Genomic DNA, 130,254 nt, shown 5'->3' on the forward strand with positions numbered 1-130,254 from the left:
GAGCTGTCCCTGTCCCCCACCAGCTGCAACACCCCAGGCAGATGGGAGAGCACCTCACCTGGGCAGCACTATAGAGCCAATCCTGTTGGTGGAGGTGGGGGTGAGCCAGTCCTGAAGTTGTTAGCATGGAAGAGCTGTCCCTGTTATGTTACTCCTCTGTCATGTGGTGGCATGGGCTGGGGAGAGATTCAGCCCCCATCAAAGCCTGAGGCAGGTGAGAGCGCTGGTCCTGAGGCCCTAAGAGTGGGAGAGTTGTCCCTGTCCCTCCTCAACTGCTGCACTTGGGAGAGTGAGCCACACCTGGACAACACAGTAGAGCTGGCCCTGGAGGTGTGGGTGTAGGAGAACCGACCCTGAAGACTGAGGACATGGAAGCTGGAGAACTGGTCTCACCCCTTCTCGTGGTTCCAAGGGGTGAACTAGCCAGGGCAATGTAGGAGAGCTCACCCTGGTGGTGAGGACAAGGAAGAGCGGGCAGCCCAGATCCAGGGTTAGGAGTTGATGCTCCCCAACATCCACTCCGTGATCTGCTGGAGCATGTGAAGGGACCAGTCCTGCAGACCCAAAACTGCAGGATCTCCATGACACAGGACATCAGAAGGATAACCAAGAGGAATCCCAGTGAGAGCCCAGCATCAATAACAGCAGAAACCAGAGGCCTTGAACCAAACCAATAACTCTTCGCAATGGACACTTGCAAGTAAAGATGTATGGACAGAGGGGGTTTACTGCGTGACCCACTGTGTCACACTGCAGCTTCCATGATGAGATTGATTTTTTTAATATTTATTTATTTATTTATTTATTTATTTATTATGTATACAATATTCTGTCTGTGTGTATGCCTGCAGGCCTGAAGAGGGCAACAGACCCCATTACAGATGGTTGTGAGCCACCATGTGGTTGTTGGGAATTGAACTCAGGACCTTTGGAAGAGCAGGCAATGCTCTTAACCTCTGAGCCATCTCTCCAGCCCGAGATTGATTTTTCTTTTATCTTTCTCCTAAATTTTATTTTATTTTATTTTGGGGGGAGGTTACAAGGGCGGAGGGTGGTTACGAAGAGACAAAGAATGGGATAGAGATGCATGATGTGAAAGACACAAAGACTAAACTAAAAAGAATGTTAAATATATGGATTTTCTCACGTGTGTGTGTGTGTGTGTATGTGTGTGTGTGTGTGTGTGCACATGTATATCTGTGGGTTCTTGGAGGTCAGAGGACAACTATCAGGGAGTTGTTTCTGTCCGCCATGAGAGTTCCTGGGATCAAACTTACGTCATGAGGCTTGGCAGTGAGCACCTTTTCCTACAAAGTCTTCTCTCCACTATCCCTTCCTGAAAGTTTGATTTCATCAGCTGATAACCTAACAGCCCTGAGTGCATGGGCAAAGGAGCCTATTGTGAGCCTCAGTCTACTTATGTGTATCAGTAAATTTATTTTTTGTTGTTTTTGTTTTTTCTTTTTTTTTAATATTTATTTATTTATTATGTATACAATGTTCTGTGTGTATGCCTGCAGGCCAGAAGAGGGCACCAGACCTCATTACAGATGGTTGTGAGCCACCATGTGGTTGCTGGGAATTGAACTCAGGACCTTTGGAAGAGCAGGCAATGCTCTTAACCGCTGAGCCATCTCTCCAGCCCTGTTTTTGTTTTTTCAAGACAGGGTTTCCCTGTGTGGCCCTGGCTGTCCTGGAACTTACTATGTAGATCAGGCTGGCCTCAAACTCATAGAGATTGGTCCACCTGGCTCTGCCTCCCAAATGCTGGGATTACAGGCATATGCCACCATGCCTGGCTTCTCCTTAGTATATTTTCTTGTTTATTTGATTTTGTTTTTACAGACAGGGTTTCCTTGTGTAGCCCTGACTGTCTTGGAACTAGCTCTATAAACCAGGCTGGCCTTGAACACACAGAGATCCACCTGCCTCTGACTCCCAAATGCTGGGATTAAAGACATGTGCTACCACTGCCTGGCTTCTCCTCAGTATCTTAAAGTTGACTAACTGAAAATGTAAAAAACAGGGCTGGAGAGATGGCTCAGAGGTTGAGAGAACTGACTGCTGTTCTGGAGGTCCTGGGTCAATTCCCAGCAACCACATGATGGCTCACACCCATCTATAATGGGATCTGGTGCCCAAAACGCTATATACATAATAAATAAATTTTAAAAAAAGAAAATGTAAAAAACATTCAGAGATTTAACCATAATTTGGGGTTAATAATAGCAACAGAGAAATTTAAATATGGATTGTTTACTTATTAGCAAACTATTTATAGATATTTAACTGATTTAACCAATGAGGTTATGTACTTTAAAAGATTTGAACACACAGATATTGCTTAAACAGAACAAAGTTCAAAGAAAGACTGATGTAACCAAATCAAACCACTGTGCCAAGGTCAACAAACCAAGATTATTCTGAAGGAGTTGAATAAAAAGAGACGACAAAGCCAACAGAAGTTAGAAATCATGGCATTTACCTCTTTGAAGAGTGATCTTTTCTTTTTCTAACCTTTCAAAGCTTTGTTTTCTCTCTGAGTTCTATTTTCTCTTTAAAGTAAGATGTGTTTTTGTTCTGTTTTTTGTTTGTTTGTTTGTTTTACTGTTCTTAGATATGTAATTTAGGATGTTGTAAGAGATGCCTTTAGGTGAAAATTTGAATATAAGTATATTCATTCTAAAGAAGCCTACCTAGACTTTGGAATAAGGGGTGGAGGGATGAAGAGACAACTCAGCAGAGAAGAACACTGATGTGGACTATTATTTTAAGATTTGTTACATTTGTTTATGCTGTGGAACATTTGTTTAATGATGCAAAGATGTGTTGTATTCTTTTATATTGCATTTGTTTAACTCTATGAAGCTGTGTTACTTTGCTTGTCTGAAATGCCTGACTGGTCTAATAAAGAGCTGCATGGTGGATAGCAAGGCAGGAGAGAGGATAGGTGGGGCTGGCAGACAGAATAAATAGAAGGAGAAAAAGAGAAGCAAGAAAGATCAAGGAACAAGAGAAAGAGGAGCACTCAAGGGGCCAGCAACCCAGCTACAGAGCCAGCAATGGAGGGAGGGAGAGAGGAAGGAAGCAAGGAAGGCAGAAAAGAAAGAGAAAGAAGGAAAAAAAAGAAATGCATATAAAATAGAGAAAAATAAAATCCCAGAGGCAAAATATAAAGAGGGTAATTTAAGAAAAGCTGGCTAGAAGCAAGCCAAGCTAAGGCTGGGCATTGACAGGTAAGAATAAGCCTCCATGTATTTATTTGGGAGCTGGGTGGTGGGCTGCCAAAAAGAGCAAAGAATCAAAAGAGTTTAAAAACAAAACAAATCCAAAAAGCCAACAACAGAGCACTGACTGTTCTTACACAGAGGACTAAGGTTCCTTTCCCATCACCCACATCAGGGACTTCGCAATTGCTTGTCAACTCCAGCATCAGCGAGTGCAACGCCCTCTTCCTGCCTCTGTGGGTACTGCGTCCACATGGTGTAAAACACTTTCAGGTAGGCACTCATACATACAGAAAATAAACTTTAAAATAATCTTTTAAATTCCACTCAGAGAAAATAGATTTTAGTGTGGTTTTAAGATAAATGAAAACAAATCAAGGTTAGGATACATTTTTTAATTTTTATTTTGTTTTTGAGACAGGGTTTCTCTGTGCAGTGTTGGCTGTCCTGGAAACCTGTCTGTTTCCAGAGTGCTGGGATTAAAGGCATGCCTGGCTGGAGGCTAAATTTTTATATATTTATTTAAAATTTATTTATTTACTTAGCAAGACAGGGTTTCTCTGTATAACAGTCCTGGATGTCCTGGAACTCACTTTGTAAAACCAGGATGGCCTCAAACTCATAGAGATCCATCCACCTGCCTCTGCCTCCCAAATGCTGGGCTTAAAGGTGTGTGCCGCCACCGTCTGGCAAGGACAAATTTTTATATGTCATTACTGATTGCTTCTTGGGTCTGACAGTAGTTTCAGACTCTGCTCTTTTTCTGTGTGCTACTTCACAGCAGGCATGAGACGTTTGATGAATTAGGTAAACTGTACTTTCCCCTGACGTTGTGAAACTCATGGCATAACGTGACATTTTAATCAGCAGTGCACATCTGTGAAGGACTTTGTCATCAGCGTGGAGCAGGAAAAACCAAAGGAGAAGGAAGGTGGCTAAGATTACTATTGATATCACTAGTTACGTTGTGTAACTAACCAGTTTCTACTTCGGTTGGGGCCTTAAAAGTCAAAAAGTCTATGTAGGGTTAAAAAAATAAATAAAAATAAAAGAAGCCCACAAATTACTTGCCTAGAAAGGAAGTGTGAATTATTCACCTTAATGTAAACTCCTAAAAGAGGAATTAAAACTGCCTTTAAATTTTGAACTCAGGTTTTCTTCCTAACAAGGTTAAGCAAACTCTCTACCAGTAACCTACATCCCTAACCCTTTTTTGAGAAAGAGTCCTGCTAAATTACCCAGGTTGGTCATGGATTCAACATCACCTCATTTTCCAGTACCCAGAACTCCAGGAGTACAGCACCACCTTTGGATTAAAACTACTATTTAATGTGTTAAGCCCGGACCCTCAGTATTAACTAAATACTTGCTGTTAGAAGTTGTGTGCTGAGTGGTAAAGTAACTTCCCTAAAACCTTAGATTCCAAGGTCAACATTGGGAGAGGAAGAGTGGGGAGTGCCGATCCACTGTGAGCGTACTTCGGGGTGACTATGTTGTGAATAAGCTAACGTCAAAATTAAAATGACCTCTCAGTCTTACAGTTGAAAAGAAAAGGTTTCCTCTTTAACGTCAGCACACATTTTTTTTTTTTCTTTTCACCTTGACCTCTCCAAACCTGCCAGACCTGATTAGACCGCTTTCGAACTTAGAGCAATACTCCTGCCTCGGCCTCTCAGCTGCTACCAGGTTCGGCCCGTGACACTGACATACACATATATTTTAACATCTCTTTTTAAAAAGTCTCTTGCCCTCTACAGCCAGCATAGCAGTAGCTGAGTCAGTAGCGGTGGCTGGATCTCGACAGCAGACGATGACGTCTGTCCCAGGTAATCCTCAGAGAATCCCAGAAGAGGAGCGGGGTCCGTCCTACTTCACTCTTAAAAGTCTGCACCGCCCTCGGATGCCCGATCTGTCAGGGAGGTGACGTTCTCCACGCCGGGGATTTTCGTAGTGGCCACACATGCCACTTCCGGTGGGCGGCGGGAGTCAGTGACGTGGCGGGCGAGTCCGTGCACGGTCCTCCGAGCCCGGACACGGGACCGTCAGATGGCCTCGGGGCAGCTCCGCCGGGACAGAGTGCCGCCAGCCGGAACCGGAAGTGCCACGTGTCCCCACTGTGCTTGCGCGGCCGGCAGCTCCGCCCAGGACCTCCCTCCTCTCCGGGTTCGGCTGGCGCCTCCGAGCCCGGCGTTCTCGGTCCCGCCGGCCTGAGTCCCGAGCCTCTCCGCGCCCAGGCCGGGTCGTGGCCGCCGGCGGGCTGAGGAGACCGAGACGCCATGCCTCGGTCTTGACGTGCCGCCCGCGCGTGTCCCGCTTCTCCGGCCTTCAGCTCCCTTCCCTCGGCTTTCTTCTTAGAGCTCTTGGCTTGGCGCTGCTATCGACCCCGAGGACTCAGTCCTACCCTGAGAACTCCGGGCGCCATGGCCCAGCCCGGGAACCCCGCTGCCCGCGGCGCCGCAGCCGGCCTTCAGGGCCAGAACGGGGCCGCCTCGGCCTCGGGGTCTCCCTACACCAACGGTGAGTGCCGCATGGGGGCGGGGAGGACGGCACGGCCAGGACCCGGGAGACCTCCCAGCTGGGTCTGCCGCGGGGAGTGGCAGGTGACGGCTCGGCCCCAGGATCCGCGGCAGACCTGCACCTGCATCCCCCCCGCTGGGGGCACAGTTTCACGTGTATTTATACATTCGGCCAGCAAACAGTAAACACCTGCGCTCTGCAGCGTCCGAGAGAAACAAGGGGTGTAAAAGAATCGCAGACGAAATCAGTTCTTCAGAACTGCCTTACAGGGGAGGTCATAGTGTCTAGGTGTCATCGCCCTCCGCGCCAACCTCAGTCCGGTGTCCTGGAGGGCAGGGTTCATCTCGGGTCCGTGAGCTCGGAGCGCAGTGGGGTGCGGATCGTGTTTATTAGCCCGAGTTTGCGGAGATGAATGAATGACTCCGTCTTTGGCAGACCCCTTTAGGACTCCTCATTCTTCCAGGAATCTTTCTCCAAGGATCTTCCCACAGCTGTCCCTGGGCCGCCTGTGCAGTTTTGTAGATGGAAGGCTAGGGGTCGTTTCTAGAGGACTCTTCCTCACTTGGGACGTAGACACAACTCTCTGAACCGGGGGAGAGTGTACATCTGGCACTATGGTTTATCATTTGGCATGAGAATATCTTATAATTTGATATCTCTTCTAGGATTCCTGAAGCTTTTTCTACAGCATGAATTGCTAAGCGTATTCTAATTGATATAATAAAGACACATTTTCTGCCTACTTACAAATTAGCCTACAAATCTTTGCTTTGTGGGAAGAAGACAGGGAGAATAATACTCAAGCACTTACTGTGCCCATTGGAGTTAGAGAAAATAGCCAGTGAGTAAAATTGCTGGTTACAATGCGTTTAAAGAAGACTACTGTTTTCTTTCCAAAAAGGGCTCTTTATAAGACTTAAAAATGTCCGTGGGTAGACAGCTATGTGGGCAGGGCAAGAGAAGCTAGAGGCATTGACAAGTCAACTTGAATTGGTTCTTAAGTTTATACTAACAAATTATGTAAACTACATTTTCTTCTGTGACAGCAACATTGCACAGAAGATGAAACTATTCCCTTTAAGGTGAGAACAAGCAAGGTCTCTGGAATAGGTTTTTCTTGGAAATTGCACTTAAATGGCAAATTCTGTAAATGTGCCTGTGAGCTTCCATGGAAGTATAGTTGTTCGGATTTTGAGGCGCTGCAGGAATTTAATCAGGATGATAGGCTATGCTTTGAGACAGTGTCTCACTTTGTATCTCCAGTTGGCCTAAAACTTGTGGCGATTCTCCTGTCTCAGCTGCTCCAGCGCCGGGATTACAGAGCTGGAATTTCCATGTCCTACTTACTTCATTAGTTTGGTCAAAGCTAAATATACACCTGTTGCACATCCATGTTCTGACCTTGATCGTAAGAGAGAATAAGAGAGCACTCCACGGGTGGGTTGTTTGGATCCATTTGGGAATTCAGATATGGAGCTGGTGATTGTGGTTCAGTGTGATAGGGGCTGGGGAAAAAATGTCATCAGAGTAAGGAATAGAGTCATATGCCTGCAAATAGAAAACTCCTTGGTTTTTTGAGACAAGCTTTCTCTTTGTAGCCCTAGCTGTCCTAGAACTCGCTCTGTAGACCAAGCTGTCCTCGAACTCACAGAGATATACCTGTCTGTGCCTCCTGAGTGCTGGAATTAAAGGTGTGCACCACCACTGTCCGGCTTTTATTTATTTTAAATTGTGTGTGTGTTTGTGTCTGTGTGTTTGTGTCTGTGTGTTTGTGTGCAATCACGGGTGCCCACATAGGCCAAAGTTGTAGGATCCTCTAGAATTGGAGTTCGGGTCGTTGTGAGCCGTCTGACATGGACTCTGGTAATTGAAGTTGGGTCCTCTGGAGGAGCAATTCCAGCTCCTAACTGCTGCTAAACCATTTATCTCTTCAAGCCACATTTTTAACTTAAAAAAAAAATAAGGTGTGTGTGTGTGCTTACACTTAGTTTCTGTGTGTATATATGTCACATGTGAAGGTGCCCTCAGAAACCAAAAGAGGGCATCGGATGCCCTGGAGCTGGAGCTACAGGCAGTTGTGAGCTACCTGATATGGGTGCTTACTGCTGAAATTGGGTCCTTTGGAAGAGCAGCAAGTGTTCTTACCCACTGAGCCACTGGTTCAGCCCCTTTTATGGGCAGTCTTTATTCAGAAACAGGCTCTGCATAAAGGTGGTGGCTAGTCCCTCCTACTGGCTATTGTGACCGAGCTCTGTTTATTGTTTTCAGAATGGGCAGAAACTGAGCTGCCGTAATTCTTTGTGTACCTCTGTACTACGTAGGCCAGAGATAACACTCGGTGAAGCACCTGCTTTGCTTGTACAAGGTTTTGGGTTCAATGCTCAGCACTGCTGGAAGAAAAAGGCAAAGTTCCGAGAATGCATCATTGTTGCATGTAGTAGCTGGTGAACTGCTTCTCTGTCTCTGCGGTTGGCAGGGCTCTGGGGAGAGAGACTAACAGGAGCTAGCTAGCACTCCCACCGCCTCTGGCCAATGGCACAGTAGCATCTGATTACTTCCCCACTCTTCTCCTTGAACTAGAGCGGGAATCAGGGATCAGAGCCTTATTTTGGGTTTCCTTATATAGGTATATACCTATATCTGCAGCTCAGGATCGCTCCCTTTTTGTTTTTTGAGACAAGGTTTCTCTACGTAACTGCTCTGGTTGTCCTGGAACTCATTTTGTAGATCAGGCTGGCCTCAAACTCAGAGATCTGCCTGCCTCTGCCTTTCTAGTACTGGGATTATTTTGGTTTTTGTTTTTTTTTTTTTTTTTTTTTTTTTTTTTTTTCCGAGACAGGGTTTCTCTGTGGTTTTGGAGCCTGTCCTGGAACTAGCTCTTGTAGACCAGGCTGGTCTCGAACTCACAAAGGCGTGCACCACCACCTGGCACTTTCCTCCTTTTGTTGCTGTTTTATGGTGCTGAGGAGCGAACCCAAGCTCTCTGCACGCTGGGCCAACACTTCCCTGCTGAGCTACATCCTTAATGCACCCCCACCCCTGCTTTTTTTTTTTTTTAAGATTTATTTATTTGTTATGTACACAGTGTTCAGCCTCCATGTATTCCTGCAGGCCAGAAGAGGGTACCAGATCTCATTACGGATGGTTGTGAGCCACCATGTGGTTGCTGGGAATCAAACTCAGGACCTCAGGAAGAGCAGTCAGTGCTCTTACCCTCTGAGCCATCTGTCCAGCCCCCCACCCCTGCTTTTTAAACCTCTGTGTGTGTGTGTGTGTGTGTGCTTGCGTGTGCGTGCACACACACACACATACACATATATATGAGTGCCATCAGAGGCCAGAAGAGGGTGTCTAATTCCCTGGAGCTGGAGTTACATGGAGTTGTGAACCATATGGAACTGACCTCCAATCATCTGAAAGAGAGGCAAATGCCCTTAGCCACGCCTTCAGCCCTTTTTTGTTTGTATTTTTTGAGACTGAGTTCAGGTAGCCCAGACTGACCTTAAGCTAACTGTAGCAAAGAATTCCGTAAATTGCTAATCCTCAGGCCCCCACCTCACAAGTGCTGTGGTTATAGGTAAATACCATCACAACTGGCTTTTCTTTCCTTTTGTTTTCGATGACAGATTCTTCAGGTGAAGAATGTATTTTGGTTAATGATGTGAGATGAGGTACTAAGTTAGGTCCCCTGGATTGTCGATTCCCTGGGACTGGATTTACAGGTTTGTGAGTTGCCATGTGGGTGCAGCGAATTTAATTCACATTCTCTGTAAGAATAGCCAGTGCTCTTTTACCCACTGAGCCACCTCTCCAGCCTTCCCCCCCCCCATTAATTTTAAATTAGTCTTTCTTTTGAGTTCATGTGTGATAGTTGGCAAATAAAAGCTGCCTGCTCAGTAGTGGTTCAGTATATAACAGACTAGTGAATGAATGGCTAAAGAGTAGAAAGGTCCTCAGTCCTTATCTATGTAGAATTTTAAGGAAAACCGGCAGGGGCATATCTGCTTCCTTTACGTTTTGTTTATTTACTTATTATATGATACCAAGGATTAATTTTTTTTTTGTTTTTTGTTTTTCGAGTCAGGGTTTCTCTGTGGTTTTGGAGCCTGTCCTGGAACTAGCTCTTGTAGACCAGGCTGGTCTCGAACTCACAGAGATCCGCCTGCCTCTGCCTTCCGAGTGCTGGGATTAAAGGCGTGCGCCACCACCGCCTGGCTATATGATACCAAGGATTAAATTCAGGGCTTTATATGTACTTGGTGAGCAACATCCCAAACCCTTTTTGTACTTTTAAATTTTGAGAGAGTCTCAGTGAGTTTCTCAGTCTGACCTCAAGCTCATTCTGTAGTTCAGGTGGGCTTTGAACATGTGATCCTCCTACCTCAGCCTCCCAAGTTATAAGCCTGAACTGCCAGGACCAGCCTTCTCCATGGACTTTGATGTGAGGGAGGTAGTTAACTCAGTGTGTTTTAACTGCTTAGTAGGCTTACTAGGCAGCTTATAAATCATGGTTTTTGTATTAATTGGCGTGATGCTACCCGAAGGATTCTTTTAATTTTATGTTTGATTTATGAAAAATAATAAGGATCAATTATTTTAAAAGTTATCTATATCAGTCAGTTTTTTGTTTTAGGGTTGCTGGGGATTGAGCATATGGTCTCACATAGCTAGCAAACTTGCTGTCATAGAGCTAAAATATCCAGGCATTCCTCGCCGCTTTTTGTTTGTTTGTTTGAGACAGGGTTTCTCTGTAGCTTTGGAGCCTGTCCTGGAACTAGCTCTTGTAGACCAGGCTGGCCTTCAACTCACCGAGATCCCCCTGCCTCTGTGCTGGGATTAAAGGCGTGCGCCATCACCATCCGGCTCCTCCCCACTTTTGATACAGTGTCTAGCTAGTTTAGCAACGCTGGCCTGAATGTCTGTGTGTGTTTGTGTGTGCATCATCCTTCTCCCTCTGCCGCCGCTGTCATTTTCTCTTAGGACAGAATCTTACTGGGTATCCATCGCTGGCCTACAACACTATGTAGAACAAGCTGGCCTTAAACTTGATGGGGTCCTCCTGTCTCTGCCTCCATATTGTTAGAGTTATAGAAGTATGCCATAACATCCAGTTTAAAGCAGTGGTTTCTAAGGTCCATTCCAAAATCTATGTGAACTATCAGTCAATGAAGCATGCCCTCTTCCAGGTGCTAGGATTCTGTTGACTTATTTATCCGTTTGTTTCTGGAGGTTTGGGAGGCCTGAAACAGTGTCTTCTGTAGCTCAGGCAGACCTCTAGCTCACAGCGGTCCTCCAGTATCGTCTCCCAAGTACTAGAGCTACAAGTGTGAGTTACTGCCCGAAGGTTCCTATTGCTGTGAAGACACCATGACCATGACAACTCTTATAAAGGAAAACATAATGGGGTGGCTCACAGTTTTAGAGGTTTAGTCTGTTATCATCATGGAGGGACATGGATGTGTGAAGCAAACATGGTGCTGGAGCTGAGAGTCCTACAGTTTGATCAGTAGGCAACAAGAAGTGATCTGAACCACTGAGTGTGGCTTGATCATGTATGAGACCTCAAAGCCCGCCTCCACAGTGACACAAGGCCTTATCCTTCAATAAGGCCATGCCTATTCCTAAAAGCCACACTTCCTATTAATGCCACTCCCCATGAGCTGAAGGGAGCCGATTACATTCAAACTACCACAGTTACCACGCCTGGCTTCCATGAGTCTTGTAGAATGTAAATTTACTAAAGTTAGACCTGGGGTCTCAATTGTACTCATGTTACGAGTTCCTCTTTGATTCTGAAGCTGCTGTTGGCATGAACATGAAGCACTTTTCTATACTGAACTGACACTCTTTTGCTTTGTTACTTTTTTTTTTTTTCTAATTTGGCCACTGTGGTTGTTTGAATGAAAATGGCCCCTATGGGCTCATAGAGAGTGGCACTTTTAGGAGATGTGGACTTGTTGGAGGAAGTGTGTCACTGGGTGCTTTGAGGTTTCAGATGCTCAAGCCAGGCCCAGTGTGCCTCTCTTTTCCTGCTGCCTGCAGATTCAGAGGAAGAACTCTCGGCTCCTTCTCCAGCACCATCACAGTCTGTCTGTGATGCCACCATGTTCCCTGCCATGAATGATAATGGACTTAAACCTCTGAACCTGTAAGCCAGGTCCAATTAAATGTTTTCCTTTATAAGAGTAGCCACGGTCAGGCAGTGGTGGCGGATGCCTTTAATCCTAGCACTTGGGAGGCAGAGGCAGACAGATCTCTGTGAATTCAGGTTCCAGGCCAGCCTGGTCTACAGAATGAGATCCAGGACAGCCAGGGCTACACACAGAGAAACTCAATCTTGAAAAACAAAGCAAACAAACAAAAAGTGTTGCTGTGGTCATGGTGTTTCTTCAGTGCAATTGAACCCTAACTAAGACAGCTTCTGTTCCCACATGCTCCCTAGACTGTCCTTAATAGAGCCACAGATGACTACCTGTAAAAATGTTAGTCCTGGCTCTTGGCAGGCAGAGCAGAGGATCAAGGAATTCAAGGCCAGATGTCTTTCCTACATTATGAATTCAAGACCAACTATGACATCTGAGATGCTGTCTTAAGAACAAGAAAACTAACAACCAAAAACCCTAAATCCCAAGGAGTCAGAGAGATGGCTCAGTCGTTAAAAGAACCTCTTGCTCTTCTAGAAGATCCAAATTCCATTGCCAGCACCCACATTATGCAGCTCACAACTACTTGTAACTCAAACCCTAGGGAATCCAACACCTCTGACCTATGTGGGTACTCGCATATAGATACACACACATAATTGAAAGTAATAAAAGAAAAAATTATAAAATACAAAAACTGGAAAAAGTATTTAAATTTGTTTGTTTGGTTGGTTTGTTGAAGACAGGGTCTCACTATGAAGCTCTGGCTGTCCTGGAACTCACTATGAGACCACTGGCTTTGCTTCCCTAGCAGTGAAATATAAGGTGTGCATCACCATGCCCAGTTACTTATGTAGGGTTTTTAAGGCAATCTTAGTAGGGAAATGAGAAGTAGATAGGGAATTAGGGGAAACAAAGGACTTTGAGAAATAGTTGTCCCTCACCCTCCACCCCCTTACTTAAAGATAATAGAGTGCAAACACTGACTGGGAACTAAATTGCCCAGTAATTGCTATGAAGGGACTGTTGTGTGAATGGGGTGTTACTACAGGTGTTTCTAAGCCCCTGTAAGGTCTGTGGGGGAGGGAGGGGCGCTGCCTCTTGGAGGACACTTAAATGGCGTTAAGAAGAGGTCAGTAGTAAAGGAAGAAACACTGCTTCTGTCTGCTTGCTCTCACACAGCAAAGAGCCCTCCTGTGACCACGCTGGGGTGTGGGCACATACCCTTCAGTGCAACGACTACAGACAACCTGTCCTTGTTCAGTAGTGACCCCGTCTACCTGCAGATACAACAGATTCTTGAGGTCAAATAAGGATTCAGCCCCAGAAGTTGTTTCAGACACCAGTACCAAGTCCATCACCTGTGCTTCTGATTGGTTAGATCGGTGAACCCCGTGACCTTTCTGCTTGGATGTAGTAATTTGATAGACAGTTCACAGAACATGAGGAAACATTTGTAATGGTTCATATGAGCAAGCAGGGGAGTGGGGAAGAGCAACCCTCTTAGACTTTGTCTTCAGCAACCTTGAAGGTCATCACATCTATAGGATGGGATAGTTTTATGACAATGACCAGGTATATAATAGGGAAGCCCACCCTAACACGGTCTCTGTTGCCTAGGGCTGGCCTCATATTCTGAGGTCATAGAGATCCTCCTGCCTCAACCTCTGGAATATTGAGATATATGGGTATGAGCTACCATACTTGGCATTGGTATGCACACTTAAAACAACCTTTTATTTTACTTATATACTGTATGTTTGCGTGTATGTGTGGTAAGGTATATACATATCGTGGTGCATACATGTGGAGGGCAGAGGACATCTTTGATGAGTTGATTCTTTCCCACTGTTATGACTTCAAGTTGTCAGTTTGCATGGCATATACCTTTCCCCGATAAGCCATCTCAGTAGCCCAAATTTTAGAACATTGCTACCCCCAGAGACAAGCAAAACCCTTCGGCTGTCACTCCAGTGCCCCAGCCACGAATTGGTTTTTGTGTCCGAGTTTTCCTATTCTGGACATTGTATATAGGTTAATTATACAATGCAAGTCTAATTACACCCTCCTGTGTCTGGCTTCTTTCAACTAAAAGATTGTGTGTGGTGGCGGGAAGTGAACTCCGGGCCTCATACATAGCAACAGACACTGTTCTGCTGAGCGAGAACTCTAGTCCCAACATACGGTGATTTTTATTTTTATTTTTTTTTTATTTTTTTGGTTTTTCGAGACAGGGTTTCTCTGTGGCTGTGGAGGATTTTTTTTAGTTATGTATACAACATTCTGCCTGCATCTATGCTCGCATGCCAGAAGAGGGCGCCAGATCTCATTACAGATGGTTGTGCGCCACCATGTGGTTGCTGGGAATTGAACTCAAGACCTCTGGAAGAGCAGCCAATGCTTTCAACCACTGAGCCATCTCTCCAGCCCCCAATACGATGATATTTTTAAGGTTTATTCATTTATAGCATTTTGCAGTGCTTTATTTTTGCGATCAAATCCTATTCCACTGTATAGATATATCCCACAGGGTTATCCTCCTTCTGTTGATGGTGGTTGTCTCCATTTTGGGGATATTGTTTTAGTCACTGTGAAGAGACACCGTGACCATGGCAATTCTTTTTTGTTTGTTGTTGAGACAGGGTTTCTCTGTGTAACAGTCCTGGCTGTCCTGGAACTTGCTTTGTAGACCAGGCTGGCCTCCTCGAACTCACAGATATCTGCCTGCCTCTGTCTCCCAAGTGCTGGGATTAAAGTTGTGTGCCTCCACCACCCGGCAAGACCAAGACAACTCTTTGTTTTTCAAGACAGGATTTTTTTTTTTTTGAGACTGGGTTTCTCTGTAGCTTTGGAGCCTGTACTATAACTAGCTCTTGTAGACCAAATTGGCCTCGAACTCACAGAGATCCGCCTGCCTCTACCTCCCCAGTGTGAATGTTGGGATTAAAGGCATGCACCATCACCATTTTTGACCTAGACAACTCTTAAAAAAGGAAACATTTAATTGGCGCAGCTTGCTTACAGTTACAGAGGTATACTCCATTATTATCATGGCAGGAGACATGGTGGCATACCCGGCACTGGAGCAGTAACTGAGAGGTACATCCTGACCTACAGGCCACAGGAAGAGAGAGAGAGAACTGGGCTTGGCATGGGCTTTGGGAGCCTCAAAACACCCCAGTGACGTACTTCTTCCAACAAGGCCACACCTCCTAGTCCTTCTCAAATAGTGCCATTCCCTGATGACTAAGCATTCACATATATGAGCATATGGAGCCATTCTTACTCAAATCACCACATTCTACTCCCTGGTTTACATAAGCTCATAATGCAGAGTGCATTTAGTCCAACTTCAGAAGTTTCCATATTCTTTCAGTCTCAACACTGTTTAAAAGTCCAAAATTGAGGCCAGCATTTGTGGCTCACGCCTTTAATCCCAGCACTTGGGAGGCAGAGACAGGCAGGTCTCTTGAGTTCAAGGCCAGCTTGATCTACAGAGTTCTAGGACAAGCCACAGCTACATAAACCCTGTCTCAAAAAAACAAAACAAACAAACAAACCCCCCAAAACAAAATCATGTCCCTTCTGAGACTCAATAGGATTCTCTTAGCTGTAAGCCTCTGTAAAATCAAAATAAAAAAGCAGATCACATGCTTCCAACTTGCAATAGCACAGAATGTACATTACCATTCCAAAAGGAAGGAAAGGGAGCATAGTAAGGAAATACTGGGCCAAAGCAGGACATAAAACCAGCAGGGCAAACTCCAAATTCTGCGTCTTTATGTCTGATATCAAAATGCTCTTCATATCTCAGCTCCTTTCAGCTTTGTTGACTGTTGGTTCCGCGCCTGGTCTGTAGCTCTCTTTGTCAGGCATCTGACAAATCTGGCATCTCCATCATCTTAAAGTCTTCAGGGCTTTCAGGCTTCCCTTTCATAGCTTCACACAGTGGTCTCTCTAAGCTTCCATGCAGGGATGCCCCTGACACACATGTGGCCTTAGTGGCTTTCCTTAGCCTTGGAGGGAGATCCCATAACCATTTCTTTGAGCCCTTAAGTAGGCACGGGCTGTCAATCCCGGATTGCCAGGTGGGCACTGCCCATAGGCCCACGCATATGCAAGCAGCTGATAATCATTGCGTGATCATAGCATAGGTCAGACTTTAGTCATAGGAGTTGATTATACATCTCCATCAGGTGTGACACCACGCAGCTCGCTACATGTTACTTCTTTTTTGTTTTAACCACCTGGCTTGTCTGAGAGGTTCTCTTACTGTTTTAGTTTTCATTTGCCATTTTCCAGTGGCTAGTATATTGAATAAATGAATGTCTGGTTATAGATTGATTTTATTTATTTATATGTCTGGTCTGTGTGAGTCTGTGTTTGTGTGTGTGTGTGTGTGTGTGTGTGTGTGTGTATGTGTGTGCAGGTGCAAGTGCCTTTGCGTGTGTGGGGCCAGAAGAGGGCCTGAGATCCCTCAGAGCTGGAGTCAGGTGGTTGTGGGATACTTGGCTTGTTCTCTGAGTGCTGGACACTAGTCTTCATGATGACACATCAAGTTCTCTTACCTCCTGAGCCGTCTCTGAAGCTCCAAGTTAATGTCTTTACACATAATTATTAAGTGTGTATGTCTTATTTCCTTTTCTTTCTTTCTTTCTTTCTTTCTCCCCACCCCCAACAGTATTCGTCTGTGTAACAGCCCTGACTGTCCCAGAACTTGCTTTGTATTTCAAGCTGGCCTCAATTACACAGAGATTCACCTGTCTCTGTCTCCCTGGAACTAAAGCAGTGGTTCTCAATCTTCCTAAAGCTACAACCCTTTAATACAGTTCCTCATGTGGTGACCCCAACCATAAAATTATTTTTGTTACTACTTCATAACTGTAATTTTGCTACTGTTGTGAATCATGATATAAATAGCTGTGTTTTCTGATGGTCTTAGGCGACTCCCGTGAAAGGGTCATGCAACTCCCAAAGGGGTTGAGACCCACAGGTTGAGAATTGTTAGATTAAAAGCATGTGCGACCATGCCCAGCTTATGTATGTTTTCTTAATATGACTTTTAAGATCTTCTGCTGGCTGTGTGGTGGTGGCGCCCAGCTTTAATCCCAGTATAATATGAAGGCCAGGCTTGTTGGGGTTTCTGTCCTGCCTGGTTCCCGTGGCCGGTAGGTCCCAAAGAAGATCACACAGAGAGTCTGCATTATTGATAAACTGATTGGCCCGTTGGCTCAGGCTTCTAGCACTTGAGAGGCAGAGGCAGGCAGAGCTCTGTGAATGTGAGGCCAGCCTGGTCTACAGAGTGAGTTCCAGGACAGCCAGGGCTACATAGAGAAACCCTGTCTCAAAAAACACAAAAGACAAAACAAACAAACAAAAATTATATACCACTATTCCCAGTTTAGTCATGGTTGCCTTGGAATTTGCCATTTAGACCAGGCTGTCCTCATACTCACAGACTTAACCTGCTTCTGCCTCCCAAGAGCTGGGATTAAAGGCGTGCACTACCATGCTCAGCATATAGTAAATGCTCTTCACTCCTGAGCCAGTGTTCCCCGTGCCCCTTTTTTGTTTTGTTTTGTTGATCCTCCTGCAATAGTCTTTTGAGTGCTATACTTATTGTTCCCTACTCCTGGGTGTTGAAATCAGGATCTTTTGTATGCGCCATGCTCTTAGCTCCTATTGTATTTTTTAATGTATTGTTACATTTGTTTGTAAGACTGATTTTTTTTTTCCTGTCTCATCTGAAGGTCCTGTCCAAAATACATCACAAGTGTCATCAAGCCAAGGATATGATTCCCAGCTTCCAGGATCCTACCTTCGTCCAATGCCAGCAAAGACTTTGAATCCATTCTCTGCACATTCAAACTATGGTGGTTCTCAGGGATCTGGGCAGACTCTTAATAAACCACTTGTGGCTTCCAGTCCAGTACCACCTTCACTTCACGGTGGTCCTGTTCCCCGAGCGCCACTACCTGCTTCTCAGAACCCAGCTGCTACACCAATGCCTTCTGGTAGCTTTCTTCCTGGAGCCAACCCACCACCACCTCTGAGTTGGCAATATAACTATCCATCTACAGGACCACAGACTAACCATTTTCCTCATGTAGCTCAACCAACTCTATCTGGGAATACAAATTTAACAGCAGACCATCAGTATGCTTCTCCTGGAGACCCTGCACTTCAAACCAGCTTCGTCAAGCCAGGTATTCACTGAGGAGTGTTTGAAATGTAGAAATATAAAACTTGCACTGAGTACTTGAAACCTTAAACCTTATAGAAAGATGGTTTTAAAAAATTAATCTTTAAATAAATTTCCCTCACATCTTTAAGTTGACTTAATAGATTGCTTACATTCCTTAACTCTTACTGCTCTTGCTTTGTAGGTGTTTTGTTTCTTTTCTTTTTAAGTAGACAAGGTCTTGTCATGCTGTCTATGCTGAGCTGCAGCTCTGTACTCAGCTCCCAAACATCTGGTTCTCCAAACTATCTTCCTCTCAGTCTCTCCTAAGATTTCTAGGGACTTGTTTCTGTGCAGTCCTTCCATAAGCCTGAAAGATGACAGCTGTGGTGGCACAGGCCTTTTTAAACCTTAGCACTTGAGATACACACACACAAAGGTTTGGTGGTGTCCTAGAAAATAATGTGTATTTTCTAGCTGTGAGGGGAAATGAATTTTTCAGATATTGCTCTGTCATGAGGACAGTCATGGTGAGAGTGAACTGAAGGGTCTGGGCTCCATCACTTGTTCAGATTTGCTTTTCTCTTTTTCTTTCAGCCTTTTTTTTTTGGGTGGGGGGAGACAGGATGTTCTTTAGTTTGGGCCAGCCTTGTTCTTGAGTTTACTATGCAGCTAAAGATGACCTTGAACTGGTCTCCTGCATATGGAGAATATTGTTAAATTGCAGATGTGTTAAATTAACAGATGCCAGGACTTTGAATCAGTCTTGAATACTGTCCACTCTATCCCTCTAAGATCACTTTCAGCAGCTAACAAACTATATGCTTGATGGAAAATATCTGTATATAGTTAAGGGAATATGAATAAAAGAAGATAGCTATTGATAATAGCCATTTCATTTGAAAGTTTTTACTGTTTCATTTCTTCAGAGTATGTGTGAAGAATAAACCTGAAGATGTCAGGTTGATGCGATGGCTCAGTGGGTGAAAGTGCTTATGCAAGCTTTTTCTGAGTTTGATTGGTAGAATGTGCAATGGTGGAAAGAGAGAACTAACTCCAGATAGTTGTCCTCTGACCTCCACACAATTGTGGCATGTGTGCCTTGTATCCCTCTCATTATTCATACACATGCACACGATAATAATAAAATATGCTGGTCATGGTAGAACATGGCTGTAATCCCAGCACATGGGAAACAAGACAGGTGGACCAAGGCTTGCCTGGGCTACACAGTGATTAAGAGTGCATATTGAGGCTGGACATGGTGGTGCACACATTTAATCCCAGCACTCAGGCAGAGGTAGGTAGATCTCTGTGAGTTTGAGGCCAACTTGGCCTACAAAGTAAGTTCCAGGACAGCCAGGACTGGGACAGTCATGACTCTTACACAGAAAAACCCTGTCTCAAAAAAACAAAAAAGAAAGAGTGCATATTGCTCTTAGAGGACTTGAGTTGAGTTCCCAGCACCCAAGTGGGACTTCTCCAGAGGCTCTGACATCCTCTTCTGGACTCCACGCACATCACACTAGTGTGCACAAACCCACAGATAGACACACACATGGATTTAAAAAAAAAAAAAAAACTTCCATAAACTACACAAAAAATAAAAAGGCCACATGAGTCAGGGCCCCCCCAATGTGACACCAGTTTTCTACCAGACTAGTACATACATTGTGTTATTTAATCATCGTTTCAGAGCAGAGTTGGATATGATGATGTGCATCGATAGGTTCTCTTTTGGGGAGCTAAGATAGGAGAATCATGAATTTTAGGTTAGACTGGCCTCTATAGGAGGTCTTGTCTCAAAAAAAAAAAAAATTGTTTCCATAGCAATCTCTTAGCAGTCTTCTTAGCAAGCTAAGAAATGTAAAGCTTGAATAATTTGTTCAGTGAACAATAAAATAGTTTGGGGAAAACATTATGTATGGACTATTTTAGAGTCTGGAAAGATGACTCAGCCATTAAGAGTGCTTGCTGTGTAATGAGGAGGACAGGCATTTAGATCTCAGTACTTGTGTGTTAAATGCAACCTGGAAATACCTATAACTAGAGATCTGCAGTGAGAGGATGGCTCAGTGGGTAAGAAGCACCACTGCCAACACTGGTAACATAGTTTCTTCTATCTCCAGTGCACTGCTCATGGGAGAGAAGGACAGAACTGACTCCCACAGTTGTCCTCTGACTGCCACATGTGTGACACGTGCAGGAAGTAACTGCAATTAAAAACTAAAAACGGACTGGAAAGATGGCTCAGCAGTTAAGAGCACTGGCTGCTCTTCCAGAGCACCTGGGTTCAATTCCCAGCACCCACATGGCAGCTCACAACTGTGTAACTCCAAGCTCTGACTCCCTCACATGGACATACATGCAGGCAAAACACCAATCCACATAAAATAAAAATAAATAAGTAATAATTTTAAAATACATACCCAGCCCTCCTTCGACACAGAACATTTTAAAAAAGAGAAAAAAAAAAAACCTCTAATAAGTTATACCTGTTTCTAGTCCTCACATTCTATTTTCTGTTGGTTTTTTTCTGCCTTTTTCACCCTCACATTAATTAGCTTTTAGGGATCTGAAAAGGCCGAGTTCAGACTTTTCATGTTATAAATGGGTGCTGATCACTTAACACTGCCTAGTGTGTTCTAGGCCCATGATCAGTCCCCAGCAGTGAAAAAACAGGAATCCCTCTGCTGCTTGTAAAAAGCCTGGCATGGTAGCACACGTTTGATCCCAGCACTTGGGAAGCAGGGACAGGCCTGAGTTCAAGGCTAATAAAGAAACTCTGTCTTGAAATACTTTTATGAAATATAGAATATTCTGGATTCAAGAATGATCTAAAAGATATGAAAAACACCTGTAAACTAGCTTGTGTTTTGTTAAACATTAAGCCGTGGCAACTTTGTGGTTAGACATCTTTTAGTGTCGTAGATTCTTATTAATGCTGAGTTGGGAGTGCACCTTGCCCTTTGTTCTTTTGAATTGTATGTATTGTTATAGATGAGTGGGTGCCTTTTTGATAAAGGAGTTGCCTGGCAGCAATCTTTATCTTTACTTTTCCAGTGAACACTGATTGATTCTTGCTAAGGTCAATAAGGTTTATTAATAACAAAGGTTTTTCCCTTTAGTCCTGGAGAATTTAACAGTATAAGATGGCTTTCTCAAATTTTTCATATTTGGCTACCTTTGTTCCTTGGTTTATAAAATGTTTACTATAATTAAAATTTTTTAGCAATGTCACTAACAAATATAAAAACAATAGGGTTATTTTGAGACAAGGTTTCTCTGTGTAACAGTTCTGGCTGTCCTGGAACTTACTTCATAAACCGGGCTGGCCTCGAACTGGCCTCACAGAGATCAGCCTTCTTCTGATTCCCGAGGGCTGGGATTTGTTTTTTTTGTTGTTGTTTTTTTTTTTTTTTTTTTTTTTTTAGTCTTGGAAGCAGGTATAAGGATACATGCCTATAACCCCAGCACATGAAGAGCTGGAGAGATGACTCGGTGGTTAAGAGCACTGGCTGCTCTTGCAGAGGACCCAAGTTTGGCTCCCAGTACCTACATGTGAAACCCTGTCTTACAACCATCATTCCAGAAGATTTGATACTCTTTTCTTTCTGGTCTCTGTGGTACTGCATGCATGTATGTTCATAGACATACAGATAAAACACCTATACACATAAAATAAAAATAAATCTTAAAAAATACAGCACTCAGGAGGCTGAAGTAGGAGCATCATTAGTTCAAGACTGTATAGTGAGGCTTGATCTCAAAAACTGGAGAAAGGCTGAGAGTAGGGCTCAGTTGGTAGAATGTTTACCCAACTGAAGCTCTGGGTCCCCAGTTCTCCAGAACCACAGAAACCAAGGATGGCAGCCTGTGCTCAGGAGGTAGAGGCAGGAGGATCAGAGTTCAAGGTCATCTTCAGCCATGATTTATAGGCTCATCTGTGCGATATGAGGCACTGTCTCAAATAGGTAAGTAGGTAGGTAGGTAGATAAGTAGACAGACAGATAGACCAAAGGACTGGAGAGGTGACTCTGGCTAAGAGTGTGTAATGCTCTTACAAAAGACTTGAGTCTAAGTCCTAGCACCCACATAGCACTGAGAACTACCTATAACTCTAGCTTCCGGGTATCTGATATCCTCTTATCCTCCACCAGCACCGCTTGCATATGGGGAATCTACATACACGCAAGCACACACATTCACGTAAATTAAATAATCTTTTAAATTTTAGATTTTTATGCAAAAGTGTTTTGCCTGCATCTCTGTTTGTCTTGTTTTGAGACACAGTACCTCTGTTTTAATAGCCTTGACTGTCCTGGAACTCATCTGTAGTCCAGGCTGGCCTCAGACTCACAGAGATCCACCTGCCTCTGCCTCCCAAATACTAGGATTAAAGGCGTGTGCCACTGCACCCCGCTGCCTGCATCTATGTAAGTGCACTACATGCTTGCCTCATGCCATGCCAGAGGGCATCGGCTTCCCTGGTACAGGAGTTATAGATAGTTGTAAACCCAGTGTAGGTTCTGGGAATCAAACCCGGGTCATCTGCAAGAATTCTTTATTTGGTTAGTGTGTGTGTATGGACAACTTGTAGTAATGGCCCTGCTTGTCCTGGAACTTTCTTTGTAGAACCAGGCTGGCCTCGAACTCACGGAGATCCACCTGCTTTGCTTCTCAAATTCTGGGATTAAAGGTGTGTGTGACCACTGCCTGGCATAATCTCTCCTTTTTTTGGTTTCAGCTTTTTTGTTTTTTTGTTTTGTTTTTGGTTTTTTTTGAGATAGAGTTTCTCTGTGTATGCCTTGCTGTCATGGAACTCACTCTGTAAAACCAGGCTGGCCTCAAACTCAAAGGGATCAGCCTGCCTCTGCCTCCCTGCTGAGATTAAAGGCGTGTGCCACTATCCCTGGCCATCATCTAATTTTTATTTTTTTATTATTTTTTTTAATATTTATTTATTATGTATACAATGTTCTGTCTGTGTGTATGCCTGAAGGCCTGAAGAGGGCACCAGACCTCACTACAGATGGTTATGAACCACCATGTGGTTGCTGGGAATTGAACTCAGGACCTTTGGAAGAGCAGGCAATGCTCTTAACCACTGAGCCATCTCTCCAGCCCCCATCATCTAATTTTTAAGCAGACTGAATGTAGATTTATTAGAGGAAGATGAGATAGAACTCTCCATAATGACATTAGAGAGCCACCAAAGGAGGAATGTCTTATAATTTCACTTATGACAGTTATACCATAATAAAAACAAGCAAAATGAAATAAAAATTGGAGAATTAGTGTAATACTCTATTTTTATCAAGTAGACAAAATGGATAAAATGTGTCAGACATGGTCACACACCCTGTTAATCCCAGTATATGAGAAGCTAAGGCATGAGGATTACATTATGTTTGAGGTCACCTGTACTATCTAGTGAGAAAAAAAATTGCATTGGACATGGAGACAGAGGCAGGTGGATCTCTGTGAGTTCGAGGCCAGCCTGGTCTACAGACTGAGTTCCAGTACAGCCAAAGCTACGTAGAGAAACCCTGTCTCGAACCCCCCTCAATTTTTTTAATAAATTTTATTCATTTAAATTTATTTTGGGGATATTTCATATGGCTTCTTAAATTTTTTATGATCAGTTTGTTAAAAAAAGTAATCAGAATATCTTATTTACCCTAGAAGTAATTTGGTACTAGTGTGTATGTACTCTCTGTGGGGACGAGGTCTTACTTCCAGTCCGCCTTGGACTGGCTTCCAGCTTGCTGATCCTATTGTCTCAGCTTCCTGAGTGCTGAGGTCATGGGTTGCTGGTTTATTTATATTACATATTACATAAGAACTGACAGATAGCTAGGCGGTGGTAGAAATCTGTGAGTTCAAGGCCAGCCTGATCTACAGAGTGAGTACCGGCCGGGACTGTTTCACAGAGAAACCCTGTCTCGAAAAAACAAAATGAAACAAAACTAAGAAGCATGGTAAGAAAGCGTTAGAAAATGTAGACTGCGCGTAGAGTTCCACACTCAGGAAGTTAGTGTATTTCTATTAATTTATTGGTGGCTGTTTTTATTAAAAATTTCGATCTAGAAGTCTGCTTGATTTTAATACAGATTGTTTGAGACCTTTGTCTTAAGTACGTGCGTGACGTGAAAACCCATGTTTCCATAGGTTCTGCACTTCCCTTACAGAATCCACCTCTGCCCACCACTTTTCAGCCAGGAGCTCCTCCTGGGCCCCCTCCCACTGGAGGTCCACCCTCCCAGAAAGCACCTCCTCGGGCTGCACTCCCACCTTCATTGAATTCAACTGTCAACCAAGAGGGTAAGTCAGTCGAAGGAATTTCAGCTCATCAGTGACAGAAAGGAGAGTGCGAACTACCTCCGGGCCTTTACAGCCTGTTTCTAGACTCCATTAGAATTAGAATATTGTAAGATCCCTTTCCAGTCTCCAGGGAAAAGAAGATTCCAGGGCTGATGCTCCTTTTCCATAAAGCTGCATCTAGGTTATTGGAAATATTTGCGGGTTTGGTGGCACACACCTGCAATCCCAGCACTTAGGAGGTTAATTTGGAGGCTTACGTGTGCTAAACAATCATTCAACCACTAAGATATATTCCTGGCCTTTCTCCTGCCAGTATTTAAATTTTTATTTTCACATTTGAGCTTTTTAAAAATTACTACTTAAGGTACATATGTAGAGGGTGAAGTGTGATGGTCTGATGTACAATATGTGATGATCTAGTCTGAATAATTATGACATCTGCCATCTCCAGTACCTGTCATTTCTTACTTGGTGAGCTCTTACAATCATCTCTTCTAAGCTAGACTTGGTAGTCATGCCTGTCAGCATTTGGTAGCTGAAACAGGAGGATTTTGAATTTGAAGCCAACTTGGGCTGTGTAGCAAGACCTTGTTTCAGAATAAACAAAAGCCCTCTAGATATTTTGAAAAATGGTGAATTGTTTTTAATTTAGTCACCCTTGTGTTCTATAGAACTCTGAAAATTGACTGGGCAGTGGTGGCACATACCTTTAGTCCCAGAATTTAAGAAGTAGAGGTAGGCAGATCTCTGAATTTGAGGCCAGCCTGGTCTACAGAATGAGTTCCAGGACAGCCAGGGCTGCACAGAGAAACCCTGTCTTGAAGCAGACAAACAACAACAAAAGAATTCTAGAGGGGCTAGAGAGATGGCTCAGTGGTTAAGATCACTGGCAGCTCTTTCAAGAGGATATGGGTTCAGTTCCTAGCACCCACAGGGCAGTTCACAACTGTCTCTAACTCCAGTTCCAGGAGATCTGACACCTTCATACCAACGTACATAAAATAAAGTTAAATAAATTTTAAAATAAAAGAACTCTAGAAATTGTCCTGAGACTAATTTTGCACCCTCAACCAACTTCTCTTTTACCTTCTTTCCCCATCATCTGATCATAATTCTCCTCATTCCCTGAGATCAACTCTTTTAGTCTCTGTATGAATGAGAATGTATAGCAGTTGTCCTTCTGTGCCTGACTAATTCATTTAACATAGTATTCCCCTTTCTTCTTAGGACTAATATTTCATTGTGTAGATATACCTCAGTTTCTTTATGAACTCATCATGTGAACCAGTCTAGCCTCAAACTCAGAGGTCCGCCTGCTTCTGCCTTCCCAGTGCTAAGATTAAAGGTGTGCACCACTGTGCCTGGCAATGTTTGACATATTTGACAGGTTATGATTTAAATTTTTTCAACAGTTTTCTAAATTTTTAGGAATTAGTTCATTTCTTGAAGAAACTATAGCAGTCATTCTTATTTAAATCTTGTTGATGAATTTCCTTTTTAGGTATTACATCAAATGCCAATAGTGGATCTATGGTGGCTCATAGTACTTATGATGAAATTGAAGGAGGTGGCTTCTTGGGTGAGATGCTTATGAACATTTTTCTTTCTTCATTGATTATAGAAGTAATATGTGTTCTTGTAGGGAGCTAAGAGGGAAAAAGGTTGTTATGTACATGTACCCACTGTTGATGTTTTTACATATGTTATGTACATGTACCCACCATTGATATTTTTACATATACATTTACCCACTGTTGAATGAGAATGTATAGCAGTTGTCCTTCTGTGCCTGACTAATTCATTTAACATAGTATTCCCCTTTCTTCTTAGGACTAATATTTCATTGTGTAGATATACCTCAGTTTCTTTATGAACTCATCATGTACATATGTTGTATATATGTACCCACTGTTGATGTTTATATATATGCATGTACATGTACCCACTGTTGATGTTTTTATATATGCATGTACATGTACCCACTGTTGATGTTTTTATATATGCATGTACACGTACCCACTATTGATATTTTTACATATGTCGTGTACATGCACCCACTGTTGATGTTTTTATGTATGTTATATACATGTACCCACCATTGATATTTTTACATATATTATGTACATGTACCCACCTTTTTTGTTTTTTTTTTTTTGTTTTTTGTTTGTTTGTTTTTTGTTTAGTTTTTCGAGACAGGGTTTCTCTGTAGCTTTGGAGCCTGTCCTGGAACTAGCTCTTGTAGACCAGGCTGGCCTCAAACTCACAGAGATCCACCTGCCTCTGCCTCCCGAGTGCTGGGATTAAAGGCATGTGCCACCACTGCCCGGCTTTGTTTTGTTTTTAACTTCCAAGCATCCAAGTTTCTTCAACCTTTTAGAATTGGAGCTTTGGGCTTTCTGTGCTACATTTTAATCAATTATACATGTTTAAATTCATGTACCTAACCTGCTAAATTACATTTAGGTTGTAGTCATTATAGTTTTTTTAAGTCTGAATATGAAATTTATTATATGATATGGATGTAAGTTAACTATGTTAAACTTTTTCTGTGTGTTTATGGCTGTAGTCTATATTAACTAGATTTTGACCTTGCTATTACTTGTTACTAATGATTGTTTCTTTTTAAGTTGATCAATGAAACTATAGTTCAAAAGAATTGATGTTATAATTTTCATAGTTTAATGGATCATTTCAGTGTTTTAAGTATTTTGGAATATAAAATAGAACTTAAAAGTTACCTTGTTTCTAGCAACACCACAGCTTGTTAATCAGAACCCCAAAACAAGCCGAAGTGTGGGATATGCATACCCCTCCCTACCACCTGGCTACCAGAACGCAGCGCCACCTAGTGCAGCTGGAATGCCACCCTCCTCCTTGAATTACCCAAGTGGCCCACAGGCCTTTACTCAGGTAAACTTTTAAAAAAATTTTTTTTTTTTTTACTTTTTAAAAGGTACATTAAACATTTTATAGCCATTTAGAATAAAAGTGAATATTACATAGGGTTTTTTTTAGTGGGTTTCATTATAATTTAAAATATTATTTTAAATTATTTTTCCAATTTTTTTTAAAATTTATTTATTTATTAAGGATTTCTGCCTCCTCCCCGCCACCGCCTCCCATTTCCCTCCCCCTTCCCCAATCAAGTCCCCCTCCCTCATCAGCTCAAAGAGCAATCAGGGTTCCCTGACCTGTGGGAAATCCAAGGACCGTAGGGCTTTTCTTTTAAGATTTATTTTTGTTATGTATACAGTGTTGTGCCTACACACCAGAAGAGGGCACCAGATCTCATTATAAGCAAGCCATAATGTGGGTGCTGAGGATTGAATTTAGGACCTCTGGAAGAGCAGCCAGTGCTGCCAACCTTTGAGCCGTCTCTCCAGCTCCCTTTCATAAGGCTTTTTTATGTGCTTACTTCTCAAGAACCTCAACACAGTCAGGAGTTTAGATGATGTTCTTCTAACCAAGCCCTATACACTACAAAGGTTACTCACTTTGAAATGTCTGTAGACTCCCTTAGGTGCTAATCATTTAACTGCAAGCATGAGTGGACTAAGTCTACATCCAGAGGGTCTAAGAGTTGTCAATCTTCTTCAAGAAAGGAACATGCTTCCCTCAACACCTTTGCAGCCTCCAGTTCCGAATTTGCATGAAGACATCCAGAAACTCAACTGTAGCCCAGAGTAAGGCTTCAAATAGTGTTTCTTAAGCTTTCTGGTGTTCTTTTCAGGTGTTATGCGTAAGCTGTGCCCAAAGACTACACCCCAAGACAGGACTGTCATTGTTTACCTGACATTTGCATGCTCTGAATAAAATGGAATTGGCTGTCTCTTACAGAGCGCAGCCATGCTGCTTCCTAAGTCTGCTCGTTTTCTGAATTACCCTGAAAGTGTGACGACTCCTCTTCTGTCACCCGTTCTTAGCTTGCTTTCCCTAGCACTTTGGGCTTCCTTACTGTTCTCTGAAGTCTGTCCACCCTGAGTTTGACCTCTAAGCCAGCTTAAACAGCAGCTTATAAGAGTTGTTTGTAGCTTGCCTAGCCTCTTTTTCCTTTTAAACTCTTGTAAAATTGTACTGGAACTTTAAAAAAAAAAAAAAAAGTGGAGGCCCAGGGAATGGATTTATCTCCCTTGAATTGATTGTTCCTTTTATTAGCTCTAATAAAATTATTATATTCATGATCATTACTGTAGCTACATTCCAAAGTACAAGGATTATTTGTTTGTTTGTTTTTTGTTGTTGTTGTTGTTGTTTTTTATTTTTGGTTTTTTTGAGACAGGGTTTCTCTGTATAAGTTTGAGTCTGTCCTGGAACTCACTCTGTATACCAGGCTGGCCTCGAACTCATAAAAATCCAACCTGCCTCTGCCTCCCAAGTGCTGGGATTAAAGGCGTGCTCCACCACCACCTGGCTTATTTTAATTTCTTGAGAAATGTTCTCACTGTGACCCAGACTGACTCAAGCACGTAATCCTCTGCCTCAGCTTCCTGGATGCTGGATTCACGGTTGGTTATGGCACACATGGCAATTTAAATATTTTAGTGATATAAAATTTAAGGTCTATGATTCATTTATAATCAGATTTTTGTCTTAAAGTAATGATAGCAGCAATTGACATGTGCATTTTCTTCCCTAACAGGTTATTTCGATGCACACTGACCGGTGTCCCTCAGACTCAGGCCTTACTGAATAAAGCCAAGCTTCCTTTGGGGCTGCTGCTCCACCCTTTCAAAGACCTAGTGGTATGCTTCTTTCTAGAATGTAAATGTCTTGTGGAAATTATCTAAGGGGTGAAGTATTTCTGCAACAGTGTAAGAATGAATTTAAAGTCTGTAATGTGACAGGGTTATTTTATTTTTTTGGTTTTTCGAGGCAAGGTTTTTCTGTAGCTTTGTAGCCTTTCCTGGAACTAGCTCTTGTAGACCAGGCTAACCTCGAACTCACAGAGATTCACCTGCCTCTGCCTCCCGAGTGCTGGGATTAAAGGTGTACACCACCACCCGGCTTAATTTTATTGCAATTTAAGAACAAGGTAAGAGAAGTATTATTGAAAAACCCAAGGGGTGCTATATAGATTGGCATAACAACAACAACAAATGGACTCAGGCTTGGTGGTGCACACTTGTAATTCCAACATTCAGGGGACTAAGGAGGATTTTGAGTTTATATAGCAAGGCTGGGCTATATATTGAGACACTTTCTTAAAATAATTTATTTATTCTTATTTTGTGTGCATTGATGTTTTGTCTGTGTGAAGGTGTCAGATCTTGGACTTACAGACAGCTGTTAGCTGCCATGTGGGTGCTGGGAATTGAACCTAGTCCTCTGGAAGAGTAGTCAGTGCTTAGTGGCTGAGCCATCTCTCCAGCCCCCAAGACACTTCTTTAAAAACAAGGGGAAAACCTGAACTATTCTATTTAACTAAGTTGTAAATGACCATTAAAATAGTTTACCCTGGTGTCCTCATTCTACTGCTCTTGGAGGAAGCCAATTACTTTTAAGAAGTTGCTGCCCACACACAAAATAAAATAGAAGTTGTTCCAAAATCTAAAGAGACTTTAGATCACTCCAGGACCAAGCGTGTTCACAGCCGTGGCTGGTGGGCTTTCACTGCTGTGTTCTTGACTGATCTTGGTGTCCCGGGGATATAATGAAGGGCCTCAGTGAATGCTAGACAGGTGCTGTCACCTGAGCTAGACTCTGCAACCCCTTTATTGATTTTTATTTCTTTATTTAAAAAAAAAAACTGTTTTGCTAAGTAATAGCTCCAGCTGGCCTTGTGTTTGTTCTGTAGCTCAGACTGGCCTTGCACTGATAAGAATTCTCCTGTCTCAGCCTTTGGAATGCCAGAATTACAGGATTCAGCTCCCACTACTAAGTTGAAATTTTTTTGTTTTGTTTTGTTTTATATGAAGACTTAGAAACTTTCTTTTTTGTTTTGTTATTATTGTGTGTGTTTGATGTAGACATGTGAGTTTGAATGCTTGCAGGTGGAGGTCAGAAAACTTTCTGAGAGTTAGTTCTCACCTTCCAGCCTTACGGAGATAGTCTGTCTTGTTTCTGCTATCCTGTGAACTCTGGGCTAGCCGGCCTCAGAATTTCTGGGTAATTCTCCTGTCTCCACCTCAACCCATCATAGAATTGTTGAGGTTACAGATGCTTGTTACATCATCCAGTTTTTCACATGGGTGCTGGGGATCAAACTTGGTTGTCAGGCTTGCACTGCAAAGTGTTTTTACTCAGTGAACAAGCTCCGTGACCCGTAACTCTTCAATGTAGATGAAAAGCTTTAAATGCCATTTGATATTGTAATAGTTATAGGAGAATTAAGAAGGCATCTTAATAGAAAATCAATGTAACAGTTTGATTCCTCATTGTTTTAGAATGTACTTTCTCCTCTGAGAGCAGACAGAAGGAGTACTTGAGTCCAGGAGTGTGAAACTAGTCTGGGCAACATGATGAGACCTGTCTAACCAAAGGGACTGTTGTTCTATTTCCTTTGTCATTTGTGCCTGAAAACACATATACAGTGTACTGCCTTGGTCTGCAGTGTGAATGTTTAATGAAAAGATGAGTACTTTTCTAGTTTATACATTTTATTGTGGATGCCACCTCCATATGGTGTTTTGGGATTAAGTTGCTCTGTAGCCCAGGCTGGCCTCACACTTGCTGGCATCCCCTTCCTATAGCTGTAGACTTTCTTTTCTCTGTCCCTCCTGGTTGCACTGGACGGGTTTCTCTCCCAGTTGCTGATCCCCACAGCTGCTTATAAAATAATCATCCAGAGGATTAATATTAATTATAATTGCTTAGCTAATGCCTCAGGCTAGCACTTACATATAAATTAACGCATTTCTAATAACCTGTGCGTTACCTGTGGTTTCCCGGGAATGCTCTGGCATCTTACTCCTCTGCCAGCTGCTGGCACCTCCCTGACTCCACCTTCTTTCTCCCTGTATCTCTGTTTGGATTTCCCGCCTGGCTATATTCTGCCCTGCCACAGGCCAAAATAGCTTCTTTATTTAGCCAATGGTAATAAAACATATTCACAGCATACAGAGGGGCATCCCACATCATCTTCCTCTTCCACTACACTCAGTGTGAGCCTGTGCCACACTTTTTGTCCTAGGTTTCACTCCACAGTTAAATGTCTTGCTAGTTATTTAGAAGGGATAGATTAACATCTGCTTGTTCAATTTAATGATCATTGCCTGTTGAAATAAGAGCAGTGGAGCTGCGTCCCCGGCACCCGGCCACCCCCACGGCTAGCTTTACCCGAAATAATTACACGGAAACTGTATTCTTTTAAACACCGCTTGGCCCATTTCTATCTAGCCTCTTCTAGGCTAGCTCTTGCACCTGGACTATCCCATTTCTAATAAGCTGCTGTAGCCCACGAGCTGGCTTACCAGGAATGATCTTAACCTGCGTCTGCCTGGAGTGGGAGAATCATGGTGACTCCTGACTCAGCTTCTTTCTCCCAGCCTTCTGTTCTGTTTACTCCTCCCACCTATGTTTTAACCTATGAGGACCAAGCAGTTTCTTTATTGCTTAACCAATGAAATCAACAGATTGATATATGACACTCCCACATCACTTCCCCTTTTTCTGTTTAAACAAAAAAAGGAAGGCTTTAACTTTAACATAGCAAAATTACATATAGCAAAACAGTTATCAAGCATTTTTATATTTATATCTATTTTATCTTTTATCATAACTAAGGAAAACTATAACTATCTATTCATTCTTCAACTCCATCAAAGACTCCAGAAGGATATAATACTACCTAAGTAAACAATAAATAAGAAAACTCTAGAAATGACAGAGACATCTCGCTGCCTGGACAGTCACCCAAAGTTCTTTTGTACCGTTGGGGCATCTATCTTCAGCCTTCAAGCCCAAAGTATCCAGCAGACATTTTCATCAAGCAGGAAATTCCAAAGACAGTTCAGTCACTTTCTGCTGTGTCCTGCAGAATGTCTCGCAGACTCTTTCATGAGTCAGGAACCCCGAAAGACCATCTCACCTTTAGGCAAGTTCAGCAGTCCTCTCTCTATGGGTTCTCTTTGTCCAGTTTATGCAACAGTCCAGGCAAGAGCAGTTTCTTGCCCAAATGGCTATCAAACTCCATAACGATCCTCTTCGATGCCCATCTTCCTCTTGAAGTAGATTGGTGCTGCCAGGCTATGTCTGTCTGGAGTGGGAGAATCATGGCGACTCCTTGACTCAGCTTCTTTCTCCCCGCCTTCTGTTCTGTTTACTCCTCCCACCTATGTTTTAACCTATGAGGACCAAGCAGTTTCTTTATTACTTAACCAATGAAATCAACAGATTGATATATGACACTCCCACATCAATTGCCTCTAACAACTTTGCTCTGCTTTTTTTTTTTTCTTCAGCAATTGCCTGTGGTCACCTCCAGTACAATTGTGAGATGCCGTTCATGCAGGACTTACATCAACCCTTTTGTCAGCTTTCTTGATCAAAGAAGGTGGAAATGTAACTTATGTTATCGAGTCAATGATGGTAGGCATTTTTGAAATATTGTCTTAAAAAAGCATATTTATGTCAGGCGGTGGTGGCCTTTAATCACAGCTCTCAGGAGGCAGAAACAGGTGGATCTCTCTGTGAGTTCAAGGCCAGCCTGGTCTACAGAGTTCCAGGGTAGCCTTGGTTACACAGAGAAACCCTGTCTCAAAAAAAGAAAATATTTGTTTTAATTATGTGTATGTGTGTAGGTGTGTGTCCCTGATGAATGCAGGTGCCCTTGGAGGCCAGAGGCATCTGATCCTTCTGCAGCTGGAGTGACAGGTGTTTGTGAGCTGCCTGATGTGGGTGTTGGGAACTGAATTGGGATCTTCTGCGAGAGCAGTGGACACTCCTTTTATTTACTTATTTAATTAATTTTTAAAATGAATTATTTTATGTGAATTGGTATGAAGATATCAGATGTCAGGGAGCTGGAGTTATAGACAGTTGTGAGCTGTCATGTGGTGCTGAGAATTGAACCCTGGTTCTCTAGAAGAGCAGCCAGTGCTCTTAACTGCTGAGCCATCTCTCCAGCCTGCGGTATGCACTCTTAATGATGAACTGTTTCTCCAGCCCCTTGGAACATTTTCTGATTTTCACTCACAATGTAGAGAAAACCAGATAATAAAAATATAAAATGACAAAAGAGTTGGACATGGTGGTTCACCTTTTTAATCCCAGCTCTCATAAGGTAGAGGCAGGTACATCTCTGAATGAGAGACCAATTTGATCAACATAGGTAGAGAGACTTAGAGACAAGCCTCTAATTCTAACCACTAGGGAGTCTGAGCAGGATGATGGTAATGGTGAAAGCCCATCTCAAAAGAAAAAGAGCCCTTTTATTTACTTGATATACAGATAACTAGTTCAGATAGCTACTGTTAACTTTTTTATACCCTTATACTTAAAAATAAATAAATACTTTCAGGTAGAAATGAGATAATCATTTTGAGACAATGTTTTAAATTTTTTATTATATTGAGCATATAAGTGAAATAGTTCACAATATTTTTTAAGGTTTTTGTTTTGTTTTATTTGAGACAACGTCTTATGCACCCCTGACTAATCTGAAATCACTGTGTAGCTAAGGAAGCCCTGACCTTCCTGATCCTCTTTCCTCCTTCCTACTGAGTGCTGGGATTACAGGTATTTGCTACCGTACCTGGTTTATGTAGTGCTGGAGACTGACCCAGGATTTCTCCCATGTTAGCCAAGCACTCTGCCAGCTAAGCTATATCTCCAGCCAGAAATAGCTTATTTTAAAATTAATTTATGTAATTTTCTCCCTAGAGTAAGAGAAAATAGGTCCATAGAGTGCCGCTGCCTCATTTCCTCTGCTTTTGACTGGAGTGGGCAGTACTAGGTTAGCTGATACAGTTCTATCAGTAACTGAAGAGGTGTGCTCTCTCGGTGACTGCTTTATAATTTATATGTGAAGGACATCACATAACCAGCAGCACTGGGAGGAGGTCATCACTGGACTTTACAGGGGAGTTCAAAGCCATCCTGGGCAGACTACATGAGACCTTGACTCAAAAGAGAAAGAAGGGAAAAAATATCTTTTTGGAAGAAATTTAATTAAGTGTTGAGACTATAACTGAGTGTGGTGTTATATACCTACCATCTGAGCCCTTGAGGAGTCTGAGATTGGCCTGGGTTACAAAACAAAACCAAGCATATTCTCTACTTTATAAAATTTCAGGGAAAAAAAAAACCCATAGTGTTTAGTTCATCTAATCTTTTTGTTGTTGTTTTGGTTTTTTCGAGACAGGATTCCTCTGTGTACCCTGGCTTTTCTGGAACTTGCTCTGTAGACCAGGCTGGTCTTGAACTGACTGAAATTCCCCTGTCTCTGCCTTCCAAGTGCTGGGATTGAAGGTGTACACCACCACCACTGAGTTTCACCTTTCAGATCTTTTTTTTTTTTTTTTTTTTTTTTTTTTTTTGGTTTTTCGAGACAGGGTTTCTCTGTGGCTTTGGAGCCTGTCCTGGAACTAGCTCTTGTAGACCAGGCTGGTCTCAAACTCACAGAGATCCGCCTGCCTCTGCCTCCCGAGTGAGTGCTGGGACTAAAGGTGTGCGCCACCATCACCCGGCTCACCTTTCAAATCTTGAATGTATGTGCAGGAATACACAAATGAAGTGTGGTAGAGGTTGTGACCTCCTTCCTATGTCATTGAGCTATCTAGTAAACTACAGTTTACCCTTCAAATATGTAAAGATTTCAGATTGGGGGGCTGGAGAGATGGCTCGGAGGTTAAGAGCTTTGCCTCCTCTTCCAAAGGTCCTGAGTTCAATTCCCAGCAACCACATGGTGGCTCACAACCATCTGTAATGGGGTCTGGTGCCCTCTTCTGGCCTGCAGGCATACACACAGACTGAATATTGTATACATAATAAATAAATATTTAAAAAAAAAGATTTCAGATTGGTGGTGGTCATTGTGATTGATTGACTTTTTTCATCATATTTAGTGACTGTGTGCAGGGGTGGGGACACATGCCATAATCCGCACATGGATGTAAGAGTCAGTTCTCTCCGTCCACAGGGCAGGTTCCAGGGATCAGACATGGCTGCGAGTACCCTGACCAGCTGAGCCATCTTGCCAGCCCTTTGTTTGATTTTTGAGACAGGGACTCAAATTATACCCCAACTTGGCTTGGTATTTATCTGCTATGTGGCCTAGGTTGGCACCTAACTTGGTGGTGATCCCCCTGGCCTCAGTCTCTCCCATGCTGGGATTAGATCACCACCTCAGCCAGGCTAAGGATTTTATCCTTTAAACCATTCCTGGGAAGGTAGTTTCAGTGGGAGCTAGTCCCTGAAGTGCCCCGAGCACAGGGAACAACAAGTTGAGGCATTGGTGTTGTGTAAAGGCAATTGGCGTTTTGAAACTTGCTGATTCCTCCTGACTTTCACCCTAAAACACTTGCACTTGTATCTTCTGTGTCAAAGGTTGATTGATGTCCTTGTACAGTTGTGAGGTTTAAGAGAACAGCTGGCATTTAATGTGAGTCTGAGGCTCTACAAATTGAGTTCCAGGATAGCCAGGGCCATTACACAGAGAAACCCTGTCTCGAAAAACCAGAAAAGAACAACAAAAAGAATTTAGACAGGTCGTCAGGCCCTGGGGAGAGTCACAGTGATCACTGTGTCGGCAAAGCCTCTTACTGCCATCTGTTGTGGAAGGAGTTTAAATGGGACTCCTTTTAAAAGTCAATTTGTTCTTTATTTTTTATCTTAGATGAAATTAATTACAACAACGCTAAATTAAGAAACTGCCATCCAAATGCAAAGCATTGACTGAATCAGTGTATCTTCTTTTTGTTTGTGTTGCACAGTTCCTGAGGAATTCATGTACAACCCTTTAACCAGAGTTTATGGAGAACCTCACAGAAGACCTGAAGTTCAGAATGCTACTATTGAGTTTATGGCTCCTTCAGAGTACATGGTAAGCTTTCTTTTTCTTTTCCTTTTTTTCGGGGGGTGGCGTTTTTGTTTTGATTTTGAGACAGGGTCTTGCTATATACCCATGGTTGGCCTGTAATTTGTTCATTACCTGAAGCTAGCTTCCAAGTTTCTGTAATTCTCTACTTTAGACTTCCAACTGATGTGTTCATGGGTGTGAGCCATATCCCCAGCTTAATACTGAATTTTAAATAAAACAATACAATAGCCTTTATCAAAGTTCTGTTTTAGCTGAAAAAGTATTCCTTCTCCAAGTAGAAGTGCTGGCTGTGCAAGCCTGATGACCTGAGTCCCATCGCTGGATGGTGTGCATGTGCCCACACATCATCACATATGTAGTTAGATATGCAGAGAGTAAAGGTGTGTGAAGTTCCACTTCAATGTCTTGTCTGTATCAAGTAATTTGCAGTGTAATATTGGGATCATATTTATATTTCATATAGTTTAGTCAAATCAGACTTCCGAGTTTTACAAATAATGTTGTGTAATTCAAGCAATTAAGAGATAGAGGCAGGAGGATTAGGAGTTCAAGCCTGCGTTATATGTGAGCTAGGCCAGTGTGGGCACTGGGCTATATAAAAGCATTTGCAAAACAAACAAACCCAGGGGCTGGAGATATGGTTTAGGGGTTAAGCATTCTGACTACTCTTACAGAGGACCCACCTTGTAACTCTGGTTTCAGGGGATCTGAAGCCCTCTTCTGGTCTCTGTGTGCACTGCATGTAAACAGTGCACATATATGCATGCTGGCATTCACATATACACATAAAATAAGCTTAATAAATAAAAGGCCCTCTTGATTTAGGTCCTCTGTCACTAAGCCTTAATTGCATCTAAGAAATGGCTGGGCAGTGGTGGCACACACCTTTAATCCCAGCACTAGAGAGGCAGAGGCAGGTGGATCTCTGTGAGTTCAGGGCCAGCCTGGTCTACAAAGGGAGTTCCCGGACAGGCTCCAAAATTACAGAGAAACTCCTTTCTTGAAAGGAATATGAAAATGATGCTAACATGTAACACCAGCCTTTATAACTAGTTTATTAGTGTGCGTGTGTGTGATCCTGTAAGCCAGAGAACAGCCTCTAATGTCATTCCTCAAATGTCATCCTTCATGATTTTTGCTTTTTTGTTTGTACCAGGGTCTCATTATGTAGCCCTGACTGTTTAGGAACACTCATGACCAGACTGGCCTTGAGCTCATAGAGACCCACCTGCTCCTGCCTCTGCCTCCTGAGGGAAGCTGGGATTTAAGGTGTGCATCACTACATCAACCCACCTTTTTTTTTTTTTTTTTTTTTTTTGAGATAGGATCTCTCATTGACCTGGAACTCATTGACTGGGGTAGACTGACTAAGTTAGGGAGCCCAAGGGACCTTCCATTCTGCCTCCTCAGCACAGGTTACAAACTCATGCCAACACCCTAGATTTTTCACATGGGTTCTAGAGATTAAACTTGTGTCCTCATGCTTGTGTGGTAAGCACTTCAAGTGAGCTGTCTCTCTATTTGGGAGTGTATATAGTATTTTTAAAATTATATCTGAGATTGAGTTTGTTTTACTATGTAATTTGTGAAGGATCAGTCTTCCTTGTTTTCTTTTTTTTTAATTCTTTGAGTTGCTGAAGTGATTAGTAACAGTTCTCTGTACTTTCTCTGTCAAATTAAAGAGCCCAAGCATCTGCTTTTTCAGCCAGGGGTGGTGACGCACGCCTTTAATCCCAACACTCAGGAGGCAGAGGCAGGTGTATCTTTGTGAGTTTGAGGCCAGCCTGCTCTACAGAATGAGCTCCAGGACAGCCAGGGCTATTATAGAGAAACAAAACAAAAAAGATGATCATGATGAAGAAATATGCTCAACAGACAAGTCAATCAAACATAAGTGTCCAAATTACCAAGTAATTATGAAGTAAGCCATCTTTGTTAGCACTGTCTTGGTCACTCTCCTAACATTAGGTGCTGCAAAGATGTCTCAGGCATTAAAAGTACTGCTAGACTAGGCGGTGGTGGTGCATTACTTTAATCCCAACACTCTGTGAGTTCAAGGCCAGCCTGGTCTATAGAGTTGAGTTCCAGGACAGGTTCCGAAACTACACAGAGAAACCCTGTCTCAAAACAAACAAACAAAGCACTGGTAGACTTCCAAGGGACTCAGATTTGATTCTCAGCACCTCATGTGCGCGGATACCTATCTGTAACTCCAGGGATCCAACATTCCCTTCTGGCTTCCATGCTCTTTCCTGCCGGGAGAGATTGCTTCTGAACTAGGCAGACACCCTTCTTTTCTCTTACATTTGAATTGAGTAGTGTTTTCAAGATGAACAATCAGGTTTTGCAGAAGTATGTAATTATGTTTTAAAGAACCACTTAAGTGTGTCAGCTTAGGCCTTCGAGTAAACGGGAAGAGGAATCTGTAGCCAGGAAAGTGGTTCACTCCGCCTCCACTTAGCCCTTTAATAGTGCTTATGTTGTAGTTTTGCTGTGTGTGACCCCAGCTTGTAAATTTAAATATAATACTATTGGATATATTTAATTGAATTCTTTTTCCCTCTAGTTACGACCACCACAACCTCCAGTGTACCTCTTTGTGTTTGACGTATCTCACAACGCAATAGAAACTGGATACTTGAATTCGGTTTGCCAGAGTTTGTTAGACAATCTGGATCTGTAAGTGTCTTAACTCAGCTTAATTTGAAGTGGATAGTGTCTGCAAAATGAACAATTAGTTTATTTTAAAGTTACATAATTATGCTCTAAAGGACTACTTAAATGGGTTAGCGTAGGCCTTACCTGGAGCCTGCAGTAAATGGGAAGATCTGAGCAGCCCCGTCCCTGTCACCTCACCATGCTGCTGTCTTTGCTTCATGTAATCCTCTTTCACACACCTTTTCTTCCTGACTATTTTCTTTTCTTCTTTTTTTTTTTTTAATATTTATCCACCTATTCATTATGTATACAATATTCTGTCTGTATGCCTGAAGGCCAGAAGAGGGCACCAGACCTCTCTACAGATGGTTGTGAGCCACCATGTGGTCGCTGGGAACTGAACCCAGGACCTTTGGAAGAGCAGGCAATGCTCCCAACCACTGAGCCATCTCTCCAGCCCCCTTCCTGACTATTTTCAATCAAGTCTCAGCCATCGGATCATTTCACCTTTAAATTCCTCAAGGCTTTTAAAAGTAGGTCTTATTCTAGTCAAGGCAGGCCTCAGACTCACTGCATAGTTCTGGCTGGCCATACACTCTCAGCCATCTTCCTGCCTCGGCCTCTTGAGTGCTGGCATTACAGATATGAGACACTGTACCTAGTCGTGGTATGATTTTTAGTTTATATACATACATATAATTTACATCCAGACCCCACAGTTTCCCCTCCCTCCTCCCTCTCTTCCCAGTCTCCTCACCCATCCCTCCTTATCTCTTCAGACAAGGACAAGCCTTCCTTGGGTGTGAACCAGCCAAGGGACGTCAAGTTGCAGTGAGACTAGGCACCTCCTCTTCTAACGCTGGATGAGGCAACCGGGTAGGAGGAAAGGGTCCCCAAAGCAGGCAGACAGCCCCTGCTTCCTGTTAGGAGTCCCACAAGACCAAGCTACACAACTGTAACATAGATCCCGAGGGCCTAGGTCAGTCCCATGCAGACTCGCTGGTTGCCCATTCAGTCTCTGTGAGCTTCTGTGAGCCCAGGTTAGTTGATCCTGCGGGTTTTCTTGTGTGTCCTTGACTGCTCTGGCTCCTGTAATCCTTCCTCCCCTCTGGTGTAGGATTCCCTGAGCTCTGCCTCATATTTGGGTGTGGATCTCTGCATCTGTTTCCGTTGTTTGCTGGGTGAAGTCTCAGATGACATTGGGCTCGGCACCAATCTATGAGTATAGCAGAGTATCATTAGGAATCATTTCATTGACTTTTGCTTGGGGGAGGGTTTCAAGACAGGGTTTCTCTGTCTCCTGGCTGTCCTGGAATTCACTCTGTAGTCCAGGCTGGCCTTGAACTCAAAGAGATCTGCCTGATTCTGCCTCCTAAGTGCTGGAACTAAAGGCGTGTACCACTATACCCAGCTATATCTCTGTCTCAAAAGAGTGATGTTTTTGTTATTGTTTTGGGGGTTTATTTGTTTTGTTTTGTTTTTTCAAGACAGATTTCCTCTGTAACAGCTCTTGCTGTCCCAGAACTCACTCTGTAGTCCACACTGGCCTTGAACTCACAGGAATCCACCTGCTGCTTCCTCAGTTCTGGGATTAAAGGCATGTGCCACCACGCCTGGCTAAAAGAGCTGTGTTTTAAGTGTTGTATACACGTGATAGAATTTATAAAAATTAGTGTGAACTTTTAAAATAAGATGCATAGGCCAGATTTCATCACAAACTGAGTAATTCCTTCACATTGGCCCAGAGGGCCTTCTTGTGCCTGTCTATATTTGTATTTCTGTTCTAGGCTGATGGAGCTTGTGTGGGTCTGAGAGGGTCCAATAAGTCACCTAAGCATGGAAAAACCTGGAAGCTAGTTCCTTTCCCACTAAGAAATTTTCTTCTATATATTGGGTCCTTTATGCTGCTCTTTGTTCTTAAAGGCATTAAATCATATAAAAGGTTTATGTAATTGTTTTAAATAGATGTAGTAACTAAATTTACATTGCATTTTAATTTTTTTAGGTTTTTTTTTTATTGTGTGTATGAGTGTTTGGCCTATATGTGTTTATGTGAACCATATGTGTGCCTGGTGCCAGAGGCAGTCAGAAGAGAACATTCTATTCTCTGGAACTGGAGTTACAGTTTTGAGCTGCCATGTGGGTGCCGGGAATTGAACTAGGTTCTCTGAAAGAGCGACAAGTGCTCTTATCCACTGAGCCATCTTTCCGGACCTTACAAGGCATTTTAAAATGCTATATCATAATTTTTTAAAACATTCTTTTTCCTGTGGTGCCGGAGACTGAACCCATGGCCTTACCACCTGTCTGCCACATTTTCCATCACTGAACTACCACATTCTCCACCACTGAACTAAATCCATAGCCCTTGAAGCATTCTTTTTAAAATAACTTGAAATTTTGCCCAGTTTTGTACATGTTTTTCAGGTTTTTAAAAAACTCATATATGCCAAGAAATTATAACTTTATATAGAAACAGTTGGTTTTAAACTGCTGTAGTACTCCTGCTTTTTGTTGATTATTTGGTTTTTTACTTTAGGAGGATGTTTTCACAGCAGGTAAATGTTGACTGATATATATATATACCTGTTTATACTGGGCCACTTTCTATACTATTACACTGGATGCTTACATGTGTAAGCACTTAGCAAAGAGAGGCGTGAAAGGGAAAGAGAGAGAGAGTGTGTGTGTGTGTGTATGAACACTGGTTTAAAACTTGTGAATTTATTTCTAGGCTTCCTGGAAACACTAGGACAAAAATCGGCTTCATAACATTTGATAGCACTATCCATTTCTACAGTCTTCAGGAAGGTCTCTCCCAGCCTCAGATGCTAATAGTTTCCGATATTGATGGTAAGTGTTAAACACTTCAGCTCACTGGAGAATTTTCTTGATGGTTTGCTGAATCAGGAATGTGGGGATGACCCTAGTATAATGAAGAAAATACTTTGTTTTTCAGAGTTCAAACCCACTGAATAGCTCAGGCTAGCCTTAAATTTGTGTCCTACCATGCCAAGCTGAAGGGAATTTTTGAGTAGAAAAACACCAGATTGATAGAGTTGTCAGAATCTTTAAGTCTAGTCTCTTGCTCTATCAGAAACTAAAACAGCTATGGGGAAGAAATTATTTTTGTTGTCGTTGTTGTTTGTTTTGTTTGTTTTTCAAGACAGGGTTTCCCTGTAGCTTTGGAGCCTGTCCTGGAACTAGCTCTTACAGACCAAGTTGGCCTCGAACCACCACCGTTTAGCCTTTTTTTTTTTTTTTTCTCGAGACAGGGTTTCTCTGTGTATCTTTAACTGTCCTGGAACTTGCTTTGTAGACCAGGTTGGCCTTGAACTCACAGAGATTGCCTGCCTCTGCCTCCCCGAGTGCTGGGATTAAAGGTGTGCACTACCACCTGGAGGAGAAATGACTTCTGAGCAAGGAAACAAAGACAAGTTAATGTTAGAGATTAGCAGTGAAGAAATGCCTGAGGGCCATGGCTGGAGTGGGTGGGAAAGCTCCTGCTTGTGCCACACAGACAACAAAGGAGCTCAAGTGTAGACTGGGAAGAAAAATAGATGTTGAAGCTCAAAAATAGACCTTAGGAAAATAATTAATTTATGATTGCAAGGCTATTCAGAGGGGAAAACTGGGTACATAATAGAATGAGACTATACCGTTCAAAGAAGGTGAAGTAAGCCAGATGTGGCAGTCCCAGCACTTGGAAGAAGGAGACAGGAGAATTACTACACTCTAAGGTCATCCTAGTCAATATTGTGAGTGCCAGGGCAACCAGGGATAGGGAGTGAGACCCTGTCTCAAAAACCAAACAAACCAAAACCAGAAAGAAGTAAAGTTGAGTTAAAAACAAAAGGCCGTGTGTGATGGAGCACACCTTTAATTCCAGCACCCAGAGGCAGAGGCAGGTGGACAACCGATTTCCATGCCAGTTTTGTCTACATAGTGAGTTTCAGGAAGGCCAGGGCTAGCTATGTAGAGAGGCATTAAAAAAAAAAATTAAAGTATAAAACCTGTGGGAAATCTGCTCAAAATTGGACTGACAATGACTTCCTACAAATAACACCTCAAACGCAGGCAGTAAGAGGGAAAAACAAAAACACATAATTGGTTTTATCATTATTAAAAGTTTTTACTGGGCTGCCAAGTTGACTCACTGGGTAAAGATGCTTGTCATGCAAGCCTCATGGAGTTTGATAGCTGGAACTCACATGAAAGTAGATGGAGAAAATGGACTCCTGCATGTTGTCTTCTACACTCACGTACATGCCGTGCCTCCTCCCCCATTGCACACAAATCGATCAGTAACTTTGCTGATAGACTGGAGTGACTCCGTTGGTAAGTGCTTATCTAACATTCATGAATTCCTGCATTTGATCCCTAGTACCACATAAAACCACACACAATGGTGGCACATTCCTTTAATCCCAGTACTCTGGGGGCAGAGCCAGGTGGATCTCTTTGAGTTTGAGGCCAGCCTGGTCTGCAGAGCAAGTTCCAGTACAGCCAGGATAGCGAGTGCTACACAGAGAAACCCAGTCTTGAAAAGCAATAAAAAAACAAACAAAATCAAAAAGCCGTGCCTGGTGAGTTCAAGGACAGTTCAGCTTGGTCTACATAACAAGTTCCAGGCCAACAGTAAGGCCCTGTAAGTCAGGAAGTTCAAATTCATCCTCAGCTACATAGTGAATTCAGTGACAGCCTTGGAATACGTGAGACCTGTCTCAGAAACAAAAACAAATTTTTGATGTTTATGATAGTATATACCTATAATACCATCCTTTGGGAGGTATTACAGAAATTTAGTATATAGTAAAACCCTGTAGCATCCGTGCTACTACGTGTACTATGGTCCTATAGCACCTGTACTACGTGTACTACGGTACCAAGCCTGCAGCACACCGCCTGCACTACAGGACAGTTCACAAGCCTGGAGATTGACACACACACACAGACGGGGCGGGGGGGGGGGGTATCCTTGAAACAAGAATGCCCCCTTTATTGTGTTCCAGGGCAGCTTATATAGGGATCCTTGCCTGATAGCCACGCCCCAGCCATCAGGTTTTTCTGGAAGAGCAACAACACTGAGCCATATCTCCAGCCCTAATAATGAATTTAATGTGGAGAATACATTCAAAATTTATTTTTATTAGGAATTAAATTCCTTTTCTTAGATGGAATTGAACTAGGAAGAAAACATGGGTGCATGGAAAATTATAAGGAATAAGTTTCTCTATTTACTTATCAAAAAGTAAGGATTTTAATGAAGATTCTAAAAACAATTAAGTAAAAAAAAATTTGTTTCAGACAAGGTCTCATGCACCCTAGGCCAGCCTGGAGCAGGAGTTTGTCTTTTAACAATGTTTATAAGCTGGGCATGGTAGTGCACAACCATCTCAGCACTAGGGACACAGAAACAGAAAGATGATCCAAGCCAGTTTTGGGCTACATAGTAAGACCCCCGTCTCAGAACCAAAGGAGGGACTAGGGAGATAGCTATTACAGCAAGGGCTTGCGAGCCTAAGGACCTGAGTTCTTCCTCCAGAACCAACTTAAAAATATCGGACATGGTGGTATGCTTGAAAGACAGGCAGATTCTTGGGCCTCACTGACCAGCCAGTCTAGCCTAACTGGGGAGCTCCAGACCAATTAAAGATCTTGTCTCAAAGGAAGTGGATGGTATTTCTGAAGCTACTACTCAGGCTGTCTTCTGGCTTCCACATGCACTGGCATATAGAGCGCATGGACATTAAAAATTAAAAACAAAACAACAACAAAACCACACTACCAGATGGGTAAATGAAAGAACAGATATTCTGAGAGGCTAACCTAAAGTGACCAGAGTACCTTCGGGTTTGTTTGCGTCTGTAGGGCATTGGTTTGGAATTTCCTTTATGAAGAAGCATCAGCCTTCTGAGTGACAAAAATATTAGTAAACTATTATTTCAGACAAGAACAAAATATCCTTGCTGAGCATAGTGGCACATGCCTTTAATCCCAGTACTCAGGAGGCAGAGATGTCTGTGAGTTTGAGGCCAGCCTAATCTACAGAGCGAGTTCCAGGACAGACTCTAAAGCTATACAGAGAAACCCTGTCTCTGTATGGGGGGGGGGGGATAAATAATAAGATGAATGCTTCTTTATCTTTTCAGATGTTTTTATACCTATGCCAGAGAACTTACTAGTAAACTTAAATGAAAGTAAAGAGGTAAGGCATATTTTCCTTCCTGCCATGTTTAATTTTAACACAATGCGTATTTCTGAAATGAACTTGAAATTTTGCTTTTCTTTGATACTTTTAGGCTATGTAACATTTTATATCCACTCTTAGCTTAAGTTCATTAGATGGACAGTTCTTGAGATCAGTCTTGAACTGATGGTTTTTTAGTCGAAGGCAGCAGGTTCTTTGTGGTGGAACAGAAAACAAACCTCCTCCAGAAGGAAGAGCACCTGGAGGAGGCCTGGCCTGAGGCCATGTGGGAGAGGGAGGGTTGCTGAAAAACGCTGCTGGTCACTGCACGGAAGCACATAGCCAGGCTGCTCTCAGTGCTTTTGCTTTTCTGATTCACAGAGTGTCATTGGGTCAGTTCAGAAGAAACTCTTATTACCTGCCTGGAAATTGCCATGACATAATACAGTGAGAGGTGAACAGAATGTGTCTGAAGGGGGGATGTTGTCTACCCTGTACCTGCATATATGGCGTAGGGTAACATTTAACTAGCAAGTCTGTGGTCCTCGCTCCTGTCAGTGGGGACTGTGCATAGCACGGAGTATTTTCCCCATTAATTCTCTTTCATCTGCACAACCTAACTGAAGTAGGCAGCTGGTTTGACGTTGTTTTTCTCTTGTAGTCATACTACTAGTTGGCATTGTTACTGAATATCTTAGATTTTGCAACAGGGAAGAGTTAAACTCGCTTTGGAACTTAAGAGAATAAAGTATGTAAAGGTGATGGAAAAAGCCATGTTTTGTGGCATTAAAACATAAATTTCTAAATTGCGATGGTTCTTTTGCTGCATTCTAGACTTACAGTCTTGCTGGACTGTTGCATGTGTAAGAACTGTAAGGCCCCAGTTTTGATGTCTTGCTTGCCAATTTATAATGTTTACTTAAGATGGCTCTCTTGTCATTGACCGACTTCATTGTTTCCTGTAGTGTCCATAGATTCTCTGACCATCGTCATTATTCAATGTCCTGTCTATTGTATTAGATAATGATTTATTGTGAAAATGTGATTGTAACATTCTTGAGTTTTCTTGCTTTGTTTCACAAGCTTGTCCAAGATTTACTGAAAAGTTTGCCACAGATGTTTACTAAGACGCTGGAGACCCAGAGTGCTTTGGGTCCTGCCCTTCAGGCTGCATTTAAGTTAATATCACCAACTGGTGGTCGAATGTCTGTCTTCCAAACACAACTCCCAACTCTTGGCGTGGGAGCCCTGAAACCACGAGAGGAACCCAACCAAAGGTCATCTGCTAAGGTTAGACCACCAGGTATATAGCCTGGTCTGTACTGGGGCTGCCTCTTTGACCTAAGAGCTTGTTTTCCATTTGTTTGTTTTATTGATTGTTTTGGCTGTGAGGAGGAGGGAATGTAGGTCACTTTTATATCCACATAGCTGTTTTATTATTTTATCTACCTGCCTGATGCACATCTATGCTTTATTATCTTTAGTATATTAGGCTCATAGAAGTCCAACCTGGTTTTGATGAGAAAGTCTGGAAGACTAAGAGAATGCATTTGCTAGGGACAAAGTGGAACCAAAATGACCATTAGAAATGGTCATAATAGGGCTGGAGAGATGGCTCAGAGGTTAAGAGCACTGACTGCTCTTCCAGAAGACCCGGGTTCAATTCCCAGCCCCCACATGGCAGCTCACAACTGTCTGAAAATGAAGTTCCATGAGATCTGACACCTTCACACCAATGAACATAAAGTTAAATAAATCATTAAAAAAAATTTTAAAAAAAAGAAATGGTCATAATAGGGGCTGCAGAGATGGCTCAGAGGTTAAGAGCACTGACTGCTCTTCCATGCGTCCTGAGTTCAATTCCCAGCAACCATATGATGGCTCATAGCCATCTGTAATGAGATCTGGTGCTCTCTTCTGGCCTGCAGGTATACATGCAGGCAGAACACTGTATACATAATAAATAAATCTTTAAAAAAAGAAAGAAAGAAACTATAGAAATGGTCATAATAAACAGGTGGTGGCGGCGCATGTCTTTAATCCCAGCACTCGGGAGGCAGAGGCAAGTGAATCTCTGTGAGTTTGAGGCCAGCCTGGGCTACAGGACAAGTTCCAGGACAGCCAAGGCTACACAGAGAGACCCTGTCTTGAAAAATCAAAAAAGAAAGAAAGTGGTAAATCCCTGGTAGACTAACAGCCAAGGATTGCTTTTGAGCTCCTCTGGCGTGTGAGTTAGGAATTTGCATTTACCAAAAGATAAGAGAAAAGTAGGTCCACCACATAGTTTCATATCATTCCTGACCGGCCAGCATAAGTTCTACCAGATAGAGGTTAGACTTCAGTAACTGATTTATTACACCTTCAGTTTCTTTGTGTATGAAGGGAAGATGATGCTAATGCCCGCCTCTTAGGGAAACTGAAAGGGCTAAATACATGCCGTGTATGAATTGTTGGGGTGTCCCCGGCATATGAGCATTTAGTAGGCTGAAGTTAAAATAATAAATACCTTTGTCTATTACAAAGTTAATGTAGTAGAGGTTTTTCTTTCTTTTTTTAAAAAGTATTTCTTTTTAATAGTAAACAGAATAAACATAAGCCCTCAGAGAGTGCTTTAACACTGTGGTATAACTAAGTGTATTTACATTCTTCTCTTTCTGTTCTACAAATAATAGGAAATACACCTGACACCATCTACTGACTTCTATAAGAAATTAGCCTTGGACTGTTCTGGACAGCAGGCAGCTGTTGACTTATTCCTTCTCAGTGGACAGTATTCTGATTTGGCCTCTCTAGGTATGTTCTTGCTCTTTTTTTTTTTTTTTTTTTTTTTTGAGACAAGGTTTCAGGTAATCCAGGATGACCTTGTGATAGGAGGCTGGAGTAGCTAAGTTGGGGGGAGGGGTGGTGACAGTCAGAAAAAGGCGCAAAATTTAAAAAGGTGACAGTTGCAAAGCCCGTGAAGAATACTCCCAGCCAAGATGGTGCTGGAAGGGAGCAAGGGGGAGGAGATCTGACTTACTCACAAGAAGATGATTGGAAACCGGGCGGTGGTGGTGCACGCCTTTAATCCCAGCACTTGGGAGGCAGAGGTAGGTGGATCTCTGAGTTCGAGACCAGTCTGGTCTACAAGAGCTAGTTCCAGGACAGGCTTCAAAACCACAGAGAAACCCTGTCTCGAAAAACCAAAAAAAAAAAAAAAAAAAAAAATGATTGGAGTTAGAGATGGAGTAAGATGACATAAAGTGCCTGATGCCCGTGTGATCCCCATTAGGGGCCATAGGAGCTGCCGCTCATGCAGACATGACTGCTGACGTAATTGGTTAATTTCCCTTCCACTTCTGGGATTCATGGGTTTTTTGCTTTATATGTTGCATGTTGTAAGGAAATAGACGAGTTTCTGCTCGACTCGACTTCCCTCTGCGTCTGATTGGTGGGGGGGGGGGGGGTATAGGTGGCTAGCGGCGCACTTCCCCTCTTGAGCCAGGGTCAGTTGCGGCTGGTTTGATTATGCAGAGGGACCCCGCAACCTTGAGCTCTGGATGTTCCTGCTGCCAACTCCTGAATCCTGGAATTACAGACTCATTCTGTCACACCCAGCAGCAAGTTCTTTTTTTGATGATTTTTTTCAATGAATGTCAATTAAAAAAACAAAACTATCTTTTCTCCGCTGGGCAGTGGCAGCGCACGCCTTTAATCCCACTTTAATCCCAGCACTCGGGAGGCAAAAGCGGGCTGATCTCTGTGAGTTTGAGGACAGCCTGGTCTTCAATAGCTAGTTCCAGGACAGGCTCCAAAGCTACAGAGAAACCCTGTCTCAAAAAACCAAAATAAATAAATAAGTAAATTTTTAGAGAGAGAGAGAGAGAGGTATATGTGTGTGCATAGGTAGGTAGGTAGGTAGGTAGGTAGGTAGATAGATAGATAGATAGATAGGTGTAACATAACCCTAAGTTATGTTTCCACACTACATTCTGGCTAACAACTGCCTGTAACTCCAGAGAATTTGGTGCCTCTGACCTCTGTAGGTACCTGTACTTGTGTAAATAAATCCAACACACACTTGTACATAGTTTAAAATATAACGACAAATCTTTAAAAATTGGAAATTTTATCTCTATATATCTATAGGTGTAGATACTGCTAATCTATTCACACACACATCACAGGAGCGAATGCGTGGTAACATAAAGAATGTGTGCTCTCTTGCAGGCTGTGTCTCTCGGTACTCAGCAGGCAGTGTTTACTACTACCCCTCGTACCATCACCAGCACAATCCAGTTCAAGTGCAGAAATTCCAGAAGGAACTACAGAGATACCTCACCCGGAAGATTGGCTTTGAGGCAGTCATGAGGATCCGGTGCACCAAAGGTGGAAACACTTTATTTCCCTCATGAGGCTACATACTGTTTTTTATACAGTAAAAATATGTGTCCTCCAGGATTTACCCTGCTGAGTTCTAGAGTGTGAAAGTAGAGAATATGCAACCAAAGGGGGAAACTGTTTAAACACAGGACTACTGGTGCTCGAGAAATGACTCGGCAGTCAGGAGCAAACACTGCTCTTGCAGATGACTTGAGCTATGTACCGGTGTTCACACATGCCTCTGGCCTCTCTAGGTCCCTATACTCCTTGCACAGACCCACACAAACATACATGAGATAATTTAAAATGATGACAACAGATCTTTAAAAATAGGGAATATTGTGAATGTATTTAAAACTACTGAACTGTGCACATTGAAATGGTGAATTTTATGCTGTGTGTTACTTCAGTTTATTTTAAAAAGAGGCCACATCTCCAAAGAAAATGACATGAAAGTGAAAGAATTCATAAAGAAAAGTAAGCACAACAATCATGGTGATAATTTCTTTATTCCAGGTCTTTCCATTCATACTTTCCACGGGAACTTCTTCGTCCGTTCTACAGACTTACTTTCTCTTCCCAATGTCAACCCAGACGCTGGGTACGCAGTGCAGATGTCAGTAGAGGAGAGCCTGACTGACACTCAGCTAGTTTCCTTCCAGTCGGCACTCTTATACACATCAAGTAAAGGTGCGTGCGTGTCTACATTTATTCTCACAAAAGATACCATACCTATCCTTTTTTGTTTTTTGTTTTGGAGACAAGATCTCACTCTGCAGCTCTGCTGTAGTTGGCCTAGAACTAGCTGTGTAGACAGGCTAGCCTGAGACTCAGAGAGATCCGCCTGCCTCTGCCCGACCCTCTCAACAGATACAGCGCATGATTAACTCAGCACAGTGTAAGGATCGAGAGAGCTTTATGGTGAGCTGCTGTCTGTGGCGTATGGTGCTCTCTTCTAATTACTAGTATCTGTTGAGCTAACATTTTCTAACCATAAGAATCTTGTTGCTGTTCTTGGTAGTCAAAAGATTTGTCTTTATTTTCCTAAACCATTTTGTTTAAAAAAAAAAAAAGCTAGTCAGTGGTAATCCCAGAGGCAGAGAGGCAGAGGCAGGTGGATCTCTGTGAGTTCAAGGCCAGCCTGGTCTACAAGAGCTAGTTCAAGGACAGGCACCAAAGCTACAGAGAAACCTTGTCTCAAAAAACCAAAAAAGGAAAAAGAAAAAAAAAATTGGCTCCAGCACCCAGGAAGCAGAAGCAGGTGGATCTTTATGAGGTTTTTTTTTTTCTTTCTTTCCCTTTTTTTTAAAGACAAGATCAATATATGTGTATAAACTTGAGCTCCTCCCTCCTCCTGCCTCAGGTTCCCAAGTGCTGGCATTACAGAATTAATACACTAATTAATGTGCCTCCACTACCCACTGTCCCCAGTAACAGATATTTATCTACGATCAGATATTCTGATTTAAAGAATTCTCTCTAGACTGGAGAGATGGCTAGTGATTAACAGTGTTGCTTCCTGCTCTTCCAGAGAACCCACATATCAGTTCCCAGCCCCCATGGCAGCTCACAACTGCCTATAGCTTCAGAGGATCTTACACCTTCTGGCTTCTGCGGGTACCCACAGACATGTGGCACACATACATAAATAAAAGTAACAGTAAATCTTTAAAAAAAAAATCCCATTGGGGGCTGGAGAGATGGCTCAGCAGTTTGCTGAGCACTGTTCGCTGTCCAGGGGTTTTGAGTTCGATTCCCAGCAACCACATGGTGGCTCACAATCTTCAGGCAGAGGCAGGCGGATCTCTGTGAGTTCGAGGCCAGCCTGATCTACAGAATGAGTTCCAGGACTGGCTCCATGGCTACTAAGAAACCCTGTATCGAAAAACCAAAAATATTAAAAAAGGTTCCATTAGGGGCTAGAGCGATGGCTTCATGGGCAGTGTTTGCTGCAGAGAATCTGGATCTGGATCCCCACCATCCACTTATCTATAGCCCCAATGCTCTAGGGCAGCGACAGGCAGATCTTGGGACCTTGTTGATCAGCCAGTCTAAAGTGTGAGATCCTGGACTAAATACTTGGCACCAAAAATAACCCCAGCAGTCGGACATTGTGGTGTGGGCGATCACTAAAGGGAAGCTGCTGTGGTGTCAGAATGAGAGGCCGTCTTCATGGAGAAAGGGAAGAGTGACCAAGAAGACATCTGATGTCGATCTCTGGCCTACATGTGTGCATGCATGGTACACATGGATATACCAATACACACATGCATGCACGCTCAGGCCTTTAATCCCACCACTTGGGAGGCACAGGCAAGCAGATCTCTGAGTTTGAGGCCAGCCTGGTCGATGTAGTAAATTCCAGAATAGCTAGAGCTACATAGTGAGACCCTGTCTCAAAAAAACAAAACAAACAAATACATATAAAAGTGGGGGCTGAGCCGGGCGGTGGTGGCGCACGCCTTTAATCCCAGCACTCGGGAGGCAGAGGCAGGCGGATCTCTGTGAGTTCGAGACCAGCCTGGTCTACAAGAGCTAGTTCCAGGACAGGCTCCAAAACCACAGAGAAACCCTGTCTCGAAAAATAAATAAATAAATAAAAGTGGGGGCTGGAGAGATGATTTACCATTTCCCAGAGCATTGACTAAACTGAGCAGTGATAGCACACACCTTTAATCCCAGCACTCAGGAGGCAGAGGCAGGCGGATGTCTGTGAGTTTGTTTGAGGCCATCCTGCTCTCCTGAGTGAGTTCTAGGACAGTCAGACTACTCAGTGAAACCCTATCTCAACAAAAACAAACAACAAAGAGCATTGACTGTCTTCCAGAAGACCCGGGTTCTGTTTCCAGCACCCACATAACAGCTCATAGCCATCTGTAACTCCCGTTTCCAAGGGATCCCATGTCCTCTTCTGGCACTAAGCATGACTATGATACACTGGCATACATGCAGGCAAAACACTCATAAAATAAAAATAAATAAATCTTTTAATAGGCAAGGAATTTATTAGGCATAGTTGTGTGACTCTAATCTTAGCAGTCAGGAGGCCTGCCTGGGCTGCATCTTGATCCTATTTCGTAGGGAAAGAGAAAGCTAGCATATTATCAACATTAAGGGACAACGTCTGCTGCCTACTTAATAATATCTCAGACACGAGGAGTTTCATGGTTACAGTGTAAAACCTGAGGGCATTTTCTGATACTGTGTGGTGTCCCTGCTTTTTGTGTGACCGCCTTGGTTCTGAGTTAGAGAAGAAATGATTTTAGGGGCTGGCAAGGTAGATCAGGTGAAGGTGCCTGATAGCCATGACAAGAGAGCCCACTTGCAGATACTATCCTCTGACCGCTACACACATATAAGCAAAGTGATTGATAGATTTTTTTTTTAAGTGGGAAAAAGAAATGGCTTTAACATAATTTTTTATAAAAAATAGCTATTGTGTTTTTCCCCTGAAGGTGAAAGAAGAATCCGTGTCCATACTTTGTGTTTGCCAGTCGTTTCCACCCTAAATGAGGTCTTTCTTGGAGCTGATGTTCAAGCGATTTCAGGATTACTGGCCAATATGGGTAAGGATTGTTTTCAGTTTAAGTGTTTTACCTCATACCATTAAACACATACATAGTCTTTGTTTTACCTAAAGTTGTTACCTTAGAGGTTCTGTCTGTCTGTTTAAATGAAAAGGTCCACTACAGCTGATCATGCCTGTTTTGTTTGTGTAAACAGGCTTACTGAGGCATAATTACATATTATAGGAATTTCAGCCATTTTAATTGTATAATTCATCATTTTTAATGTATTTACAGAGTTGTACAGCCATCATCACAGTCTGAATTTAGAGCATTTTTGTCAACTCAAAAGAATCTCATGCCCAATTACTGCCCACTTCTTGCTCTTTCCTTCACTGGCCTTAAGCCATCATTAAATGACTCTCTATAGATATTTGTCTGCTTTGAACTTAAATAACTATATATATATATATATATACATACATACATATATCTTATATTTTCTTCTGAAACTTTTATTTTTTTAAGATTTTTAAATTATTTTTATTTTTTCTTTATGTGTATGGGTGTTTTGCCTACATTTATGTCTGTACATACACTTGTATGCCTGGTATCTGAGGAGGCCAGAAGAGGTCATTGGAGCCCCTAGATCTATAGTTAAGGGTGGTTATAAGCTGACATGTAAGTGCCAGGAACTGAGCCCAGGTCCTTTGCAAAAGCATTAAGTGCTCCTAACAGTGGAGCCACCTCTCCAGCCCCTGAAACTTGAAATGGTTAGTATGAGCATCTGTTGGAACTGTTGCCCATAGTGCTTATCCTTGGATAGCAGGTGGCAGTGAGCTGTGAAGCACCCTCAACAGCTGAGCCCTCACACCCAAGTATATTTCATGCAGCCCCAGATGTACAGATGTAGGAGAGAGGTACACATATACAGATCACATTTTTATTGATGATGAATTATAAACTTTACAACTTTTTTTGGCATATGCATAGTTTCTCCATTTAGCACATACAGAAGCAAATTGTATATTAATGGGATGGATGTGCTTGTTTATTTTTTCATGAATTAAACCTTGGATATCTAGGATACAGAATGTTTTCAGCATTTCTTGGAGTTGATGTATATTTTGTTTTTTTCATCAATACTAAGGGAATTACCTCATATAAATACATAATACAAAATAGCCAATATATGGCTAGGGCATTATTCTGTCCTGTTCTCAAGATGAACTCATTTAACAACTTTTTGTGAAACTCAGCTCAGCAACTCAAACAACAGTTTTTAAAAATGAAACATTCCAATGTAATACAGTTCAAAGCTGCTTACGTATTGAGACAGAACAGAAAATACTGGTCGTGCATTCTTCATAGTTAAGCCATTGTGTCTTATGAGAACAGAAAACCAAGAACTTACAACCCTGCCGTCCATTACACGCAGCTTCTGATTCTGAGCCAAGAGGTCTCAGGTCTCAGTGATTCAGCTGTGTGTTTGGAGTAGAGGCGACTGCAGCAAGTTCACACAGCACAACATAGCTGAGCATTCCCAGAAAAACTTGGGTTTGTTACATGTGTGTTTGTATTAACTTTTGCTTGTTCCAACTTCAAAACCCTTTTGCTATTGCCAGATTTTTTTTAATCCCCCACATTCAGTTACATGGCCTCATTTGGGGTGTCACACCACAATTCTAAGGACCTTGGCTATAAAGAGTGGGAACCAAATTTGACATTTAAAATATATATATATATATATATATATATATATATATATATATATAGTTACTTTGAAATGTATACTTTCTTTTTTTTTATTTATTTATTTATTTATTGTGTATACAACATTCTGCCTGCATGTATGCCCACATGCCAGAAGAGGGCACCAGATCTCATTACAAATAGTTGTGAGCCCCCATGTGGTTGCTGGGAATTGAGCTTGGGACCCTTGGAAGAGCAGCCAGTGCTCTTAACCACTGAGCCATCTCTCCAGCCCCTCAAACATATGCTTTCATAACCTTGCTTAAATCTGCTGTGGAAAAAAAAAATCATTGGTCCCTGGGTGTGGTGGTGCTCCGTTTAATCCCAGCACCTGGGAGGGAAAGGCAGGCAGATCATTGTGAGTTCAAGGCCCACCTGTTCAAGTTCTAGGAAAACCAGGGCTGTTACACAGAGAAATCCTGTCTTGGGGAAAAAGAATTCATTGGGCCAGCAAAATAGCTTGACAGGTAAAGGTATTTGCCAACCAGCCTGACTAGGGACCTGAGTTCCATCCCTGAACTCATATGATGGAAAGAGAACTGACTCCTGCAAACCACCCTCTGGCATATGTGGGCGTGTGTGTGTGTGTGTGTGTGTGTGTGTGTGTGTGTGTGTGTGTGTTCTATTCTATCCTTTCCAGTAGAATCACCAAACGTCTGTCTTATTTCTTCTTTGTTCCTGCTGTCACCTCCCTAGCTGTTGATAGGTCAGTGACTGCCAGCCTGAGTGATGCCCGGGATGCTTTGGTGAATGCCGTCATCGACTCTCTTTCTGCTTACCGCTCTTCAGTCCTGAGCAGCCAGCAGCCAGGCCTCATGGTTCCTTTCTCTTTGAGGCTTTTCCCACTTTTTGTGTTGGCTCTCCTTAAACAGGTAAGAAAACAAACTAACATAGTAACAATGTGAAAAAGCTTTTTATTCCATGAAACCCTAATATTTTTACGAGTGGCCTTAAACCAGTTAAATGTTCTGAGAATGGAAACCCTATCTTTTTTAGAGCACTGAAGGGATTTAGAGCCAAAGAAATTTGTGGATAATCTAAGTGCCACACACACAAGAGATAGCTCACAAGAAGGATTCAGCAATGTGACCATAAATTCAAATGATAACTAGCTTTCCAAAGAAAGAAGTGGAAACTGTGTTGTTGGTATAAGAAGCCACACGTGTGCTGCATGTTCTCACTCCTACCAGAGTTTAGAAATGAGCATGTGGACTCAAAGCACAGAGTGATGGTTAGAGACCAGGGAGTGGGAAGGACAGGGGAGGCAGTGTTACCAGTTAGACAAGGAGAATCCTATATGTGTACAACATGAGTGGGAATTGTGTGCATGCCATAGCATCGTGTAGTTCTAGCTTCTTTTTGGATTTTCTTTTTTTTTTTTTTTTAAAGATTTTATTTATTTATTATGTATACAGTATTCTCAGTACTCTGCCTGCAGGCCAGAAGAGGGCACCAGATGGTTGTGAGCCACCATGTGGTTGCTGGGAATTGAACTCAGGACCTTTGGAAGAGCAGGCAGTGCTCTTAACCACTGAGCCATCTCTCCAGCCCTCTTTTTGGATTTTCGAGACAGGGTTTCTCCTTAGCTTTTTGGTTTCTGTCCTGGAACTAGCTCTTGTAGACCAGGCTGGCCTCGAACTCACAGAGATCCGCCTGCCTCTGCCTCCCAAGTGCTGGGATTAAAGGTATGCGCCACCACCGCCCGGCTCTAGTTCTAGCTTCTTTAACTCATTCAAGTCACAGAAGTTATGTAAGTACTTAAATTTTAACATCTAACTATCCAGGTTCTTCTCTTGGAAGCTTTTCTCATAGCCTGCCTTACTTGATTCCCACCTCATGTGCAGCACTGTCATCCCTTTCCGTCACACAGCACTGTGACACCTTTCTGTCCCTGTCCTTCCTATATTTTTTATGCCAGTTATCTCTGATCACATAGTGTGCTTATTTATTATTTTTCCTTTTTTTGTTGTTGTTGTTGAGCCAGGATGTCATTATGTAACCCTCAATGTCCTAGAACTTGCTTTGTAGACCAGGCCTAGCCTTGAATCCCAAGTACACTGTTGCACCCAATTTTATTTCTCCTTATATAGGAAATAAACTACAAACATGATAATCTATCTTTTTTTATTCACTATTTAGTTCCAGCACCCAGTATGTAATAGACACTCAATAAATGAAATAAATTATTTCACCTGTAACTGTATATGCAGTGATTATTTTATACTTTGTTTTATATTTATTTGTTTTATTTTATATACCTGGGTGTTTTGTTTGCTTGAGTACCTGGTGCCTGTGGAGGTCAGAAGACTTCAGATCTTCTAGGACCAATTACGGATGGTTTTTAGTCACCATATGTGTGCTGGGAACTGAATCTGAGTCATTTGCAAGACCAAGCAATACTCTTAACCACTGAGCCCCTATTTATTTTATATTTACAGGTGAGATCATTAACTAAAATCGTTCTCATGCTGTGCCAGAAAAGTCTCTATTGCAAATTACCTAGGCCCCCAGTTTTCACCATGTGCTGGCTAATGCCCGTCTCATGAGTGCAGTTGTCCTGGGCATAAAAGCTGCTCTGACCAGGTGGTGGTGGCGCACGGCTTTAATCCCAGCACTTGGGAAGGCGGATCTCTGTGAATTCAAGGCTTGCCTGGTCTACAAAGCGAGTTCCAGGACAGGCTCCAAAGCTACAGATCTGGGTTCTTTGGGACAGTGAGCATAGACGAATAGCAGGCACGCACATTGCAGTGAGTGACATGTGACAGTCTGAGCTAGGTGCAGTGAGGTCAAAGCTGTCAATGTTTTACCTGAGTGTGCCAGCAATTGCCTCCGTTCACCCGAGCCTGCCTTGAGAAGCGTTCTGCTCACATCTGGTTCATTGTTCCCTGCCTCTTTTACTCCTTCCCACCAACTGGAAGACTTTAAAACCTCTCCGTAGACCTCCCTGGTCTCCCAGAGTCGGCTGCTGTCTCACCCCTGTCACCCGCATGGTTTGTAGGGTCTGGTACATTGTTCAGTTCCTCTAATGTGAACTGAGCCTCTGTTAATTACCACGCAGCAGGCATAGCAACTGGGTGAGTTTTTCTGTATGTCACGTGTGCCTTTATCTTGTCTCCAGTGTCCTTCGCTGCTCAGCTCCTTCACCATCACTGTGCAGGCAGTGCTGGGCCTGGCTTAGTGATAGAAGTAGACACCCTGGCCGGGTGGTGGTGGCGCAAGCCTTTAATCCCAGCACTTGGGAGGCAGAGGCAGGAGGATCTCTATGAGTTCGAGGCCAGCCTGGTCTACAAAGGGAGTTCCAGGACAGGCTCCAAAGCTACAGAGAAACCCTGTCTCGAAAAACCAAAAAAAAAAAAAAAAAAAAGAAGTAGACACCCGGGAGATCAGGTAGCTTCGCTGTTGTCAGGTGTCTGATTACTTGAGGCATCCATGTGAGGGTGCAGTGTAATTTAATACAGACTTCTTAAAAGATATTTTCAAGGGATAACTTATGATAAATTTGCTAATTCTTCTGAAGATCTTTTAGCAACTGACATTTGCAAAATCCTGTCTTTTTTTTAATATTGGGGAGTATGGTTTTTATTTTATTACAGAAGTCTTTCCAGACTGGGACAAATGCACGTCTGGATGAACGAATTTTTGCCATGTGTCAAGTGAAAAACCAGCCGTTGGTTCACCTGATGCTCACAACACACCCCAGTTTGTACAGAGTTGACAACCTCTCAGATGAGGTAAGGTCCACTCCTGTTCTGTGCCTTCTTCTGACATTGTTTAGCTTAGTTACATTCACTATGGAAATGAGAATTTGTTACTTAATTCTTTGTTTTTTTCTAGGTAAATGTATAGAAACTTTGATTTTTAGGGAAGTTTCTGAAAATGGTGACTTTAAGTTTTCTAAGACAAATTCTCTAATTTTAGATTTAAAGATAAGTTACAGATAAATTATAGACAGTGTCTCAGTTTCTGTTGCTGTGCCAAAACACAATGATGAAAGGCAACTTGGCAAGGAAAGGGTTTATTTCAGCATATAGTTGGTAGTTCATCATGCAGAGAAGTGAGGACAGGAACTCAAGGGAGGAACTGATGGGAGGGTCAGGGAGGGGTGCTCTTCACTGGCTTGCTCCTGATGGTTTGCTCAGCCTGCTTTCTTACATACCCAAGACCACCGCCCACATTGGGCTACTCTCATATCACTCACTAGTTGAGAAAAATGTCCCCCGAGTCAGTCTGGTGAGGTCATTTTTTTCGTTAAGGTTCCTTTTTCTCAAAGGACTAGGCTGTGCAAGTTGACATAAGATAGCCAGCACAGAAGGTTCTTACATACCCTTGCCAATTTCCCCTAATATTTCATTTTCTAGTTAGCTGGGTTATACCTAATTGGCATATGCCTGAAGTTCCGCTAACTGGGAGGCTACAGCAAGAGGATAACTTGAGATACATGAGTTTGAAACAGACCCTGTCTCAGAAAACAAAACCCAAAAACTTCAAAGTAAATACAAAACTATATTGCTTTTGTTGTCAAATTCAAGGAAACGAAATTGCTGGGAGTAGTAGTGCACGCCTTTAATCCCAACACTAAGAGGTAGAAGCAGGCAGATCTCTGAGTTCAAAGCCAGTCTGGTCTATATGGAAAGATCCTGCCTCTGCCTCCTGAGTGCTGGGATTAAAGGTGTGTACCGCCACTGCCTGACTGAATTTATTTTTTTAAATAACAATAAAAATGCAAGCTGGGTGGCATATATCTGTAGTCCTAGCATCTCCAATGCATCAGGAGTTGAAGGCCAGCCCCGGCTATAAAGGGTGTTCCAGGCCTGCCTGGTTCTCTCAAAACTAAAAAATTGGAGCCAAGGATGTACTCAGTTGGTAGAATGCCTGCCCAGCAGGCGTAAAGCCTGGGTTCACTCTTCAGCCCTACATAACCCCAGCGTGATGGCCCATGCCTACAGTCAGAATGTGGAGCACTTGGAATGTGGAGGCAGGAGGACCAGAAAAGAAATTCAAGGTTATCTTTATCTACATAGGGAGGTGGCAGCCAGCTTACACCTAAAGATCTGGTCAGAAACAAAAAAGGCCTGGAGAGATGGCTGAGCAACTTAAGAGCACTGGCTGCTCTTCCAGAGGACCCAGCTTCAATTCCTAGCTCCCACATGTCTGTAACTCCAATTGTAGAGTTTCTGACACCCTCAAACATGCAGGCAAAACACCAATTGACATAAAATAAAGATAAACTATAAAAACAACAACAGGGGGCTGGAGAGATGGCTCAGAGGTTAAAGAGTACTGGCTGCTCTTCCAGAGGTCCTGAGTTCAATTCCCAGCAACCACATGGTGGCTCACAACCATCTGTACTGAGATCTGGCGCCCTGCTCTGGCGTGCGGGCATACATCAAGGCAGAATGTTGTATACATAATAAATAAATAAATAAATAAATATTAAAAAAATAATAAAAACAACAACAGAAGATGGGAATGGGCTGGAGAAGTGATTTGTGGGTGAAGTGCGTGCTGCAGAGCATGAGGACCTGAGTGAGTTCCCAGCACTGGCGGGAGAGCAGAGATGACAGCATGGGCCTGTAACCCCAGCACTGGAGAGCAGAGATGACAGCATGGGCCTGTAACCCCAGCACTGGAGAGCAGAGATGACAGCATGGGCCTGTAACCCCAGCACTGGCGGGAGAGCAGAGATGACAGCATGGGCCTGTAACCCCAGCACTGGTGGGAGAACAGAGGAAGGACAGTCTCTGGAACTTGCTGGCCAGCTAACTGAGTCAACAAGCTCTGGGTTCATTGAGAGAATAAGATGGAGAGTAACAGAAAAGAGACTTGCCATTAACTTCTGGCTACACACACAAAGAAATATGATCAGAATTTTATTTCAATTATTAGAGTCACAGTGACTCTAATAATATATATATTTATATATATATTTTTTTTAATATATATTACTCCATCTTACTATGAATAATTGATTTACCTAATTAAGGTCTAAGTTCTTAGAAGTCAAATTCATTTAATTATATTTGTCATTTAACTGTATCTCTGGAGAGCTGGGCATGTTACCACATGCCGGTAATTTCAAAATTGAAGATGAGGAGGTGACAATCAGAAATTCAAAATCATCTGCAGCTACATAAGAAGTTTGAGGCCAGCCTGGGCTATTTCAGACCCTTTCTCAAAAAAAGCACCCAAGCTGGGGGTTTGGCTCAGAGGATAAAATGATTATTGTGGAATCGTGAGGACCAGAGTTCAGAACCCACATAGAAAGCAGGGCAGGCATAAGTCAACAATCGGGCATGACAACCACTTGTAATTCCATCACTGTGGAGACAGTGATCCCTGGAATGAGCTGGTAGCTAGACTGTCTGGAATTGGTGAGCTCTAGGTTAAGCAAAAGACTGCCTTGATAAAGTAAAAGACACCCAACACCAACTGTGAGCTTGTGCACTGGTACAGACATACATGCCCATGCACCTAGGTACTTGAACACATACCATATACATGTACGTACGCAAGTATATGTATATTGTGTCTGTGTGTTACCCGCATCTGAAAACCTTCTCTGCTTTCTTCTTCAGGGAGCTCTCAACATTAATGACAGGACCATACCTCAGCCCCCCATTCTTCAGCTCTCGGTGGAGAAGTTGAGCAGAGATGGAGCTTTCCTCATGGATGCAGGCTCGGTGAGTGGATTTACTCAGCCTGATGAGCTCAGTGTGCTGCTGAATCTCCTTAGCACAGGAGCTAGCTAGCACTCCCACCGCCTCTGGCCAATGGCACAGTAGCATCTGATTACTTCCCCACTCTTCTCCTTGAACTAGAGCGGGAATCAGGGATCAGAGCCTTATTTTGGGTTTCCTTATATAGGTATATACCTATATCTGCAGCTCAGGATCGCTCCCTTTTTGTTTTTTGAGACAAGGTTTCTCTACGTAACTGCTCTGGTTGTCCTGGAACTCATTTTGTAGATCAGGCTGGCCTCAAACTCAGAGATCTGCCTGCCTCTGCCTTTCTAGTACTGGGATTATTTTGGTTTTTGTTTTTTTTTTTTTTTTTTTTTTGGTTTTTTCGAGACAGGGTTTCTCTGTAGTTTTGGAGCCTGTCCTGGAACTAGCTCTTGTAGACCAGGCTGGTCTCGAACTCACAGAGACCCGCCTGCCTCTGCCTCCCAAGTGCTGGGATTAAAGGTGTGCGCCACCACCGCCCGGCCTTCAGCTGCCTCTTAAATCTGTGTATTGGCATTGGTTTTCCCACCACTGTAGCCTCCTATCTCACAGTGTGCAGTGGTTCTCTGTACATCCCTCTAAGCATGCTCACCCTTTGACCTTTAAGACCTCTCAGAACAGTGTGTTCCTGTTTGCAGGTACTGATGCTTTGGGTTGGAAGAAATTGTACACAGAATTTTCTCAGCCAAGTTCTGGGAGTTCAAAACTATGCATCAATTCCACAGAAGATGGTAAGCTTTTTATGTTATTAATCATAGGAGATTTAAAGGGCATTTTAAATATGACAAAAAACATGAAACCCATTTTCAAATCAGAAATTAATACTCCAGATTTCTCCTAGAGAGTAAATATCCTCACAGATAATATCTCTTTCATCTGTGAGTGCTCATTTTATGGTTTCGTTTGGGATCTTGCAGTGTTGCTCGGGTTTATCTATGATCCATGGGCTCAAAGGGATCCTTATGCCTCAGCCTCTCTAGGAGATAGGACTACAGCCACACACCACTATGCCAGGCTCATCTTGTCTTTTTTGTTTGGTTGAGTTTGGGGTGATTTATTTGTTTGTTTGTTTCTTTTTAGACAGGGTCTCATTATACAGCCCTGGCTGGCCTAGAACTCATTATTTAAGACCAAGTTGGCCTCAAACACAGAGAACCACTTGCCTCTGCCTCTTGAGCCACCACACCTGGCTTATCTTGTCTTCTAATGGTGTTTGGTTAGCCTCAGGGTAGTTTTTATTTTGTATGTATGAATGTTTTGTGTGTATGCAAATGTGTATATCACATGCATGCCTGGTGCCTATGGAGGTTAGAACAGGGTGGTAGATACCCTGGGACTGGACTTATGGATGGTTGTGAGTGCCATGTTGGTGATAGGAATTGAACCCAGGTACTCTGCAAAAGCTGAGCAATCTCCAGGCTCTTCCCTCAGTTTTTTGACAGGACTTGTTGCGTAACCCAAACTAACCTCGCATAATAAGTTGAACCTATTTCTCCTTCTGAGACTGGAAGAGCATGGGTGCATGGGTATGTGCCTGTTGGTTTTGTTTTTGAGATAGTTCTTGTGGTTGGGTGTGGTGGCACACACCTTTAATCCCAGCATTCAGAAAGCAGAGGCAGGTGGATCTCTGAATTCCAGGTCAACCTGGTCTACATAGGGAGTCTACATAGGGAGTTCCAGGACAGTCAGAACTACATAGTGAGATTATCTCAAAAGAAAAAAAAAAAAAAAAAAACACCAAACTTGAGATGAGTCTGAGTCTTGCTTTGTAATCCACGTTGGCTCCAAAATCATGGCCTGAGCCTCCCTGTTGTGAGGATTATGGGTGTGCACTATTCTGCTCAGCTGAGAATGGCATTGTTTTCTTATGGTAGGGTGATTCTTTTCAGTCAGGGTCGTACTGCATTGCTCTGGCTCCAAGAACTCACAATGTAGATTAGGCTAGTCTCAATCTTACAGCACTTCTACCCCAGCCTCCGAAGTGCACCATCATCAGCTGTGTTTAGAATGGTAATTCTCAGCGGGGTGTGCTGGCACTCGGGAGGCTCTCTTGTGTTCTAGACCAGGCACAATGAGATCTGAGTTTGATCGCCAGAACCCAAGTAAGGTGAATGGGAGAACCAACTCCACAGAGTTGTCCTCTGGCATCCACATGTCCCCTGTGGCATTTCCCCATGTGTGCACACATCATGCACATATACACATAATAATAAAAAATTTTAACGTATTGGGGGATTGGCTGCATGTATGTCTGTTTGCCTTGTGTATGCCTGGTGCTCAAAGGGGCGAGAAGAGGAAGGATATCAGTCTCTTGAGACTGGAGTACACACAGTTGTTAACCACCCTGTAGAGGCTGGAAATCGAACCCTGATTCTCTGGCAGAATAGTCAGTGCTCTTAACTACTGAGCCACTTCTCCAGCCCAATAATAAATTATTTTAACAGTTAAAAAAAAGTATTGTCTTTTGAGGAGAAAATAGTGAATTTAGTTAATGGCAAAAAAAAAAAAAAGTGTTGTGTTGCTGCACATGTGATTAGTGCCTGCCTGTCTCTCTCTCTTCCTCTACCAACCCCCCTCTTTTAGGAAGGATTATTGAATCCAGAGCCTTGTACACACGAGGCAAGCATCAGATCTACCAATGAGCTTATGTACCAGCCTTTTATTTTTGTATTTTGAGCAAGTGATTTCCTGATCTTTGACAGGGTTCTTTAAAAACTGCTGTGTGGGGGCTGGAGAGATGGCTCAGAGGTTAAGAGCATTGCCTGCTCTTCCAATGGTCCTGAGTTCAATTCCCAGCAACCACATGGTGGCTCACAACCATCTGTAATGGGGTCTGGTGCCCTCCTCTGTCCTGTAGGCATACACACAGACAGAATATTGTATGCATAATAAATAAATAAATATTTATAAAAAAAACTGCTGTGTGGTGCTAGATATGGTGGCCTCCAGTCTCCAGCTTAAATCTCAGCGGAGGCTGTATGAGCTACAAATTAAAACCCTGCTTCAAAATATAAATAAATAAATAAACAGGTTGGGTGGTGGTGGTGCACGCCTTTAATCCAAGCACTTGGGAGGCAGAGGACAAGGCCAGCCTGGTCTACAAAGCAAGTTCCAGGACAGCTAGGACCATTACAGAGAAACTCTGTCTTGAAAAATCAAAAACAAAATAAAACACCTGCTGCACATAAGTGAAAATTAAATGTATGACCACACTATTATATAACAGATAATGTGATCAGCTTCAGTTAGATTAATATTGGTTATTGAAGTGCCCTTATAGAGGAGTTAACCAAGTACATACTATTTTAAATTATGAAATTAAATTTGTCTTATTTTTCCAGTACCTACTGTTAAGTTATTTAACCACTTTATATACCAATAGGTTTCATCCAGATGGGTTCTGTGCAGTAGTTAAAGTTCTCATTTTTTAATTTTTATTTTATCTATTTCTTCATTGCAGTTGGCTATGCATGTCAAGGCTCAATTGTGGAGTCAGAGAACAATTTTGGGGGGTTGGTTCTTTCTGTCTATCAAGTGGGTCCCACGGATCAAACTCAGGTCCTCAGGCTTGGCAGAAAGTGCCTGTCCCCACTGAGTCAGGACTCATATATTTAGAAAGACTTAGATGTCAAGATTATAGCTAGGATATTAGCTTTCGGTTCTTGAGCAAAACTCCTGGACTGGATGAGTAGGCATTTTAAGTACTGAAATAAGAAAACTGTCATATTAGTAGTAGCCACCTTGATGAGTCAGCTGATTATAAATCCCGTCTGAAGTGAAGAGCTGGGAGATTTTCCTAGACACGACTGCACACACTGGGCCGAGGAGCTTGGCGCCTGCTCTGTAGTTAGGATTTTATTGCAGCACAGCACAGCGCAGCACATCCACTTACTCCAGTGTAGCAGTGGCAAAACCACGTATTTGCAGCAGAAACAGAATTACTTCAGAGCCTAAATGATGCACTTGGTGGTGAACAGAATCATCAGCTGACTGTTAATGTTACAGTCTGAAGAGTGCTTCAGACCACACAATAATCGCTAACTGGAGCTCTGTTTAACAGACAGACCTTCCCGAACTTGATACGCCAGAATCTGCCAGAACAATAGCTTTCATCTCGTGGCTTAGAGAACAGAGGCCATTTTTCCCAATACTCTATGTAATCAGGTAAGTGAGATTTTTAATGTGTCAATTAATGTCTGGGCTTAAAAGGACATGTTTAATATGTATATGACCCAATTTGTAAGTAAACCTTTTAAAAGAACATAGGAGGGTCAGGGGATGTAACTTAGTTGGTAGAATCTTATATAGCATATTCTGGGTTCCGTCCCCAGGATCAATATAAAACAGTGCATGGTGGGCCAGGCGGTGGTGGCGCACGCCTTTAATCCCAGCACTTGGGAGGCAGAGGCAGGCGGATCTCTGGGAGTTCGAGGCCAGCCTGGTCTACAAGAGCTAGTTCCAGGATAGGAACCAAAAGCTACGGAGAAACCCTGTCTCGAAAATCCAAAAAAAAGGGGCTGGAGAGATGGCTCAGAGGTTAAGAGCATTGCCTGCTCTTCCAAAGGTCCTGAGTTCAATTCCCAGCAACCACATGGTGGCTCACAACCATCTGTAATGGGGTCTGGTGCCCTCTTCTGGCCTGCAGGCATACACACAGACAGAATATTGTATACATAACAAATAAATAAATAAATATAAAAAAAAATCCAAAAAAAAAAAAAACAGTGCATGGGACACGTGCTTGTGATCCCAGCACTTCAGAGGTTGAAGCAGGAGCATCATCAGTTTAAGTTCATCCTTGAGTCCAAAGACACATAGTCTTTTTTTTTTTTATACAGGATTTCTCTGTATAAAGAAAAAGAAAAATAGCTGGGCAGAGATGACACATATGTTTAACCCACTACTCCGGAAGCAAAGGCAGGCAGATCTCTGTTAGTTCGAGGCCAGCCTGGTCGCAGAGTGAGTTCCAGGACAGCCAGGGCCTTTACACAGAGAAACCCTGTCTTGGAAAACCAAGATAAATAAATAAATGATAAAATGAAATAAAAATATAGAATAAAATGTAATTCAATATAAATTCAATATATAGTCATCAACTATGCATGATAACCAATTATTAGAATTACTAAACTTTCATTGTGTGTGGTGGTGCACCCCCTTTTTTTTTTTTTTTTTTTTTTTTTTTTTTTTTTTTTGATTTTCGAGACAGGGTTTCTCTGTGACTTTGGAGCCTGTCCTGGAACTCCCTTTGTAGACCAGGCTGGCCTCGAACTCACAGAGATCCGCCTGCCTCTGCCTCCCGAGTGCTGGGATTACAGGCGTGCGCCACCACCGCCCAGCTTGGTGCACCCCTTTCATCCAGCACTCAGGAGGCAGAGACAAGCAGATCTCTGAGTCCGAGCCAGCCCGGTCTAAAAAGCAAGTTCCACAACATCCAGGGCTACACAGAGAAACCCTGTCTTGAAAAACCAAAGAAAGAAAGACAGAGAGAAGAAAAGAGAGAATGAGAGAGAGAAAAGAAAGAAAAAGAATTACTAATCTTTCAATAAATTCACTGATAAAAAAAATTCCAGTAGTTTCTCCTAACCCTAATGTTAAAACTTTCCTAAATACTATGATTACATATCAGCCACATATTCTCAGAGAAAACTCTATACATAGCTTTTTTTTTTTTAAATATTTATACATACATAAGTGTGTGTGTGTACCAGGCTTTGTCTTTGGTCTGCCACCCAGCCAGCCTAACAGGCTTATTAGTTTTGAATGCTCGGCCTAGCTTAAGTTCATTTCTGGCAGTCTCTTTTAACTTAATCTTTTTCTCTTTATCTACCCTTTGTCTTGGGTCTTTTTTTTTAAATATTTATTTATTTATTTAGTATACAATATTCTTTCTCCGTGTATGCCTGAAGGCCAGAAGAGGGCACCAGACCTCATTACAGATGGTTGTGAGCCACCATGTGGTTGCTGGGAATTGAACTCAGGACCTTTGGAAGAACAGGCAATACTCTTAACCACTGAGCCATCTCTCCAGCCCCCTGTCTTGGGTCTTTTTACCTTTTCTTACTTTCTTGCTATCTCTATGGCTGGCTGATGACTGCCTAGCTTCTTGCCCTGGGTGTGTGATGTCATTCATGCTCTCTTTCTGTTTATTCTCTGCCTGGCAGCACTGCCTAGCTATTGGCCATTCAGCTTTTCATTAGACCAATCAGGTGCCTTAGGCAGGTGAAACAGATGCAACACATCTTTACATAATTAAACACACATCCTAACTGTCAAACAAATGCAGCATAAACAAAAGTAACACATGCGCTGAAGAGATGGTTCAGTGGTTAAGAACACCGCCTGCTCTTCCAAAGGTCCTGAGTTCAATTCCCAGCAACCACATGGTGGCTCACAACCATCTGTAATGAGATCTGGTGCCTTCTTCTGGCCTGCAGGCAGAGTACTGAGAATACTGTATACATAATAAATAAATAAATCTTTAAAAAGAAAAAACAAAAACAAAAGTAACACACCTTTACACAGTTAAAGTGATAGTCTGCAGCATAAACAAATGTAGCACATCTTTGCCTAGTTAAAATAATATTCCACAACATAGGTGTTTTGTCTACATGTATGTATGTGTATCATGTGCATACCTGGTGCCCTTGGAAGTCAGAAGAGGACATTGGGTCCTCTAGAACTGGACTTAGAAGCAGTTGTGATCCACCCTGTAGGTACTAAAACCAAGTGAGCCTAGTTCCTCTCTAAGAGCAGCAATGCTGTAAACCACTGAGCCTTCTCCCCAGCCTCTAGGCCTAGCTATTTATATGGTCAAAGTCATTTTAATTACCATAGTGAGTCAATAGCCTAGAAAAAATTCACAGTTTATTCTGCATCTAACGCACACAAAACCACTCTTGCCTTTTCTTTCTAAGGGAGGAGAGTCCAATGAAGGCAGCCTTCCTTCAGAACCTGGTAGAAGACAGAACGGAATCCGCACTGTCGTATTATGAATTCCTCCTGCACGTACAGCAGCAGGTGAACAAGTGAAGAGAGGGGCTGCTGAGGAATCACTTGCGCAGCTCCCGAGAATGCAGCACCCTCCTTTCCTCCTGCAGATTGTGAACAAATGTGACGATTAAGATGTTTCACTGTGATTTCAACAACTATAGCAGATAATGGACCACAGCAGAGAGGCAGATGTGCAACTCCAAAATACTGTATTTTTCAAATCAAAATAGAGGTCTGTAAAATTGGAAGCCTTTTTTTTCCTTTGCTGCCAACTATGTTTGATTTGTTATGGATTGAGATGAGACAATATTGCAGAGGCAAAGTACATTTTATAAAATAAAGACTTCTGTGTTCTGCATTTCTAGTTCTCATTTTTTTATTTTTCTGAGTTTTTGGCTGCTACATTTAAAAACCTCACAAAACTAAGTGTTGCAGGGAAGTTTCAAGTCTATCAATAATGATTTTTTTAAATTGGAAAATCGACTGTAGAAAAGCTAGAATTATTCCCTTTACATTTTTGCCCCACCCCCACCCTTCTTTTTTAAGGGAGGAAAAGGATCATGTTAACAGAAACTGAAGGAAACTAGCTCTGGCCTTGCTTGGGAAGAAGAGAAAGTAATTGTCAAGCTTTAAAGTCTGTCAGTATTTTCTTTACTTGAACAAAATCACTTTAATTTGAGGTGAAAACTGTAATTAGGTGGTTTTCTGCTGTTTTATTCTGCCATGAATAGAATCAGAGCTGTCTTCATAACCATATCGGGACTGGCAATGGTAATAGGAGCTGGGAGATTTGGGTTATCTTGATTCTGTGCATGGGATTTTGTTTGGTACATTTCTGCTGTGACTGGTAAAACATTAAAGTGGTATTTTGGTAAAATGAGTGAAAGAAGCTAAAGGCTCAGTAAATGTGACCTCAAAGTGAATAAATATTTCTCTAAGGAGTTTAATAATTGGAAGCCACTCGTATATTCTGGGATATTAAAATCTACTAAAGTATGAATGCTGCTCTTGGCGTTGGTAGATAATAAGACTACAAATCCATTGTGTTAAAGTTAGAAGAGAAACTTGATTTCTGAACATGCTCTAAAGACTGCTTGTTTTGATTCAGTTAGAGAGCTATTACAGTCAAACTATGAGATGGCTTTTGTTTACATATAGGTAAATTATCCATGTGTATTTAAAGTGCTGTGATGTTTTTTGAAGTTTGGCTTACTTTTCACAGGTTCATCTTGTCTTGTATGAACTTCTTCAATGATGTTTGTATGTAATACTTAATGAAGAGATTTTTTGTTTTATGTTTTCATAGTTAGAAATGTGTTGACAATCTCGGTCTCACATGATCACCAATGAACTAGTAACTTTCAGGTTGATACCCCCATGGGCTAACTTAACTCCTGGGAAGGGAAGCAGCAGGTCCCTGGAGCACACAACTACTGTCTGCCAGCTGCTTCAGAATAACTGTGCTTCATGAGACTACAGTGTTAAGGGTCTTCTTGTTTATCCCAACCCAGACATGATGGTACATTATCCCTAACCGGTCCTTGCGAGGCCAAGGCCAGAGAATTGCTAGCCTGGGCTATATAGCAAGTGCCAGACCAGCCAGACTTTGTCTCAAAAAAAAAAAAATGAAAAATTATTGTGTTTCAGTGTAAACATAGCACACTGAACTGAATTTCTCTTGAAAGCTGCTTCATTTATTGGGAAGCACTTTCAAACTATAACCCATTAAATATATATATAATTTCCCCTTTTTAAGAAACAGCCATTATGTACTGATGTTCCACTAAATGAACTAGTTTTCTTCTTAATGTGATTTTAAATGTTGGCATTTGTAGGTTCTTTCTTCGTAGTAAGGAATCTCCCAGAGGAAACGTGCTCCTAGGGAAACCTCCCTTGTGCCTCAGTCCTTGAGTGAGTCTGACCCTTACTAGCTAGCACCTGCTTGTTTAGTATATTTCACAAATTTAAATTTTATTTTAGATATTATGTAACGTGCAATCCAGAGTAATTTTATAACAGTCATAAAAACATAACTATTTAGGGTTCATGATTTTCATTCTCCAGATAAGAGAATGAACCTTTTTGGGATATTGATAAAGTTATTTTTTACAATATTGAATGTGTTTTTTAGTTAGTTGTTTTGTTTTGGCAGTAAGACACTACCCGTACTATCATCCTGTATTACTTCCCGATGTAAAACAACTGATATTTACACTATGCCATATTTTTTTTATTGTAGTTGTAAATTATGAAAGATCCTTGAATTTTCTACAGATCTACAACTACTAAAGTAACAGACAAGGGCAATCTTGATATATAAATCTGAGCATGGCAGTTCTACCATAAAAAGTACTCTATTTTTCTAATTTCTAGAATTTTTAAAATAATGTTTCTCTAAGTCTGACATACTAATATTCACTCAAGCAGTACCATTTGTTTTAGCTTGCATATGTTTTAATTTAATGTAATGTATTGAGTCTAATAGACTGTTTGCAATAATTAGAATAAAAGGTTTAAACTCTAATCAGAGATGCATAACAGCTGTTATCTAGGGGACCACCAAATGTGATTTCACAGTTTTAACTATTAGAAACACAATCCTTACATAGAAAATTTAATTTTGTAAAGTAGTGTATAATATTGTAACATTAAATTTGTGTTCGCGAATCAAAAATAAGTATTGATCTTCAATGTGTTGTGTTCGTCTCACTTCTGAAATGTTAAACAAGATTTGTCTTCCTTCTCGCAGACTGTAATTTTCACTGGTTTATTCCTGTTTTTTAAAAAGTCATTTGTAACCCATGCGAACAGTCGTCTGATCTGTGCTGACTTATGAATCTGATATTCAATAAAGTTAATTAAAAGAGCTTATAAACAGTGACTGGTTATTTATAGTCCAGATTGGTGGCCTCAGCCTGGAACTTGCTCTGTAGACCAGGCTGGCCTGGACCTCAGAGAAATCACCTACCTCTGTCTCCCAAGTGCTGGGATTAAAGGCACTGCCCACTTAATTGTGTTTTTGTCCTTAATGCTCCCCTGGGCTCATTGTTTCAATGTTTACCTTGCTTGTTCTTTAGCTGCCGACTTTAACCATAAGATCCTTGTTCCCCAGCCCCACAAAGTCCCTGGCTATCTTCTTTTCAAATAGTTTTTTTTTTTGGTTTTTCAAGACAGGGTTTCTCTGTGGCTTTGGAGCCTGTCCTGGAACTAGCGCTTGTAGACCAGGCTGGTCTCGAACTCACAGAGATCCACCTGTCTCTGCCTCCCAAGTGCTGGGATTAAAGGCGTGCGCCACCATCGCCCAGCTCAAATAGTTTTTCTATTTGGAGGATTTTTTTTTTTTTGAGGCAGCCAAGCAAAGGAACAGTTAAGTAACATGGTATCTACTTGGACTGGGTAGTGCACACCCCCTTCTTGTGATGCACTTTGGCAGCCTATCTCCTTTACCCAAATCTCTCAAAAATGAACCTAGCAACCTCATACACCAGCTGCACTGGGCAACATGTGTACCTTAAGTTTCTCCTACCCTAACAATAATCAGATTTAGTTTCCTTTCAAATATATTCCCAATATACTGGAAGCAATGTGTATAAAGAGCAGACAGGGCTGGAGAGATAACTTGGGAGGAAACATGCTTACTGAAGACCTGAGGTTGATCCCTGGGACATATGACTCCAAAAGGTTGTCTCTGACCTCCACACACAAATGCGGGGCAGAAGTTAAAATCTCATGGCTGATCTGTCCTGAAATGGTTTGGGGAGCATGTACAATACGGTAAACTTAGACTTGCAGGGAGAACCCCAGTGTACCTTTTTGGCCTATGCATTGCTGAGCACACACATGATAAAGTCGTGCATCTTGACGAGGGACGTGAGTAACTGACCTATCACCAGAGCCAGCCAAACTGTGCCAAAGGAAGCCCCGAACGGTAACCTGGCCCTGCAGCACCTCAGTCCGTGGCCACCATCCATCTTGACGGTATTCCTTTCTAAACTGTTTATTGCTTGGCTTTGAATAAAGCTACCTTACGATTTTTGTGAATTGTATGAAGACTTATTTTTCCATTATTTGGACAAGAGGTCAAGAACCTGGAAATACCCAATCCCAACCACCACTAACAAGGTCTCTATGCAGCAACGGCTGGCTTACAGCTCACCTAGTCCAGACAGACCTCGTGCCATCCTGCCTCTGCCAACCAACTGCTGGGATCCCGAGACTGTGCCACCATGTTCAGTACATACTTATTTTTCTACCCCACCCTCTTCTTTTACTCTCAGAATTTCTATTATATGTCTTTTAATTAATTCCTTTGTTGTTTAAGACAGTTTTACTATGTAGCCCTGGCTGGCCTGAAACTCACTTTGTAGACCGGGCTGGCTTTGAACTCACAAGAGATTCAACAAGTCTCTGTCTCGTAAGTGTTGGGATTAAAGGTGTAAGGATCATGACCAGCACTGTTTTCTTTAATTCTTGTCTTTGCCTAAACTGGAGTTTAATCTTGGTTTTATATTTGAATGGCTATATTTTTTATTTCCAAGATTTATTTTAATGGCCTTGTGTTTTTAATTCACTTTTTATTTTGCTCAACAATGTTTCTGTTGTAGTTTTTCAAGACAGGGTTTTTCCATGTAGCTCTAAATGTACTGGATCTCACGCTGTAGACCATACTGGTCTTGAACTTACAGAGATCCACCTGCCTCTTCCTCCCGAGTTTTGGCATCAAAGGTGTGTGACACCACTACCCAGCTCAATAATGTGCTTTTAATGCATATGATCCACTTATTTCTGAATATCTCAAATATATTTATTGTAAAACTTTCTGTAAGATTCTCAAGCTAAGCATGACAATGAGTTTAAAGCCGGTCAGGGATACATAGGGAGACTGCCTCAAAAACCAAGGGGAGCAGCGACAAAGGCTGATGCGACTTCAGCTTCTGGCCTCCACACATCAGTGTGCCCGTGACTGCTGTTTCCACCTCCAGTCCAGAAAACGTTGCTCTGTGTGAGCATAGTTAGGGGTCTGATGTTTATTTGTGGGAGCACTTTTGGGTGTGGGCTCACTGATGTAACTGTGAGCAGCTTGCTCAGAGCTGACATGTTCATATTTATATGGCTCAGATGATACCTGAAGCCAGGTGGTAGTGGCACCCACAGCACTCTGGGGACAGAGGCAGGTGGATCTCTGAGTTTGAAACCAGCCTGGTCTACAGAGGCAGTTACAGGACAGCCAGGGCTGTGCAGAGAAACCTTGTCTACAAACACAAAGAAACAAACCAAAAACAAGCCAAAAAACAAAAAACAAAAACAAAACACAAATGATACTTGAAGCCTTGTAGAGGGAACTGTCAGGCATTTCCCCCCTTACTTCCATCCTGATCAAGGTAACCAGAGGTTTAAGACAATGCCCTTTTTGTGCCTTCAAATTTGAAGGGCCTGAAATAGGTAAATATGCACTCTTCCTATACAGAAGTGGGCAGGTCTCTAACCCAAAGGGAAGGAGACTGTGAGGTGCTAATGTTTTTCTAACAAAGGTAGGTAATCTACCAAGGGTCATAAACCTACCTCACCTGGTAATTTTTTTTTTTTTTTTTACACAAACTAAACACATCCTTTCTCCTTCCAGAATTCCCTGCTGCCTGGAGCACAACGCTTTATCTTTTTTCTTTGGTTAGTTTTTAAAAAAATAACCAATCAGCCGGGCAGTGGTGGCACATGCCTTTAATCCCAGCACTCGGGAGGCAGAGGCAGGCGGATCTCTGGGAGTTCGAGACCAGCCTGGTCTACAGAGCTAGTTCCAGGACAGGCTCCAAAGCTATACAAAGAAACCCTGTCTCGAAAAACCAAAACCAAACAAACAAACAAACAAAAAAAAAAATCACGAGGGTGGGACCCCCAGCCAATGAGGAAAGGACATAGTCTCCACCAGTTAACCAAGTGAACCTCCTGCCCCGATTTGGATCCGGACACCACTTTTTACAAACCGAAATCCCCGTGCAGAGCTCCTTGCTTTGTTCATTTGTTCCTTTATGGGACACCAAGATTATTGTTTTCAGTATACACAAAATGAAAGCAGAAATGCCAAGCTTCATCTTTAGTCACCCTATGGCCCCAAGAGAGAAGTCAATGCTTTATTTAGCAAAAGCAGCTTCTGAGGTTACTGAGTGCCGTCACCAGGAAAGTCTCTTTTGGAATATGTACATAAGGAAAACCTGTGAGAAATCAGGCACTTGAAAAAGCCTAGTATGAGGTGAAAATCTACACGAAACACAAACCCCGGCGGCACCGCTCCCTAAACCATCCTCCACCGATTACGCATTTCTGCCCACGAATAAGGCCACAGACTGCACACAGGAGGCTGGCGCTGCAACCTCCATTTTGCTTTCTGGCACCGAGGTAGTCTCAGGCTGTGCCTCGTTTGGCGAGTCTCTCCCACCGCTCACGGCACGCGCCGGCCCTCTACACCTCCAATCGAACATCGGTGACAACAGCAGCAAGTATTCGTGTAATAAAAAGGAGTGCTGTAAGAGCCGGACAAGGTAGGGTGCAGACCCTACCATGCCCTCACCCAAGATGGCGGCCAAATTTCGCGCGCGGCGGCTTTGACCAGTGACGCGTGGACGTATGCGCGGTCGTCCGAGTCGCCCGGATCCAAGATGGCGCCCGGGAACCTTGCACTTGGCGCTCTAGTGAGCATGCTCAGTCCCCTCTCACTCTCTGAGTCAAGATGGCCGCCAGGGCGGGGCCGTTCAGTCGCTCGCGGACAGGCGCGACCGTGTGCGCATGCTCGGCCACCGCCTCCTCCTGCGGTGGGCGGGGCTCTCCCGGGAGGCGGACGTGAAGTTTGGGTTCTTGGTCGTTTGTCCCAGTCTACGCCGGCACCGCGGCGACTCCTGAACTAGAGGGAAGGCCACTGAAGTGAGGTATTTACAGATGTCAGAACCCCACCCTGGGCAGAGTGGCGCTCGCCCGTCATCCCAGCGCCGCAAGTTCGAAGCCAGTCTCTGGGACAGCAAGACCCTGTCGCAAGATAAAGTCCCGAGCTGGAGAGTGGGAGAGTGGAGGTTGGCTGGGAGGCCGGGAAGACAGCTTAATCGTTTCCGTGGGTGTGGACTTGGTTTTACTTAGGATGGGGTGTGGCCAGTGGCAGAGCCTAGCACCGAGGCTTTTTGGTCCGGAAATAAAAAGTTAAAAAAAAAAAAAAAAACCATTAAGAGGGGCGTAGTGGATAATCTCAGCACTGGAAAGGGAGAGGCAGAAGGGTAAGGAATTCAAAGCCACCTTCTGATACTTCGAGGCTAGTCTGGACTACGTAACACCTTGTCTCCAAAAAAAAAAAAAAAAAAAAGTAAATAGTAAATCAAATGGCAAAATGTGCGGGGTTATTTAGTGGATTCTTATCCCTTTTTTTGTTGTTGTTTTTGTTTTTCGAGACAGCCCTGAGTGTCCTGGAACTAGCTCTTGTAGACCAGCATGATCTGCCTGCTTCTGCTTTCTGAGTGCTGGGATTAAAGGAGTGCGCCACCACGGTCCGGCAATATGTCCTAATTTAGGCCAGTACCACTCTGTCATAACTTCTGCAATTGTGTAGAAAGTTCAAAGACAAGTTTGATGGTATTTGAAAGAAACGACATTGAGTTTGTAGGCCAATAGGTATTGCCATCTTTAGTCCATAAACATGGAGATGACATTCCATTATTTAAAATTATTATCCTTTGACAATTCACACACGTTTACAATGTGCTTTCCACACCTCTCATCCCACCCCCGTTGAACCCTGTCCCAATAAGTTCCCTTTTTATTTTCATGTCTTCACATTCTTTAAATTACTAATATTGTGTTTGTATTCAGTACATTAGTGAGCCTAATCCTGTGTGAAGGCAGAGGACAGCTTTGTGGAGTCAGTTTCTTATTTCAGTCTTTTCTCTCCAAGGTCCCTCTGTGTAAGTTTAGCTGTCCTGTAACTTGCTTTGTGGGCCAAGCTAGCCTCAAACTCAAGAGATCCTCTTGCCTCTGTCTTCTAAGTTCAGGGCTTAAGAGATGTGCCACCAAGCCAAACTTGGCTTCTTGCACCTTTATGTGGGTTCTAGAGTTGAACTTGGGTCATCATGCGTACATGGCAAGTACCTTTACACACTGGCTAAATGTGTGCACACACGCACACACGCAGACGAGACCCACGGAGTCTAATTAACATACACATGCACGCATGCACACGAGACCCACAGAGTCCAATTAGAGCTGTTTGCATGAGCATGGAGAGGAGGTTATTTACTGGAACAGGCAACAGTGGCTCCACACTGAAGAAAATGACTCCCCTGAACCAGCAGCCACTGTTTGCCTGCACCTTTTCAAGAATGAGTGAGAGCCCCTAATTCTTCAGTGATTTTCAGTGGAAACCTTGGCACTCTGCAAGAGCAGCCAGTGTTCTTAACCGCTGGGCCTTCTCTCCAGCCCGGCAGGTGTTTCCCTTGTCCTGTTCCTTCGTCACTCTTGGATTAGTTGCTGTTCTAGAGAAATCCTGCTGCTTGATCTTGTGACGTGTGACCTTGCTGAAAGTTGGTTCCACTGGGCTTTTCACCTCTACAGTGTTACCTTGAGACAGTTGACTTTACAGTAGGAGTGCCCTTTATCTTTCCATTAGCTTTAGTTCTTGGCTGAAGTCTCCAGGAGAGTGCGACATAGAAGTGGCAAAGGGGGGCACTCTCTCGGAGTTCCTAAACTTGATGTTGGCCAAAAGGCCAAGGGCCTGATCCTGCCTAGTTTTTGATTTTAGGAAGAAAGCTTTTAGCTTGTAGTTTTGTTTGTTTGTGTGAACTATTTGGGCTTTGTTTTTGAAGTCAGCACCTCAGATTATAGCCCAGACTGGCTGAAACTGGCTGTGTAGCCCAAGTGGCCTCAAATTCCTGTCAGTCTTCCTGCGCCCCCACCCCCATCTCCCCAGTGCTGGGATTTCAGATGTGAGCTATCATTGCCCTGCACTGTGACCATTAATTGTAAAATTACTTTTGGATTTGTTGATGGTGATGTAGTTTGTATTTTTCTTGGGTTTTTGTTTGTTTGTTTTGTTTTTTTCGAGACAAGGTCTCTCTGTGTAGCTGTGGCTGTCTTGGAACTCGCTCTGTAGTCCAGTCTGGCCTCGAACTCTGACCCACCTGCCTCTGCCTTCTAAGTGCTGAAATTAAAAGTGTGCGCCACTACTGCCCAGCTAGTCTTTTGTTTTTAATCAGTGGAAAGATGGTAGGTTTTTTTGTCAATTTTTTGTTTTTGTTTGCTTTGGGTTGTGGTTTTTTTGTTGTTGTTGTTTTTGTTTTGTTTTTTTTTGAGACAGGGTTTCTCTGAAGCTTTGGAGCCTGTCCTAGAACTTACTCTGTAGACCAGACTAGCCTCAAACTCACAGAAGTCTGCCTGCCCCTGCTTCCTGTGTGTTGGGATTAAAGGTGTGCACCGCCACCACCCAGCGGGTTTTCTTAAATTTATTTTCTGAACCTATTGAAATAATCTAGATAATAAACAGCCTTCTGTTTGTTTCATAAAAATTACAAAAATCCAAAGAAAAGGGAAATACGTATGCAAATTTAGTATATAGTAGAAGTATCAGATTAAATTGATGGGGGGCTGAAATTTTAATAAATAGAGCTAGGGGTGGTGGCTAATGCCTATAATACCAGCACAAGATAGAAGGATTGAGATTTCAAAGATAACCTGGTCTCAAAAATAAGTAAAATAAAAAATTTTCAGGCATTGACTGGGTGTTTCTGTTGCCAGCATCTCACTACAGGAGCTATACAGATACAGAAGACAATGTCTGGAAGCTTCTACTTTGTAATTGTTGGCCACCATGATAATCCAGTTTTTGAAATGGAATTTTTGCCAGCTGGCAAGGCAGAACCCAAAGATGAGCATCGCCATCTGAACCAGTTCATAGCGCACGCCGCTCTGGACCTGGTGGACGAAAACATGTGGCTCTCCAACAACATGTACTTGAAAACCGTGGACAAGTTCAATGAGTGGTTCGTGTCGGCCTTTGTCACCGCCGGGCACATGCGGTTCATCATGCTTCACGACGTGCGGCAGGAAGACAGCATCAAGAACTTCTTCACTGATGTCTATGACCTGTACATCAGGTTTGCCATGAACCCCTTTTATGAACCCAATTCTCCTATTCGCTCAAGTGCATTTGAAAGGAAAGTTCAGTTTCTTGGAAAGAAACATCTTTTAAACTAAATGCAGAAAGCTTAAAAAATCACAGGGGGGCATGCTCAGGTTTTTATGCGTTGTAAGTAGCTGGATAAAACGCCTGGCAAACTTCACATGTCTCAGCTTATTTGTATATAGTGAAATTTCTTGTATATTTAATAATCTCATTTTTTCATGTTATCGGCATTAGCATTTGCTTGTAAGTAGTTATCAGTAATTTAAAATATTTTCTTTCAAAAATTAAGAATAAGCCTATATCTTTACTAATTGAGATAATTAAAAAAGAATTTATATTTATTTTATGTGTATGAATGTTTGTCCTACATACGAATACACATCATCTTCATGACTGGTACATGAAGAGATCAGAAGAGGGCATGGGATCCCCTGGAACTGGACCTGCCCATGGTTATGAGCCACTCATGTGGGTGTTGGCAATCAAACCTGGGTTGTGCCAAACCAAACCACTAAGCTACTCTCTGACCCTTTACCGAGATAACATTATCTTTTCCCCCTGCCATCTGACACAGGGTTTCTTTGTGTAGCCTTGGCTGTCCTGGAACTTACTCTGTAGATTAGGCGGGCCTTGAACCAACTGACTGAGATATATCCACCTGCTTGTGCCTGGGATTCAAGGTGTGAACCATGACTGCCTGGTGAAGTGACATCATTTTATAAAGCTCTTGGTGGCACACACCTTTCATCACAGCACTTTGGGAAGCAGAGGCAGGGTGATCTCTTGTGAGTTCAAGGCCTGCCTGGTCTACAGAGCGAGTTCCAGGACAGGCTCCAAAGATAGAGAGAAACCCTGTCTCGAAAACAAATGAGAGAGAGAGAGAGAGAGAGAGAGAGAGAGAGAGAGAGAGAGAGAGAATGCACGAGCTCGCAGAGGCCAGTGGATTTCTTTTTTTGTTGTTGTTGTTTTTTGTTTTGTTTTTTCAAGACAGGGTTTCTCTGTAGCTTTGAAGCCTGTCCTGGAACTCCCTTTGTAGACCAGACTGGCCTCAAACTCACAGAGATCCGCCTGCCTCAGCCTCCCCGAGTGCTGGGATTAAAGGCGTGCACCACCACCGCCCGGCTTGCCAGTGGATTTCTTGCCTGGCTACCTAGTGACATCCTGCCTCCAAAAAAAAAAAAAAAAAGCAGGGGTGGGGGTGCTCAGGGATTAGAGCACTTGCTGCTCTAAAAGAGGACCTGGGTTTGATTCCCAGCACCTACATGATGGCTCATAAACATCTATAACTTCAGTTCCAGATCTGGGACCCTCTTCTGCACTCCTGATCTATCTAAGCCATAGATAAGCCTTAAGATACCTAGTAACCCTCTGCTTGTGTCAAGTGGAAACGCTAGAAACCGGTAGCAACCCCCCTCTAAAAATAGAAAATATAGTTTATCTGAGTGAACCACAGCCCTTCAGAACTCTGAGGCTCAAGCACCTCTGCAAGGATTTGGTGTCTTGGTGGAGAGTTTCTGCTGCCAAACAGACAAGGCCCTGAACTGAATGAAGTCTTCTATGGCCCGGAGGTGAGAGGTGTGTGTACACACCACATGTTGGCCTGAATTTAGTCCCATGCTTGCTGTCGTCTTAACTGCTAGTAGGGCATAATGTGTGTGGAGCATCACAGTGGGTGGCGTGAAGGCTGCCAGGACACCCCAGGCAGACGCATACAATCTCCTTCCCAGAAGCAAAGCTGAGACTTGGTGATGGACAGGCCCCAAGCAAGGAGAAGACTGAGCAGATTCCGGATCTACTCTGCCTCCCCTAGTCAAAAGCCACGGATAGTTTGTCCTGCGTGAACACACCACAAAAATCCACAAGAGAAACAAAACAAGATGAGGAGTCAGGCAGTCCTGAGCACCCACCATGGCCCTTCCTGACCACTGAGTCACCTGCGCTGCACTGAACTGGTTTCTGCTCTTTAGGGCGCAGCCTGGGATCATACCTGCCTTGCAAGATGACCACAGCAGTTAAAGTAGGTATCCGGTCAACCTGAGCGGCACCACGTTCTCCAGGCCCATACACAGCCCCTCTTGGTCAGGTTGAGGCAGCTCCTTCCCATATCTGATTGTGCTGTCATCAATCAAAATCACATTTTGAGACCTAGCCTATCATTATGTTCATGTAATGCCGTCAGGACTCTCAGTGGCTGAGACATCTGTGGAAAAGAGCAAGGTTTTCTGCCTAGTGTGGAAACCACAACTCGGCCCTGGGGGAGTCATGGGCCCAGTGACACGGATACTGCCTCCTAGAGAACCGTGGGGAGATGGGACCCAGCGTAGAACAAAACACAGGAGCGGCAGGGGGTGTGGCCGTTCATTGTTTGCTCTTAGAGACCCTGTAATTTGCAATGAAATTACATGCTGATGGTGTCTTCCTGCAGGGGGTGCTGTCCTCTCAGTAACTCACAACAGACTTGCTGGGAGCTGGCGAGTCGTCCCCACCAAATGCTGACCTGTTCTTTGCTGTGTGTCTACTCATTAAATTGTTGACTCGGCCCTACAAAGTCCCAGACAGATGAAGCAAGCAGCACTTGTTTAAAACGATGGACGTGCATGTTTCCCCAGCACCCCCGTAATCACCTGAGAAATGTACCACCCCAGCATGTCTCCCCACAAGGCTGCCGAGCAAAGCTCCCTCTCGGGGTTCTCACCTCGAAGGCACAGCATTCTGGATTAGATTCCCAGCACCATAAGAGAACCAAAGAAGTAATGGATTCAAACGCATTATCTACCTCCCCTGCTCTACGGGGGCTTTGTTCTAACTCCTGCTCCTAGTAGATTTCCCACCCCACCCCCACTCCCGCCCGCATTGATTTTGTGTATTCCTGTTCTTGTGTGTAAGTGGAGGCCGGAGTGCTCCTCAGGCACCACCCACCTTCTTAAAAAAAAAATTACATATAATTATGTTGTGTGTGTCCCTGGGATCAAACTCAGGTGGTCAGATTAGCAGCAGCCACCTTTGTTCAACAAGCCTTGTGCTTTTGTCTTAGAAGGGGTTCCTGCTTTATAACCCCATTTCAGTGCCGGGGTTTCGGTCATGAGCACGCTCGGCTTCCCCAGCCGGTTCCTGAAACACAGTATTTAATAGTACCAAGTGCACCACATGGAACTTTTTTTTTTATCCTGTCTATGTATGTCTGGGATAAACATAACTTACAAATGAGACACACTAAGAGGCTACCGACAGGGCAAAGAGTGCAGTTCCATCGGAAGAGGGCTTGCCTAGCACTCATCAAAGCCTGGGTTCCTACCCAATAGACCAGGTGTGGTGGCACCAGCCTGTAATCCTAGCACTTGGGAAATAAAGGGAGAGTCAAAAGTTCAAGGGCATCTTCAGCTACTACAGAATGTTAAAAGACAACCTGGTACACATGAAACCCTATCTCAAATGAGGGGGGAGTTGGGGATGTCAATGGTAACTGATAAAAGAATAGGCAATTATAACGACATGGCCTCTGTGCTTCTCTGGAGAATAATCTCCAAAACAGGGTTGCTGAGTTCTACTAGAAACGTCTCTAGTTCCTGGATGGAGGGGGTCTCCAAGGCCTGGGCTCTAACCTGGCCCTGGGGCCAGAAGTTTAACTTCCCTTTCCCTCTAGAAGGGGAAGAGGTGGACCCAATGACCTCTAGGAACTGACCTCCGCGCACCAGGAGCTCTCCAAGGGAGACAGGAGCAGGTACAGCGTCTGGAGCTAGGCAGCCCCTGGAGGCAGCTGCCATGAAATGTCAAGAAGAGGAAGGAAGAAAGGAACCAACCCTTCGCTCACCTTTTTATCAGCTTTCAATCCTTTCTCTTGTTTTCATGGTTTTTTTTTTTGTATTGAATTGGGCCTCCTACATGTCAGGCGAGCCCTTAGCCATCCAGTACATTTCATTGTGTTTCTAGACCATAAAATTCTCCTGTCTTGGGGGCTGGAGCGATGGCTCAGTAGTTAAGAGCACTTCCTGTTCTTCCAAAGGTCCTGAGTTCAATTCCCAGCTACCACATGCTGGCTCACTACCATCTGTAGTGAGATCTGATGCCCTCTTCTGGTATGCAGGTAGAACACTGTATATATAATAAATCTTAAGAAAAAAATTCGCTTGTCTCACCCTGTTCTGAATTACAGATGTGTGCCACTATATCCAGCCCCATATGATATAGACATTTTCTTACTTCATTTTATTTCACTATTATTATTTGCAGTAGCAATTTACATTTTTTGGAGATTTTTTAAAATTTTTATTTGCATGAGTATTTTGCCTACATGGATGTCTGTGGACTGTCTGTGTGCCGTGCACCTGGAGTTACAGGTGGTTGTGAGCATCCTGTGAGTGCTGGGACTTGAGTCTGGGTCTTCATGTGAGTGTGTGTGAGGAGGTCAGAGGGCAGCCTGCAAGAGCTGGTCCTCTCCATCATGTGGGTTCCAGGGCTTGAACCCATGCTGTCAGGCTTGGCAGTGAGCACCTTAGCTCAGTGTTAACAGATCTGAACAGTACCCGGTGCCACAGGGAGGTGTGTCCATCTTTCCTGTTTCACTGTCCCCAGACCCTATTCTCACTGTTTCCCAGCTACCAGGAGATGAGCATTTTTGTTTCCCCACAACTCCCCACCTTCATGTTCCATATCACCACAGCCCAAAGCAACAGACCAAAGCCTCTGCACCATGGGCCAAAATTAGCCTCTCCTCCTCCCGAGTCGATTCTCAGGTATTCTGTCATAGGAACAGGAAGGACTGACTGACTCATGAGCAGAGAAAACAAAACACTGAGGCCAGCTGCTGCTAAGACAAGGTCAGACGCAGGGGTATGCCCAGGAGCCATCCAGTACTCCCTGAACTAGGAGAGGAGGGTGAGAAAAGTAAAATAATGAGAGAAAGTGATGGAAAGGAAGTGTCACCTGAGTAGAAAAGGTCTTCAATGCCTAGGGAATCTGAGTTCAACCAGTTATAATCTCAGAGCTCAGGAGGATCTCTGTGAGTTCAAGGCCAGCTTCGTCCAAGTAGTGAGTTCCAGGACAGTCAAGGCTATATACAGAGATCCTGTCTCCCAGTCTATGCCCGTAGGGGCAGCTTTAAGGTGGTCAGGTCAGAGCTGTGCATTGGGCTATGACAGTTCGTGGCCAGTGAAGAAGGCTACTGGGGATGGACCAACCTGGGAGCAGGCAGGCACCTGGAGAGTGTTGCAGTCATTCAGAGAGACAAGAGTATGGCAAAAGAAGGGGACATAGCGGGTGGGTGCGTAAAGTTGTCAGGTCTGTTAGTCACTTTTCTATTACTGTGATAAGACACCATGACCAAGGCGACTTATGAAGGAAAGCCTTTAGCTTGGCCTCACAGTTCAAGGGTTAGAAGCTACCATGGCAGTGTGAAGGCTGGGGCACCAGCTGGGAGGGAGCTCATGTCTTCATCCATAAGCGAGAGGCAGAGAGGGAGGCAGGCACAAAGGCAATGGCAGGAATCTCTTGAAACCCCCCAGCTGCTTCCAACAAGGCCACACCTTCTGATCTTTCCCAAATGGTTCCACCAGTTGAGGAACAAGTTTTATTTGCTTACTTATTTATCCATTTATTTTAGGTGAGGAGTTTATTGAGAGAAGGGTAAAGAGGAGGGAAGAGACCAGCCCCTGGGACAGGAGTGGCAGAAGAGGAGAGAGAGAGAGAGAGAGAGAGAGAGAAGAAGAAGGAGGAGGAGGAGGAGGAGGAGGAGGAGGAGGAGGAGGAGGAGAGGGAGGGAGGGAGGGAGGGATGGATGCAGAGAGAGAAAGGGAAAGAAGAGTATTTAAATAGACGGACCTATTGGATCCATTCTTACCCAAATGACCACACCAGGCAAAATGCAGAACTGCCCATTTTTTTTTGTGATTTGTATGTGAAATGTTCCCTACAGGTTCATGTCTGAATATTTGGTCCCCAGCTGCAGTCGCTGTTTTGAGGGCCAAGTTTTGGGAGCCTTTAGGAGGTAGGGCCTGGCTGGAGGAAGTGGAAGGGAAAGCAGCTTGAGGATCATGTAGCCTGGTTTCACTCTAGCCCCAGCCTCTCTCCTCCCTAGCCCAGCTGCATGCTTCACCATCTAAACACCAACCATGCTTCCTGCAGTGGTCTGTACCCTCTCAAACCATGAGCCCTGCTGGGCGGTGGTGGCACATCCTTTAATCCCAGCACTCGGGAGGCAGAGACAGGTGGATCTCTGTGAGTTCGAGGCCAGCCTGGTCTACAAGAGCTGGTTCCAGGACAGGCTCTAAAACTACAGTGAAACCCTGTTTTGAAAAACCAAAAACCAACCAAACAAAAATGGTATAAAGGGTGGGGTTCTGCTGTGCTAAGCCTGACTGTGGTTCTTAGGTCTTCGGAGCTGGTTTGTGGGAACCTCAGGCTATGAGAGGCAGAGTTTCATGGGCTCTTCTTGGGACGGAATGCTTCTAGGAACTCACAAGGTTTCCGAGGGTAGCAAGGATTCTACCCAGAACTAGACAGAGGCCACTTATGTTATTTGGCAAAGATTGGCTGCTCTGCCTGTCTTCTAAAGACTTCAGTGAGGCTGGTCTCAAAAGGAATGGACCATGAGTCTGGAAAGAGGGTTCAGTGGTTCTAAGGATGCTTGCTGCTCATGAGGACTGGAGGTCAGATCCTGGTGTTCACATGTCAAGCCAATAACTCCAGCTCTTGGCTGGGTGAAAAGAGAAGGATCCTGGGGCCTCACTGGCTGACAGTGTAGCCAAAACCCGTGAGCTCCCGATTGCCGAGAGACCCTGCCTCAAAAGAACAAAGCTGCAAGAGGTAGAGGAGAACACTCACTCTCCTCTGGCCTCCACACATGCACAGGCAGGCATGTGCACACGTGTGTTCATACACAGCACACACACATTATGAATGCACACCATAATGGACTAATTTGTCTGACAAAAGAAATTTCAAGACAGCATAATACTCAGGCTGTGGTATAGTTATTGCTCACCATGTTTAGTGACATTAACAGTGAGAATTCAAAAACAGAACAGAAAGATGTGAAAATGTAATTTGGTAGGGAAAGGGGACTGTTAAAGCTGTACACAGGGTGGACAAGATGGGTGCTGTAGTTATTAAAAAATTAGCACAATTAAGGAGAAGCCTCAAATTTGCATTGGGCCAATCGCTAAAAGTGCCTTGAAGGCAGTACCTCACCCACGGACAGCCCTAGAATGTATCACTGAAGAGTCATTTGAAGAGAGCTTTAACAAAAGGAGCCTCCAAGGCATCCTGCCAAGCAGGGCCACCTTGGGAAGTGTTTCCCAAGATTAGCCAGGTAGGTGCTCCTCCGAGGCCCAGGGACCAGGCTTCACATTGAGCTGGCAGCAGAACATGGTGTTATTCAGACTGATCTTGTTTTGCAGAAATGCCTGATGCAAAACCATGAGGGAGTACACAGAATGTGGTGGTGTACAGACTGAATGCCAGAGCTGGGGAGCAGAGGTAAGCGGATCTCAGGTCTAGCCTTCTATAACATATGCATATGTGTAATTTATGTGTTTGTGTGTGTGCGCATGCATGTACGTATACCGCATTCTAGGCCTTCCAGGGCTACATTGTAAGATCTTGTCTAAAAAAATTAATTAGTTAAGGGTCCTGGAGGCTTACGCCAAGATTCTATCAAGCTACTGAGGCCAGGGAATATGGACCAGGATCTGATTTCCCCACAAGAAGATCATTGTACAGAAAGCTGTGGAAGTGAAGCCTAAGGGCAATGGAGACCCCAGGATGCTGGAGATGCCAGACACATCTGCAGAGGCTAGCTGCAGGACCACTTGGAGTTGGACACATGTGTCACAAACAATACCACTACAGGGGTTTGACTATTTGAATTCAACTCCCAGCACCCACATCTGGCAGCTCATAACCACCTGTTAATCCCAGCTCCAGAGGATCTGTCTTCCTCTTCTCGCCTTAGCAGGCAACTGCACTCATGTAAATACCCACACACGGACAAAGTAAAAATGAAATAAATCACCAGGCTGTAGTGATGCACGCCTTGAACCCCAGCACTCGGGAGGCAGAGGCAGGTGGCAGAACTCACTTAGAACTCACCAAACCAGGCTGGCTTCAAATTTACAGAGATCCACCTGCCTCTGCCTCCCAAATGCTGGGATCAAAGGCATGCACTACCACACCCAGCTGTTGCTTAAGTTTTTGTTATTTGTGTGTGTATATGTGCAGGTTTATATGAGTTTCTATACACCATAAACACGACATCAAAAGAGGGTGTTGGATCCACTGGGACTGGAGTTACAGATGGTTGTTAGCTGCTATTTGAGTCCTAACAACTGAACCCAAGTCCTCTGGAAGAGCAGTCAGTGCTCCCATCCAATGAGCCATCTCTCCTGCCTCTCTAACTTCAGTCCTAGGGGATCCTTTGCCCTCTCTTGGCCTCTGCAGACACTGCGCACATGTGGTACACAGACAAAACACCCATACATATAAAATAAAAAATAAATAAAATTCAAAAATAGTTAATAAGATGTTTGTATATAATACTTGGTGAAAACCATTTTTTGTTGTTGTTGCTGTTCTTTTCATAGGTTAGAAATGTGTTGACAATCTCGGTCTCACGTGATCACCAATGAACTAGTAACTTTAAGGTTGACACCCCATAGGCTGACTTAACTCTTGGGAAGGGAAGCAGCAGGTCCCTGTGTTATGCCCAAATCCGTGGGGTCCCCACAAAAGCCAACAAAGGAGACCAAGTCCCATATGTAAAAGCAAAGAGCCTCACTCGGGAAGCAGAGGCAGGTGGATCTCTGTGAGTTCGAGGCCAGCCTGGTCTACAAGAGCTAGTTCCAGGACAGGCTCCAAAGCTACAGAGAAACCCTGTCTCGGAAAAACTAAAAAAAAAAAAAAAAAGCAAAGAGCCTTTATTTTAATCAAGTTTGCAAACTCGGTCTCTCTGCATGTCCAATGTATTGGAATATCCAGAGAGCCCCAAGCTCAATTAGATAGGGTTCTTATAGTAGTAGAGGTGGGGGTGAGGGGTCTCTGAGGTTTAGGGTCCCTGATTGGCTGACATTTATCTAGGGGTGTCCTGTTGAGGTGCGCTGTGTCAGGTGTCTCTATTTACAGCTCTTGGAACGCCAGGCATTTCCTCTGAAAGGTCTGCTCTTGGGTGGGGGCTGGGCAATCTTGGCCTGTGGTTCCTCCTGCAGCCAGGAATTGTCTCAGGGTAAACTACTGAGACTCCAGACTCCATTTAAATTTATCGGTGGCCAGAGTCCCAGGTGATAATGGTTGGAAGTAAAGAACTTCCTTTGGGTGACCTGCCCAGACTTAGCTTATCGTGGCTGGCCCCCACACCCTGGAGCACACAACTACTGTCTGCCAGCTGCTTCAGAATAACTGTGCTTCACGAGACTACAGTGTTAAGGGTCTTCCTGTTTATCCTACCCAGACATGATGGTACACATCCCTGACCTCAGTGCTTTAGAGGCTAAGGCAGGTTGATTACCAAGCTGGGCTACAAAGTAAAACCCTGCCAAAGATAAGAGGGAGGGCAATGAGAGGGCAAGGCAAGGGTGAAGATATAACCGCAGTGGTGCAGTGGCAGAGTACTTGCCTGGTGTGCATGAAGTCCTGGGCTGAACTCTGGCACTACACAAAACTGGGCACGGTGTCACAACTTTATAATTTCAGGGCTTGGGAAGCCAACGCCAGAAATACAGGTGTTCAAGGCCATTCTTAGCTGCATCTCAAATTTGAGGTCAGCCTGAGAGAGAAAGAGAGAGGGAGAGAGATCCTGAGGCTGGTACCCTGTAGGCTTTTGCCAAGTGGAAAGAAAGGTCTTGACAAAAAGGTCAAGTTCACTTTTGGTGGGTTTACTTGGCGGGAGACAAAACTAGGCTAACCAACCCCACACCTCACACTCCCGGTGACTGCCCAAAGAAATAAACCTTCTAGGCACAATCCTAGTATGCAGGAATGTAGAGAACAGAATTAACAGCCCCTCCCCTTCCCCATGGTGGAGGTAGTGCTGAGTCACTCAGGTAGCCTGGCCCACAGCAAATCCCCAGCACGAATTAAGATCATTCGTCTGTTAAACCCGCTGAAGCCTGGAGAAAGAAACAGAACGTTTTCTTTGGAGTCAGGCCTCGTGGAGAAGAATTACTTTCTCTCTAGACCAGGCTGGCTTCGAACTTGGAGATCCGCCTGCCTCTGCCTCCCAAGTGCTGGAGACTTCTGTGAGTAGAGGCAGCAGGGTGGAAAGTTCAAGGCCAGCCTGGGTAAGAACTTACCTCAAAAAGAAAAGTTTTAAAAAAAGACAGCTGGGGGGGCTGGAGAGATGGCTCAGAGGTTAAGAGCATTGCCTGCGCTTCCAAAGGTCCTGAGTTCAATTCCCAGCAACCACATGGTGGCTCACAGCCATCTGTAATGGGGTCTGGTACTCTCTTCTGGCCTGCAGACACACAGACAGAACATTGTATACATAATAAATAAATAAATATTAAAAAAAAAAAAAGACAGCTGGCCATGTGGATTGGTTCAGAACTGTAATTCCACTACCCACGAGTTGGGAGCAGGAGGATGACCATAGATTTGAGGTGAGGCTGGCCTACATAGCAAGTTCCAGGTCAAACAGGGCTACTACTTAGCAACGCCTTATCTTAAAAACAAAACAAAAAACAAAAACAACTAGGGGCTAGAAAGATGGCTCAGCTGGTAACAACCTGTAAAATAAATAAATACATAAATAGATGAATAGAAAAGAGTCAGCAGCCAGGCACAGCCCTTGGGAGCCCTCCCTTTCTGGCAAGTTATTTCTCACTTTTGTTTCGCAAATCTACACATACTCTGCTAAAAAAGAGAAAGAAAAAGGAGCCAAGCATGGTGGTAGGGTGAGGGGTAAGCCACCATAGCCACTGGTGAGCTCCGGTTAGTGAGAGATCCTGTCACCTACCACAGAGATTGAGGAAGTCACCAATAGTCACCTCTGGCTTCTTCATCGTGTGAGCTCACATATTCACACACACACACACACTTTTTTTTTAAAGACACAGCATGCCGGGCGGTGGGTGGCACACGCCTTTAATCCCAGCACTCGGGAGGCAGAGGCAGGTGGATCTCTGTGAGTTTGAGGCCAGCCTGGTCTACAAGAGCTAGTTTCAGGACAGGCTCTAAAACTAGAGAGAAACACTGTCTCAAAAAAACGGGAAAAAAAAAAAAGACATAACAGAGAGATGGCTCAAGGGTTAAGAGCACTGTTGTTCTCGCAGAAGGCCTGGGTTTGGGTTCCAGCACCCACACCATGACTCACCATGGTCTGTAACTCCAGTTCCAGGAGAGCTGACACCCTCTTCTGGCCCGAGGGCACCAGGTATGCCCCTGTGCAGAAACACACAGGCAAAACATGCAGATAAAATAAAATGAATCTAATTTAAAGGAGAGAGAGAGGATGAAATGCAGTGCCACAGCTTGCCTAGCGTGTCGTGTGTGCGGCCTTGGGTTCAGTCATCAGTACAGCTTGCCTAGCGTGTCGTGTGTGCGGCCTTGGGTTCAGTCATCAGTACAAAAAAGAGGGGAAAAGGTAGACTGTCACCTTTCACCCCATGTCAATTTATCTCTACAAATAAATTTGCACAGCACTTTTTTTTGTTTTGTTTTTCAAGACAGCGTTTCTCTATAGCTGTGGAACCTCACTCTGTAGACCAGGCTGGCTTCACACTCACAGAGATCTGCCTGCCTCTGCTGCCTCCTGAGTGCTGGGATTAAAGGCGTGCGCCACCACCACCCAGCTGCACAGCACTTTTCTTTCTTTTTGAGATCGTTTCTTACCATGTAGCCATGCTGGCCGAGAAGGCTGGACCCTCCTGTTTCTGTCTCCTGGGTGATGGGCTATAGGCTTGTACCACCAGACCCAGCTCACAGGCTAAGGGGACAGCTATGAGGGCTGAGGACTGGAGTTTGGATACCTAGCGCTTAGGTAAGAAAGCCAGTTGTGGGGCTGGAGGGATGGCTGAGCGGTTTGGAGCATGTACTGCTCTTACAAAGGACCAGAGTTTGTTTCCTAGCACCCACACTGGGCACCTCACAGCCACTGACTCCAGCCCCGGGAAATCCAGTGTCCTTTCTGGACTCCTCCAGCACCAGCATACATGAATGTGTGCATCCTCGCATAGACACAGGCATGTATACATAATTAAAAAGAAATGTTTTTTAAAAAACAGGTATGTGGGCATAAAACAGTAACACTACTGCAACAGGGCTGGGGACAGACAAACAGACAGACACAAATGCCAGGCATGGTAGCTCACGCCTAGAATTTCAGCACTTGGGAGGTTCATACGGAACTATCAACATGAACTCGAGGTAGCCTGGGCTATATACCAATTTCTAGGCCGGTCTGACCTAAGAGGGAGACCCCATCTCACAAATCCAAAATAGCTGGGTATGACACCTTTAATCCCAGCACGTGGGAGAAAGAGGCAGGTGGACCTCTGAGTTTGAGGCTTGCCATGCTACATAGCAAGTTTTTTTTTTTAAAAAAAGATTTATTTATTTATTATATATACTGTATTCTGCACCAGATCTCATTACAGATGGTTGTGAGCCACCATGTGGTTGCTGGGAATTCAGGACCTTTGGAAGAACAGGCAGTGCTCCTAACCCCTGAGCCATCTCTCCAGCCCCCTACATATCAAGTTTTAGACCATTCCGGGCTAAATAGTGAAACTTTGTGTCAATTAACATGCTAGGCAGTGGTAGCTCACACCTTCAATCCCAGCACTCAGGAGGCAGAGACAGGCAGTTCCTTGAGTTTAAGGCCAGCCTGGTCTACAAAGCAAGTTCCAGAGCTACTTAGAGAGAAACTCTCTCTAGAAAAACCATAACCAAAACCAAACCAAACCAAACCAACCAACCAAACAAATAAACAAAAAGCTGATTCTCCACGAGGCCTGCTGACCTCCACGTGTGCATCAGTGGTGCTCACGAGTACACACACACACACACATCACATCACACACAATTTTTAAAAAATAAATTACAAAACAAAGCCATGGTAGTGGAAAACAACTTATTAAAAAAGCCAGTATTTCGGGCTAGGGAGATGGCTCAGTAGTTAAAAGCACCGGCTGCTCTTCCAGAGGACCCAGGTTCAATTCCGAGCACCCATATGGCAGCTCACAACTGTCTGCAACTCCAGTTCCAGGAGATCTGACACCCTCATCTAGACATACATGCAGGAAAAACACCAATGCAATTGAAATAAAAATAAGTAAATTAAAAAAAAGAAGAATGCCAGTATTTGTCTGTGGTCCCTGTGGTCCCTGAGGTCCCAGCCCAGCTTTCTAGAATCCTCCCAGTGAGGCTGGGATGAACACTGCCAAGCCAGATTCCCAGACCTGAGTCCTTGAAAGCTGACTTCTTGCTGGGTTCTGTAACTTGGAGACGCCACAGGAAGAGCTGAAGGAGAGAGAGTGAATCCTTCCTGTCCCTGCTTTCCCACCCTTGGCTTTTGTCAACATTCCGGAGCAGCTGTGGTAGTTTCCCCTAGGAGGAAAAGCCCAAGCGGTTGGGCCCTCCTACCTACCGACCATCTGTAGCTGAGGTCCTCCTTCAAATCCTCCATCCTGTTAGCCCTATTTCCCGAACCTTTTCATCCTCCCACGCTTAGGGGTGGTGGCCACCCACTATAATTACTAATATCCGGGGAATCTCAGCTTCCTCTCGACTCTGTCAGCTTCACATCTGAGTAAACAACCCACCTTTAATATCTTACCACAAGCCTGAGGAAAACGAGTGTGCTTAGCGTTTTCTTGGGGACCCTAAAAATGGTACAGGGATCTTCAAAGGAGACACAGTGTCACGGACTGAATTGCTGCTGCCAGTTCCTTGTTAGCAGCGACCAGACACACAGCTTAGATCTGCAAAAGCCAACCCCACCCTGCTAGAACCAGGCTTTGGCTAATGACATGTGAGGTTAAGTGATGTCTGCCGCCAGAAGCTTCTAGAACTGTCAAAAGGATTTTGCCACTGCTCTTTCTCTCTCTCCACTAGGAGCCTGGTGTGTCACCAGCTAGCTGCTCCACAAAAGAAGAAACAAACCTTTGTTGTTCAAGCCAAAGAGATTGTGGAGATGCTTAATGAGGTACATAAAACCTTCTTGGGTCTGATGGCTCAGCAGTGAAGAGGGCTTGGTATTCTTGCAGAGGACCAAGGTTCAGTTCCCAGTGCTCTCCTCTGGCCGCCATAGGTCACCTGAACACACACACACACACACACGACTGATTCACAGAATTGGACCGTGTCTAACACTTCACAGCAAAAATGAGAGCCAGCAAACAGCTGAGTACAGCTTTAGCGTACTGAGATGATTATTATCAGTCTGGAATTCTGTGCTCAGAACACCAGCCTTAAGATGCTACAAACATTTTCAGACACCTAAAACGGCAAGAAGATACCACTAGGACATCCTCACATGTTCAAGAAAGTTCTGAAGACAGAGAAAAGGAAAACTGTCTAAGGTTGATCACAGCTGTGGGATGGAATGAAGAAACAGCAACAGGTCTGTGAGTCAGCTGTGTTGAAGATGGACTTCCAGAAGAAAAACTGTATTTGTGGAGGAGAGAGTGTGGAGTGGATGGTCCACGCCTGTCATAATTCCAAATGCCCAAGGCTGAAGCAACGGTCTAGAGTTCTAGATCAGCCTCAGGAACTTAGTGAAACTGCCTCAAAAACAAACCAGCAAAATATTAGCACGGAAACCAGAAGTCAGGGTACGTGAAGATGCCTGTACAGTTCCGCTAAAGCATAAAAACACTAATTAAGCCTTAATTTTGTTAGAGACGATTGAGGTGCTGCTATGGAAATAAATGTACCATTACTATTTCTGTATCAAAAAAAAAAACACTAATTAACTTCAGACATTATGTGAGACTCTGTGTCAAAAATAAATAACATGCACACCTTTAATCCCAGCACTTAGGAACCTCAGTGAGATTGAGGCCAGCCTGGTCTACAGTGTGAGTTCCAGGACAGTCAGAAACCCTGTCTTGAAAAACCAAAAGAAAAAAGAAAAGGAAAAAAAAAGAAAGGAAGGAAAAGAAAAAAAGAAAAAGAGAAAGAAAGAAGTTGCGAATACATGGGGCTGAGGATGTAGCTCAGCTGATAGAGTGCCGAGTATTAGGTTCCATCCCCTACACCATAACGTGGAGTCAAACACTTGCAATCCCAGCATTAAGAGACGAAGTCAAACTGGCTGTAGTGGTGCACACCTTTAACCCCAGCACTCAGGAGGCAGAAGCAGAGACAAGGGGATGTCTGTGAGTTTGAGGCTGGCCTGGTCTACAAAAGTGAATTACAGAACAAGTAGGACAATTATACAGAGAAACCCTGTCTTAAAACAAACAAACAAAAACAAGAAAGAGGAAATGGGATGAGGACAAGGCATGCCAGAGCCGTGTTTGCTGCTATTCTGTTAAAGTCCTTTCAAGTCCCCCAGGCCTCCATGCCCGAAAACTTCCTCTCTCCCCTCTCCCTTTTGCCTTTGAGATAGGGTCTCAAATCTAGCACCAGCTTGCCGGGAACTTGCTGTGTAGAACAGGCCCATTCCATACAGAGAATGGTCTGCTATTCTGTACTCTTTAGTTTGAAGGAGTTTGTTAAGCTTGTAGCAAGCAAAGCTAGCAGAACAAAAGCAAGTAGCGATGAAGCAGAAGAGTCAGGAGTTTCTGGGACAGAGACGGCTGTAGCAGCCTCCCTCAGCAAACAAGCAGAGGTGAAAGCATCAAATCAGGCCCTGAAAGCATCAGCAGAAATGACAAGGGAAGCGCAGATGAAATGAATTTGCTCGAATTTCCTGAATGAGAGATATGGCGTTTTCTCGTGCTTTCTCCAGGGATTGGTGTTAGCTATTTTTATACCATGAGATAAAAAATAACCTCTGCTGGAAGTGGCTTTTCCCTTCATCTCTTCTTAATTTTGATTTGTTTTTGTGTGTGTGTATGGATGTTTCACCTGTATGAGTCTGTGCACCACTGGTGTGCCTGTGCCCAAGGAGGCCAGAAGAGGACGTCAGATTTCTGAGAACTGGAGTTACAGAGGGTTGTGAGCTGCCATGGTGCTGGAAATTGGAACTTGGCTCTGTAACAGCAGCATGTGTGGTTAACATTGAGCCTCTCCAGCCCCAGGCCACTATGTTTATTTGTCTGAATTTTACACACACACACACACACACACACACACCATCACCATGTTTTTAATACAAGTAGCTGTTTGTTTTCCTTGCCCTGTTACAGGGTAAAAGGGCCAGCCTGTCCCCAGAACAGAGAGCTCTGGAGGAGACTGAAATAAAATGCTCGAGTTAGAGATGAGTGAGAAGTCTCCTGCTCCCGCTCCCAGAGTCTGCTCAGTCAGCACAGACAGCACGTGCCAATACCGACATAGTGTCTGACAGCTGGTCTTTGAGCTTCGGAGTGATCTGCTGCTCTCTGCTTGCTGTGAGCTAGGATCACAACATGTGGTGCCATGTCCAGGGCTGTGTATTTTTTTATATTTAAACCAATTCTTAAAAAGTTTAAGGCCAGCAACAGGTAAAGGCCGATAGTCCTCAGGACCTACTGTCAGGAGAGGGCCACTCCCCCAAGTGTCCTTTGATCTCCATCTGCGTTTCTCTCTCTCTCTCTCTCTCTCTCTCTCTCTCTCTCTCTCTCACACACACACACACACACACACACAAATAACATGACAATTTTTTAGCTTGTGTAGCCCTGACTGCCCTGGAGTGCACAGAGACGCACTAAGACTAAGAGAATACATTTACTAGGGACAAAGTGGAACTAAAATGACCATTAGAAGTAGGCATAACAGCCAGAAGGTGGGCGCATGCCTTTAGTCCAAGCACTTGAGAGGCAGAAGTGGTTCTCTGTGACTTCGAGGCCAGCCTGGTCTACAGAGTAAATTCCATGACAAGCCCCAAAACTTCGAAGATAAACCCTGTTTTGAAAAATAAAAAAAAAAAAAAAATTATTTTGACTGTGAGCCTAGCCGTAGTTCCCATCGTTCCAGCCCTCATTATTTTAAGATGATATGCTTGTGTCTGTGAGTGTAGCTATATATATGTGAGTTCAGATGTCCCTGGAGGCCTTGGAACTGGAGTCAATAGTGGCTGTGAACCACTTGATTCAAGGGCTGGGAATGGAACTTGAGTCCTCTTCGAGAATGGTTTGTTTCCAGCTGGGTGGTGGTGGTGGTGGTGGTGCACGCCTTTAATCCCAGCAGGCAGGAGGCAGAGGCAGGTGGATCTCTGTGAGTTCGAGACTAGCCTGGTCTAAAATAGCTAGTTCCAGGACAGTCTCCAAAGCTACCAAGAAACCCTGTCTCAAAAAAAAAAAAAAAAAAAAAAAAAGGAAGAATGGTTTGTTTCCAAAGGAATAAGGTGGAATGTGACAGAGCAGGACACGTGCCATGTACGTGTGCATAAAGGTCACACACACAAGTGCCATATACACACTTTCACTGTACACAAATGCTGTGGTCTGGAAGGCCACAGCCCTACCACCAAACAGCTTCCATCCTAAGAGTCTTCTGTCTGCCAGGCATACACAACTGGTGTAACTTGGTGGGACACGGTGTCACGCTCCTTCAGGAAAGGGTCTGCTTGCTGAGGCGGTGGTGGCACACGCCTTTAATCCCAGCACTTGGGAGGCAGAGGCAGGCGGATCTCTGTGAGTTCGAGGCCAGCCTGGTCTAAAAGAACTAGTTCCAGGACAGTCTCCAAAAGCTACAGAGAAACCCTGCCTCGAATAACCAAAAAATAAATAATAATAATAAAAGGGCCCGCTGCCCAGCTGCAGAGGTAGCTGACAGTGTCCAGCTGTTAGCACTTGCAGGGCTCACCTTGGCTTTCAGCCTCAGATCACACTTCTCCAGTAGCTAGTGGTTGAACAAGGGGGTGGGGGGTGGTATATAAAAAAAATATATGGGGCTGGAGAGATGGCTCAGTGGTTAAGAGCATTGCCTGCTCTTCCAAAGGCTCTGAGTTCAATTCCCAGCAACCACATGGAGGCTCACAACCATCTGTAATGAGGTCTGGTGCCCTCTTCTGGCCTGCAGACATACATACAGATAGACTATTGTATACATAATAAATAAATATAAAAAAATATATATGTATTTGGTTTTTGTTTTTTCCCATTCAATGGGGTACCTCTGGCAACTGACTGATCTGGATCCTCGTACTAGGCAGTAGTCAAGTCTGCATCCTTCAATACATTGGTATGAAGGATCTGTCAATTCAAGCTGACCCAAGGACATCAGTTCCTACGGGCTCCTTCTTTACCCCCATCCGCCCGACAAGAAAGTACCAGGGGATGGTGACTGTGCACAGGCCAAGTACCAGCTCTCAGGCTTGCCTTCTCTGTACCACAGTCCTGGTCCTGTGCCCATCAGTCATGCCAAGAGCATCACAAAAGTTAAGCCTTGAGAGCTGCCTAGGGACCTGTGTGGTGGGCTCCAGGCAGAGGTAGCGTGGGGAAGCTGCTGTTCTGGTAGATCCGGAGAGAGAGCCAGGCTGGAGGATGACGGTGCCAGGCAGGTGAGGGTGTGTGCAGCTGTCTGGCTCTCCTGGGTGGGGCCTGGTGAATGTTTGGGGATGGGGATAGGCAGTGGCTGTCACATGGTCTGGCTGCAGGTTTGGGAAGGAAGCCAGGAGCTGGGCCATGTGCCAGACACATCTATTCACTTACTGGGTTAGGAAAGCAGAACAGAACTGGGCTCCAGATAAACTTCTGCCTGCTGGTACCCAGATGTACAGGAGAGAAGGCGGTGCTTGGGAGACTTGTAAGGACTGTGGTACTTGGCGGAGCGAGGAGCCCAAGAGCATGGCTGGCTGAACTCAGGCCGGGCTGTCAGACTGCACATGGAGATGGGAAGGGAGGGGGAAGTGTATGAGTGGTCACATAGCTGCGACCCTTGACACCACAGGCAAGGCGGAGGTTCCCCTGTCCTCACAGGGGTATGCCTTTGGGGGCTGAGGCAGGGCTCCATATCTTAGCGATCTTACCCAGATACCCTCAAAGGTCATTGTTTCCTGGCTTTCCTCTGAGGGAATTTACAGGGGTGGCAGGGATCTTCCTGCTTCCTTCACCAGTAGTCAAGGGTGGCAGAGCCGAGTGCCCGACTGCACAGGTTCCACCCCCAGACGCTGCCCACCTGCAGTCCTCAGCTTGGCTTTTTCATGCCAGTGAAGTCATAGAGAAAAACAAACGCAGGGCTGCGGTGTAGCTTGGTAGTAGCAAGCTTGCTTATGTCAGGTATAGTGGTGGGTGACTTTAAGCCCAGCAATCAAAAGACAGAGGGAGACAGATATCTGAACTAAAAGCCAGTCAGGTCTACATAACAAGTTCCAGACCGGCCAGGGCTACAGTGAAACCTTGTCTCAAAACACAAACTAAGAGCCGGGCGGTGGTGGCACACGCCTTTAATCCCAGCACTTGGGAGGCAGAGGCAGGAGGATCTCTGTGATCTTGAGGCCAGTCTGGTCTACAGAGTGAGTTCCATGACAACCAGGGCTACACAGAGAAACCCTATCTCAAAAACACAACAAAACAAAGAATGATGTTTATTTGGAATTGTTTTGAGACAACCCAGCAGAGCTAAGGGTGTAGCTCGGGGCACAGTTTGGTTACATGGGTTTAGCAGATGTGAGGCCCTGGCTTCACCCCCGGGATGCTGAGGTAGAAGGGCATGCACCTAGGAGTACTAGCTGAAGGTCGTCATCAACACAGACCATGACTTCATATTTTGTTTTTGTGTTCAGCCTGGCCTAAAACTCACTGGTAGTCAGGAATGATACAGAAGAATCCAAGCTCACTTTATTAAGCTGGTATTTAAAACACTGTGGGAGAATATACCCCATATACAAAGTGCCACCTTAGTCCCCTTGACTGTGCTCAGTAGGCAGGGCTGAGCGTACTGAGGCTGCCTCATAGGCCAGATCCCAACCCAGGTCCTAAACCCTTGAAAGCCTGGATCCCAGGCCTCCTCAGCACTGGAACAAAGTGCTGTGACCACTTAGCCTGGCAGCTCCTCCTGGACTGGCTGGTCCAGGTCTCCCTGTGGCCCAGGAGCGGGTCAGCTGTGCAGTTTGGACTTCCGGGGGTGGGTCTCATCCTGGCTGGCTCCTGCAGGTCTGAGAGCTGCCTGCCCTCGGGCAGGCACCTGAGCAAGTCCTGGCAGGTCTCAGCTTCCACCCACAACCTGCTGGTGCTGCCCAGGTCACCGGGTCACTGAGGGAGGAGGACTACGGGAGAGTCCACTTGGTATCTGCCAACCTGCTCTTTGCAAGGCCAGAGGTCCTTAGTGACCACCAACACAGCCCAAATCTTCCCCGTGGGGCTAGAGCTGGCTCAGCTCCAAGGGGACAAAGGAGAAAAGGAGGGAAGGTGAGGAGCGAGGAGCGAAGGGTGGGGGCTGCAGGGCTGCCAGTGTCTGCATATCATGCCAGTTCTTGCACCCGAGTGAACTTAATCTAGTGATTTGTCCTGTTTTACAAAACCAAGAATCCAGGGCTCAGAAAGGTCACCAGGCAGTAACAAAACCAGGCTCCAGAGCAAGAAGCCACCTTCCCTCCTTCTCCTCTTCCTGTTAGGAAATGGCCACGAAGTTCTTTTGGGGGCAGATGGTGCGTTGGAGGGGAGTGCGACCAACTGTCAGCCCCAGAGAAGACTGTAGTGAGAGCAAATGGCGTCTCCCCACCCTCCTGAGTTCTTGGTTGGTCTACTAATTAAACTGTCATTAGACAGATTAAGAGGAGGAAAACCGGGGCTGGAGAGGTGCCCAGCGATTAAGCACCTGCCGCTCCTACAGAGGATCTGAGTTCGACTCCTAGCACCCACGTCACGCAGTGTAGAACTGCCTGTAACTCTAGCTCCAGGGGATTCCATGGCCCTCCTCTGCCTGCCTGAGTGCTGCAAGGGACATGCAGTCAGACACACAGAACACACACACACATTTCTTCTTTTAAAAGGAGAAAATTGGATGCGTTGCTCTGTTCGGAGAGTATTTACCTAGCTTGTACAGGGCCCTGGGTTCAATCCCCAGCACCAAGGCTGGGCATGGTGGCAAACCTTGAGAGGCCGAGGCAGGTGGATCTCCGTGAGTTCGAGGACAATCTGTTATACATAGTGCGTTCCAGGATAGCCAAGGCTATGTGGAGAAACCCTGCCTCAAAAAACCAACGAAAGGAGAGAAAACTATGTTTCTTCACAAAATGATTGGTGCTACAGAAAAGAACACAGGCTGTAAAAAAAAAAAAAAAAAAAAAAAAAAAAAAAAAAAAAAAGGGGCTGGAGAGATGGCTCAGAGGTTAAGAACAGTGGCTGCTCTTCCGGAGGTCCTGAGTTCAATTCCCAGCAACCACATGGTGGCTCACAACCATCTGTAATGAGGTCTGGTGCCCTCTTCTGGCCTGCAGGCATACATGGAGGCAGAATGTATGTATACAAAATAAATAAAAAAAAAAAAAAAAAAAAAAAAAGAACACAGGCTGTCTCGTTAGATACAGAAGCCAGACACGGCCGTGCACATCTGGACTCTCAGCTCCAGAGGTGGAGACAGGATTGTGAGTTCTAGTCAACCTGGGCTAGATAACAAGACCCCGAGTCAGAAACTGAAAACCAAGGCTGTCCAGCCTGTTCACTGGGTAAAGGCTCTGTTCAAAGAAGCCAGCAGTCAGTGTAACATGCTGAGATGGCATTTCCCAAACGCCTCAAGACCTCGACTGGGCACGAGTCCCTGTATGCTCAGGGCTTGCTATTTCCTGGGAGTGACAAGACCGGATGACAAGTGACCCAGGTGCGCGGTAAAGGGGCAACTGAGAGAAGGAAAGGCTCAGCGTGGAGACAGCAGGATCAATTTTTTGTTGAGGGTGGGAAGAGAGACCTTGAAGGCAGTGGGGTGACACCCAAACCAGTCAATTCCAGAGGAGGAGACTGAGGCAGTGCCCGGGACACGGTGATGGGAGTCATGGTGGTGTGCCAGGACCAATCTTGAGGCTGAGATTCTATCTTTTGGGCTACAGAGAACTGGAAACCAAATGTGTGGACTAGGGCTGCTCTGGGGCAGGGTGAAGAAGAGTCTAGAAAGACTGTCACAACCATCAAGGAGAAAAGTGACAGCCAGAGATATGATAAACTCCTATTCCCCGTGGGTGCTCCTAGGATCCTACTGTCTCGGGCACTTACAGGCAGCAGATAATTTTAGAAGTTACGTTGTCCAAGGCTAGCCAATTCAGGAAACAGGTACACCAGGGAATTCGGTTTCACTTCAGCTCTGGCCTGGTGCCAGGAGTGCCTCAGTCCTTGGCATTTGAATAGCATGGCTCGCATGCCAAATCCAAGGTCTGTCAAATGAGAGCACAAGAGACTCACCTATACGGGATGAACCCAAGAGGTGACCAGAGTTCAGTGGGTACTCCCCCCTCCCCGGGGCCAACTGCTTACTGGAAACTAGTCTCTCAGACATGAGGCAAGACTAGGGTGGGAGGAGGAGACCTAACCTCCTGATGGCCTCTGCCCAGCCTACCTTCTCTCCAAAACCTCAGAAAGACAGAACCTTTGGGGCTTCTAACGCTGAGGTGTACTTTGGGGGAAGGCAGATCATGTATATACCCCCCCCTCCCCCCCGGTCTGGAACCCAAGTTTTCCATCAGAGAAAGTTAAACCAAGGACATCCAAGAATTCAATGAAGTGACCTCTTTAGCCATGAAAACACACAGAGGAAGGCACAAGGGCGTTAGGGGAAGAAGAGAGACTGGATTGTGACTGAGCCTACTTTCCTACAGGGTCAGCTGGTCCCGTCTGCGCTGCCACTCCCCATGCAGGTAACCAGGGTAACAACATGCAAGGGCTCAAAGCTGGGCAGTATCTGTCAGGCCAGCCCTCTAGAGGCTGGAGCATGGTCTTAGCAGCCTGGAGTCTCTAGCTGGTGCAGAAGTTGGGGTCAAGGAATCCGGCTCCTGACCTCTTGCTTCCCCAAATGACAGCTCTCTTCAGGGGACTGTCCTCTGCTCTAGCCCCCAAGTCCCACAGTCCAGCCAGGATCCTTACCCGAAGCCAGTTCTGAGTGTTCTGTTCCGCCAGGAGCCTCCACCCCTCTCCTATGCCCATTCTTTTTTTTTCTTTTTTTCTTTTATTTATTTATTATGTATACAATATTCTGTCTGTGTGTATGCCTGCGGGCCAGAAGAGGGCACCAGACCCCACCACAGATGGCTGTGAGTCACCATGTGGTTGCTGGGAATTGAACTCAGGACCTCTGGAAGAGCAGCCAGTGCTCTTAACTGCTGAGCCATCTCTCCAGCCCCCTCCCATGCCCATTCTTAACACCTCTGGGCTCTCAAGGGGTGGGGCCTCTGGTCCAGTCCTTCCTCCTGGGATGCCTGAGACACCACCACCATCCTGCTCCTCCAATGCTAGCCTGGTATAGGGGAAGAAATCAGCAGAACTTGAATAGGTTACTGCATTTGTAAATATAAAAGGGGCCCAGTAAAGGGAAAAGGGAGGGAGGAAGGTGCACTTGGGTCTTACTGAACCCAAGTCACCATCAACACTTACAGATGGGGCAAAGCTTTTGCTGTACAAGTCTGAGGACCTGAGTTCGAACACCAGAACCCATGCAAAGGTAGGAAGAGAGGAACTGACTTCACAAAGTTGCCCTCCAATCTCCTCCTACACGAAAATGCATACAGAGCAGACAACAATAACAACCAGTAAGTATTGACAGAACATAGAATCCCAGTATTTATAATGTGGAAAGCGGCAGGATCAGGAGTTCAAATCCATCTTCTGTTGCTACAAAATGAGTTCAAGGGCAGCTGCCCTATGTGGAAAAAAAAAATCTGGAATTTAGCATTGACTCTTTCGCCTTAAGAATGTTCTTGATAAGACTTTTTTTTTTTTTTTTCTGAGATAGGGTTTCTCTGTGTAGCTTTAGAGCCTGTCCTGGCACTTGCTCTGTAGGCAGGGCTGGCCTTGAACTCACAGAGATCTGCCTGCCTCTGCCTCCCAAATGCTAGGATTAAAGGCGTGTGCCACACTGCCTGCTAATTCTTTATAACCATTTCTTGAACATTTCCGACCCTAGCTTCCCAGCTTCAACCAGCAGGCAGGCTTGTGTGTACAGCACAGTCCTGCCCGGCACACAAGCTTGCACAGGTTCTGCTGCGAGTTCCGCTCTGTAAGGCGCTTCTGGGTCCACACCTGTGTGCCGCCTTTGAGGCTTTTTCAGGGCTCTGGCCTCCCTAGAGAGCTCACCTGTGCCTAAACATGTCCAGATTTCTCCAGCCCTGGGCCTCAACACCAGGGGTGCACTTTCCTGGCTACTCACCCAGAGAGGCCTTTCCTCGGTGCCCCAAGATGATAAGAGTGTCCTTGCCACGAGCGTCTGTCTCAGGTAACACCCCCCACACCTGGACAGCCCCCCACGGCCCCCCCATGGCCAAGACACCGAGTAGCTGTGAACGAGTTTTCTTCCCCGCATTTCCTTCGTTGGGAAACTGCCAACAGTAGACAGAAAGCACAGGCTGCAAATGGGGACTTGTTGAGCCACTGATGACATTTTGTTGCTTGAATGACGTAAGTGTCGCATGATACAGCATTTCCATTTGAATTTGGGGTACTGGGAACTGGACGCAGGACCTCCGGCAAGCTCTACCACTGAGCCACACCCAGCCCTCTGAGACATTTTATTTTTTTTTTATTTTTTTTTTTTTTTTTTTTTTTTTTAAATATTTATTTATTTATTTATGATGTATACAATATTCTGTCTGTATGCCTGAAGGCCAGAAGAGGGCGCCAGACCTCTTTACAGATGGTTGTGAGCCACCATGTGGTTGCTGGGAATTGAACTCAGGACCTTTAGAAGAGCAGGCAATGCTCTTAACCACTGAGCCATCTCTCCAGCCCCCCTCTGAGACATTTTAAAAGGAATAGCAGAAAGTGTCGCAACCACTGCCTGACACCAAGATGAACCAACCACAAGGAGTAAGGAGTAAGGAATCCTCCTCATTTCTCCTTCCCTGCAGCATCTAGCACCAGTCTGCAGTCTGTCCATAAGGGCTTGCCTACTTCACATGCGTGAAATCACTCCACATGGCCTTTGTGGGTGGTTTCTTAGATTTAGCATCCCCTTTTAGAGGTTTATCCGTGATGTAGCAGGATGGCACTCATTCCTCTTCTATGGTAAATAATATTCCGCTTTACGGATGGACCACACTATCCCTTCATTAATCGATGGAGGGGTTTTTTTTCTATTTTTTTTAACAACTTATTTAAATTCATTGTATGTGCATTGGTATGAAGGTGTCAGATACCCTGGAACTGGCAGTTGTGAGCTGCCATGTAGGTGCTGAGAATTGAACCAAGGTCCTCTGGAAGAGCAGACAGTGCTCTTAACTGCTGAGCCATCTCTCCAGCCCTGGGTTTGAAATTTTTTGTCCTCTTGACTACTATAAATACTTGTTGGCATTCCCAATTTGAGGTTTTTTTGCCATATACCCAGGAATGGAAGTGCTGGGTGTATCCTAAATCCATGTTTAACTTATTTTTCTCCCCAAGACACGAATTCTCTGTGTAACAGTCATTGCTGTCCTGGAATTCACTTGGTAGACCAAGCTGACCTCAAACTCACTGAGATTCATCCACCTGCCTCTGCCTTCCGCGTGCTGGGATTAAGGGCGTGTGCCGCCAGCCGCCACCCCCCCCCCCCTTTTTTAATCTTAAAAAGAAAACATGGCCGGGGAGGCAGAAGCAAACAGATCTCTGAGTTGGAGGCCAGACTGGTCAGCCAGGGCTACTCTGTGTGTGTATGACTAAATGTGGACCACGTGCGTGTAGTGCACCGAGAGGCCAGAGGTGGGGCACTGGATCCCAGGGAACTAACTGGAGTTAGAGGGCTGTGAACCACCACGTGGGTGCTGGGAACCAAACCCGAGTCCTCTGATACTCTAAACCACAGAGCATTATCTCCACCCTCACCCGTCTGTGTTAACTTTTCAAGGGAGAAGAGGTGTTCTAACTTCCTGAACTTGAACGAGTTTGGGTGTCCAGCCTTTGGTTTCCGTCCCGCTACCGCCTTACCCAGCCCAAGTGACTCATTTACATTATCGGTCTGGCCCCTGAAGGCATCGGAGACAAACTAACCTCCCTCCAAAATAAAAGCCCTGCCCCCAGTCCAGCTGCCAACCACTGGAGACTCCGACTACACCTCTTCGGCTCTCAGACCGCTGCTACTTGGGTTTAGTCTCAAAGGAGGAAAGTGGTACTTACCTGAGAAAGAGGCGGCCAGAAGCACAGACGTGACCGCCCCACCCCAGCGCGCCAGTTTGGAAGCTGGTTCTGGAAGGAAATCGAGCGAGCGAGGCGGGCGAGGCTCGGAGCTGGAGGAGGAGGAGCAGCCGGGAGGCGCGGGCTCAGGAGCCTCGGCCGGAGCCGGGTCTGCGGAGCTGCTGCACGCAAGCGACCGGTGATCGCGCACCGGGGGACCTGGCCCCGCTGCACCCGTGAGCCGGGGCGGGGCTCAGGTCGCTCGGGGGCGGCGCCGGTGCCCGCCCCCCACATCCGGGGGCCGGGCCGGGCTCTGGGGCTCGCGCCGGGCGGGTGAGTCAGGCCGGGTTTTCCCTCCGCCTCTGGGGCCAACACAAGACTGTCGCCCGGCGCGTCCTCTGCCTGCCGATCCGGCTCCCGCGCCTTCCCGAAGAGCGTGCGAAGAGAAAGGTTCGGGACCGAGTCAGGGACTGCAGCGCGCCCTGAGATCCTCGGCGCCAGCATGGTAAGTGGGCTGGGCAGGTCGCCGAGGTCGCTCTGGGACCCCGGCGCGGGGCAAGGTGGAAGGGTGAGAGGATGCAGTGCTAGTCCCGGTGTCCTCCGCTCCCGCTCACGAGGTTAACCTGTAAAAGGGCTTTCAGTGGAGCTTTGCCCGAGACCCCTGCGCCGCAGCTAGGAGGGGCAGGCGCCCTTGGCGCAGGAGTCTGACCTCGGCCTCCGCCCCCTGCAGCAGCTCCAGGCAAGCCCGGCCGACTGCGGGCGGGACGTGCGCACCCCACCCCGCCCCCCTGGGTAGCTCTCCTTCCCTCAGTTCTGGGATTTCTCGCTTCCTCCACTGCCTACCCGGGCGTAGTTCCTCCGGGGCGGCCAACCTGTCTTCTCTGCCGCCTTCCCGGGGACACCGCTCACCTGCCCTCTCCCACAAGGTATCCTCTTCCTTCCCCAGCCCCTTGCCTTGTCTGGTCCTTGGCTGGGGACCTGCGGATAGGGGATGTCCCAAGGTCCGGGACTCTGTTCCAGTTCTGACCACAGCCTTTCACAAAAGTGAGGACCGGGACCCTGGCTCAATTCAGATGGGGGCGTGCGACATTCCACCTAGGAGATACAGATTGGGCATGACTATCCTTAGGAGGGAGCAGAGGCGGGAGGCCCTCCTGGACCTGGTGATCAGCCTCCTTCCAGGCTCTCCCAAGCAGGGCTCCTCTGCCACTGGCTGCGTGTGGGTGTGTATGTGCGAGACTGTGAATGAAAGCGACCAGCCAGCTCCCGACACCGCCTCTAGCAGTTTCCAGAGCTTAGAGTCCCTAAGCCAGCGCCACTTCCACTATTTCTTCCTACCCTATTCCCCCAGGGTGGGCTAGGAGAGATCCCTGGGAGGGGGTGAAGTTACATCCCACCCAGCCTAGCCATAAGTGCCCTTGGGAGGAACAAGCATGGGGGCTGGGCAGGCTCCACAGCAGTGTGTGCTGGTGGAAGGTGACCCCTAGCTGGGACAGCTGGGTGTAGTATAGAGGGCTTTACTGTGGGAATCCAGATTGGCCCTCAGAGTGGGATCTTAGGCGACTTGTTCCTCCGTCCAAGCCTATTTCTAAATAGGATCCTTACTGCCCTGTCTGTGTCCACCGACTGCTGTGGGGATGATGTGACATTATGAAATACAAGAGCTGAGAAACCCTGGAGCACTGTGCGTTAAGCAAATTGCAATAATTCTGCCAAGGGGCCAGGGTATGCCAGCCACCCCCACCCCCTCTCAGGCTGTCCCCATTTTTGGAGTTGGGACATTCCAGGCTCATTCCTTTGGGGCAGCTGCAGACACACCCCTCAGAAGGGCTGATTCCCCCCCCCAGCAGGTGGTGTGACCCTCCCCTGGGCACTCTGGTGGGACTAACTAATAATGGCAGTTCAGTCTGACTTTACTCCTTCACCACACGAGGCTGAGGTGCCCCAAGCCAAAGGAAATGCAGGGAAAGCTGCGCCTAGGAAGCCAGGGCACTTCCTCCTATGCAGCTGAACATGACCTTGGTCACATCATTTTACCTCTTCATCTCCTTGGGTTTCCTCTTGTGAAGCAAAAAATAACCACATTCATCTCCCGGGTGTGTTTTGAAGAGGTACCCAGGGCCTGGTGCTGGGGTGTCCCACTGTGTACTTCTATTTAGGGATTTCTGCACTGCTGGCTAACCTTGGGGCAGAGCGAGGCAGGAATGAAGCCCCTGGGCTTTAAGATAGGTACCCTAGCCTGGCGGTGGTGGTGCGTGCCTTTAATCCCAGCACTCTGGAGGCAGAGACAGATGGATCTCTGTGAGTTCGAGGCCAGCCTGTTCTACAGAGCAAGTTCCAGGACAGGCTCCAAAGCTACAGAGAAACCCTGTCTCGAAAAGGCAGCACTACCCTGCCTACTATGGCAGCACAGCCCTGGCACCCCCTCTTTCTGCTCTGGTCCCCCAGAGGCTGTGAGACATTTGCCAGCTCTCTCCACCCCCACCAACCAAATCACAGGCCATAGGGAGCCTGCACAGCTGCCCTGGTCTGAGCAGGCAATCTCAAGGCTTCTAAGCAACGGGGGAAGGAATGTGCGTGTTGGGGGAGGGGCAGAGGTAGGTTGGGTTTTTCAGGAAAGGGGTTTGTCTCCAGACTGAGACCTCAGAGCCCTACTGATGGGGCAGACTGCAGCACCACGTGAGACCTTGTCTAGGTGGGTGGATGGTGGGTGACCTGTACAAAGGGTGCTGTCCGCTGCTGGACTGTCCTCTAACACACGTTTCTCTGTGGGACCGATACTTTCTGTGTTCTGTATAAAGCCATTTACGTAGTTGTGGCGTGTGGCCACGCTGGTTCATCCCTGGACCCACAACCCTTTGGCGGGTGCCGTGGAGTGTCAGTTTTTTCTCCTGGGAGTGGCAGTGAGTATCAGCACAGAGGAAGGATATGTGGGTCTGGAGTGAAGTGGGCATGTTTGGCAATGTCCCCAACTCCTGGGCACACGGGACTTAACCGTTCACAAAATCCTTTCACCCCTGTTGCCCCTCTGTCATTTATCCCAACAGCGGTAAGGAAGGCAAGATGCAGAGGCAGGCATCGAGGGTCCCCGGGGAGGGAGAGGGGCATAGCTGGAGATGGTCGTGTTCCTTGAGTAGCAGCAGAACATCTCACGCGCAGTGACGTCTCATGGGTAGGCTTGTCGGGGCAAAGCAGTGTTGAATGAGGAGGCAAAGTGACCCCATCCTAGTTCTTTTGGTTGTGGGTGACATCCTGAGTCCTGCTAGACACTTGGCAGCCCTGGCATCGGGATCCCATGTGTCGTCCTCATACTGGTTAGCTCTGTGAGTCTCCAAGAACTTGCCTCTTAAAAGGAGGGGCTCCTGGACCCATAGTCTCCTTGAGAGTCTACAAAGCGCCATGTTACTGTCATAGCCCCGGCTCCAGTAATCCTGTAACCTGGTTGAATCTCTTGAGTTTACATGGCTTGTGATATCCCTCTGTTCAGTGCGCCTGGGCAGGGGGGTCCAAACTCAGGCTGGCACCCCACTTTGAGTGGTATAAGAAAGTTATTCGGGGGGCTGGAGAGATGGCTCAGTGGTTAAGAACATTGCCTGCTCTTCCAAAGGTCTTGAGTTCAATTCCCAGCAACCACATGGTGGCTCACAACCATCTGTAATGAGGTCTGGTGCCCTTTTCTGGCCTGCAAGCATACACACAGAAAGAATACTGTATACATAATAAATAATAAATAAATATTTAAAAAAAAGAAAGTTATTCAGGAGAAGGCAGAAGGCTATGACTTTTTTTTTTTTTTTTTTTTTTTTTTTTTGCCAAGGGTGCAGTTGAGGGCTATAGAATAGGGTAGGGGGTAGGGACAAGGCCTACCCTCCCTCTACCAGAGAGCTCTGTCTTCCCTAAACACAAAGCCTGGAAATGGTTTAGGATGGAGCCTCCTAACCACCATTGTTTGAGGTGGGAGTGGGTGTCCCGGAAGTGTATTGGGTGGGTGGTGGTGGGTACTCCCAGTGGCAGCCTGCCTGCCAGGCATCTGCTTGGCATTGGGAGCAGCTGTGTGTGGGTGGGTGGGAGGCAGAAAAGGTGCCATTCCCTGCCAGTTGTTTGCACTTACCGTATGCCAGGCGATGGGTGTGGCACGGGCCCCAGAGCATGTGAGAGACAGTCCATCAGCGTGGTCCCCTGGTGTGGAGCTGAAGCGGGTGACTAAGCTCTGCCACGGGTATTCTGTGTTGACCGTGGCTTCAGGCCAGGCCTGGACTAGGTGCCTGGTCGAGTTATCTTACCCCTTCCTTTCAGTATCCCTAAGTGATAAATGTTGTCTGTCACTGCCTTTCTGCTCCCGAGGAAGACAAGGCTCACAGCGGTTAGGTATGGCTAAGGTCATAGCTGCTAGCATCCAGGTCCTGGGGTCCTGGCTGGTGATAGCTAACAGCAGAACCCAGTGGCATTACAGAGAATGGCTGCTTCTTCCCTCTGCCTCCCATCATTGCCTGGGCCTCAACACCTGTTCCGGAAACAGGAGCCATTGTTCCTCCCCTTAGGCCCTTCCTGTGTGTATCACCATCCTTCCTCCCCTTGGGCCTTTCCTGTTTGTGTCCCTCCCACTGTATTCCCCCAAACCCCACCCACCCAGATGTTTCCTGGGGGTGGGGACCTCTGACCCTTTGAGAGAAGAGGGGCTTCCCCTCCTGAGAAGACAGAGAAACAAACCTCCTCCAGCCCTGGTTCACTATGCTTGCTCCCCATACCACAAATTTGTTGGAGAACCTGTCAGAAGTAAGCAGAATCATGGGTCAGACAGTGCCTGAGTTCACCCTCCACCCTTTGCTGGCCCAGTTCTAGGGGAGCCCCATCCTACTGCTTTAGGGCCTCCCCTTTCCTGCCTTGCCTCTGCATTGCACACCAGACCCCTGTCTGGAGCTGTTCCTTCAGGTGTCGCAGTGGAAGCGACTTAGTCTGACACCGTGTTCAGTGTTCCTTTCCCTTGGCCATTCTGGAAGTCCTGTCCCATTCACACGTATCTGGCTCTGCTGGGCCTGGGCAACCTGGGGAACCGACAGATGGCAAGTGTCTGGTTTTAGAGCATCTGGGGACTTGGGTACTGAGTGCCCATCTGCCACTAATGGAGCCTTCTGATTCCCAGAATCAGCTGCCTGTGCCCTGCTGAACCTTCATGGCCACGGCCTCAGGCCCTGCTGGCATTGCCATGGGCAGCGTAGGCAGCCTGTTGGAACGGCAGGACTTTTCCCCTGAAGAACTTCGTGCCGCTCTGGCTGGGTCCCGGGGCTCCCGGCAGGCTGACGGGCTCCTCCGGAAAGGCTTGGGCCAGCGCGAACTCTTCAGCTACCTGCATCTCCCCAAGAAGGACGGCAAGAGCGGCAAGCGAGCACCTCGGAATGAACCGGACTATGCCACCCTCTACTACCGGGAGCATCCTCGGGCCGGTGACTTCAGCAAGACTTCCCTGCCTGAGCGGGGTCGCTTTGACAAGGTGCATCACTGCTGCGGGGGATTGGGCCCGACTTGGAGACCATGATGTTGGGGTGGTTAGCCAGGAGGCCCTGACGGTAGGCGAGGGCAGGCTGAGGTGTGTGAAGTCTGTTCCATATGGGCCAGCCTAAAGCACGATCACTGCCTCCCTGTGACCTCCCTGTGATGTGTGCCCTGTATTCTCAGAGGGGATCCCGAGGGACATCAGGTAGGCAGAAAAGAGTGGCCAACTCAGCTCATGCCTGCATTCTCTTCCTGACAGTGCCGAATCCGTCCTTCGGTGTTCAAGTCTCCTGTGGGCACCGGGAAAGGCTTCCTGTCCATGCAGAGCCTGGCAGCCCACAAGGGGCAGAAGTTGTGGCGAAGCAATGGCAGTCTGCACACGCTGGCCTGCCACCCACCTCTGAGTCCTGGGCCTCGGGCCAGTCAAGCCCGTGCACAGTTGCTTCATGCCCTCAGCTTAGATGAAGGTGGCCCTGAGCCCAGCCTTTCGGACTCTTCCAGTGGGGGGAGTTTTGGCCGTAGTCCAGGCACTGGCTCCAGCCCCTTCAGCTCCTCCTTGGGCCACATTAATCACCTTGGGGGCTCATTGGACCGTGCTTCAAGGAGCCCTAAGGAGTCTGGACCTCTGGCTGTACTGAGCTGCCTGCCTGAGCCACCTCCCCCGTATGAGTTTTCCTGTCCCACTGGTGAGGAGGTAGCCGTGTTGCCTGAGACCTGTGAGGAACTCAAGAGGGACCTCAGTGACCAGGATGTCTCTAACCCCTTTACTCAGGTGAGGGAGCCCCTGCCCTGGCTTGGTTTGTTCCTTGGCATTGAGATATAGGCCAGATTAACTTCTGACAGCTGGCACAGCTCGGGGTGGGGACAAACCATGAACAAGGCCTAAGCATAGTGTGATATTGGGGGGCAGCCGTATGTTAGAGGCAGCAGAGGATGGGACTGGAGCAGTGAGATCAGAGTTTATGCCCCTGATGGCACCCTTTCTTCCATCGCTTTTAACCAGCCTTTTCTTTTCGTTTGTTTTTCTTTTTTTTTATTTCTTTTTATTTATTTATTTTTTTCGTTTGTTTTTCGAGATGGTTTACTCTATCGCTTTAGAGCCTGTCCTGGTACTAGCTCTTGTATACCAGGCTGGCCTTGAACTCACAAAGATCCGCTTGTCTCTGCCTCCCAAGTGCTGTGATTAAAGATGTGTGCCACCACTGCACAGCTCCTATTGCTCTTAAAGGAAGACAAAAAAAGACACTTGTAGGCTGGGATTATAGCTTAGCAGGGGTAGTGTGCTTGCCTAATGAGTGTGAGACCCTAGGTTAGATTAGCACTGAAAAGAAAGAGAATTCTACTCTTAGCTATCCCTCAACTACACATCAGGGATGCCCTGTGACTTTGGTCCTGGGAATTGTGTAGGAGGGAGCCAGGCAGTCTCTCTGAGGACCTTGTATTAGTTTTTTTTTTTTTTTTTTTTTTTTGGTTTTCCGAGACAGGGTTTCTCTGTGGCTTTGGAGCCTGTCCTGAAACTAGCTCTGTAGACCAGGCTGGTCTCGAACTCACAGAGATCCGCCTGCCTCTGCCTCCCGAGTGCTGGGATTAAAGGCGTGCGCCACCATCGCCAGGCTTAGGACCTTGTATTAGTAACACTATCTGTGGAGAGCCTCTTTGGGTTTGAAGTACCTGTGGCCGAGACGCTGGGCTCTGTGGCCTAGGTGCATAAGACATTAGTAATGGCAGGCCTTGGGCACAAGTGAGCATTGTTTTTAGAGGGCAGGCCAACTGGAAATCTGAGCAAGGCTGTGCCCACCGCTAACCAGTTCCTCTCCCCCTCTGCAGGTGCTAGAGGAGCGCCAGCGGTTGTGGTTGTCTGAACTGAAGCGCCTGTACGTGGAACGGCTGCATGAGGTGGCCCAGAAAGCTGAGCGCAGCGAGCGCAACCTCCAGCTGCAGCTGTTTATGGCCCAACAGGAGCAGCGGCGCCTGCGCAAGGAGCTGCGGGCTCAACAGGGCCTGGCACCAGAGCCTCGGACCTCTGGTCCCCAAGTGGAGGCTGACCCTAATGCCCGGCCAGAGGAGGAAGCCCGATGGGAGGTAGGACACATCATAGGCTGATGCCTGTTCTCATTGCCTTGGTCCTATACCCTGTTGCCTCTCCCCTGCAGCTGACCCCAGTGTCACACTGTGCTCACGATTTGTCCCTACCCTCAGGTGTGCCAGAAGACCGCGGAGATTAGCCTGTTGAAACAGCAGCTTCGGGAAGCCCAGGCAGAGCTGGCACAGAAGCTGGCTGAGATCTTCAGTCTGAAGACGCAACTTCGGGGCAGCAGGGCACAAGCCCAGGCTCAGGACGCTGAGCTGGCTCGGCTGCGGGAGGCAGTGCGCAGCCTGCAAGAGCAAGCGCCTCGGGAGGAAGCTCCAGGCATCTGCGAGACAGATGACTGCAAGAGCCAGGGACTGCTAGGAGAGGCAGGAGGCAGTGAAGCCAGCGAAGGGGCCACCGAGCAGCTGCGGGCGGAGCTGCTGCAAGAGCGGCTTCGTGGCCAGGAGCAGGCGCTGCGCTTCGAGCAGGAGCGGCAGACTTGGCAGGAGGAAAAGGAGAGGGTGCTGCGCTACCAGCGAGAAATCCAGGGGGGCTACATGGACATGTACCGGAGGAACCAGGCACTCGAACAGGAGCTGCGAGTGCTGCGGGAGCCCCCTACACCCTGGAGTCCCCGGCTGGAGTCCTCCAAAATCTGACACTGGCCAAGTGTGCTGACAGTTGGCATGCTGCCAGAAGATGGCCTGAGATGGCAGGCTCCTCCCTTGCCTCCCTTGCTCTGGTCTGAGGCAGAATCTGTAAAGGCCAGTTCAGGGATGGGAGGCCCACCCAGAGGAGGGCTCCTGCAGGCAATGGACTAGGATAGGGTACCTGCTCTAGAAGCTATGGCAAAGTCTTGCTGGCAGAGAAACAGACCCAGGCAGGGCCCAGCCCTGCTCCCTGCAGTGGGTGTGGCCCAGTAAAGTAGGTTGGAGCCATCGAAGTCTCAGCCCCAGGATGCAGAAGGGCAGGAGCAAGGGTGGGTGGCTGGAGACCTGGTCTGAGGTCCTCCATGGAAGGAGCCGGGGTGGGAAGACTAGCCTCCTCCACAATAAAAGCACATTTTTTATGAGGAGGCCCAGTTGATAACATTGTCCTTGGCCTGAGTCCAGAAGATCCTGGTTGATCAGTGTTCCAGGCCTTGGGCCTAGGCTGCAGCTCTTACCGTGGTCATGGTCGTGGGAAGAGTGTGCCCTGTGCAGTCTCTGATCGTATGTGTTGGAGGATGGAGGAGTGTTACTCCGTGCTTCCCTACCACACAGTCCTTAGCTGCTGTGTGGGCTGCAGCCCCTTTCTTCAGCACCATCAGATGTTTGAGAAGAAACAATACAGGGGGAACAAAAGGATTGGTCGACGGAAGCATTTGCAGAACACAAAGTGTTCTGGTGGGATGTCTAGACCCTGGGCGCCCAGGCAGCCGCTGGGTTTGGAGTGGGCTCAAGGCAGCTTCCTCCGTAACATGTAAAAGCTCCTGTGGGCTCTGCCACCTCCAGCTGTGGTGTGCCCCTCCCTCCATGGCCAGGGGCCAGAGGCAGGTGCAGGAACTGTGGGTCATTTCCATAGGCAGTAGAGGCCTGTGGGGTATTTGATTTATGCAGAAGAACTGATTTGTGTTGGGGGAAGGAGTCCCTCATTCTGTACCTGCTCAAAACTGACCTTTTAAACCTCTGCTTCCAGCTAAAGCTGATCCCAGGTCCTCTGAAACCCTCAGCCACCCCTACCTTAGCTGTGGCCTGCACCTAAGGGCTTTGCTCCCCTTGGGTTAGTGACTGATTCAGCTGATACTTCTGCCTACTTCCTTACCTCCCTCCCTCCCATCCCTCATCAGGGTTTTGCTGCATAGACCAAACTTAGCATGGAATCCTGTGTACACCAGGCTTGCCTTGAGTGATTCTGCTGCCCAAGTGCTGGAATTTTAGACCCGTGCTACATACACCTTAGCCTGCCTGCTTTCCTTTTACCTTGCTTTAGACAGTGTCTCCCAATATAGCCCAAGCTGGCCTTGAACTCAGACTCCTGCCCCTGCCTCCCAAATGCAGGGATTATAGACATGCACCTCCACTTTGGGCTCCCTTCCTCTAGAGCAGTGGTTCTCAGCCTTCCTAATTCCTCAATTCTTTAGTACAGTTCCTCATGTTGTGGTGACCCCCAACCATAAAATTATTTTTGTTGCTGCTTCATAACTAATTTTGCTACTGTTATGAATTGTATCTGTGTTTTCCGATGGTCTTGGTGATCCCTGTGAAAGGACACCCGTCCCCCTCAAACGGGTTTGAACTCAGAGATTGAGAGAGACTTCACCTTGTTACAGATACAACATGGAAATAGTGGCTACAGACTTACTTTCTACTTACTTTTCTGCCTAGTGTTCTATTGGGTCTTTCTGGTCTTGGAGACACAAGGCAAATTCAGTGTGCTTCCCTGGTCCAGAGGAGATCATAGCCGTTTTTGTTTTTGTTTTGTTTTATTGTTTTTGTTTTTTCCGGGCAGGGTTTTTCTGTGTAACAGTCCTGGGGCTGTGTTGGAATTTGCTTTGTAGACCATGTTGTTTTGATTTTTGAGACAGGGTCTCAATGTGTGGCACTAATTGCCCTGGGACTCAATATATTGCCAGTCTGACCTTGAACTCACAGAGATCTACCTGCCCAGTTTTTTGCCTCCTGTCACAGAACTTTAGATATCAGCCCATGCCTGTGCGCCTCTGACACCCAGCAAGTAGGTGCCAGAGTTTAGATGACCGGCTATGGGCTGTGACACCTGAATGATGGGCCCCACCTTTTCAAGGGTGGAGGATTGGGTGTGAGTTGTCTGTTGTGGGGATGCTGTGTTTATGATCTGTGAGTGGCAGGTGTATGTGTAGATGGGCTTGGGGTAGTAGGTGTGGCCAAGGGGGTGTGTTTGGGGCCCTGTCCCTAAAAGCCAGCTCCTGGGGGGAAGTAAGGAGTGCTTCCTGATCCTCTCCATGTCTTCCCAACTGTTCCTCCCTTTATACTTGCAACACTAGGGAGACCTTGCATCCCAGATAGTTCCCTAGAGTGGCTGAGACAAACACATATTCACCCACACCTGAGCTCTGGGCCTCACCCAAGGGAAAGCAGAAGTGGGTTAGGCAAGCCAATCCCCACAGACCATGGTACCCACTTCCACTTCATAGGTTCGTGCAAATGCAAGTCTCTGGGCTAGTAGTCCGGAAGTTCTCCCCCTAACAGGTCAGGTGTTAGCCTAAAGTCTGAGTTACTTCCTCAACAGAGCCGGGAGCCAGTCGGGCCAGGTGCCCACGTGCCCACCTTTTGGTGTACCCACTCCACAGTGTGCTTCCCCACCCAGCAATTACGACCTGGGCTGGCCAGTAGAGCCAGCGGGGGTGGGTGGGCGGTACCAAAACTTGGCAGTGGTGCCAGAAACCAAGGCCAGGCCCATATGTAAAGGGGGAGGGCAGCCCAGAACCAGATCTCTTGTTAGCTCATCCGTGCTTGGCAAACCAGTTCCCTGGTCCCCAAGCAGGCTGGGTGGCTCTGGAGCCAGCTGGTCATAGAAGTCACTGTCACAATTCCTGAAGAAGCCCATCCCTGGTGCCTCTGAAGAACCCCTGGACCAGCCAGTTCTATGTGAAAATGTAAAGAGAACGTCACACTATCTCCAACTCTATTCCTTGGATCCCTGTTCACCCAGTGTTTCTTCCTCTTGGCCTGTCACTTAAATAACAGCCTGTTAGGACCTTCCAACTTCAGTGATCTTAACAGCACCTCTTAGCTCTCTGGATAGTTCCCTCTTGTCTGTCCCGACCCAGACCAAGTTTACATGGGGAGGAGATGGTACTTTAAGGAGCCTTTGGGGGATGAAAGAAGAGGGGGCTTGAGCAGGTCCTAGACTTGGCTGGGAAGGTAGCTGGGGTTCCCCTGGTTGAGCTCAGTGTTCGAGGTACCACATGGAATAGCACTTGGATGTTGCTTCTCAGAGAAAGCGTTGCAGAGCCCCCCCATGCCTGGTAGAGACAGGTGGTGTTTGTTTGGTTTGGTTTGGTTTTCAAGACAGGGTTTAGTCCGTAGCTTTAGAGCCTGTCCTGGAACTTGCTCTGTGGACCAGGCTGACCTCAAACTCACAGAAATCCACCTGCCTCTGCCTCCCAAGTGCTGAAATAAAAGGCGTGCACCACCACTGCCCAGCCTCTACCAGGTGTTTCTTCAACTGGGCTGTGAGCATTGCCAAAGCAGGTGGTAGCCTCCATTTTCCTTCAAACTGCTCTGGCTCTAGCCCCAGGAGGTGGGAGCCAGAGAGATAGAATATGGAAGTAAAGGTGACCAGATTCCCCCACTAACTAGTTTGGTTTTGAGGTGAGCGCTTGGGAAATGTTTTGACTCGGAGCTATTCATAGGCACTGGCTCTAGGTCAAGTCAGTGCCAAGTTCGAGGCTCTAGTGCTAAGTCACCATTCAGACCTTGGGCCAAATGCAGTTCACATGTGAGGAAGACAATGTGTGTACTCGGGGGAGGATGAAGACATGCCTACACTAGTGAATGCTGTTTCAGATGGCAGGGCCTGGCAGGGGATGAAGAGGACATAGGGCTGAAGAGATGACTCAGCAGAAGAAGCCTGGCTGGCTCTTCCAGAGGACCCAGGTTCTAGTCCCAGTACCTACAAGGTGGCTCAAAACCACCTGTAACGCCAGGTCCAAGGAATCCGATGTCCCATTCTGGCCTCCACGGGCACTGTATGCACACGATGTACAATCATATAGGGAAAGCACCTACACACATAAAAACTATACTTTTTTAAATAGAGGAAAGATAATCCGGAATACTCCCCACCCCAGGCAGTATTTCTCTGTGTACTTTGACTGTCCTTGAGCTCACTCTGTAGACCACGCTGGTCACAGGTCCACCTACCTCTGCCGAGTGCACCACCACTGCCTGGCTTTATTTGTTATTTACATTTGAGTATGCATGTATAGCTGTCTGTGCACGTGTGCACGAATGCCTAAGGAGACAGAAGGCATCAGAGCCCTTGGAGCTGCAGTTACCGGTGGTTGCAAGTTGACCAGTATGGGTATTGGTGACCGAATTGGCGTCTCTGCAAGAGCAGTCCATGCTTTTAACCACGGATGCAGCCCTGACCTGAACTTCTGATCCTCCTGATTTCATGTGTCCATCTTCACATCTGGCGTAAGTACTGCTGAGAACTGCACCTGAGGCTTCCTGTTAAAGAATACTCTTTTCTGCCAAGTGCTACAGCCTCAACCCAAGAGTATAATTCATGAGGCAAAAGAGGCGTATGTCCTAAGAGGTGAGGCTCTCTGGGACTCTGGAGGAGAGTGCTTTGTTCATTCTAAGCAATGAGGTGGGAGGTGGGGCTCCCCAAAGGCTAGGAAGGCCAAACCAACCTTCACTGGGTCAGAAAGGTGCATTTCTGAGCAGTGTGGAGGGGTATCCCCGAATGAATTTGGACTTGGAGGTAGCAGGAAGTATGGGATGAGTTCCAGGAACACAGCATCCTGCCTGAGCTCAAAAGAGGGATGCAAGCCTGGAGAGTTTGCCAGGTGAGCTGGCACAGGCGTCCCTGAGTGAAGGAGATGGGTGTATACAAGCTGTGCAACACACAGGATCCAGACTTGGTGTTTACAGTCATCAGCTTGAGCTCCTTAATGTTTGAAGAAGGGGCCTCACTTTTTGTTGTTATTCTGAGACAGGGTTTCTTTAAGTAGCTCTGTCTGTCCTGGAACTCACTCTGTAGACCAGGCTGGCCTTGAACTCAGAGATACACCTGCCTCTGCCTCGTGAGTGCTGGGACTAAAGGTGTGTGCCGTCATTGCCCTGCACTACCTTCTAAAATAAAGTGGACATCGAGGGTTTTCCAGTTTCTGTGTGTATATGTTTTTTTTTTAATTTAAAAAATAAATCTTCCAGGCAGTGGTGATGCACGCCTTTAATCCTAGCACTCAGGAGGCAGAGGCAGATTGATCTCTGTGAGTTTGAAGCCAACCTGGTTTACAAAGTGAGTTCTGGGACAACCAGAGCTGTTACACAGAGAAACCTTGTCTCGAAAAACCAAAAAATAACTCTAACTCCTAGGAAACTGAGAGAGCGAGAGAGCGAGAGCGAGAGAGAAGAAAATACTGAGAAACACTTTGAAGCACTCTTCTCCAACAAAAAATAAAAGTCCAATCTGAAAGAGGAGAAGAGCAACAGAATCAAGCGAGTAAGAAAACTCATACATAGGAAAAGTACAGAATAATACAGAATGCGAGGCCCTCAGAGAAAGACACAAAAGTTCAAAGGCCTAATGTGAGTCGCCCCAGGTTCTGGTAGAAGCTGGCTTTGTTCACACCCTGCTTGATGGTGAGGCATACAGGGAGAGGAAGTGGGAAAGCCTGGGGCGTTCTAGAAAGCTTGTGAGGTCCTGCCTGCTGGGGCTCGGGTTCTTCAGCTCTGGCTCTTCGCCCCAAGCAGTGCTAATTCAATTTCTCGCCCCCGCGACTTCTGCGTGGGGCCAGGACCACCCAGGCTCCCGAGATATTGCCAGGCATTTCCACGATGCCCCTGCCCGTTCACGTCCCTCTCTGCAGCGCCCTTTTCCCTGCTGTGTTTCAGAAGGTTGTGAGCCACAGTTTCCTCTTTTATAAGCAAAGGATGTCGGTCAGCTCCCAGCATCTCTGTGCTCTGTTCCAGTGGCGAGGAGGACTAAGTCCTGAGCCCAGTGGAGCTTTTATCCTGAAAGTTGGGGAGGCGGAGATAGGGGCAAGAAGACAGAATCAACACAGCACATGATTTCAAGCCAAGGCTGTAAAGAAAACAAAGCTAGATTGTGCAAGGTGGGGGAGGCTGAAGAGGGGGCCGATAAATGGCCCGGAGAGAAACCAGCAGTAAACGGAAGCTGCTTGTCAAGGAATAAGAAAGAAGGGAGTCTTCTTTATTCTGTTCCTAGGCAAGAGGCACTGGAGGAGGACCCAGGATGGTGACCTGTAATCCTAGGACACAGGAGGGGAAAGATGTCCTCCCTGACACAAGGAGTTCAAGGCCAGTCTCGGGTACCGAAGACCCTGTCTGCAAAGAACAAAAAGAAAAAAATAATAATTTTTAAAAGATTAAAAAAAAAACTAGTCCTTTTCAGTTTGGGGGGTCATCTCCTTTTGTAACTTCGCCCTCCTCCCCCTTTTTCGGCTTCAAACTCATAGTATGTGCCACTCCAACCGACTCTTTCACACTTTTTAATTAGGGTAGTTACACAACCCCCACTCCATCTTTTTTTTTAAAGATTTATTTATTATGTATAGTGTTCTGTCTGCATGTTTGCCTGTGTGTCAGAAGAGGGCGCCAGATCTCGTTATAGATGATTGTGAGTCACCATGCGGTTGCGGCAGGTCCCGGGGCTGTGGAAGTACAGGGATAGGTGAGCCGCAAGGACCAAAAAAAAAAAAAAAAAAAAAAAAAAAATCTTAAAATTGCGTGTGTGTAGCCGGGCGGTGGTGGCGCACGCCTTTAATCCCAGCACTCGGGAGGCAGAGGCAGGTGGATCTCTGTGAGTTCGAGACCAGCCTGGTCTACAGAGCTAGTTCCAGGACAGGCTCCAAAGCCACAGAGAAACCCTGTCTCGAAAAACCAAAAAAAAAAAAAAAAAAAAAAAAAAAAAAATTGCGTATGTGTAATGTAAACGCGTGTACACGCGTGTGCTGACCTATGCAAATGTATAGAGGAGCATCTTGGTCGTCTCGTTCTATCACTCTCCACCGTATTAGACATGGTCTCTTACTGAGCCTGGAGCTCCGCTTTTCAGCTACATTAGCTGACAGCATGCCCGGGTATCCGCGCGTGTCTACCCAACCCAGTGCTGCAGTTACAGGCCTGCTTGCGCCACCAGGCGTAGGCCAGCATTATAACAGCACCAGGGATCCCAACGCAGGTCCTCATGCTTGTCCTGCAAGCACTTTACCCAGTGCCTCAGGACTCTTCCTTTAAACATTATTTGGTATTTCAAAAAGCATCACAGGAAATTCCTAATCACTGGGCCACGTACATGTAACGGTCTTGAAATTTTTATTTTTCGGGTTCTGGGAATGAACCGAGGAACCTACGCCTGTAACTTCTCTACCGCTGAGCAACGCCCAGGTTTTCGTTTTGTTGTTGTTTGTTTGAGATAAAGTCTCAAGTAGTTCAGGCTGGCTTAATTCACTATGTACTCTTGAACTTCTGATCTTCCTGGAATTATAGGATTATAGGCAGGTGCTACAGTGTTCAGATTTGGTTATTTTCTGAGACAGAGGAGTATCATTTTGCAGTTCATACTGGTCTGGAACTCGCTGCCTCCTCCAGCATCAGATTCCCCAAATAGCCTCGGCATTAGAGACTTCAGACTGAAGGTAAGAGTTACGTTGGGAACCCTAGACAGGCAGGTACGCCGGCTAGTACTTCCGGTAGACACCCAGGACCACCCTCCGGTGGTTCCTGCCGGAGGAAACAGGTTCGCTCCAGGCCGCCGGGAAGCGGCGCTGGGGCACTGCGCAGGCGCTCACTGCCGCTTGGCTCCGGCGGGCGATTCCATTCCGCACTCTGGGCAAAGTCACGGGCCAGACGGGACAGGCTCCTCACGCTTCCCGACAACGCGCATGGGCGAGTCCGGACCCACCCGAGGGGCAACCGCCGCGCCTTCCGGTTCCGATGACAGCGGCGCCGGAAGCCGGCTGGGCTGCAGGACTAGGTGACAGCCTGCGGGCTCCGGGTCCCGGGGTGCGGGGCGCCCCGACCAAAGCCCGGAGCAGTCGTCGGCCGCACCGTCCAAGGACTGGTGGAGTCGCCTCGACTCAGACGCCTCCCAGTGCACCTGACAGGGTCAGAGGTAACCAACCGCGGGCGGTGGAGTCCTGGCGGGGTACCGCAGGAGGGTCTCTGGAAGGCTGAGTAGGAGTTTGACAGTCTTCTGCACCGTAATGCGGGTGAAGTCCGGGTCGTGGCAGTCCCCTAGGGTAAACTGTGGACTTTCCCATTCTTTTAGTTTTAGGTGAAGGAATTACTATTTGAAACTTTCTAATATTAATAGAGACATGATTTGTTTGAGGGTAAAGTACAGGGCATTAGATGTGGTCTGGAAAAATGACACTTGTGTCGAGACCTAAATAAGGAGCTAGCTCTGGGAAGAGGTAAAGAGTTTCAGCAGAGGGTGGCGGCAGAAATAACCTGGGTGGACCGTGAACAGAAAGGCCGGTGGTGGAAGAGTAGGTAAGTGAGGGCGAGAGGGATGAGAATGAGGAGCTTGTTTTGTTGTTGTCTTTTGAGGGAGGGTCTCCTATAGCCCAGGATGGCCTGGAGCTTGCTTGCTTGCTTGCTTCCTTCCTTCCTTCCTTTGCCTGGAGCTTCTCTTTCTTTTCTTTCCTTTCCTCCCTCCCTCCCCCCCCCCTTTTTTTTTAAAGATTTATTTAAGTATACAGTGGTCTGCCTGTATGCATGCCTACAGGCCAGATGATGGCACCAGATCCCATTACAGGTGGTTGTGAGCCACCATGTGGTTGCTGGGAATTGAACTCAGGACCTTTGGAAGAGCAAGCAGTGCTCTTAACCACTGAGCCATCTCTCCAGCTCCCCCCCCCCTCTTTTTTTTTTGAGACAGGGTTTACTCTGTAGCTTTGTAGCCTGTCCTGAAACTAGCACTTGTAGACTAGTCTGGCCTCGAACTCACAGAGATCCTCCTGCCTCTGCCACCACCACCTGGCAGTCTGGAGCTTCCTAAGTAGACCAGGCTGGCCACGGACTCACAAAGATGCACCTACTTCTGCCTCTCAAATGATGGAGGGAGGCCGGGTGGTGGTGATGCACTCCTTTAATCCCAGCACTTGGGAGGCAGAGGCAGGCGGATCTCTGTGAGTTCGAGACCAGCCTGGTCTACAAGAGCTAGTTCCAGGACAGGCTCCAAAACCACAGAGAAACCCTGTCTTGAAAAACCAAAAAAAAAAAAAAAAAAAAAGATGGAGGGATTAAAGTCATGCATCACCACACCCACCCTCAGATTGGTTGATTTATTATTAGTTTATTTGTTAATATTTATTTATTTATTTATTTATTTATTTATTTTGGTTTTTCGAGACAGGGTTTCTCTGTGGTTTTGGAGCCTGTCCTGGAACTAGCTCTTGTAGACCAGGCTGGTCTCGAACTCACAGAGATCCACCTGCCTCTGCCTCCCGAGTGCTGGGATTAAAGGCGTGCGCCACCACCGCCCGGCTGTTAATATTTATTAATTTAGTAATATTTATTATTTTTTGTTTTATTTATTTACTTATTTATTTTGGGACAATGTTTCTTCACATAGCCTTAGCTGTTCTGGAATTCACTCTGCAGACCAGGCTGGCCTGGAACTCACAGAGATCTTCGTTTACCTCCACCCCCTGAGTGCTGAAGTTAGAGGTACGAGCCACCACACAACACAACAGATTTTTAATTTTTTAAAAAAACTTTTATGTGGGGGCTGGAGAGATGGCTCAGTGGTTAAGAGCTTTGCCTGTTCTTCCAAAGGTCCTGAATTCAATTCCCAGCAACCACATGGTAGCTCACAACCATCTGTAAAGAGGTCTGGTGCCCTCTTCTGGCCTGCAGCATGCACACAGAGAGAATATTGTATGCATAATAAATAAATAAATATTTAAAAAAAAACTTTTATGTGCATGGGTCTGGTTTTGCCTGCATGTGTGTGTACCACGTGAATGCAGTCTCGGTAGAGAGCTTTGGAAGGGCCTCTGGAACTGGAGTTACGAGGAGGTTGTTGGCTGCCATGTGGGTGCTGGGAAAGGAAGCTGGATCCTCTGCAAGAGCAACAAGTGCTCCTAGACACTGAGCATCTCTAACCCCTGAAGTGGGATTTTAAAACATTTCCTTCATCTCTTTCTGCCCACTGGGAGCTTTCGATTCCCAAAGGCTAGGGAATGGAGGTGCTGTTTGATCAGCTAGGGCTTACTCAGTCTTGTGGTGGGTGGCCCAGGCCTAGTCTCCAGGCTTCACGTAACAGGTAGTCTAGTGGGGGGGGGGCATGTGAAGAAGCAGTTAGAGGGATGATTCAGGTCTGTGATGCAGAGAAGGAGGCTGTACGAGGGAGCTGGCTCAGTGAGCAGAAGCCTGAGGATCCCTGGAACATGCAGTGTAAGAAGGTGGTGTGACCGGATGGTAGCACATGCCTTTAATACAGCAGGTGCCACAAGCACTTTACCAACGGAGCTCATCTTCTCAGCCCCCGTCCTCAGCTCTTTAATTCTTTTATTCATTCATTTATTTATTTACTTTTGTGGGTAGCAGGGTGTACTTTCTCACTAGCCCAGGTTGGCCAGGCACTAACAGTGATTGTTCTGCCTATTCCTCCCCATTACTGAAATTAAAGGTATATACCCACCACAACTGGCTCTCTTCAGCTTTAAAATGTATGTGTTTATTTATTATTGGGGGCGGGCCTGAATGCCCTGGCAGACATTTGTCAGTCAGAGGAGAGCTTTGTGGCGTCCTTCCTCTTCCCGTCTGTGGGTCCCATGTGGTTCCAGGGATCATATTCAGGTCACCAGACACACTCTTTCCCCGCTGAGACATTTACCTGGCCCATCCTCAGCCTTTCTCGTAGTTTCCTTCATGGCTTCCCTCTGTTGAGGGTCCTGGTATCAGTTGGTATCTGACAGGGCCAGATTTGACCCTCGTGAGATCCTGTCCTTGAGTTGATAAATGTGGTTCTGGTATCCAGACATCACACACACACACACACTTCCTTTCCTGCCAGGCCTGCGACCTGCTTTGCTGGTCCTGTTGTGTCAAGTACTTAAGGAGAGGGCCTCGGCTTAGAGCCAGAATCCAGGCTTCCTCTGTTCCCACTCCTCCACTTCCCAGAGCTATGGCCTTGGGATGTTTATTTTTATCTTTCCCTGTCTCATTTGCTCAGCTGCGAAGTGGGTCTAATAACTGTCCCTACCTCATGGTGCTGTGAGAATGGAGGGATGCGTTAATGGGTGAAGTCACCGGAGCAGAGCCTGAAGCAGAATGAGCCTCTGGGGAATGTTAGTTAGTACCAAGCAAAATAATGAGATCATTTTAAATGGGAGTCCCTATTACATTTCACCTATACTATTTTATAACTGTTGAGCTTGGTTTTGGAGCTGTGACATCTGGACACTGTGGTTACAAGTTCTAGTGTGTATGGGACTATTAGTCAAGGCCCAGCACTTTCCTGTCATGTGTCCCCATCTGGGAGGGAGAAAGTGACTTTAAAGTGAGGCTGAGATGGTAAAGCCAAGATGGGACTAGGAGAGTGCAGGAAGTGGGAAGATCTCGGGGTCACCATGGACACTGGCTTCTTGTGATGCCATTCTTTTGGGTAGCTGGCTACATTGACCCCTTTAGAGGGACACATAACTCAGTCCTCTTATTTCTAGTCCTGTGTGTGGGTGCAGAAGATCTACTCTGTTGCCAGCATTCTGAGGATTAGCTGTGTATTCCATGTCACAGGTTACTTAAAAAGGAGGGGACAGTGGCGAGCAACTTTAATCCCAGCACCTGGGACTCAGAGGCAAGCAGATCTGAATTACAGGACAGCCAGGGCTACTCAGAGAAACTCTGTCTTGAGAAAAAAAGGGGGCATTGGAGCAGAGTGGAGAGGGTTAGGAGGAGCCCACAGTGAGGAGGAGGTGGAGTACAGCGTCAGTTTTGGGCTGGGCCACTGGCTCAGTGTTGCTTGCTATACAAGCATAAGGACCTGAGTTTGAATCGCCAGAACCCATGTAAAGCCGGGCATGGTTAAGGATAACTAAAAAGCCTAGCATTCCATTTCTTTTTCTTTTTTTGTTTTTGTTTGTTTTGTTTTGTTTTTTTCCAGACAGGGCTTCTCTATGTATCCTTGGCTGTCCTGGAACTCACTCTGTAGACCAGGCTGTCCCAGGCTGTCCTCAAACTCACAGATCCACCTGCCTCTGCCTCCCGAGTGCTAGGATCAAAGGCGTGTGCTACCACTGCCTGGCCCAGCATTCCATTTCTACAGTGAGATGGAAGGCAGAACTAATTATCACTGAAGGCTTTCAAGCCAGCTAGACTGAACTACGCAGTGGTGAAGAACAGAGAAGATAGAAGGTGAGGACTGACACCCAAGGCCATCCTCTGACCTCCAGTACCCACACTGTAGCATGCACATATGTGCCTGTACTCAGAAGCATGCATCTGTGCAATACACATCATACATAAATCCCACCCTCTCTCCCGCCTTCTCTCCCCCTCTCTCTCTCTCTCTCTCTCTCTCTCTCTCTCTCTCTCTCTCTCTCTTTCTCCATGCATCATTGAGCAAGAAAGCATCTGGTGTGGCAGGGAGGCAGGCCTCAGTATTCATCACTCAGTGTTCAGAGCCAAGGGTACAGAGTCAGAGCGAAGGGAGCCAGGTAGGTGAGGCCAGGACCAGCTGCTGTGACAGCTGGGGAGTTGGTCTGGAGGACTCAACCAGGGAGAAGCCAGAAGCAACCAGCTGACCTTCCTTTTTGGCCAGAGACTTAGCAAGCAAGTGTAGCATCTTTCTGCTTGTCCCAAGCCAAAACAATCATGTTCCAGGGCCTGGAGCTGTGAGAGCAAGGGTTCTAGTTGTCCAGATACAAGGAGCTTTCAGTAGGCGACTAACAGGGTAGGCCCCTCCAGCCTGCAGAGTTGGCAGTTATTCCTGAAGCTTCACTTAGAATTAACAGCCATTCAAGGACTACCTTCATGGCTTATCTCCCTACAGTACATGAAAAACCAGTTCCACAAACTGGAAGAGGTGGCCACAGTGAATAAATATATGAGTTACATGCAACACGAGCCTGGGTTTTTCTGCCACATGGCCTGCTAGGTCCAGTCTTTTTTTTTGGGGGGGGGGGGTTCGAGACAGGGTTTCTCTGTAGCTTTGGTGCCTGTCCCTGAACTAGCTCTTGTAGACCAGGCTGGCCTCGAACTCCCAGAGATCCACCTGCCTCTGCCTACCGAGTGCTGGGATTAAAGGCGTGCGCCACCACCACCTGGCTAGGTCCAGTCTTCTGATTAAGAAAGGAAGTGAGGGTTGTCAAAGGTTCAGTCTCTGAAGCGTTTGCCCTTTAGGACCCAGAAGTATGCCAGCTGTTAGGGCTGGAGAGAGAGCACTGGCTGCATTTCTAGAAGGCCCAGGTTTGATTTCCCAGCATCCACAAGGTAGCTCATAACTACCTGTAAGGAGATCTAGTGCCCTCCTCTTGATTCTGCAGGCACTGCACATACATGGTACACATATGTATGTTTTTCTGTTGTCAGTGACTGCACCTGAATCTACTGATATTTTAACTATCATCTGTGCCCTTGCAGCCCCGCAGTCAGCACCCCACACCGCTCAGACTGAGGCTTGGGGGGACTTCCTTTCCAACAGGTACCGGCTCAGCCACTAAATGTAGGTTTTAACTAAGTCTGTATAGTTCTATTTACCAATAAAGACTTTGGAGTCAGATATTGCGGTGAAAACCTGCTAGATCAGAGAAGCCAGAAGCAACCAGCTGACCTTCCTTTTTGGGCAGAGACTTAGCAAGCAAGTGTAGCATCTCTCTACTCCTCCCAAACCAAAAGAAGACTTCAGATCTCTAAGTCCCTCCCTATTCCTTCTTGTGAGTCTCTCGACCCATATTCCTAGCTTCTCCGTCCTCTCTGTGGCTAATTCCAGTAAAGTAGTCACTGGCTCAGTCTCCTGATCCAAGATTAATTTTATAAACATAGTCTTGCAGTTTCACAGTGCAATCAAATATCCTGCAACACATATGTATGTACATGAAGCAAAACACATAAAACACATAAAATGATAAAGTAATTTGCCTGGCAGTGGTAGCACACACTTTTAGTCCCAGTACTCAAGAGGCAGAGGCAGGAGGATCTCTGAGTTTGCGGCCAGTCTGGTCTATAAAGCAAGTACCAAGACAGCCAGGGCTACACAGAGAAACCCTGTCTCCTGGGGGGAAAATGTAAAGAAATGCTGGGTATGGTGGTTCATGCTCATGCTTGTAATCTCAGCACTAGGGAGCTGGAGACCAGTGGGCCCCTGGGGCTCATTGACTAGCCAGTCTGACCCAATTGTTGAGCTCCAGACCAGTGAGACCCTGTCTAAAAAGTAAACAGCCTTCTTGCGAATGACACTTAAGGTTGCTCTGTACATTAAAAAGTATTGGCTGGAAAGGTGGCTCAGTAGTCACAAGCTCTTGCTGCTCCTTCATAGGTCCAGTTTGGTTTCCAGCACCCACATGGAGCAGTTCTCCAGCCCCAAGAGATCTGAAGCCCAATTCTGACCTACTCTGACACCCACATGCACACACATAAGTAATAATCTTTTAAAGAGGTGTGTATTGAGCTGAGCAGTGTGGCCCACACCTTTAATCCTAGTAGAGGCATGCAGAATCTCGGCGAGTTTAAGGCCATCCTGATCTACAAATCAAGGAGTTCCAGAAACCTTGTCTTGAAAACCAAACCAAAAAAAAAAAAAAGTGTATATTGTGTGTGGGGTGGGCAGGACAAAGATAACAGGGCAAAAAGTTCAAGACAGTAATTTTCTTTATTTTTGTTTTTTGAGACAGGCAGGGTTTCTCTGTGTAACAGCCCTGGCTAGTCCTGTAACTTGCTTTGTAGACCAGGTTAGCCTCGAACTCCAGCCTTCATTGTCCACTAGACACCTCAGTGAGGTTGGCTCAGAAGCACTTTGTTTAGCAGGGCACTGATATTTTACTCAGGAGTGGTGAGGGACCTGAAGAAATGCTGCGGAGTCACCCACACACATTGGCCTGACCCAGTTCACTTCACTAGGCAGAGGCCATCATGGAGCAGTGTGCGTGTGTGGAGAGGGAGCTCGACAAAGTCCTGCACAAGTTCCTGACCTATGGGCAACACTGCGAGCAGAGCCTGGAGGAACTGCTGCACTATGTGGGCCAGCTGAGGGCCGAGTTGGCCAGTGCAGGTGGGTGATATTCCCTAGGGATCATGTAGCCCTGGGCTACTGACTGGGTGGTAGAGTCTTGGACATGCATCTCTATGCTTTCTTGAAGGTGGCAAAGAAAGCCTCAGCTTGTTCAGAAAATTACTTTGACCTTTTCTTTCTTTTTTTGTTTTTCAAGACAGGGTTTCTCTGGACATTTTCTTTTCAACTAACTTTTTTGTTGTTGTTGTTGTTTTGTTTTTTCCAAGACAGGGTTTCTCTTTTTTTTTTTTAAAAAAAAAAAAAGATTTATTTATTTATTATGTATACAATATTCCTTCCATGTATGCTTGCAGGCCAGAAGGGGACACCAGATCTCATAACATATGGTTGTGAGCCACCATGTGGTTGCTGGGAATTTGAACTTAGGACCTCTGGAAGAGCAGTTAGTGCTCTTAACCGCTGACCCACAGGGTTTCTCTATGTTGCTTTGCAACTACTTTTACTTTTAATTTACTTTGGGGGTAATAATGTCCCCAGGTTTTATTTCTATTGTGAATGATTAATGTCATTATCCTACTGTGTGCATGTATGACATCCTGTACCTGTTAGTGGACAGACACTGGGTTGTTTCTACCTCTTGGCTAACTTGAAGAATGCTAGGAAGAGTATTCACACTGTGTGTACATATTTGTTTCTCCTGGAAGTGGAATTGCTGTGTACATGGTAATTCTGAGTTTAACTTGACGGTTCACAGGAAAGCCTGTGTACATCCAATACACAAAATAAGAGAACACACAGGAGTCAAGTCAGCATTCACAGCAACATAGAATTTTATGGCTGAGAAAATGAAATCACCAGAGTCCTGGCCTATGGGCTCAAGAGATGGCTCAGCAAGTAAATGGCACCTGCTGCCAAGCCCGATGGGACCCACATGGTGCAAGGAGAGAGCTCACTCATGAAAGCTGTCATCTGACTTCCAGGGTACATCCTAGCACACATGCGGGTCATGGTTCCCCACCCCCCCACCTACATGCAATTAACTAAACAGATTTGTTTGTTTGAGACAATTTTTCTTTATATTGTGCTGGCTGTCCTAGAACTCACAGAGATCCACCTGCTTTCGCCTCCCAAGTGCTGTGATTAAAGGTGTATGCCATGCCCAGCATTTTTGGGGTTGGTTGTTTGTTTGAGACAGGGTTTCTCCATGTTGTAGTCCTTGATGTCCTGGAACTTGCTTTGTAGACCAGGCTGACCTCGAACTCACAGAGATCTGCCTGCCTCTGCCTCCCGAGTGCTGGATTTAAAAAAAAAAGGTATACGGCTGGAGAGATGGCTCAGTGGTTAAGAGCATTGCCTGCTCTTCCAGAGGTCCTGTCAATTTCCTGCAACCACATGGTGGCTCACATCCATCTGTAAAGAGGTCTAGTGCCCTCTTCTGGCCTGCAGACATGCACACAGACAGAATATTATATACATAATAAATAATTTTTTTAAAAAAAAAAGTATATGCGGGCTGGAGAGATGGCTCAGAGGTTAAAAGCACTGGATGCTCTTTCCAGAGGTCCTGAGTTCAATTCCCAGCAACCACATGGTGGCTCACAACCATCTGTACTGAGATCTGGCGCCATGTTCTTACATGCGGACATACATCGAGGCAGAAAGTTGTATAAATAAATAAATCTTTAAAAAAAAAGGTATATGCCATTACCATCTGGCTAAAATGTTAAAAACTTAAAAATAAATAAGCATACTGCCTTGTTCTACTTGGCCACTTCCCAAGTTTCA

General features: G+C 45.5%; 5 protein-coding genes across 8 annotated transcripts in view; 4 read left to right on the plus strand and 1 right to left on the minus strand.

Moving 5' to 3' along the window:
- The first annotated feature begins 5,297 nt into the window (after positions 1-5,297).
- On the plus strand, positions 5,298-71,423 carry Sec24a (SEC24 homolog A, COPII coat complex component). The gene is made up of 23 exons (XM_041664398.1): positions 5,298-5,744; positions 17,638-18,093; positions 24,240-24,392; positions 25,894-25,971; positions 27,142-27,302; positions 27,903-28,075; positions 29,032-29,134; positions 32,792-32,918; positions 36,263-36,372; positions 38,936-39,048; positions 41,762-41,880; positions 45,180-45,235; positions 46,301-46,507; positions 47,890-48,010; positions 49,427-49,585; positions 50,096-50,269; positions 53,035-53,145; positions 55,534-55,709; positions 58,431-58,568; positions 61,413-61,517; positions 62,198-62,290; positions 65,620-65,723; positions 68,477-71,423. The coding sequence occupies exons 1-23, from the start codon at positions 5,648-5,650 to the stop codon at positions 68,589-68,591; spliced, it is 3,249 nt and encodes a 1,082-aa protein (XP_041520332.1). The 5' UTR covers positions 5,298-5,647; the 3' UTR covers positions 68,592-71,423.
- A 3,918-nt stretch (positions 71,424-75,341) lies between these two features.
- Positions 75,342-79,046, plus strand: LOC121456700 (trafficking protein particle complex subunit 2-like). 2 transcript variants are annotated; one of them, XM_041665099.1, is made up of 2 exons: positions 75,342-75,472; positions 78,318-79,046. In XM_041665099.1, the coding sequence occupies exon 2, from the start codon at positions 78,354-78,356 to the stop codon at positions 78,774-78,776; it is 423 nt and encodes a 140-aa protein (XP_041521033.1). In that variant the 5' UTR covers positions 75,342-75,472; positions 78,318-78,353; the 3' UTR covers positions 78,777-79,046. The 2 variants fall into 2 exon arrangements, with proteins under 2 accessions (XP_041521033.1, XP_041521034.1); XM_041665100.1 differs by lacking the exon at positions 75,342-75,472 and adding an exon at positions 76,040-76,202.
- Positions 79,047-88,315: 9,269 nt separating this feature from the next.
- LOC121456368 (ubiquitin carboxyl-terminal hydrolase 21-like) lies at positions 88,316-105,515 on the minus strand. Its single transcript, XM_041664446.1, has 2 exons — positions 105,015-105,515; positions 88,316-88,459 (listed from the first exon to the last, which is right to left on the minus strand). The coding sequence occupies exons 1-2, from the start codon at positions 105,513-105,515 to the stop codon at positions 88,367-88,369; spliced, it is 594 nt and encodes a 197-aa protein (XP_041520380.1). The 3' UTR covers positions 88,316-88,366.
- On the plus strand, positions 105,293-114,840 carry N4bp3 (NEDD4 binding protein 3). The gene is made up of 5 exons (XM_041663888.1): positions 105,293-105,516; positions 110,155-110,502; positions 110,764-111,276; positions 112,332-112,586; positions 112,704-114,840. Exons 2-5 carry the CDS (start codon positions 110,185-110,187, stop codon positions 113,232-113,234), a joined length of 1,617 nt encoding a protein of 538 aa, XP_041519822.1. The 5' UTR covers positions 105,293-105,516; positions 110,155-110,184; the 3' UTR covers positions 113,235-114,840.
- A 6,270-nt stretch (positions 114,841-121,110) lies between these two features.
- Positions 121,111-130,254, plus strand: part of Rmnd5b (required for meiotic nuclear division 5 homolog B) — a 14,561-nt gene continuing 5,417 nt past the window's right edge. Inside the window, exons 1-2 of one of the 3 annotated variants that reach the window (XM_041665276.1) lie at positions 121,111-121,404; positions 128,362-128,508. In XM_041665276.1, coding sequence (XP_041521210.1) covers positions 121,227-121,404; positions 128,362-128,508 — 325 coding nt within the window. In that variant the 5' untranslated portion in view covers positions 121,111-121,226. Of the gene's footprint in view, positions 121,405-128,357; positions 128,509-130,254 lie in introns of all 3 variants that reach the window. The other 2 variants (XM_041665277.1, XM_041665279.1) reach the window with 2 other exon arrangements.

Source organism: Microtus oregoni, unplaced genomic scaffold, assembly GCF_018167655.1.
Source record: "Microtus oregoni isolate MIOR12 unplaced genomic scaffold, Mior012 000015F_ref0000493, whole genome shotgun sequence".
NCBI classification, from domain to species: Eukaryota; Metazoa; Chordata; class Mammalia; order Rodentia; family Cricetidae; genus Microtus; species Microtus oregoni.

Excerpts from the sequence above, each read along its gene's own strand:
- N4bp3 (XM_041663888.1), top strand. The coding sequence starts at position 110,185 with ATGGCCACGGCCTCAGGCCCTGCTGGCATTGCCATGGGCAGCGTAGGC. Across the intron at positions 110,503-110,763 it reads AGCGGGGTCGCTTTGACAAG|TGCCGAATCCGTCCTTCGGT; the intron begins GTGCATCACTGC and ends TCTTCCTGACAG. Across the intron at positions 111,277-112,331 it reads TCTCTAACCCCTTTACTCAG|GTGCTAGAGGAGCGCCAGCG; the intron begins GTGAGGGAGCCC and ends CCCCCTCTGCAG.
- Sec24a (XM_041664398.1), top strand. The coding sequence starts at position 5,648 with ATGGCCCAGCCCGGGAACCCCGCTGCCCGCGGCGCCGCAGCCGGCCTT. Across the intron at positions 36,373-38,935 it reads TGGCTCCTTCAGAGTACATG|TTACGACCACCACAACCTCC; the intron begins GTAAGCTTTCTT and ends TTTTCCCTCTAG. Across the intron at positions 49,586-50,095 it reads GAGGATCCGGTGCACCAAAG|GTCTTTCCATTCATACTTTC; the intron begins GTGGAAACACTT and ends TCTTTATTCCAG.
- LOC121456368 (XM_041664446.1), bottom strand. The coding sequence starts at position 105,515 with ATGCTGGCGCCGAGGATCTCAGGGCGCGCTGCAGTCCCTGACTCGGTC. Across the intron at positions 88,460-105,014 it reads TCTGGCCGCCTCTTTCTCAG|GCTGACCTCAAATTTGAGAT; the intron begins GTAAGTACCACT and ends TTTCTCTCTCAG.
- LOC121456700 (XM_041665099.1), top strand. The coding sequence starts at position 78,354 with ATGTCTGGAAGCTTCTACTTTGTAATTGTTGGCCACCATGATAATCCA.